General features: G+C 37.4%; 1 protein-coding gene across 1 annotated transcript; it reads left to right on the top strand.

Annotated features, from left to right (window-relative positions):
- The first annotated feature begins 16,206 nt into the window (after window positions 1–16,206).
- PJA2 (praja ring finger ubiquitin ligase 2) lies at window positions 16,207–85,972 on the top strand. Its single transcript, XM_039217957.1, has 10 exons — window positions 16,207–16,317; window positions 38,840–38,957; window positions 40,913–41,113; window positions 42,761–43,814; window positions 53,342–53,527; window positions 63,949–64,134; window positions 69,123–69,234; window positions 82,200–82,314; window positions 82,700–82,821; window positions 85,234–85,972. The coding sequence occupies exons 2-10, from the start codon at window positions 38,927–38,929 to the stop codon at window positions 85,357–85,359; spliced, it is 2,133 nt and encodes a 710-aa protein (XP_039073888.1). The 5' UTR covers window positions 16,207–16,317; window positions 38,840–38,926; the 3' UTR covers window positions 85,360–85,972.
- Window positions 85,973–144,179: the final 58,207 nt, after the last annotated feature.

Here is a 144,179-nt window from a genome sequence, read left to right on the forward strand (position 1 = left end):
CTACTTTCCTCCTCTCCTTTCACTCCTGCTTGTCTGGGGAGAGAGAGGAAAGAGCTAGAACTCAGCCATCTGCATCCCACAGATGGAAAGCACATGTTGAAGACAGAAAGAAGACTAGCCTTGTACCACCCTCCTCTGGATTATTACGTGAGAAAGAATTATACTTTTGTCTAGCTTTAAGCTACTTTATTTTGAGGGAGTTTCTTACAGCTATTTAGCTTATATACCATCAGATACCAAAATGAAAAGAAATAAATTATATTTATATATTTGATCATGAATAAAAGTCAAAAATACAATTTTCAGTGAAAAAGAGTAAGTTGCTGAATGGTTGATACAGGTTTATGTAAGTGAAAATGTGAAAGAGAAAGTTACATTGTTGTATATAATTATAAGAAGTATACATAGGAACAATACATTCAGTTTAAGAGATACATTTAGGGAAGATGGGAAACCTGCACTCAAGGGACTTTGTTGTATTTTATTTATTTTTAAAAATACTAAGCAAATATTGCAAATTTTAGAATTTGGCAAAACTGGGCAGTAAATATGTATATTCAGGATAAATTTGTCTAAATTTGTACAAACATTGGATACATTTCACAACTAAAAAATAATTTAAAATAAAAGACTTCATGGAGAAAGTATTATTTGCCTTTAAAGATATATAGAATTTACACAGTCATATTTTATCAGTATATATTAATTTCCTATTGTTACTGTTACAAATTACCAGAAAATTAGTGGCTTAAAACCACACAGATTTATTATCCTACAGTTTTGAAGGTCAGATGTCCAAAATAGGTCTGGACTAAATGAAGATGTCAGCAAGGCTGTATTTCCCTGGATGCTCTGGGGGAAAATCCATTTTAATACCTTTTCCAACTTTTCTAGAGGCTGCCCACATTCATTGGCTCATGGTCCCCTACCATCTTTTTTTTTTTTTTACATTTATTTATTTTTGAGAGGCAGAGTGAGACAAAGCATGAGCAGGGGAGGGGCAGAGAGAGAAGGAGACATAGAATCTGAAGTCATCTCCAGGCTCCGAGCAAGCATTCAGCACGACACGGGGCTTGAACCCACAAACCGTGAGATAATGACCTGAGCTGAAGTCAGATACTTAACCCACTGAACCACCCAGGCGCCCCTCCCCTTCCATCTTTAAAGCTAGCAATGGTGGGTCATATCTTTCTCAAGATATATTCTCTCTCTTTTGGACTCTTCTGCTTCCCTCATCCTCATTTAAGAACTATGTTATTACATTAATCTCACCTGTGATAATCTCTTCATTTTACATTCAGCTGAGTCTTAATTTCATCTGCAACCTTAATTCCCCTTTGCCTTGTGGAATTGACAGGTTCTGGGGATTAGCACATGGACACCTTTGATTATTCTGCCTACCACAAAGTCTATCATGTATTCTTTGTTTACAAGTGATAGAAATTATCTCTAATTTAAGCAGATAGGGAATTTATTAGGTAGACAAAGGTTTAGATAATCAAGTTACAGAGAAGTTGAATAGTTTTATGTTGGAAAAGATGTGAAATAGCAGCTTTGGATAGCTAGAAAGGAGATAACAATGTTCTTAATAGACACTATTTTCTTAATGAATCAGCTCCAACTATGTGTTTTTCTTATCATGCTCAAGTTTCAAATTCCAGGGACATCTAGGTGGCTCCATCAGTTAAGCATCTGACTCTTGATTTTGGCTCAAGTCATGATCTGACAGTTCCTGAGATTGAGCCCTACATAGGGCTCTGCACTAACAGCTTGAGCCTGCATGAGGTTCTCTTCCTTTCTTTGCCCTTCCCATGCTTGGTCTCTCTCTCTCTCTCTCTCTCTCTCTCTCTCTCTCTCTCTGTCTCTCTCTCAAGTAAATAAATAAATATTTAAAAAGGATTCAAATTCCAGGGAAAGATAGAATATGACTGTTTTGCCTTGAGTAGTGTGCCCACTCCTTGGTCAGAGTTGGGATGAACATCTTGATTGAAGGACCCACCAAGATTTTACACAATGAGAGGAGGCTCTTCCCCAATAAAAAATCTAGATAATATTACCAGTAGAATAAGAAATATGTCAGGCAGACAAAACAGGAGATGCCCCCTGTGGTAGTAAAAGGTAATAATAGACATGTCAGGTATGTTACTATAGAATCATACAATTTTGTATGTTTTATGAAAAAGTTTAGTTTGTCTAGCATAGAGCCTGAAAATAGCACTCACAGTATAACAACAGGAAAGCAGGCTCAGCTGTGTAGTACTTTTCCTAGGTGCACAAATGAAAGATTTTACCTAGTGTCACAGAGAATATGCAGCTCTAAAATGTTTTTGGATTGAGGAATAATACAATTGAAGCTAGTTAAGGAAGTTCACATTAATGCCTTTGCAAGCAAATGAAATAGAAAGTCACTTCAGAAATATAGGTATGACCCTAATAGCTAAGAATAAATGCTACCTAGTAATTTCTACTCTCTCTTGTATTAGAAGCTAAATTTTGCATGAAAGACAAGTCTGATTTCCTGGAAATCAATAATATTTTTTTCATATCTTTGGAGAAGAATGCAAGATTCAACAATTTCTGTGATGACATATCTAAAAACCCCTGCACACAGACTCAGCATCATCTCCTATATTAGCAACCACAAAGACAAGTATACACAAGCCCTTCTTTACTTTCTTCATTTTTGTCTATCAGATCCCATAATTATTTACCTTATTATTTATCCTATGCAGTAGTCATTCCTCCCAGTTATTTTCTTTTCTTTTTTTTGTTTGTTTTTTGTTTGTTTGTTTTTTTAATTTATTTCTAGGAGAGAGAGAGAGAGAGACAGCGTGAGCAGGGGAGGGTCAGAGAGAGAGGGAGTGACAGACTGAAACAGGCTCCAGGCTCTGAGCTGGCAGTCAGCACAGAGCCCGATGCGGGGCTCGAACCCACGAACCGCGAGATCATGACCTAAGCAAAAGTTGGACGCTCAACCGACTAAGCCACTCAGGCACCCCTCCTCCCAGTTATTTAATAAAAGAATTACACATTCACCCTAACCACATCTTTAACTGGAATATGTTCCACATAAAATTAAAGATGAGTTTCAACTAAAATAATAAAGCCACACATTTGAAGGTTGACATTTAGGCTTTATAAAGAGAAATCAGTAAAGTAAGTTGTGTGAAAGTCAAATATGTTTGCAACTTAAATACATGATAAGGATAAAAAGAATTCCTGGTCAGAACTACTGAGGAATCCTAGAAGCAATGTGAAACTCAAGCTGTGAATCCAAAAAGGAATGTAAAGTATTAACAAGTACTATCAATGCACCATCATCATTGCCTAGAAATATTTTCCCCTTGCTTCTGAAACATCATCCATTTTTATCTGGAGTATAACAGCTCCTCTTCTATCTCCCTTGTTTTTCTGGCCAGTGGAATAGATGAGTCATTTCACCATCTGGGCTAGAGGAAAGGGCGATGTATGGCCGAATAAAGCTGAATATTATCTTCGTAATGATGGCCCTGTGGTCCAAAATATCTCTCTTTCTCAGTGTCCTCATCCATACTTAGTCTCTCTCCAAAACAAAATTAGGGGGTATTCTACAAAAGCAATTTCTGACTACTTATTCCCATGTCTAAGTCAACATTCCAAACTTTTGGTAATAGATAGTCCAGGCAACATTGACTTTTCAAAGATTTGGTAATGGCTGAAAAGGTTGGATTAAATTAACTTAGCAAAATATGTAGCACCATATTTTTTTTTAAGTGCCATTCAAAATTCTAAGTAACACCACTCCCCAAAAGCAAGGCCACACTTGAAGAGGAAAATGCCAGTCTTTTCCTAGAGGTAGAGTTAGAGTTGCTCAAATGCTGAACATTTTCAATTCAGTATGTGTGTGTGTGTGTGTGTGTGTGTGTGTGTGTGTGTACATGCATGTATATTCTCTAATACCGGGGTACAGTGGTGAACAAAATGGACATATATCTTGCCCTCATACAGTTTATAAATAAGTGGGATCAAACATATAGACTATATATAAAATATGTATGTATGTATGTGTATCTAAGAATCTGAGTCCTCTATTTAAAACATAATGCAGGGGCGCCTGGGTGGCTCAGTCGGTTGGGCGTCCAACTTTGGCTCAAGTCATGATCTCATGGTTCGTGGGTTTGAGCCCCTTGTCAGGCTCTGTGCTGACAGCTATCTAAGAACCTGGAGCCTGTTTCAGATTCTGTCTCCCTCTCTCTCTGACTCTCCCCTACTCATGATGTCTCTCTCTCTCTCAGAAATAAATAAAAAACATTGGAAAAAAATAAAACATAATGCAGATCATCAAATTATGGTTTTGTAAGATTAGAGCACTTTCTTTTCATAAAGAGTTAATGCAAGCCATATGGCCCATAGATTTATATTGCTGTATTTTGTATATATAGCCTTATGCTCAGTTTTTGATTTTTAAAATATAGATAAGGATTTTGTAGAACAAACCTGCTAATAAAATAATAACCTGAATACTGACAAGCATTGCTGAGGACAAGTGACATAGGCTATAATGAATCTGTTGATCAAGTTATATGAGGTACAGTTGAGGAAACTGGTAATGTTCAGTAATAAAAACAGATGACATAAGCGCATAGAGAGTTTTAGGAATTTAGAGCTGAAAGGGATCTTACTAAAATAATTTAAATACTTCATTTTGCAAAAAGAATAATATGGTATTTTCTGTTAGGTTATGGGATTAGTCAGTGGTAGAATCAGGATTACTACTGAAATCTCACAACAGGTCATTGCTTTTCCCAATATCATTCTAAATTAACATGGCAGCTGATTTTCAATTTCAGAAGTGCTATTGTCATCAATCAACCATTATCATTACTAATATTTATTGAAAGCTCACTATGTGCTGGTCACTCATTTAAGCATTAAGTTGTCTCCTTATACTTTACAATAACTTTTAGGGTAGATGCTGTTATAATCTCATTTGTGAGATGTAGAAAACAGAATTAAAGAGGTAACTCAGCCAGTAGGAAACAAAGCCAGGATCAAATATTGGTATGACCTCAGTAGTTAAAATAAAACTTTTAACTACTGTGCTCTGTTCCAAGTAACTAGAGGCATCAGATCTAGGTCTCACGGGTGGATGTTATAAGAAGGAAATTTTCATTTTATATAAGGTGGAGGTACCTAACATTCCACTTCTAACAATTTAGAATTGAAATGAAACCGTATTTCAAGGAGTTCCCGCAATACTATTAATGTTGAAATGGTTCTTGGGGAAGGACTTCCACATTAAGTAAGAAGCTAAACCAATTGGTACCAACTCTTCCTTCTAAATCTTCAGATCTTTTCTCTCTTCAGTAATTAAGTGTTGTAGATCTCAAAGCCTATGTGTTCATTTTGCAACTACTATACTTAGAAGAATATATTTTCTAAAGGTATCTAAACGTTCACATATATAAAGGTTATATTGAATGTTGGTTCTGGATATTGGCTCTTTGCTCTGATGTGTCATTTCTTTTGAAGCATCTGTATCATTTCTTTTGGCTGCCTTGAATCTCAACCTTTTTCCTGTTTGAGGAATTTCCTGTGACACAAATCTTAAGGGGAGGAAGAGTTTCCCATTATAGTCGCAGAAAATGCCAGATACTTGCTTTCCTACACTCTACTGGCACGTGACTTGGGCTCTAGTAATCAGGTGCCCCCTCCAGGGACTTGGACTCAGGAGCTAGTAATTGTAAAGAAGCACAGTCAGGGAAGAATTTGGCAACAGCAGCAGCCAATTCTGAGTGGCAGACTTGCCACAGAGTATCATCCGGTACTAATGTAGGCTGTATCATCCAGTGCTCAGTGGGGTCACAGCATTGTTCTCACCAGTCTGGTTGTGTAGCATGCTCCAGGCTATAATTCTGTATGCCAAGTCTCTGTTTGTTCCCACCAGCTTGCTTCTCCAGTCTTCTCTACACTTCTCTGCAGACATCTAGTATCTTTTCCATAATTTTCCATAATTTTCTTTTTTTCTTCAATTAACCAGCTTTGGTCAGTTACAACCTTAACTGATACAGTCCCCATCAGAAGGAAACAGAATTCATCACTTTCCATGTAACTGCATAGTTTCTTCCTTTTACAAGTATGACATTCATTTGAAATGAACAGAATCTCTCCTGTTTTTAGTGCTTGTGCCAGGCAATGCTGGAAACATACTCAGGTATATGACCCAGAGAATGTCCTCTAGGCTGGAATAATCTATTGTGTCAAAGAGTACATTCAAAACAGCATGCTCTCTCCTCTTCTTCCTGAATCTACATGAAAGTAATATTAAATTTAAACATGTAAACCCTAAATTAGAAAGATAATGGGAAGAAGGACATTAGCACATGAGACCTCAAAAATTTTAGAAAACAGAAATCAAATGGAGGAATTGACTGGAGCCAGGCAGAAAAAAAGCTAACAATTCAAGGAGACTTGGAAGGAGGTATAGCTGACTTAGGAAACTAGCAAACCTAAAGAATCTCAGAGATGGGATGCCTGAGTGTCTCAGTCAGTTAAACGTCTAGCTCTTGATTTTGGCTTACACCATGGTTTCATGGTTGGTGAGTTCAAGCCTTGCATTGGGCTCTGCACTGGCAGTGCAGAGCCTACTTGGATTCTCTCTCTCTCTCTCTCTCCCTCCCTGTTTCTCTGCTCCCCCACCCCAAATAAATAAATAAACTTAAAAAATAATCTCAGAGATACTTGATATTTCAGAAAACTAGGTTTTAGTACTATGAAAATCAGAAGATACAGAAGTGAAGAAAGATCACTGAAAGCTCCACTATATAAGCGCTGAGCAATAGAAATATACTTTGAACCACATTTATAATTTTAAATATTATCAAAGTCAAATTAAAAAATAAAAACAAACAGTGAAATTAATGTTGATATATTTTAACCCAATGTACCTAAAATATATATATTTTTAAATATTTTTATTTATTTCTAGGAGAGAGAGAGAGAGAGAGAGAGTGTGAGCAGGGAAGGGTCAGAGAAAGAGGGAGTCACAGACTCTGAAACAGGCTCCAGGCTCTGAACTGGCAGTCAGCACAGAGCCTGACGCGGGGCTCGAACCCACAAACCGTGAGATCATGACCTAAGCGAAGGTTGGACGCTTAACCGACTAAGCCACCCAGGCGCCCCCCAATGTACCTAAAATATTATTTAAACATGTAATCGATATAAAAATGTAACAATTTTTATTTGACATACTTTCTTTTCTTTTTTACTGAACTAAGTTTTTACAATATGCTGTCTTACGCTTCTGTGCATCTTAATTCATAAGAGCTACAATTCAGGTGGCTAATGACTACTCTATTGTAGTTCTATATGAAATTCCATGTAGGAAAGTAAAACAGTCAAGTGTCTGTCTAAGACAAAGAAGTTAAATATATTTTCATTCCTCTGAAGAAATTGGATGGCCCTAGAGCAAACTTTTGGCATCTTAGTATTTATGATTCTTTCAGCAAAAGAGCTAGTGCCTCTTAAGGTAAGGTGTTCCACTCAACAAGCCTCACACACATTCCCTGAACTTATAATTTACTTATTATTTTCAAATCAGCACACAAAGCAAAGGTTATCATATAGGTGAAGAAAGTTTGTATTAAGAAAGAGGAAGACTGATTTTCTAAGTTTATTTATTTTGAGAGAGACCGAGAGAGAGTCAGCGAGCAGGACAGGGGCAGAGAGGGAGAGAAAGAATCCCAAGCAGGCTCCATACTGTCACTGCAGAGCCCAATGTGGGGCTTGAACCCACCAACCATGAGATCACGACCTGAGCTGAACTCATACGGCTAACTGACTGATCCACCCACATGCCCAAAGAAAGAGGAATACTGATTTAAAAATACTGTGAAATTCAACACTGAAGGAAACAGAAATACTTCAAAGAACAGAAGGGAACTTCAAAATCAATAAAATAAACCTCTCATTAGAATCTTTGGGATCAGTAAGATGGCAGAATAGGAGTATGCTACTATCATTACCCCACAGAACACTGGTTTTGGATGACCACCCACAGATCAGAGTACCTTTGTGGGAGTTCAGGGGTCCAATGGAAACAGTGGAGCAAAAAATGCAAGAATGCATATGTTTAAGAAAGGTAAGAAGAACAGTTTCACTTTACCTGTGATGTCCCTCTCCCAGAAAGATAAATACTGCATGATCTCACTTATATGTAGAAACTCAAATCAACTCATTGTAAAACAGAGAGCAGGATGGTGCTTATTGGGTTGGAAGAATCAGGGTAAAAATGTAGTAGGGTACAAATTTTTAATTATAATGTAAATAAATTCTGTAGACCTAATGTAAAGCATGCTGACTATAGTTAATAATAATTTATTGTATACTTGAAATTTGCTGAGAGGGTATATCTCAAAAAAAAAAGGAAGGAAGGAAATATAGCTATATGATGTGATAAATAACTTAATAAGCTTGTAAGTGACACCACAGTCATTTTACAATATGTATGTATAGTAAAACATCACATTGTATGCCTTAAATATATATAATTTTATTTTTCGGTCATATTTCAGTAAAGTTGGGGAGAGGGAGAAACTTTAGAAAGATTCAAGAAAAGATTCTATCTAAAAAAATTAAGAGCAGTATTATACAAGAAGGGAGAAAACTTAGAAATTAAAAATATGATTGCTGAAAAAATAATTCATTGGATAGAATTAAAAGTAAAGCTTAAGACCTCTAAGAAATACAGAGGAAAATAGAGAAGATGAAAGGATGAAAGAAAAAAACTGGAATATATCTAAAGAGCCAAGAAAAAAGAGAGGAGGAAATTAGATATCTAATAATATAGAAAAATTTCCCTGGGCTCAAAGATTTAGTTCTTTATACTGAAAAAATTTACTTAATGCCTGAGCACATGAATCAAAACAGACCTCACATTTAGAACAAATTGTTATAAAATTTTAGAACAAAAAAGGTAAGGAAAATATGCTCAAAGCTTCTAGAGAGAGAAAAACAGGTCAGCCTGCTGTTATCATCCAGAATCAGATTCAGAAAACTTAATACATGCCTTTAAGTCTAAGCAGGAAAAAAAAAAAAAGAGATATATTATACAAAATGGCTAGCGGAGGTGATGAAATAGGCTCTAATTTGGTCATCCAAGAATGATCCCCAAAGTCACACTGAAAAACTGGGCCACCAAGAGAACTTGTGCCTTTACCATAAACAGGAAAACAGAGAATCAAAAACTGTTTGGCAGTTCAAGGAAATTATCACTGTAGTTCTTAGCTCCAGAGCTCCAGCACCTCTGCCACAATACACACCAACAAAATGGATGTTTCAGCCCCTAACTGGACTGCCACAAAACCGGACACCAGATACTAGTATCTCGGCCACCGCTGATGGAGATAATTCCATTTCCTCTAACCTGGGTTTGCAGCAGAAATAATCAAAACAGTAGAAGGGTAGCATTGACTTAAGACACTCGTTTTCACCTTGAAAATCTCACATCTAATTGGCAGAACCTAAATCACATCTGGAACCCTAGCAACAATAACATCTAAGAAGTGAAATCAACTTTCCAGTTTCTCCAGTGTAGGAAGATTTGTTAGAAGGTTGTAATGAAGGCTAAAGAAGCTGGTCAGTATTGTCTATCGTAGTATAGCCCCTACACTCTTTTCACGATTAAACTTTCACACAAAACCAGCCAGTATAAACTGCATTTAGCTTGTTTAGGAAAGGAGAAAAACAACATCTTATCGATCACCACACCTGCTTCTCAGCCCAATATTGATGTCCTGAAACCTCGCGGTTATCAAATCCTAGGCTGCATTAGAATCACCCAGAGGATTCATTCAACAAAGTATTGGGCCCACACCCAATGTTTCTGACTTAGTAAGACTAGGATACAGCATGAAAATTTGCATTTAGTTCCTAGGTAATGCTGATGTTACTTGTGAAGTTTCAGTAGCATGAGAACCACAGGTGTAACACATAGAGTAAATTATGTCACAGGCTGAAATTGGTTGAGTATTTATAACTTCTTTTTTCAGCTACCCATTTTATGTTCTTTTGCCTTTAACCAGAATGCAGCTGGTCAAAGTTCTTTAACTCTTTGGTGGGGACTCTCAGCATAAACTTGGAACACATGATTGAAGATGGCTCTTCATCTATCAGCATGGGTCACTGAATTACAGTATAAAGAAATACCTCTCCCCCATTAACTCTCTCCCTCACCACTAGGTGGACCTTATGTCTTCAGGAAATACATTTCCAATGACTATTTCATAACAGTTTCATTAGTCTTTATCTGTCATATTATCTAGGGTTGCTTAATGAATACATGATTTTTTGTAACAAAATATTGTAAATACATGGCACTGGCTTAGCAGTTAGTCAATGAATGGTGAAGCAACTTATTTTAAACACTAGAAAGATGGAGATCCATGCTATGCAATGCCAAAGCATTTGGTTAACACACTTGGGAAGCAGATAGAGTGTCTGCAGTTTGTAACTCCAGGGAAAAGTTTTGAAAACAGAATGTTGGAGGTGTATATTGTTGTCACCGACTGTTTAGCAAAATATAAGATTAAAGAGATGAGCTCAGACAAGAAATGGTTGAATGCAAATAGAAATGAAATAGAGAAATTCTAAAAACTTTGGGGCTGCAAATGACTGGAACAGTGGAATTCCACCAGACCCTATACTGTAGATAAAAAGATCTTGATCAACACAGACCAGTTATGATTAATCTTTATAAAAAAATCAATGTAAGATTATAGCTTTCTTGGGGCACCTGGGTGGCTCAGTCACTTAGGCATCTGACTTGACTTTGGCTCAGATCTTGCAGCTCGTTGGTTTGAGCCCTGCACTGGGCTCTGTGCTAATGGTATGGAGCCTGCTTGGGATTCTGTCTCCCTCTTTCTCTTCCCCTCCCCTGCTTGTTCTCTATCTCTCTCACAAAATAAATACAAATAAACTTTTTAAAAATGACATCCATCAGACTAAACTTCCCACTGAAAGCAATTATAAAAACTGGGAAATATGTAAAACAAATGTTCGAAGGCATTGAAGAGTTAGCAGTGGAGGCAGGACTTGAGAGCCTATTATTCTGGAGAGAAGTTAAACACAAAGTTCGCTTCACATTATTCTTGCTTTTCCCCCGAGAGTATATATCAAATTGTGGCACCAGGGACTAGATTTCAAGAAGAATGTGGTATTCTTAGCACACGGAGGAGGAAAGGGTCAGAGTACAAAGTTGCCAAAATGGCTGAACTATAGTGGAGACTCTCCCAAGAGGAAAGAACTGCAAATAAGGAACCTCCAAACCTTCATATGAATTCCCTTTAAGTTGCTGGCTGACTCGTAAATGGTGCAGAGCAAAACTTCAAGAAACCCAGTAGGAAACAGTGACTGAGAGTCTAAAGAACTAAGCAGAGGTTTCAGTAGTCATACAGCCTGGGAGTCAAAAGCAGGAATTTAAGTCCTGCCAAGAGTGAGGGATCTCAGTAAATATCCCAGGCTTCTAGTTGAGACCCTGAAGGGTGATATTCTAAGAGTCAGAACCACACCCTAGGCATAAGGACCACATCCTAAGAGTAAGGACAAAACAAAAATAGAGCAGTCTAACATAGCCTAAAACCAAGCCTCCGTAGGGTTCAAGGTGATCTGCTGGCAGATCACGATCCTGAATGGCTAGACTATATCCATGGTAGGCTAATAAAAATCTCCGAAATCTTTCACATTTTTTCCTCTCCATCCTTCCTTCATTCTATTGGCTGGATGTTGGTACTCAGACTTTTAATGAAAGCCATGTATTGAAGATGATAGAGCTCAGGTCCCAAAATGTGAAGCAGAGCTTCCCACCCATCCTACTGAATAAACTTTAAATAATAAATAATCTTGTGTAGGTGCTACTGAGTCTTAAGGATTTTAAGAGTTGTTTCATTGGTTGCAGTATCTTACTTTTTCTTAATGTTTATTTATTTTTGAGAGAGAGAGAGAGACCATGAGTAGGGAGGGGCAGAGAGAGAAGAAGACAGAGATTCTCAAGCAGGCTCAATGCTGTCAGCATAGAGTGGGTAAAATATCTTAATATACCTAATGTATACCTAATAAAACCTCTCTATCACCTCATTTAAATATATGGCATAGGGATTATTATATGTTTTCTAGTTGAAGAAACTAAGGCTCAAGACAATTAAATGATCAACCTAAACTAAGGTCATTCAGTTTATAAATGACAAGGCTAAAATTAGATTTTCTATTTCTTCTTGAGTCAGTTTTTATGATTTGTGTCTTTCTAGGCATTTGTCCATTTTTTTCTAGGTTTTCTAAACTGTTAGCATACAGATGTTTAGTTTGCCCTTCTAATTTTATTTTTGTTTCTCTAACATTAGTAGTAATGTCCCTTTCATTCCTGGTTTTAGTAATTTGGGTCTTCTCTCTTTATTCTTGTTCAGTCTAGCTAAAGGTTTGTCAATCTTGTTGATCTTTTTGAAGAACCAACTTTTGATTTTGTTGAAAATTAGACATTTAAAAAACATAACGTGGAAACTCTGGAAATCAGATTCTTCTTCATCCCCTGGGGATTTTTGTTATTGCTGTTTGTTATAGATGCTTTTTGTTTGTTCAGTGACTTTTCTGAACTACCTGCACAATCTGTATTCTTTGTCATGTGTAGCCAGGGAGGATTCTGCTTGGTTAACTTAGGGCTCAGCTAATAATGGGACAGATTTCCTTAAATGGCTAGAACCAGTATGTCTCCCAGTGCTTACTGAGGGTCTGTGTGTGCTGGGGCTTAGATTCAACAGTAAGCCAGGCATTGCCAACTCTCCCTTAGCCTTCATTTCTGACTTTTACAGAGCCTTAAGGTCAGCATATGGTGAATGCTTAGGGTCCCCTCAGGTCTTTCCTGATCTTATGCAGTTTAGTGCAGCCCTGGGCATGTGTGTGGGTTTCTAGGTTCCTATAAATATGTTGGAGATTTTCAAAATTCCTACAGGACCTTCTCCAACTTTTCCTTTTAAGCTTTTTGGTTAATCTATTTTTTGTCCCAACTGTTTTCTACTGTCTAAGGTGACAGGAAAGTTAATTGATTCCCTCTCATTTTTTTTTTGACAAATGCTTCTGGGGAGAAGGCTTTTTGCACTGGATTGGCTCTGAATCAAATCAAATGAAGGCAGCCTTGCAAGTGAGATCTTCTAGGGAACCACAGGTAGGTGAAATTATTCTCTTAGAATTAGGTTTTGAAGGCACTCCAGTCTCACTCTGCCTCATCAGGTGGCTGCCAGGCTGCTGGTTTTCCCCATGATTGTGGGCTATTGTTTTTCAGTGCAAAAGCAGAGCTGGAGCTGGAGGGATGGGGTTAGAAAAAGTCACAACATCGCAAAGCTTACTGTTCTTACTGAGAAATTCAGCTGTTTCCCTGAATAAATGCTTCCTGGATTGCTGCAAGTCTTTGATTAATATCCAGAATTTGGAAAAAGTTGACTCTGACAAAATGGCCTGTTTTCTCACTGCTTTTGTGGAGAAAAGACCTTACAGAGGTCCTTATGCCTCCATTTTGCTGATGTCACTTAAAGACTATAATTAAAACTCAGGCCCTCTCACTCCTTGACCAGTCAGTTCTTTTTCTATGATATCTGTGGTCATCAAACTTTACATACATCAGAATTATCTGGAAGACTTGCTAAGCTACAGATTGCTGGACCCCACAGCTAGAGTTTCCAAATCAGGTGTGAGGATGTACCTACCTGAGAATTTGCATTTTTAAAACGTTCCCAGGTAATGCTGATGCTGTTGGTCTGTATCACTCTTTAAGGACCACTGTTTTACATCACATCTTCAACTCATTGCCTTAAGACATGCTTCTCCTCTCTGGAACCAATAACAATTACATGTATAAGCCAATAATACATATTATTATCATCTCTCTCTACATATAATATAATATAATATAATATAATATAATATAATATAATATAAAATATAATACATCAGCTAATATGTATTTAGTACATACACATGGTAGGTATGATATGCTTTACCTTTATTAAGCTATTTAATCTATGCAGTGACTCATAAGTAAATGTTATTACTTTTTCCATATTTAAATTGGAAATAGAGGCCAGAGAGGTAAATAGATTGTCCAGAGGCACACAGCTATAAATGCAGGAGCTATTATGAGAATATGGTCTGCTTGATTATAGAATACATGCTTTAAGCCTCCACAGCAGTGTTTCCCAAAAAGTAACATAGATTACTTCTGATGCCTTAGATGACTTTAGTTAGGGCATGCATGCAGGATTAAAAACAATGACTCATAGTGAGAAAGTGATTCCTATTTTAGCTCTATTTTCTATCCTTTGATTACATCATGATAAAATGCCATTTGTGTGCTTGATCTTTAATATGTGTCTAATGCTTGGTAACAGACTCTTTTGACCCTTTTAACAGGAAGTGGGGTTTAGGCTCAGAGACTTTAGCAGGCAATAGTTCCTAGCCATCATTTTAAAAATTGCTTTGTTCACTTTTCTTACAGTTACTTTCAAACTAGAATGGATGATGGAGGTTTTCCATTCATAGTACTTTTATAAAGTTTCCCTCTAAAGAAATTGAAAAAAATACGTTTACTTAAAGAAAATAATAAATACTACTGTGAGCAGTATACACAGGTATGGTATGAAAAATATTGAAATTTGAGAAATCCTGCCCAACAAACATGTTGGTATATCCAATGGGATCAGTATGCAGCATCCCAAAGAAGATTAAGGAAATGTGACTAAAGTATGAATTATCTTTCAAAGTGGGAGAAGAAACTTGGATGGAAAAAGAGCCACAGCTTCTAGAGCAACGTGTGTAGAGAAATATCAAGCGGGAAATGGTTTCTTGGTAAAAAATGTACTACATGGGTGGGCTGAGACTTGGATTTGGTTGCACAAAACGTCTATAGCAAATTCTCATAACTGAAGTTCCCATAGTAAAGTTTGGATAATTTGTTTTAATCAACAGCAAAAAAAAAAAAAAAGAGAGAGTCTCAGATCAATGGCAGGTTTTGCAGTTGCCAGGGACAGCACAAGAAGTGGGGCTCTTAATCCTTGGGGGAAGGGAAATGATAAATATATCCTGGGCCCTGGGCATATGCATGAAAGGAGTTGAGGGGGTTGGGGAATAAGGTGGCAGGAGAGCAGGACTGTAATCCGAAAAGCGGACATATTCAGGATGAAGTAGAAAGGATATGTCCGGGACAAAGAAACAACTTAGCATCACTGACATGATTCAGTAAACTGTTACCGGTGTTTAAATTAAGCAAGATGTCCAGGGATTACAGTTGTTGTATTTATTTTGGTTGCATGTGACGGGAGCTGTGACTTCTCGGCTTTAGAGCCAATTAGCCTCTAGACGCCAACTGGAAGGTTCTAGCCAGGCAAGGGCTAGAGAGCGAACGCAAGCGTCCGCTATGCCCTGCCCCCAACAGAATGAGAAACAAGGATGCAAGGGTCTCATTGTAAAGCGGGAGGGGAAAACCCACTAGATAGTGCGCAGAGCCAGGGTGGGCAAATGTGCCCTTCTTCCATCTATTTTTTCTTGTCCCACCCATATCTGAACTGCAACCCATTTAACTTTATGCCAGGAGACCTTAACCTTGTTAGTCAGGTTTCCAGTCGAATTAGGATTGATTTTAAAGCCTCCATTTTGGTGGCTGCTTTGGGTTTTCTGAAAAAGTCTAGCTGCGCCAGTTCCTCCCTTGGTTCTCCACACCCCCTTCCCTTCCCTGAGACCCCGCCTCTTCTCCCAGCCCAAACCACAAAAGGCCGTGCTGTTCCAGCCCCATCACGGTGCCCCGCCCCCTCCCCGAACGTCGCAGTGCTGCGGGGAAAGGAGGTGCGCCCAGACCCGGACGGGGTTGAGAGCAGGGGGAGTGTGGCTTCATCCTTCCTCTCTTCGGCCAATCGGTGAAGTCCTTCTGAACAAGAAGGGAGTACCAGAGAGTACACACAGTCCAAGTATTTTTCCCTTTTTCTGCCACGTCCCAACCATTGACGTGAGCCCACTCCTCGGGTGCCGATTGGACAAGTGGAATTTTCCCGCAGAGGTCCTTTGAGACGATTGGTCGGCGCTGGCTTTGGGGCGGGGCTTGAGTGCCCGCCCCCTTCGCCTCTGCCGCGGCGCAAGGGGCGGGACGCGCCGCCACCTTCCCTGCTTCCGCCGCCGCCGCCGCCGCCGCTGCCGCCTGCCGCTGCGCGTTCCGCGGGGGAGGAGTCGGAGGCGGAGAAGAAGGCGGTGGTGGCGGGTGGAGGATCGAGCGCTGTTCTCGCTCCGGAGCCGCTGCACAGTTCGGTGAGGGGATTTTTTTTTTTTTTTAATCTGGCTTGTTCTGATGTCAGGAATATGAGGGTCGGGGCGAGGAAATTGCTGCCTTCGCCCCCTCCGTTTCTTAATTTCCTCGAGGAGTGGGGCCTGTCCCTGCCCGCTGCGCCGGCCATGGTGGGTGGGGTTGATGGCTGTGAGAGGCCTTCTTCGCCTCCTGGGCCCGGTCCAACCCGGACCTGGGGCCGCGCTCGAGTCCGTGGCCACCGCGCTTGCTAGCCCCGGCGAATGGCATCGATTCTTCTCGGGGTCTCCACTGGCCGCTCTTCCTTGCTGCCGCTCTGCTGCCCTTGGTGCCTTGGCCAAGGACCCCGCTGCCTTTCTGCCGACCCTGGCGGCTGTGTGAATGTGCCCCCCACCAAAATCTCATAGCCGCCTTCTCTGCCCATTTCCAGTCACCCCACATAGAGCTGATCCATCTTACGCCACAGGCCTGCAGTCCCCCTCCCCCGAGAAACCTTCCGGTGCGGTCCCTCTCCTGGCTGTTATTTGCATTTTCCCCGATTGTCACCAAGGCTCGGGTACGCAGACACCCTGTACAAATCATAGCAATCGTTCTTCTCCCGATATTACCACCATTCCATCAGTGCTTCTCCCGGTTAGCCATGTCAGGTCTGGGCACCCCTCTCTCAGATCCGCCTCCAGTTTTGGCCTCCCTAAGATTACTGCTTGTGAATCATTTTGCGCACATTCAAAATGGTGAGTTTAAAGTTGCCCAGACCAAGTTGAAGGAAAAAAAAAAGGAGGAGGTAAATACTCTTTTTTTTGCAAGGAGGAAGAACAATCTGTTTAGACTTCCCTCTCCAAGGCATTAAAATTTTTTTGCGTATGCATGGACCCTGCTTTGAGTCTGCTGTTTCTGTGAAGTTTACGACTTAAAAAAAAAGAAAAAAGCCTTACTGTATTGTTATATTTTATCATGATCATTTAAATTTTCTTAAAATGGCAGTCACCTCTGCTGAAGACTACAGGACATTTGAAGAGTATGTAAATAAACATAACAGAAGCAACCGTTTAAACTATTTTTTTTAGTTTTTTTCTCCTAGAATTCATGTCATTTTTATATAAAATGAATTTTAAGTGTAAGAAATTAATTGCAGAAATGCAAGCTCAATGTAAAATTTAACAAAATAGAAAAAGGACCGTTAGGTAAAAGTGAACATTTTTCATCCCCCAGCCCCACTCCACTGTCTAAAGTTAACCATTTACTATGCATCTTTCTAAATGCATTTCTGAACACATTTACATACATGTAAAGTTGGGTTTTGGGAGGGTGGTGAGAGGAATACCAGACACATTGGTATATCACTTGCTTCTTTCACTTGTTTATATGTGTTGCACATCTTTATTTGTTATGCGTAGGTCTTTTGGATACTGACAAAGGTTAAGTGATATTTCATTAGTTTGAATAAACTATAATTAACCATTTCTCTATTAAAAGACAGTTATTTTTTATTTGCAATCACAGTGCTTTATTTGAAGCCAACTTTTTAATGTTTTGATTGATTTTTAATTACAAACTTCAAATCTTAATAAGTTTTAAAAAATTCAGGCAGTGTGGGAGAATGTAAGGTAAAAAGTGCAGCTGCCACCCCCCTTCTAGTCCTACGTTAATCGTAAAAATCAACTGTTTGGGAAACTTCCTCTGTATGTGATTATTTCTGGAGCATGGATTCCTGTAAATGGAATTCCTGGGTTAAAGGGTATGCATATTTAAAATATTCATAACCACTTTCCCCTTTTTTCAAAATTACTCGACTCCCAATGCATTTCTTTTCTAGATGAACTTTAGACTCCATTTATAAATTAAGTAAAAAATCCTTGGGTTTTTTGAATGATGTCATACTGAAATTTTAGATTGTTTTGGGATAAACGGACCTGTATGATACTGAGCCTCTCCCCTCAGAAAAGTATGCATATATGGTATGTCTTTTTCTTGTATTCACATCTTGCTTTATATTCTTGAGTAGAGTTTCATAGGTTGTTGTTTTTTTTCTCTGCATATGTATCACATTCCTTTCTAATATTCTGGCTATCTTATGATTTGATTTGCCCTCGTGGGTGGAAACTTTCAGTAATATTTTCTCTTCTCTTTCTCTGGTTACAGGGCAACTTTTGAATTTTTTGTTTATTATATATCTAATCACTTGAATTGATGATTATCTGAAAGTTTTCACAGCTTTGTGGCTTTCTTTTCATATTTTATAAATTAGGTGTTTTCCTCATTGCTTTGGCTGGTATACTTCCTATATAATTTTGAATAATAGTAGGGATAGCTGAAAACTTGTTTCTGACTTTGAGGGGAATGCTTCTGGTTTTTTGGTTTTTTTTCAGCATCGATAAAACTTTCTGATAAAGGGAATATTAAATTAAAATGTTTTCTTCTGTTCTTGACTTTCTAAGATGATTTTATTATCTTTTATTTCTGATGACATTTTTTTTATTTAAAAAATTTTTTTTTAAATGTTTATTTTTGAGAGAAAGAGATAGGGCACGAACAGGAGAGGGGCAGAGAGAGAGAGGGAGACAGAGAATCTGAAGCAGGCTCCAGGCTCTGAGTTGTCAACACAGAGCCCAACGCAGGGCTCGAACTCATAAGCCATGAGATCATGACCTGAGCCGAGGTTGGACACTTAAGCAACTGAGCCACCCAGGCACCCCTCGGATGACATTCTTAAAAGCCATAGTGGGTATTGAATTTTCTTCATGTTTTTCATTTCTTTTTAGTGTTTATATAAGGGCATCATCAATATTCCTTGGTTAATATTTTCCCAAGAGAGTTCCATTTTAAAGAATTACCTTTTTTGAGGACAATTTACATACAGAAAAATGCGTGTATTTAGAATAGTTCAGTATGTCTTGACAAGTATATAGGCCCCTGTCACCACCACCACATTCAAGAGTAGAATGTTTTCATTACCACAATCAATATGTAGAATATTTCTCTCATCCCCAAAAGTTCCCTTCTGCCCTGTACGGTGACATTTTTAACCCTCAGCCCCAAGAAACCATTGTCCTTTCTTCCTTGCTTTAAATTGTTTTCATTTGTTCTAGAATTTCATGTCAATGGAATTACATACTCTGTTATATCTAGGTTTTTTTTTTCTGTTAGAATGATGTGTTTGGGAATCCTACGTGCTTTTGTGTGTTTAACTGATTCACGATTTTTAATTGTTGAATAGTTAAGTAGTCCGTGGTATTGATTTACCACAGTTTGTTGACCATTTCACATATTTACGGATAAATGGATTGTTTCCAGTTTGGGGTTTTACTGATAAAGCTCCTATGATCATCCATTCATGAAGTTTTGTGTGAGCACACATTATCGTTTCTTTTGGGTAGATATCTAGGAATGAACTCTCTTGCATTGTATGGTGACTGAATGTTTGAATATAAAAACCTGCCACACTGTTTCCCACTTACAGTTCCAGTTGCACTACACCCTCATCAACAGTTGGTTGTTTCAAATTTTTTCAATTTAGGCCTGCTAGTGGGTATGTAGTAATATCACCCTCTAATTTTAATTTACATTTATCTGATGATTGATGATTCTGAGAATTTGCTTTTGGTCATTTGTGTCTCTTCCTTTGTGACGTATTGATTTAAATCTTTTGCCTGTTCTTACATTAAGTTTTTTATCTCACTGAGTTGTTAAGAATTCTTTATACATTTTTTGTGGAAGTCCTTTGACCCACACAGACTCATATACACATAATGCAGTCTGAAGCTTACCTTTTTATTTTCCTAACTTTTCAGAATAGAGGCGTTTTAAATTTTATTAAATTCAATTCATCAATCTTTTATGATTTGTGTTTCTTTGTTCTAAGTTTGGTTAGTGTGAAGTTGTGCAGATTATGTTTTCTTCTACAGGTTTTACAGTTTTGGCTTTTATGACAAGGTGTATCATACATTTTAAGTTGTTTTCTCAGTTCTAGCACCATTTATTAGGAACTCTTTGATTTCCTCATTGAAGTAACTTAGTTAAAAATCAGTTGCCATATATGTGAGTCTATTTCTGGACTAAATCCTTGATCTTTATACCTGTCATTTTTCCAGTTCCAGATTGTCATGGTTATTGTTGCTTTACAGTAAGCCCTGAAATCGGGTAGTGTGAGTACTCATGACTTTATTTATTTATTTGCAATACTCATTTTGTTTTGTTTTTAAGTTTCTATTTTAATTTCAGTTAGTAAACATGCAGTGTAATATTAGTGTCAGGTGTACAATATAGTGATTCAGCACTTCCATACATCACCCTGTGCTCATCACAAGTGCACTTTTTAACCCCCATCATCTATTTCACCCATTCTCTCATCTTTTTTCAGGTAACCATCAGTTTGTTCTCTAAGAGTCTGTTTCTTGGTTTGTACCTCCCTCTTTTTTTGTCCCTTTGCTCATTTGTAAATTCCACATAAGAATGAAATCATATGGTATTTTTCTTTGACTGACTTACTATTTTTTTTTAATTTTTAAATTTTATTTATTTATTTTGAGAGAGAGAAGGAGAGAGAGAACTCCATGCGGGCTCTGCACTAACAGAGCAGAGCCCAAAATGGCGCTTGAACTCATGAACTGCGAGATCTTTACCTGAGCCGAGATCAGGAGTCTGACACTTAACCAGGTGCCCCCTGACTTACTCTCTTTCAGAATCATCCTGGCCATTTTAGTTTTTTTGTTTTTCCATAAAATGTTTTTAGAACTGACTTGTTGGTTCCAGTCTTCCATTTTTAAGTATAATGGGGCCTTTTTATCAAATTATTATTATATATTAATATATATTTTGTATTCTCACATTTAGTATACTAGGCCTTTTATGACGTAAATTGTCAAGAATTTTTAATAAGTGGATGTTGAGTTTGGTCAAATGTTTTTACTGTATTTATTGAGGTGATCATATGGTCTGTTAATAAGATTAATTATGTTGCTTTATTTTCAGATGTTGAATCAGTCTTGCATTCTCTAGATATATCTTATAGGGTCATGATGTATTATCATTTTCATAAATTGGTAGATTAGATTTGCTCATAGTTTGTTGAGTACTCTTTTGTATTTATGTCCACGAAGGATGCCTTTTCATGTAAATCTTTGTATGAGGATCATACTGGCCTCAGAGTTTGAAAGTGTTTCTTCTCTTACGTTTTCTGAAAACCTTTTCATAAGAGTGGTGTTTGATAAATCTTTGTTAGAGTTTTCAAGCTAACCCATCTGGTCCCAGAGTCCTCTTTTTGAAAGGTTTTAAAGGGTAAATTCAATTAACAGGTATAAAATGATTAGGATTATCTCTTCTTGAAAGTTTCTGGTTTTTGCATGAATCACTTTACTCACTATCTGAACTTTAGTGCTTTGTGTCTTTCAAGAAGTCCACTATTTCAGCTACTGTCTGTAACAACTGTAATGATGTCTTTGCATTTATTCCTCATGTTGGCAATGTGTCCTCTCTTTTGTCTTTATTAGTTTGTGTGCAGGTTTATCAATTTTATTAATTTTTCCAAAGATCCAGCTTTTTATTGTATTAAAAAGTTTTTTCAGTTTCACTGATTTTTGCTCTACAGTATTTCTTTTGTATGCTTTTGGGTTTAAATCCAGTCTGTTAGGATTTCTTAAGGTATAAGCTTGAGCCATTGTTTTGAGACTTTCTTTTCCTTCTAAATACTACTTTAAATATTCCCACAACTTTTGTAATGTTGATATTTTCTAAGTACTTATGTGACTTTCACTTTGGCCCATGTTTATTTAGAAGTCTGTCATTCAATTTCCAAATATTTGGAAATATATATATTAAATATGTAAAATATATATGTAAATATACCTCTTTGTAATTGATTTAAATGTTTCTTTTTTTGTAGACCGGTAACATACTTTGTATAAGGACAGTATTCCTTTTCCGCAGTCTATTTTATCTGATGTTAATATCATCACTCTACCTTTCCTTTGGTTAGTGTTCGCATAATAATATCCTTTTACTTTACATCCATGCCTTTGTATTTAAAGTAGGTTTGGTATAGACAGCCCACTTTCTTGTTAACCCATCCTAACAATCTGGACTTTTAATTTGGTTGTTTAGACCATTTATGTTTAATGTAATTATTAATGTGATTGGATTTAAATCTCCCTTCTTAGTAGTTTTTTATTTAACTTATCTGCTGTAGGTTCTCACTTTTTATATTCATTATTATCTCACTGCTTATACTTACTTTGCCTCTTTGAAAAATTTATACTGGTTTCTTTGTGATTTGTATTATACATCTTTAATTTCAGTCTATATACAGGCAATCTTATACCACTTTTTATATGGTATCAGAGCTTCCTAACAGTATATTGCCAATTTCTTCTTATTATCATTAGTACTGTTATTGTCATAGATTTTACATTTATATATGCCATAAGTTAAAAATACTTTGCTACTATGTGTGCTTTGGACCTACATTGTCTAGTATGTCCTAGACAATGTGACTATTTAATTTGAATTTCTAGTAGTTAGTATTAAGTTTAAATTAATTTCCTCTGTGTACTAGCCATTTTTCTAAGTGCTTAGTAGCCACATGTAGCTTTTAGTTTTCAAATTGAACTGTGTAACATATAGAACATTTTCATGTATCAAAAAGTTCTATCATTGAGTGCTACTTTACACAGTTCTGTTTTGAAATAACTAAAAATAAGGAAAAATATATTTTGCATGTGCCTTCACTTTAATTATAGAGTTCCACATTCCTTTGTAGAATCAAATATCTGTATTGTACTCTTTCTGTAGTTCAGGTCTTCTAGTAACAGTCTCTTGGGTTGGCTACAGAATACTATTTTACTTTTGTTTTCCTTTGCAAAGTACTTTGCTGGGTACAGGATTCTTTGTTCACAGTTTTTTTCTTATTTTAAGGATGTCATTTATATAACCTTTTTTTTATATGGTTTCTGACAAGAAGTCAGATATAATTCTTATCTTCATTTCTCTGCATCAAAAATATTTCCTTTGTTTTTAGATTTTTATAGCAGGTTGGAAATGATTTGTCTTGGGGTATTTGTGTTTTCTATTTATAGTGCTCTTTTTGAGTGTTTGCTGAGCCTTTCTTAAATTTATGGTTTAATCTCTTAAATCATATTTGGAAATTTCTAGAATTTTCTCATCTAATATTTCATCTGTACCACTAACTTGCTCTTCTTGTGAGAGAATCCAGTGACATAGGTGGTAGTTCATTTCATAAGTCCTACATTTCTTGGAGGCTCTGTTTTGTTTACTCTCCACATGTTTTTGTTTTTTTAATTTACATAATTCATTTTGGATAATTTTTCATGACCTGTCTTGAAGCTCATTTATACTTTCCTCCCCTGGTCATTTGATGAGCCCATAAATGCCATTTTGTCTTTTGTTAATGTGTCTTTTATTTCATGCATTTGCATTTCCGTCTTGACAGCCTTGATGTGTTTCCTAACTCTTTTCCAGTAGTAAAAGTGTTTTCTTTTTTCTTCTTTTACCCATCCCGTAGCCACACTGGAGAACAGTGATTGGTGTCCTTTTGTCAATAGTATAAGGCTTTTTTTTTCCCTCTCCTGTATGGGTGAAAGGAGTAGGTAGGACTTTATTCTCTTCCTTTGTTGGCAGTCAGTACCTTCCTTCAACCCTGAAAGAAGGCGTCTTTAGTCTCCAGCCTATTCCCAATCTTTTTGGCACCTAGTAGAGATCCATGGATAAGAGCCTGTGACTGGGTACCAACTTTCTGTTTCTGCAGTTCTCAGAGATTTTGTATTCTCATCCAACCTACACTTTGTCTTTACCTGCAATGTAATTACCTGAGATGAGAAAATTTAAAACACTGTTTAGAGGAAAATAAATTATTCCAAGCTTCTAGGAAACAACATTCAGCAAATAGGAAAGATTCATTTTATAATTTCAAAGGAAACCACTGAAAGATTGATACTAAAAGGTATCTCAAACAAGCTAGTAGGTGAAATAAAATGGAATAGTAAAAAAAAAAAAAAGACCGGTACCAAAGAAGTTAAGATAGGAATAATAAAGGAACAAAGAACATATAGAAAGATGATAATTAAACTCATTTATATTGGTAATTATGTTACATGTAAATGGTTTAAACCCTTCAATGGCAATACAAATATTGTCAGGCCTTATAAGTAAGATCTGCCTGTGTTTTATTTATAAAGAACAGCTTAAGTGCAAAAGTACATGTAAGATGAAAGTAAAAAGATATAATTGAGTATTGTCTGCAAGCACCAAAAGAAAACTGACGGTCTATATTAATTTGTATAAAACAGATGTAGGACAAAGTGTATCATAAGTAAAGAAGAATATATTATAATATATATTGTAATATGTGGGGCAGTTCATCAAGAAGATATAATTGTGTGTGTTCACTTAATTCTATAGCTTCTGAATAGAGAAGTTAGTATAACTAACAGGAAAGATAGATATATATTCATAGTTGAGATTTTAAATACATGTTAAATAAATGATAGAAAGGTTATGTGAAAAAGTCAGTAAAGGAATACAAGGTTGAATGATATGGTTAATCACCTTGACATAATTGACATTTATAGAATATTTAACAAGTGAAAACTATACTTTTTTTTTTTTAAGTCCACTTGGGACATTTCAAAAAATATTCTAATTCTTAAGTATTCTCAAATTTCAGATTGACATTATGTAGTGCATGTTTTCTGATCATTGTGGAATTAATTATAGTTCAGTAATAGAAAAATAAGTGGAAAGACTCCAGATGTTTGAAAATTAAGCAAGAACTTTGTAAATAGTGCATTAATCAAAAATGAAGTAACAATAGAAATTTGAAAACATTTTCATCTAAAAAACAACAAAATATTTTATCAGAACTTAGGGAATAGAAATGCTTTGAGAAAACTTTATTGCTTTATATGCATATTAGTAAAGAAAAAAGGTTAAAAATAATAGTCTCAGCTTGCAACTGAAGGGAACAATAAATCCAACCCAAAGAAAATAGAAAGAAAGTAATAGTACATATAAAAATAGAAATTAATTAACTGTAAAGGTTTTACAGTCTGTTGAGAGAACTTTTTATTTTTATTTTTTTTTTTTAAATTTTTTTTAATGTTTTATTTATTTCTAGGAGAGAGAGAGACAGTGTGAGCAGGGGAGGGTCAGAGAGAGAGGGAGTCACAGACCGAAAGAGGCTCCAGGCTCTGAGCTGGCAGTCAGCACAGAGCCTGACGCGGGGCCCGAACCCACGAACCGCGAGATCATGACCTAAGTGAAAGTCGGACGCTTAACCGACTAAGCCACCCAGGCGCCCCGAGAGAACTTTTTAAAAATAATAAATCTGGAGGCACCTGGGTGGCTCAGTTGGTTGAGTGTCCAAGTCTTGATTTCGGCTCAGGTCATGATCCCAGAGTCATGGGATCTAGCCCCAGGTGAGGCTCTGTGTTGAGTGTGGAACCTGCTTAAGATTCTGTCTCTCTCCCTTTGCCCCTCTCCCCTGCTTGCACTTTCTCTCTCTAAAATAAAAGAAAAAGAAAAAAATCAAGGGATGCCTGAGTGGCTTAGTCAGTTAAGGGTCTGACTCTGGTTTAGGTCATAATCTTTTGGTCTGTTGAGTTTGAGCCCTACATTGGGTTCTGTGCTGACAGCTCAGAGCCTAGAACCTGCTTCAGATTCTGTCTCTCCCTCTCTCTCTGCCTCTCCTCCCCCTCAAAAATAAACAAACATTAAAAATTTTTTTTAATAAAAAAAAAAGATAGGCCTGTAATGAGTTGAAAAAAAAAAAGGAAAAGACACAAGTTACTTACCAATACCAGGAATGTAAAAGGAGGCATTAATATAGTTCTTATATATATAAAATTGTTAGTAAAGGGAACTTATAAACAATTTTATATTGATACATCTGATAACTTGTGTGAAAAATCAATCCTTGACAAACACAACTTATCAGAACTGACATGGGAAGTGGAAAATGAATTGACTAACATCTGTTAAACATAATGACTTTATCCAAAGCTTTTCCATAAAGAAAACCCCAGGCCCAGGTGGCTTCACTGGTAAATTCTAAACATTTAAGTAAGATACACTGCCACTTAACACAGATTCTTCTCAGAGTTAAAGAAACATCTTGTAAAATATTTTATGATTTTAGCATAGTCTTGGTAGGAAAATCTGACAAGAACTTGACAAAGAAGGGAAAAGTAGAAGCCAGTATTTCTCATGAACATAGATACTGAATTAATCCAATGATATGTAGAAAGAAAAATACATCACAACTTTGTTCCAGGAGTGCAAGGTTGGTTTAATGTTTTAAAGGTAATCAGGGGCGCTTGAGTGGCTCAGTTGGTTAAGTGTCCGACATCGGCTCAGGTCATGATCTTCTATTTCGTGGGTTCGAACCCCATGTCGGACTCTGTGCTGACAGCTAGCTCAGAACCTGGAGCCTGTTGCAGATTCTGTATCTCCCTCTCTCTGACCCTCCCCTGCTCATGCTCTCGCTCTCTCTCAGAAATAAATAAAAAACATAAAAAAATTTAAGGTTGGAATAATTCATCTGTTTAGAGAACAATACAGAGAAACAATAGGATCATTTCTGTAGATACAGAGAAATCATTTGACAAGGTTCAGTATCCATTCAGGATAAAAAAAAATTCTCATCAACTTAGCAATAGAAGGAAATATCCTTCATAAAAAGTATCAGAAAACATACAGCTATCATCGTACTCAATGATAAAAAACCTTGTTTCAGTCTAGTATCTCTCCTATTCTGTTAAATTGGAGTCCTAAACCATGCCTTCAGACAAACTATCAAAATGGGAAAGAAAAAAGATAAAATTCATTAGCCAGCAAACTATTAAAATAAGTGAATTTAGCAAAATAACTTGATACAAGGCCAGGATGCAAACAAGAATCGTAAGGTATATAGTACCAACCAGGAATGTGTAGAATAAAATTAGAAAAGTACGTTTAGAATAGCACCAAAGTATGTAAGATATCTAATAATAAATACAATAAAAATTACAGGAAACTATACTGAGAATAATAAAAGTGCAGAGAGACATTTTAAAATACTTACTGGAGAAGTAGTTCATCTTTATATAGTAGGAAACTCAATATTGTTACAATGTCATTGTCCCACAAGTTGAACTCTAGGTTCAATACAGTCTGAAAATCCCAAATATTTTTATTTGGTCAAATGGATTACATTTATATCAAAATTATAATTTCTCACGTGTCAAGACTTTATACAAATTTATAGTGATTAAGACAGTGTGTATTAGAACAAGGTTGATAAAAAGATCAAAGGAAGAATATGACTGTCTAGAAAAAGACCTTCACATAAAGGTCGTTTGAGTTGGATCATAGATCTAAATGTAATAGCCAAAATTATGAAGCTTCTGAAAGAAAACCTTTAAGAATACTTTGATCAACTGGGCAAAAACTTCTTAAATAGAACATAGAATTGATAAATTAGATTATATAAAATTAAAAATTCCTGTTTATCAAGATATCAAAGGAAAAGGCAAGTCTTAGACTAAGAATATTTGCAATAAATAATTCTGATAAAGGATTTGTATCTAGAAAATATTAAGTTACAAAGTAAAAAGAAAAAGGCAAACTCATTTTTTAAAAACATGTTAAAAAGTGGTTAGTTTTCTGTACAAAAGGAAACCAAAAGGCCAGTGTTCATAGGTAAAGATGTTCTACATTATTACTCATCAGGGAAATGTCCAAATGAAGCACTGTCACACCCCTAGCAGAATGGTCAGAGTTAGAGAGTGACAGTAACAAGTGTTGCTAGGGATAGGAAACAACTGATATTTTTCTATATTGCTAATGGGGATGTAAATTGTTGTAGCCACTTTGGAAAATTAGAAGTAACTGTTAGAGCTAAACATAGTCCTGTACTTTCAGATCATTGTACCTAAGAAAGGTAAAAAAAATATGTATAGTAATATTTATAACAACATGAATGAACCCCAGAAACATTGTGTTCAGTAAAAGTAGACAGAAAAAGAGTTCACACTATATGATTCCACTTGTGTCGCTTAAAACAGTAAAAGCTGATCTGGGGGAGTAGAAGTCCAGAAGGTGGTTTCCTCTGGATTGAGAGGAGTTAATTGGAAGGGGTAAGAGAGAACCTTCCGAAATGATGGTGATGTTTTATATCTTGAACCAGGTGGTATTTATTCAGATATATAACATATGTAAAAATTCATTGAATTGCAATATATGTTTAAAAGTTTTGTACTTCAACAAATAATGGCAGAGAAAATAACTTAAGTCTTTATTTTGAAAATTCTAAACCAGTTTCTGTGAAGTATAAAGAAACACTCTTACACAACATCTTGCATCAATGTTTTGTCATGCTTGTTTTTCTTATCTTCCCAAACCCACACACATAAGCTCTTTGTGTGTGGGGGGGGTGGGGGGGGGAGGTAGCACACATCCAAGTGTCTAAATTTCACAGGTATATTAATTTGTTCTGACCACATTTTGTGAATTTTTATCATCAAATGAAATTTGCTGCATTTGGTATGCATAACATTGAATTTTCTATTTTCCTTTTTTTCCTGTATTCTTGTTATTTCTTTTCTTGGCTCATTGACCTGCAACTAAATCTGTGCTGTTTCTTGATTTGGAACTGATTTTTCTTGGCATCCCACAGGAAGTTGGGTTGAGCAGGACCCTTCTTGTTTGTGCCACATCTGAATCAGATCTTCCTATCTAAATGAGAGGCAAAGTTGAAGAATATTCTTCATCCTATTTTTTGATGGGTTGATATTTTATTCTTCTGTCTCAATTTGTCTTTGACTTTAGATTTTGTTCCCCCCTTAGCCAGTTAGATTTCCAGTAAACCATAGAAAATCTTTATTGTTCTAATGTGTTGGCTATATTCTCATTCAGTTCTTTCTTCACAGATTTCTCTCTATGGATAGTCTTTTAAAAATAGCATTTTATAACAGTTTTTTAAATAGAGTAACAGTTTATAATCATTTGGTGAGGTAGAGGCTTTACCATGACAGAAATTGAAAGTACAATTTTTTAACTACTTAAATATAAGAATTTTGGATTATCAAATGGTCTCCTTGATTACATATATTTTGTATTTTTAGTGTAATTTTCACTATATCAGTGTTAAGTGTATTGTTATTTTACAATAATGTACAGAAACATTGTAAATAAAGGTAATAAGTAAACTTAGCCTTTTTAAAATAACATTATTTCTTTGTGTTACTAGGGATAGCAAGCCCATTTGATCTGAGAAGTTTAACAGTTGTACTTTTAAAATTTATCTCAGATTTAGGTGTTCTTACCATTTCTACCATTGTTCACATACAAAATCTGATAGTCCTATCCTGGAAGTTTTTTTGTGTAGCAGCCTGTAATTTACAAGTCCAGTGGTTGGTAGTATGTTATTTGATTTACTGCAATTGATTTTATTAATGAATCCATTTGTCTATAGTAATATATAGAATAATATCATCTCTGTCCTTCTTAATTGTCTATCTATTAGTTACATCTTATGGAATATTATACACCTTGTATATGTAAAAGCAACCACTTTGCTTGTGGCTAGAAGATACGATACATCTAGAGATAGATTAAAAAATATGTAAGTGTGAGAAATACTTCTAAGTGCAAGCTTAGATTATTATTCAGAGTAGATACTTTATTAATCTCTTAGAATATTTACTTTTCCTTAGTAACTGAAAATAGAAAGATGAGATAATGTTAGTAAACTAAGTTAAAATGTAATTAGTTCCAGCATATATGAAACAGCTTTCTAGCAGTATTTGTCATAGTTTATTGGTAAACTCATTTTGTCATGAAGTTTGTATTACCAAATTTATAGCTCACATATGATGATAATCACCAAAATTTTATATAAATAAATAATTATTTTACTGAAAGAAAGTGCTGGCCAGATAACTTTAGAAATTGTTTTGGAAGGAATTTTAAGAAACATTTTTAGAGCATTTTCAAGGCATATATATAAAGGTAAATATGAGAGAATATAAAACAAATTTTCCAGTGGACTGGGAAGAGTAAGCAACTCTTTGTCCTTCAGATTGTTAGATTAAATTGTATTTGTGTCTCAACCTTTCTGTTTCTGAAAAAGATGCTGTAACCGTGAATTATTTATAGGGAGCCTAGTAAGTGGGAGAAAATATTTCCAAATTACATTCTGACAAAGGGTCAATTTCTAAAATACATTAAGAAATCATAAAACTGAATAGCAAAGAAACAATCCAATTAGAAAATGGGTAGAAGAAATGAGTAGACATTTTTTTCAAAGACGACATACAGAAAATGGGTAGAGGAAATGAGTAGACAGTTTTCCAAAGAGCATACAAAGACAATGTGTATCTGGCCAATGGGAACATGATAAGACACTCAGCATCACTAATCATCAAAGAAACGTAAATCAAAACCATGATGAGATATCAACTCATATCTGTTAGAATGGTTTTTATCAGAAAGACAAGAAATAACAAGTGTTGGCAGGGATATGGAAAGAAGGAAAACCTTGTGCAGTCTTCAGGGAAGTGTAAATTGGTACAGCCACTATGGGAGATAGTATGGAGGTTCGTCAAAAACTTAATAAATAGAACTACCATGTGATGCAGCTATTCCACTTCTGTATATTCATCAGCAGGAGACAAAAATACTAACTTGAATATACATATACACTCTCATATTCACTGCAGCATTATTTATAATGACCATGATATGGTCAACAGACAACCTAAGTGTCTGTTGATGGATGAATGGATAAGAAGATGTGGAATGCGAAGGTTTGCTGGCATTCACCACAAGTTAGAAGTACGAAAGAATTTCCTCCAGGGTCTTTGAAAGGAAATATAACCCTATAGGCACCTTGATTTTGGACTTTTAACCTCCAGAACTGTAAGAGAATAAATTCTGTTCTTTTAGGGGGAAAAAAGAGGCAAGAAAGGAAGATAAATAGACTGACAGGCTGATTTTCATGGGGGGGGGAGGGGCCGGGCAGAAAGATGTGGGTTGAGTGTGTGTACAGACAAACACACACACAGTGGAGTATTATTGAGCTATAAAAAAGAATGAAATCTTGCCATTTGCAACAATATGAATAGACCTTGAGGGCATTATACTAACAAATAAATCAGAGAAAGACAAATACTATGTGATCTCCTGTGTAGAATAAAAAAAAACCCAAAACAAAACAAACAAAAACAAAACCTCATAGAACAGATTGGTGGTTGCCAGAGGTGGGAGTGGAAGGCAGGAAAAATGGTTGAACAGAAAGGTAAAAGGTACAAACTTTTGAGTTATGAAATAATTAAGTCATAGGGATATAATGTATAGCAGGTGTTTGTAGTTAATAATACCGTACTGTATATTTGATGTTACCACCAATACATCTTAAATGTTTTCATTATAAGAAAAAATTATTACTATTTATGGTGATGGATGTTAACAGACTTTTACAATTTTTTAAATTTTTTTTAAATTTACATCGAAGTTGGTTAGCATATGGTGCAACAATGATTTCAGGTGTCGATTCCTTAATGTTCTTAGCCATTTAGCCCATCTCCCCTTCAACAACCTCTCCAGTAACCCTCTGTTTGCTCTCCATATTTTAAGAGTCTCTTATGTTTTGTCCCTCTCCCTGTTTCCATACCATCTTTACTTCTCTTTCCTTGTGTTCATCCATTTTGTGTCTCAAAGTCCTTATATGAGTGAAGCTATATGATATTTGTCTTTCTCTAACTAATCCTGCTAAGCATAATACCCTTTAGTTTCATCCACATGTTTGCAAATGGCAAGATTTCATTCTTTTTGATTGTCAAGTAATACTCCATTGTGTGTGTGTGTGTGTGTGTGTGTGTGTGTGTGTGTAACACATCTTCTTTATCCATTCATCCATTGATGGACATTTGGGCTCTTTCCACAATTTGGCTATTGTTCATAATGCTGCTATAATTAACATTGGGGGTGCTTGGGCCTCTTTGAAACAGCATACACTGTATCCCTTGGATCAATACCTTTAACTAGACTTTGATGATCATTTAGCATTAGGTACAAATATCAGATCATTATGTTGTATTCCTGATACTAATATATAATATGTGAATTACAGCTCAGCTTTTTTAAAAAATGAGTTATTTTTGGCTTTCAGGATATGGGTCACAGGTGTATAGGTTCAAGGTTTCAGTTGAAACTTCTGGAAGTTCAACTGATTTCTCCTTCGCTTTGCCTAAAATTTCATTTAAATCAGTCAGATTTAAATTCTAAAAGTAGAACTGATCCTGATTCAGTAGCTATTTAGTGAGTATTTATTAGGTGATAGGTAGACTATAAGAACTAAGCAACAGTTCTGAGATTTCCAGCAAACATAACATGAGTATAAGTCATTTTGATTCTGTCAGCACTTTCTGTGCTGAGAATAAGCAGCTCTTTCAAAGGGAGAAAATATACTTTCATGAGATAGTATTAGAAAATCTTGGGGCACCTGGGTGGGTCGGTCGGTTAAAAGTCTGACTCTTGATTTCAGCTCAGGTCTTGATCTCACGATTCTTGAGTCCAAGCCCTGTGTCAGGCTCTGTGCTGACTATATAGAGCCTTCTTGGGGTTCTCTGTGTCCCTCCCTCTCTCTCTGTCCCTCCTCTGCTTTTTCTCTTTTTCTCTCTCTGTCTCTCTCTCTCTCTCTCAAAAATAAATAAATAAAGACTTAAAAAAAAAAACTTTGTTCTCATAATAGGTAGAAATATAAGAAAATTCAGTATCTATCTATATATATATATATATAATGTTTAAGTTACTTGTTTATGTCATTTTTTTTTGCAGGATAATTTGTTGTGCTTTAGTAGACATAGTAGTTCTGAACATTTTTATCTGAGTTTCTTTAGGTCAGAAATTCAGGAGCAGCTTGATTGGGTGGTTTGTCTCAGGGTCTCTCATGAGTTTGCCCTCAAGATGTGGGTTGGGACTGTGGTCATCTGAAGGTTTGATTGCAACTTCAGGTGCTGCTTCCTAGGTGGTTCATTCACATGGCTGTTGGCCAGAAGACTGCAGTTCCTTCTGGCTCTTGGCAGCAATTGCGAGTGCCTTGACACATTAACCATTGCGTAGAACTACTTGAATGATCTCGTGATGTAGCAGCTTGCTTTCCCCAATGTAGCAGCTTACTTTTCCCAGAAAGGTTGAGCTGACAGCAAGGAGGAAGCCACAATGCCTTATATGCCCTCATCTTGTACCTTATACATTGTCACTTCTATCACATTGTATTCAGTAGAAACAAGTCACTAGGTACAACCCACCCTGATAGGGAGCAGATTAGGCTCTGCTTTTTGAAGGGAGAAGTATCAAAAGAATCTGTATCAAAGAATTATTTTAATTATTCTACCATGTTATTCTCATAGAAGTGTGATGATGGTACTAAAGTAAGTAGGCTACATTGCAGAAATAATAAATGGGTTATTTTTAAGTATTATATAAGCTGTGTTATTAGTTGGCTACTTATTGGAGTAGAAATACATTGATATCAAAGGCAATTCAAGATGTAGGTCTACTATGTACCGATATTAGTGTGTATTGTGTTCATATAGGAATATGAGCACTCATTACTCTGTTTGCCTAAGTTCTTTTGCATTCATTACTATTTAGATTTTTTATTGTTTTTAATTGCTTAAACCATCACTAGCTTTCATTTATCTTGCCTGAGTATCAGAGTTGGAGTTTAGATCCATGTGTACCTAACACTTAGCCCTTTCTTTTAATTATATTTCCTCATTTCCATCAGAGAAAGGAGCACAGAATTGTTCTTTCATCCATTTGCTCAACCATTTACATACATACTGTGTTAGACAAGGTGTTAGAAGCATTGCATTTAATAGACCTAGTGCATTCAGGTAAAACTAAAACAAGGTCTTGTCTTTAAAATCACAGCTCTTTAAATTCTCCTTTTGGAGGCATATATCCCATACCCATGCTTTCCCTTATATTCTTTTGAAGGTTATTTCTATTGCCTTTCTTTTTTAAAATTTATTTATTTATTTATTTATTTATTTTATAGTTTATTTTTGAGACAGAGAGAGACAGAGCATGAGTGGGGGGAGGGGGCAGATAAAGAGGGAGACACAGAATCCAAAACAGGCTCCAGGCTCAGAGCCTGATGCGGGGCTTGAACCTACGAACCGTGAGATCTGACCTGAGCCGAAGTCAGATGCTTAACCGACTGAGCCACCCAGGCGCCCCTCTATTGCCTTTCTATAGCTGCTGGCATATCTATCTTAGTTAACAGTTCAAAGTGATGACTTATAGGTTAATAAGATCTAGAATTAATACTTCACTGATTTAATTTTAATTCTTAGACAGCAACACATTTATATATTTTGCTTTATGACAATTAGTAAGAAATATAAATAATTGCATTTGAAATGAATAAACACAAGTAGAAAGGAGTCATATGTTACTTATTAAGTGAACAGTACAGGGAGCAAGAGATTAATTCAGAAAAGAAAACGTCCCTTCTAAGAGGACTCAGAGACACTGTTTCTGATTCACTTAAGACACAGATTTGGGACTGTTGCGTTAATCATTTTAATCTTGATACACCACTGTGGTTTTTCTTTGTTATTATTCATCCTCTCCCCTATGTGTTCTGCTTTTTTCTCTTTTTTATACCTTTTTTAATATGGAAATGAGATAGCACTGTTAGAGATACTTGAGTGTACCTGTCCTTCAAAATGAAATAGAAATAATTAGTATCTACAGAGAGATTCTAGTCTACGTTTTAGTCATAGGCATGAACCACTGTTGAAAATAATAATAAAAGAAGCAGAAGAGAAGAAAGCACAAAAAAATTTGAAAGATTATTACAGAGAATACTGAAAGGCTCAAAGTAAAAGTAGATGAAATTTATGATCTCTTAGAGTACAAATGAGAAAGAAAAGTTCACAAAGGATTAATCTATGTAGGACAAATACAGAGAAAATAGGAATTTTTAAAAAAGAACATCTTTGGGGTGCCTGGGTGGCTCAGTCGGTTAAGTGTCTGACTTCGGCTCAGGTCATGATTTAGCAGTTCATTGGTTTGAGCCCCGCATCGGGCTCTGTGCTGACAGCTCAGAGCCTGGAGCCTGCTTCAGATATTGTGTCCTCCTCTCTCTCTCTCCCTCCCTCTCCCCTGCTTGCGCTCTGTCTCTTTCTCTCTCTCCAAATAACGTTAAAAAAAATTTAAAAAAGGACATCTTTGAGACAAATTGATATGAGTGTTTAAAACAGCCCAATAGTGGCTGTGTAGGACAAATTGTAAAATAGCCTTCTCCTAAAAAAAAAAGTCTGTGTAATTCTAGAATACCGTTTATTAAGAGCATCTCCTCAGTATTATCTCCATGGAGAAAAATTGGCTTACTTACCAAAAAATGAGAAATAAATTGGCAGAATGAGATGCCATATTGGGATGCTGGAAAACCATGCCTTTCAGAGTTGGGAAAAAATGTTTTTTCTTGAACTATTCCTGAAGTGTGAGGGAGAGATGAAAATGTTTTAAGACATGCAAGGACCCAAAGTTTACCACCTTATATAAAATTTCTGAAACAAATACTTGATGTTCTAGTAAAGACACACACACACACACACACACACACGCGAGAACATGGGATTCAAATCAGAGGACTGTGCTTAGAAGCAGTCAAAAGTTATCATGGTGGGGGTCACAGGTCTTGAAAACAAGTAGACTAAATTTTGTTGGGTTCAGAAGAGAACACCTTTAGGAAGCAAGTGAAATCACATTAAAGAAAATTATTAAGACATGGTGATTTTCAGGACTTAGGTATTCTTTCCAGTTCCTTTCCTTACCATATCTGTGACATTCTGACATTCTGATCAGGCTTTTACATCCACCATTCTACCAGAGTTGCTTTTGTCAAAGATCCTCAGTATCCTCCATGTTGCTAAGTTCGTTGGTCAGTTATAGATCCTCCTCATACTTTATTTCTTAGGAGCATTTGGCACAGTGATTAGTTCTTCTGTCTGAAGCACTTTCTTCTTTTGGCATCCACACCTGGATTTTCCTTTTCTCTCCATTCGCCTCTGTCAGTTATTCTGGTACTTCTTTCCTGGTCTCTTATTATTGGATTGTCTCAGGGCTGTCCTTGAACCTTTTTTACTTTTCCAAGTACACTTAGAAGTCTTGTCCAAGTTTGTGCCTTTTTGAATATTATCTATCTACGGATAACTCCCAAATTATACTTGCAGAGCAGAATTCTTCAGTCACCTCCAGGCTTCTACTTAACATTGCTGCTTGAATGTCTGATAGATATCTTAAACTTAATACATGTAAAACTAAACTGAAGATACTTTCTCCAAACCTGCATCTTTCACAAATTTTCCTACTTCATTCAGTTAATGGCAACTCTTTGTTTCCAGTTGTCCAGGCTATAAAGAAAGAGTCATACTCGACACCTTACCTTATTTTATAACCTATATCAGAAAACTTTGTTGACATTCCCTTCACAATATATTCAGAATCTGACCAGTTTCTCACCACCTCTATTTTTACCGTGGTCTAAACCACTGTGATCTCTTGCCAATATTTTTTCAATAGCTTTGCAAACAGGCTCCTTGCCTTTGACCTTGTTCCCCTTCACTCTATTCAAAATAGTAGCCAGAGTGTTTTATTAAAACAGAAGTTAGGTAATGTCTGGTCTGTGTTCAGAACTCGTCAGTGTTTCTCCAGGTCACTCAGAATATAACCTACATTTCTTATGTTACTTTATAAAGGCCTATGTGATCTGTTCCATCTGACCTCACATCACCCACCCTAATTAATTTTCTAACCTCATCTGTTGCTTTCTGTCTTGTTCATTCCGTCCCAGACTTCTTGCTATGATCACTTCTGGAAGTTCTCACCTCAAGAACTTTGATTTATTATGCCTGCAGTGTTCTTTTCCTACGTTTATACATGGCTCTCTCCCTTACCAGGTATTTGCTCAGATGATCCCCTCACAGTGAGATTTTCCCTAAATACCATATTTTAAATTGCGCACCCTCAGCAACCCTTTATTCTCTGCTTTATTTTACTCCATTGTATGTATTATCTAACTTACATTTATTTACTTCCTTGTTTTGTTTAGTGTGTATATCACACTGTAATTTTAGGAGGACAGTGATATGTGTCCACTTTGTTCATTATTTGAACCCTCAGCACTTAAAATAGAGCCTGGAACATAGTAAAATAAAGCTTTATTCTAAAGAACAAAGTATTTCACTTTAGGTGAAATACTTGTGAATTTAAATGTATGGTCATCCTTTAAGATTGTCATGTACTATACTATGACTGTGTGAAAACTCAAGTTATTTCAGATCATTTTCCTTAGTACTAAGACAATATTAATTAGAGCTTATCTTTTTGCCTCAATGTTAAGATTATTTTTTTGGTAAGCTTTTACCCTTGCTAACAATCTGATTTGGTTCAGACAGATTAGAGGATTATAACGTGTTGCTGAATTTATAATTTATATGGGAGAATGTGTGAATGTACTCATGTATGTAAATATAGAGCTGTCTGTGGTTAGATAATACAGTTAAGCTCATCTGCAGAACTATCATCTTTTAATAAGTGGTGGTATAAAATTAGCAATAACTCCAGTGTTTAAGTAAATGAGCTGTTTAAATGAAAACATAAGCCCTTACCAAACTTAAAAGAGCACAGGTTGCAACTTTTGAAACAGTAAATGGATTAATTTAGAAACAAAAGTTCTTTTTATATTTGTTACATGACACATTTTAGTTTTTCTAATTTAGAATAGGTTCTTATTTGGGATCAAAATATCTGAATAGTAAATTGACTGTTGTAAAGAATAAGTATATTATTATTCACATACATTGATTTTTATTTTATTTTATTTTAAAATGTTTTTTAATGTTTATTTTTGAGAGAGAGACACACACACACAGAATCTTAAACAGACTTCAGGCTCTGAGCTGTCAGCACAGAGCCTGACACAGGGCTTGAACTCATGAACCGTGAGATCATGACTTGAGCTGAAGTCGGATGCTTAACTGACTGAGCCACCCAGGCGCCCCTACACACATTAATTTATAATTGTCATAAGCCATTATATATTTTGAAAATAAAGTTTGTATTAATAGGGTTAACTTTTTTTTAACAATGCCAAAGCTAAGGGAACTATATAGCACTTGATGTAGAAGCAAAGATAGCATAGTGTAGTAGACTCCCAGATCGTTTGGTCACATACTTCATTCAGCATTCTTCCACTATATTTGCTTATTTACTTTTGTTGTTATTATGTCAGTCTTAAGGATGCTACATGGTTACAACAAGGTTTTTCAGGAGGAGATGTAACTTTTCAAATAGCCATCTTGACAGTTTTAAGGTTTTTTGACGGATTGTTAGATCAGATTGTAGTTTTCTGATATTAGAAGGTTAACAAAGTGCTTTGTTAGGAGAAGCATTAGTTTTGTTATTTTTGTTTTGTGCTTGTATTATCAATGTTTTGTTTAATCTGTGGTTTCCTTGTAGGAATCTTCTGCAGCTTATTTGTTGTCTGAATAAAAAATAATTCACATCCATAATTGCACTGAACTGGGCACACAAAAACTTCCATATATGTCACAGTATACTGAAAAAGAGCCAGCAGGTAAGCAAAGTGTCTTTGTCAGTCCCTCTACATTAAGGATTTTATATTTTTCTTCCTAGATACCTCGAATACCATACGTGGCATGGGATCATGGCCTTTTTAAAATAAATTAATTGATTAATTAAATATAATTTATTGTCAAGTTGGTTAACATACAGTGTATACAGTGTGCTCTTGGTTTTGGGGGTAGGTTCCCATGATTCATCGCTTATATATAACACTCAGTGCTCATCCCAACAAGTACCCTCTTCAGTGCCCATCACCGATTTCCCCCTCTCCTTTGGCCTGCCCCTGTCATCAACCCTCAGTTTGTTTTCTGTATTTAAGAGTCTCTTACGGTTTGCTTCCCTTCCTCTCTGTTTGTAACTACTTTTTTTCCCCTTCCCATCTCCCATGGTCTTCCATTAAGTTTCTCAAGTTCCCCATATGAGTGAAAACATATGATACCTGTATTTCTCTGACTTATTTCACTTAGGATAATACCTTCCACTTGTAATCATGGTCTTATATGAGACCATTTTTGATCTGTTGAATATTTGTAAAGCTTAATTTCTAATTTTTGATATGAAAATATGTATAAATAAAAATTGTTATGTTTTCTTTCTTTACTCCCTTGGCTTCTGTTGTGTTTTCCATTTTGGAGACTTTTCCTTTGGAGGAGCTATTAAGGGCACTGGTTCTGGAATCATGCTATTTGATTATTGGACAAATTACTAAATACTTAATGTTACCGTTAATTTTTTGATCTTTAAAATGAAGTACAGTTCCTACCTTGTAAGGTTTTTAAGGAGATTAAATAATGTTAATCTTGATAACTGTATAAATACATGTTTGTTTTTCATTTGTGCTTGGAAGCAATTCTACTTATTTTAATGCAGTAAAACAAAAATATGTAACTTTTCCAGAAACTGACTGTTTTATATACTGTGAGATACAATTTTGTTTAGGGGGACCTGGATGGCTCAGTCAGTTAAGCATCCCAACTTTGGCTCAGGTCATGATCTCACAGTTGGTGGGTTCAAGCCCTGCATTAGGCTCTGTGCTGACAGCTCAGAGCCTGGAGCCTGCTTCAGATTCTGTGTTTCCCCCCTCTCGGCCCCTCCCTCACTCGTGCTCTCTCTCTCTCAAAAGTTAATAAACATTTAAAAAAATTAAAATATTTTGTTTAGTTCTTGTATAGTATATGAAAAATTTCATTAATTAAAGAAACTTAGCACTTTTTTATATATAGATATGGTAATGTTCTACTTAGGTAAGATGTTACTGTTTACTACTGTATACATCCCTCAGCTGTCAAAACGTAGTATTTAAGTTGTTCAAATGTTGATGGCTTTTGCTACCATAATGTTTACTGTAGTTTTGAAAAGTGAGATAGCATGTTTTTGACTTGGCTCATTGCTGTTTTCCTTTGGAGAATTTTATCTGACCCTAGTCTTTGGGATGTTTTATTATGGTCCAGTTGTTTCTTCCTGGTAGTATAGATGCCATTTAAAGAAGTTGCCTTTGGATAGAAATGTATTCATAGTTAATGTAATTGAAACCATCATTTCACGTACTAGTAATTAACTCAGCAAATATGTATTAAGCATTTATACATAAGGTACTTAGATAATTTGGAGGATCATTGTCTAATCCTTAATGTGCTTTTGCAGTATCCCTTATGAATTTGGCATATGAAAAATCATTTTTGTTAGGTTATATTCTAAAAATCTGAGATATATTAAAAGTACCAAACTTTAAAAGTTTTTTGGGGGGATAAAGAGGCCAATTAACTCTTGTAACCTAGTATTTCACGTTTACTTTTCAAGTTTGTTTTACAGTGTTAGTAAGGTGCATATAATGTTCAGTAGCATATGATTTGGCAGGTTATAGCATATGGGTTGAAACATTACCTCTGCTGGTCACCAGAATAAAGGTCATTGCATGCCTCTCTTAATTTTAACTATGTTTTTCAGCAATGGATCAAGAATCCAGCAAGGCTGCTTGGCCCAAACCAGCAGGAGGATATCAGACAATCACAGGCAGGAGATACGGAAGAAGACATGCATATGTCAGTTTTAAACCATGTATGACCAGGCATGAAAGAAGTTTAGGTCGGGCTGGTGATGACTATGAAGTGTTGGAACTAGATGATGTTCCAAAGGAAAATTCCTCAGGTATGCATACATGGATTTATGTAAGAGCTCGTTAATAAGCATGTAGGAATTGATCTTGTACTGTTGGAAGTTGTGTGTGGGTTTTATGTGTCTGTGGATACAAATGTACACTTCCTACCAAGAAATTCTATTCTGATAGTTTCATTGAATTTAATATTAACAATATATACATTTAAGTGTAGAAGAAAATAGAATACAGCTAGTCATTAAAATGTAACTATATCATCACATCCCTCAGCTAGGGGAGAGCTTTATCTTTCAGTCAAAAAATTTTTAATGTGAACTGAATATATTATTCCCTGCATATTATGTTTTATAGTGTTTTTGTGTTGTTGTTTCTCTAAATACTTTAGCTTGGCTAATTTGATTTCTTAAAATCATTTTATGAAATATAAATGTCAAGTAGTACTTAGTTATTTAATGAAAATCTCTTAATTATTCAGGGGTCTTAAAAAGTATTTTGCAGGGGGCGCTTGGGTAGCTCAGTCAGTTAAGCATCACTTCAGTTCAGGTTACAATCTCATGATTCATGGGTTCAAGCCCCACATTGGGCTCCACACTGACAGTATGGACCTGCTTGGGATTTTCTCTCTTTCCCTCTCTCTCTGCCTCTCCCCAATTCGTGCTTTCTCTCACTCTTAAAAAGTAAATAAATTAACTTAGAAAAGGAAAAAAAAGTATTTTGTAGATGTCCATGTATTGTAATTATACATCTTTGGACTGAAGTATAGTCCTCTTGTCCTGAGCAAATTTGATAATTCTAAATTATTTTTACTGTCATTTATAAGTAAGATTCTGAATTATTAGTTAATGAGTTCACTCTGTTAAAGAAGCCTTTGTGATATGACAAAACTGCTCTTTAGTTATAATTTATAAATTTTTGTTCCAACAAATCTCAGATATCTTCATTTTTTATTATTACATTAGTAGTGATAAAAGATTAAGTGATTTATAGAATAGATCTGATTTTATTCTTTTAATAAGATTCTGACAATCTATGGCAAAGTGACTCAACATGTTGACTTTTTTGTTGTTTTGTAGTTATAGCTGTAACATTATGTAAAGGTAACTCATTATTGTAGGTGTATTAAAAATCCATTTGGGGTAGAAATCTAATATATCTAGAGACTGAAATATAATTTTCTGAATTGACATCAAACACAATAGAGTTTCATTTCTGTTAGATGTGTAAGCTGTTCTTTTATCTATCAAAAGTACTTGTGAAGTTGTTGGGTTTTTTTTTACCTGCACATCATAAAAGAAATGAAGTTTGAATTGTGAGCCTTAACAACTGGAAGGGCAGATTGGTTACCCTATGACTTGACTTATGCCTCTCACTGTGTAGTTTTTCCACTAGCCTCTCCTTTTAATGTGTTTTACAGAATGTTTTAGGTATTAGCAGTTAGGTGGAAAACCTCCAAAAGACATCTGATAGAGGATATTGAGGCGCTATACGATGCCATAAGTGAACTCATAGGGTAACCAGTGTGCTCTCTCAGTTAAGGGGCATAGAAGTACCCGTTAAAGAAATTCACTGATATTCAAGTGAGTAATGATTGGTATAATTTCTACTTAAATAGTCATTATTTATTAAAATTATATCTAAAACTAATGTTTCCAAAAATGTTTTCTTTGTTTTCTATGAAGGTTCCAGTCCATCAGATCAAGTTCATTCTTCTTTACCCAACGACCCTTTGTTTGAAAAAAGTGAAACAGAAATTCCCATTTGTGATACAACATCAAATCAAACCATTGAGAGCAGCCCATCCTTTGCTGCAGTACATCATAGTGAGGAGGGCAGGGAGACTTTAGGAAACAGTACAAATCTTCATAATCACTCTGAGGGAGAATATACTCCAGAAGCGTGCGATGCTTCAAGTGTACAAAATGGAATTTCATTGGTGCATACTGACTCTTATGATCCAGATGGCACACACGGAGAGGCCAATGACCGTCTTCAGCTTTCTGCAGAAGTTGTGGAAGGTGGTGAATATCAGGAAGCATTGAGCAATGCAGTCTTTGAGTTGGCAAATGGAGAGGTAGAGGCATACACTGGTCTTTCACCTCCAATTCCCTCTTTTAACTGTGAAGTAAGAGATGAATTTGAAGAGTTAGATTCAGCACCTTTAGTCAAAAGTTCCACTGGTGATACTGAGTTTGTCAATCAGAACAGTCAGGAATTTCAGAGGTCCTCTTCTGAAGATGAAGTTGTTAGAAAGAAACAACAAAATAATACTAGTAAGGAGAGTCAGAGAGGAAATGAAACTGAAGATTCAGTGTGTGTCCCCCGGCATAATTGCAGTGAACAAAATACTCGTGATAAGAGCAAGAACCAGGCAAGTTCTCCTGAACAGGTAGTGAGACCCAAAGTTAGAAAATTGATAAGTTCAAGCCAGGTGGACCAAGAAACAGGTTTTAATAGGCATGAGGCTAAACAAAGAAGTGTCCAGAGGTGGAGGGAGGCTTTGGAAGTTGAGGAGAATGGCTCAGATGACCTCTTAATAAAATGTGATGACTACGATGGAGAACATGACTGCATGTTCTTGGATCCCCCTTACTCAAGAGTTACACATAGGGAAACAGAACATAACCAAATTACAGCAGAAAGCGGAGCCACGGCAGGAAGGCAAGAAGTTGTGGATAACACCTTTTGGAATGGCTGTGGAGATTATTACCAACTGTATGACAAAGACGAAGACAGGTAAGATTTCATGCAGTGCTTCGTCAGATTGCATAATAAGCAGGGTGGTTTATTTCTAGTACCATTAAGGTTTGATGGATGGGCTCTCTGGCACGGTCAGGGAATTAGGTATTTTGATTTACCGAATATTTGTATTTACTGAGTGCTAACCATACTTGCAAACTACTGATTAGTTTTTCACAGAAACCTTTGAAGCATTTTAGGGATTTATAGAAATTGTAAGTTCAGATGATGATTATTTGTTCTTACAAAAGGATAGAGATGCTAATTATTTCAGTTCATAATGTTTCAGCTAATAAATTGAAGGTAAACATTTATTGTATATTTTTTAAAAAATATGTTAACCCATTCTGGTTTTAAAAAGTGATTAAGATCATAGAAAATTTTGATAATATTGAATGAACTTTGTCAATATTTATTAATGTTACCTATTTCTCTGTTCTTCCTGTTGCTCTTTTTATCACTTTTTTTTTCGCCTACTTTTATTCAGCATTTGATTTTTGGTCACAACTCTGTGTGGTGCATATTTTTACTTCCCCTGTTTATAGATTTGGAAACTGAAGCACAGGAGAGTTAACTTCTCAAGGTCACAGAGCTAGTAAATTTGCTGGAATTTGCATATCTGCCCAATCCAAATTTACTATTTTTAAGAACACATACAGCCTTTCTTATAATAAACATTCTGATTCCGCTACATAGAATCTTTTATTCCCCCAAACTGTAAGACCATAGAAAGAAGAGAGAAATGGAAGATTTCTTTCTTCAGCTTCTGGCTTTTCATTATTGTAGAGTCCAAACTTTCATATAACCATCTTTTTAATATGAATACATTTTATGTATTTTATTTTATATCATAAAATTAATAAGATATAGCTAGTTTTCTTTGGGTAGATGGATAAAGCTTCTGTAATACACTGTAAGTAACTTGTAGAAACAAATGAAATAGAGTTTCTACTGTCTTTGAAGTTTATAAACTTCAAGGGTTAGCAGACAATATGTATATAACCTACTAGTTTTTAAACTTAAGGGTAAAATTAGTTAAGAGCTATGGCCTAATTTATTTCAGTATTTTCAGTTTAGGTCCACAAAATCTTAAAATGGAAATTGGCAGCAAAACCTAAATTGGTGTTAATTTGATACAGGTCTGGATCTGAACTAACATGAGGCCGTTTTTTGAAGCATTCATAACAGTTTGGTGCAGAAATATCAGTGTTTGACTACTAAGTTTTTGACTTGGACCCTGCTGGGAATTATTAAGTAGTATTTCTGATCTTAGGAAAAAAATCTGAATTCCAGAACACACTCAGCCCTAAGAATTTTGGACTTGATTATAAACCTTTAGTATGCCTCTAGGTTGCTATCAAAAATAATAACATCAATTTATAGTCTTAGAAAACTTAACTTTTTGGAAGTATAAGATTTTTTTCCTGCAGTTACATTTTTGCTTTCCTGAAGGAACTAATTTAATTTGGCCATTCCTTCATCATTGGAGACACTAATCAAAAATAATAAATACCTCTTTTTTGTGTGCGTTTTATAGTCAGGCCTAATGTCATTTAATTCAGTTAATGAAATTTTGCATTGTTTGTCAACCTCAAGAGTAATTTTCTTGGCTCTTGATATTTAAGGTTGTTTTTTTTTTTAAGTCAATAGTATTAGCATTCTATTTGCCTAGAATGACCGTTTGACTTTTAATGGTTATAGGGTGTTGTTTTAGTATGTTTATTTATAATTTGTTTCCTTAAGTGATATGTCAATATTCTAAGCAATGATAGATCGTTACAAAGTTACAAACAATATATGGATGAGAAAAACACAGTTAATAGGAAACTTTTTTTCTTTTGACTTTTTAGTACTAAAAGAACCTGAAGTTAGGGTGTGCTTAAAAGATGGAACTAATTTTGGAACAATCTTTTTCTTTTTCCTCCATTTATTTTTGAGAGACAGCAGGGGACGGTGGGAGGGTTTAGGGCAGTGACAGGGAGACAGAATCTGAAGCATTTTCCAAGACTCCAAGCTGTCAGCACAGAGCCCAGTGCAGGGCCAACCCATGAACTGCAAGATCATGACCTGAGTGAGCCAAAGTCGGACACTTAACTGACTGAGCCACCCAGCTGTCCCGGTGTAAAAAAAAATTTTTTAATGTTCATTTATTTTTAAGAGATACTGAGCATGAGCAGGGTATGTACAGAGAGAGTCTGCGACACAGAATCTGAAGCAAGCTCCAGGCTCTGAGCTGTCAGCCCAGAGCCCAATGTGGGGCTCGAACCCAGGAACCATAAGATCATGACCTGAGCCGAAGTCAAAGTTGCACGCTTAGCCAACTGAGGCATCCAGGTGCCCCTAGTGGTAATCTTTAAGACACATTCAAATGCCAGAAACACTTAGGGTTTTTTGTTTGGTTTTGTTTTTTGAAAACTACCATCACAAGAATAACTTCTCAAGGATAATTCTACCTAGAATTCTATTTATATTTGCATCTGTAAGCCTTGAGATATGTTTAGGATCTCATTTCAGTAGTCTGGACATTTTTGAGAGTAACTCAGTTTCTATGCTACTGTTTCCTGTTCTCTACTCTCAACTCCCTGCAAAAAAAAAGATCACAATTGCCAGAATCCCTTTTAATATGGTGTCAGATAAAGGTTGAAATTTAATGACAATACATTCCTACTTAGTTTCATTTTGCCTGCTCTTAGTCTACTAGGTGTTTTACTATACTTTGGCTGAGTTCTGATAATAGCAGATTAGAAAAATGGGGAAACAGTGATTCTACAATAAGTGTCTTGAGAAGGAAGATATAAATAACCTTTGCCTTGAGTCTGTAAGATTCTTTTTAAGTTTTCTCTGCTTTGTAAAACGTAAAGATGCTATACTTGAAAATTTTTCTCACCATGTTTGCTTTATAATCGCTACAAACAGAACCATCTTATCGAGAACATAACTAAAATCACTGTGACATTTTTAGTTACAGGAATTTTGGCCACTTGTAAAAAATATAGTTCAAAAAATAAATACTTTAGTTCATATTTTCTTTAAAAATGAAAGATATTTGAATGAATCCATGATGCATATTCCTGAAAACTTTTAAATGATCACTTAATTATACCTGAAACATTACACTTTATGGAATAAGCATTGCAGCTGGTAGAATTGCTCTGAGCTGTTTGACAGGAACCGAACACCACTTTATTAAATTAGAATTGCGAGGGGAATTTTAATAGGCAGTATGTAATTACCAGACTTGGAATTAGACCAAAGAGCTAAGGTTAACATCTTGTTCTTTTGAAATATACCCTGAGAACTTTAATAACTGAAGACAAGATCTAGTGTTTAAAAGAACCTTTTAACCATGCCAGCACATTTTAACCTTGGGCCTCACTGTGTGAAGAAAGAGGCATGCCATCCACTGACCATTTCTTATAGTACTTGAGGTTTCTTTCAGAGCTTTTCTGTCCCTAGACCTTGGCATTGCGTTTTATCTGAGATAAAAATGTCAGGACAACTTTTTGTTATTGATGATGTTGGGAAAATAAAAGGAATATTAGCCATTCAGTTGATTTCAGTTTGATATATTCAAAAATGATTTATTAAAATCTTCCTTAAGTGTCAGGTACTCTGTAACTGCAAATAATAATGATCCCCATTCCCTTGGTGTTCACCAGCCTTATGAGGAAGAAAGAATATGTAGATAATTATTATGAGACTAAATTAAGTTCCTTTTCTCTTCTATGTAAGTTAGCTGAGAGCCACGAAGAAGGAACTCCTCTGATATCCCTGTATCCCAACAGTTAAGCATCTATGAGTAGCCAAAGCAAAGATCTTAAAGCATATGCTCTAACATTTTAGCAGACCTTTTTATCTTATTTCCAAGTTCATAAAAGTTAGGAGTAAATTAGGGATAAATAGCTTTGCTCTTCAGGCATGCTAAAGGGTTACAGATTATAATATTCTGATATTTAGGGGAAAGACCAGAACATTGTAAAAGGCAGACACAAATTCAGAAAAAACCATCTGGTTCTTACTAGATTAACCGCCTTATAGATTTGAACAGCTAACCATTTGTATCACTGTATTATAACATAGTTCATTGTTAATAGTGGTAAAATGTCCCAGACTGCTTAGATTATGTTCAGTATACTGTCTGAAAAGGCAGATATGATATATCGTAACATAATTTCCATCCAAGGTATTTTCAGTAAAATTCAGAAGGTGGTTTTGATCCTAAGATAACAAAATTATCTAAAATTTCACTTTTCTCTAGGCTTGTATATAGTTGAGTTTTTATCGATGTGAAAATGCCAAGGAAGATGAACAAACTAGTTCCTTGGGGGATTTGAGGAATAAAAGCTTGCTTTTGGATGCTTTTACTTCTATATCTTATTTCTATTTAAGATTTATACTACATAAATTATTTTGTCTAGAAATCACATGTAACTTTATCTAATATATGAAAAGAGTTTTTTTGGTTCACAATTGAATGTGTAAAATGTAACATTTGAGTAATTTATAGTTGTCTGCTGTTGAAGATAGCTCTAAATGCTAATAGGAGACAATACTTATGGAAAAACTATAAAAATCAAAGTGGTACTTGAGAATTTAAAAATGTTTGACTAATTTGCATTTATATTCGGGAACAAATGGGTCCTTACAATTTCATGATTGTTTTGTGCTATTTATTCTGTTGCTTATTCTCTTTGAAAAGTTCCCTATACTCCTGTCACCCTTATTAGATAACTTTGTTTCTTGCTTTCTTAGACATAGTAAAATAATTAAACCTGAACTTTGTTTTCCTTCTCCATATTACAATATGTTAGTATCCATTTCTGTTTTTAATTTTTTCTTCAATGAAAGGTGGTGACTTTTCTCATTTTTTTTCTGTAGTCATATCTGACCCTTGACTTTATTATTCTTATGCCAGAGTTGCTTCCTTCTCCACATTCTGTAGTTTTTCTTAATCCTGACAGGAAACCTTTACTTGATTTGCTTTTTCCTTTAACCAGTTGCCTGTTTGTTTTCTCTTCCATTGGTGAATTCCCAGAATAAATGTACTATACCTACTCTTTTTGTTCCTGCACTCTGCACTTTTATTTATTTAAAAAAAATTTTTAATGTTTTACTGATTTCTGAGAGAGAGAGAGAGAGAGTGAGCACGAGAGCAGGGGAGATTCAGAGAGAGAGGGAGACATAGAATCTGAAGCAGGCTCCAGGCTCTGAGCTAGCTATCAGCACAGAGCCTGATGCAGGGCTCGGACCCACGAACCATGAAATCGTGACCTGAGCCGAAGTCGGATGCTTAACTGACTGAGCCACGCAGGCGTCCCTCACTCTGCACTTTTAAATGCCTTGAAATTTAACTCCCTAGTATTATTTGTATATTCTCTAATGTTAACAGTATCCTCCTGTTTCTCAAATCCGATTGACTTTCTTGGTACCTTTTTAACTTTAGTGCTACTACTGAGCAATTTGCTTACCCTTTCCTGCTCCATATATCTTCCATTTACCTCTGTTTGTTTTTTCTTTGCTGTGTTTTCGCTGGATGGACCCCAGGGGTCTGCAAATATTTTTTAGGCTTTGTGGACCAAAAGGCAAAATCAAGGGTATTATATAGGTACTTCAGCAACCATTTAAAAATGCAGCAAAACAAAATAAAAACGTTCTTAGCTTCCAGGCCATTAAAAAACAGACAGGTGGCCAGATTTGGCTCATAGGTCAGGACATAGTTTGCTGAACCCTGGTATAAAAAGACACTAAGACTAAAGTTGATTGGGTGAACAGGAGACTGATATTTCCATTCAGTAAGACAAACCAAGGATTTAGAATAGATTTTCTTTGGTAGAAAAGAGAGAAAAATGGTGGTGTGCTGGTTGGAAATCCAGTTGAAATGTCTAAGCACACAGCTTATATAACAAAGTAACTATCACTTTTATTAAATGTTTACCATTTTCCAAAAATTGCGCTGAACAATTTATCTACAGTATTCACTTAAACATCTTTATAGATCTGAAAAGAAAATACAGTATATAATGTTAAAAATGTGAAAAAAAAAAAAGATTTGCTAACAGCTATTAAATGGTTTACCATTTATCAGGCACTGTTAAAATGTTTTATATAGATTAACTCGTTAACTTCTTATATGAACTCAGGGAGTTATTAGATACTACTATCATAGTCATCTGGTGTGTGAGGTGATAAAGGCACAGAAAGGTTAAGTAACTTCTTCACAACTAACAAGTGGTGGATTCAAAACCAGGCAGACTGACTCCAGAACCTGTGTTCTCAACTATGGAACCATATGACACAGCGGTAACGTACACTTAGAGCAAAATTATGAGGGCGGTAGGCAGATGGCTTCATTTTGTGAAATACTGCTTTAGGAAAAAAGTGAAGGATGTGGAGATTTGATAACAAATTGAAGCAATACTGATAATTCAGAGTACATCTTTTTTTAGATTTTTTTTAAACATTTATTTATTTTTGAGAGAGAGACACACACACCACAAGCAGGGTAGGGGCAGAGAAAGAGGGAGACACAGAATCTGAACCACGCACTGAGCTGTCAGCACAGAGCCCAGGGCTCAAACTCACAAACTGAGATCCTGACCTGAGCCGAAGTTGGATGCTTAACTGACTGAGCCACCTACGCATCCGCAGAATGCATCTCTTAGATGAGTTGAGTGAAATTAAATCTAGGGACAGAAATTAACAATTGACTGTCTTCGTTTAGGTTTAGAGAAAAGTAGTTGAGCCAGGGTTTTTAGGAGAAATGGAGAAAAAGGAGTCCTTTTACAGAGGAATGGAAAAGAAAGAGGACTTAAACAATGAGAGTTTGTGAGGAGTCAAAGACCTGTGGTTTTCAGCTTGAGAGCAGGGAAATACCATGAGATAGAAAATCAAGAAAGGACTTATCTGTTAGATAAGTTTTGCTTTATAACTTTGGAAAAGGAAATGAAAATCTAAATATGTTTGGTGCACCATTAGTGATTATGAAAGCTAAGTGATCAGAAGTGGGGATATATAATTAAAAGTTAGCTACTTAGAGGTGAAGGTTATATATAATGAGTAATAATGATATAGGCCAGGGATCTGCAGACTTTTTCCTAAAGGACCGGATAGTAAATATTTTAGATTTTTGCTGACTAAGAGACAGAAATAAAGATAAACTTGTAAAAAAAATTGTAACTCACTGACCATTAAAAAAAATAAATAAAAAAAAAAAAAACAGAAGGGCCAAATTTGTCTCAAAGGCTTAGACTACCAGTCTGTGACATAGCTTCTTAAATATATTGACTGTTGATCATAAGCATGATTTATATATAAAATTTGGAAGTATTCCATCAATTATTTCATTAAGCAAAAAATATATAGTTTTCAGGTGTTGTTCTGGACAGGATCATAAAATGTTTAAAATATGAGGTTTTTATTTAAATAAATAAAATTGCTACAAATTAATAAAGAAATCTTAGCTTAATTGTTAAAGATGTATCAGAATTGGAGCTGGTAAGTTGAGAGGCCAAGGGGCGCCTGGGTGGCTCAGTCAGTTAAGCATCTGACTTCAGTTCAGGTCGTGATCTCTCAGTACGTGGGTTCAAGCCCCGCTTTGGACTCTGCTGACAGCTCAGAGCCTGGAGCCTGCTTTGGATTCTATGTTTCTCTGTCCCTCCTCCGCTCACATTGTCTGTCTCTTTCTCAAAATAAGTAAACATTAAAAAAAATTAAAAAACAAAGTTGAGAGGCCAGGGGTGGCTCAGTCGGTTGAGCATCCGACTTCAGCTCAGGTCATGATCTCACAGTTTAGTTCATGAGTTGGAGTCCTGCATTGGGATCCCTGCTGTCCGTACAGAGCTGGCTTCAGATCCTCTTATTTTCCTCTCTTTCTGCCCCTCCCTGGCTTGCACTCTTTCACTCTCTCAAAAATAAATATACATTTAAAAAATAAATATACATTAAAAGAGAAAAGTAAGAGCTTACCCCTGGTGTTTTGGGGCACCTGGGTGGCTCAGTCGGTTGAGCGTCCAACTTTGGCTTATATCATGATCTCACAGTTTATGAGTTTGAGCCCCATATCGGGCACCGTGCTGACAGAGCCAGGATCCTGCTTGGGATTCTGTGTTTCCCTCTTCTCTCTGCCCCTCCCCCCTTGTGCTCTGCCTGTCTCTCTCTCTGTCTGTCTCTTTCAAAAATAAACATTAAAAGAAATTGAAAAAAATAAAGTTGAGAGGCTTTATAGGCCAGGAAACCTCATTCAGAAAGTCTTTTTAAACTATTTTTTATGTTAGATTTTTATACTGGAACAAGTATAGACCTGGTTTACCTGATCTTAAATTATTTTTTGGCTTAAAAAAGATTTTACAAAATATAAGCAATAGGGCTTCTATGCAACTGAAGGAACACCTTTTACTTGCTATGCTAGAGCTGTATAACATTTTTCTCCTGAATATTTGTGACCTGCTGCCCATCCTTTACTGACAATTGGAAGTTGATTTTATTTTTTTACTTCTAACTCCTCAGCTTACATTACTGCTGCTTTTTCTTAATAGCATCTTGATCTCCTGGGTTCATCTGTTTATAGAAGGAGGAACTCCTTAGACTAGTTAATATATCAGTAGTATAGCCATTGATAATTTATCATCATAAAGAAAAAGTAATTTCTTACTAATTATCAGTTCTCAAAAATAAACTAAAATTTATTAATTTCTTGTTTCTCAAAAATAAAGGCACAAAGGGAAATCTTTAAGGGGATTCTTGACCAGAATGGTTGATATGTTTGGAAGGGGCATTTAAGATTTATTTTCACCTTTGTGGTACAAGATGACTGGTACTTAAAGAGTCATTAAATGAAACTAAATTAACCAAAGTTAATTATAACCAAGTCATTTTCCAAGGTTCTTCCTTAACCCTTTATCAGTACCCTTCGGTTCCTTATCTAAATGTTTTCTTGAATTGAAATTTATTTTGTGTTCACAGTCCTAGCAAAGGACTTTAGTAAAGATTTGTCGGTGCTGTTTTTTATGAACTTGAATCTCATTTTGTTTTAAAATCTTTTGTAAAAAAGGAGGGAAAAATAGTTAAGTTTTTAAAACATGGTAAGAGTAGAAATTTATTCGTAAAGAATAGGTCTCCCATTGTCAGTATGTAATTAGAAAGTCATTTTAGTCAGGTTAGATGAGTAATAAATCTCTTATTACTTATTCCAGATAGCATTTAATTTATGATTGCCAAATTCTATTTAAACTTTTATTTAGAAATATGTCTAAAAAATGAATCTATAAGCAACATGGAATTATTTACTTTAGTCAGGAAAATCATAAATCGATTATTCTGTAACTTGCCATATGCTATATTCATTTGAAAAATTCACATTTCTGCTGAATATATTTATTTCTGTATTTATTTTTAAAATATTTTTTAAATTGAATTAGCACCTGATGAATCATGAATCATCTGTCGTCCACTCGATACCATGATGTCTCCAAATGGTAAATGCACATATAATGACGGTTTATTTTCTTTCCGTTCTGAATTTGCAGTTCAGAATGCAGTGATGGAGAGTGGTCTGCTTCTTTGCCTCATCGATTTTCTGGTACTGAAAAAGATCAGTCGTCAAGTGATGAAAGCTGGGAGACTTTGCCAGGAAAAGATGAGAATGAACCCGAACTACAGAGTGATAGCAGTGGTCCTGAAGAAGAAAACCAAGAATTATCTCTACAGGAAGGGTATGTTTTGTTTAACAGTGAGGTTGATTTATACGTATTGTACAAGAATGGTATACATAACTTCCAGATGTTGGGTATGCTATTGATCGCATGTACAAGCCCTGTGTAGGACCAGTAAGTCCTACTGATTTTTTTCATTATGCTTTTGTTGTGTTTGTTTGTTTGTTTAATGTTTGTTTTTTGAGAGAGAAAGAGTGTGAGGGGGGGAGGGGCAGAGAGAGAGGGAGACACAGAATCTATGGCAGGCTCCAGGCTCTGAGGGGATGTGGGGCTCAAACCCATGAACTGTGACATCAATGCGCCCCAGTGCTTTTGGTGTTTTACAAAGAACAACTAAATTTAAAATTTTTAGTAATTTCATTATCTTCTCTTGAGATACAGTATACATTTCTACTTGGCTTTAAAGAAAATTGAGGCATTTAAAAGATTGTTCTGGTTGAGTTAGGTATGAGTTTAGAGCTGCCGTTGCTATACAGTGGAGAAAGAGCAGCCTCAAGATGAAAATCGGTGATTTATTCACAGAAACGGAGAAAGTTAAAAATGTTGAAGTGTTAATATTTCTGTCTAATTGCATCAGATGATATCTCTGAAATCAGTGATTGATGGAAAACACCTTTGTCTTTTCCTAACTTTAATGGGAGTGCTCTAGTACAGGGATTGTCAGACTTAACATGGTAAAGAGCTACATGGTAGGTATTGTCAGTTCGTAGGCCAGTCTCTATTGTAGCTAGTCAGCTCTAGTGTTGTAGTGTAAAAGTAGTCATAGACAGTGTGTAAATGAATGAGTGTGGCTGTCTTCCAACAGAATTTTATTTATAAAAACAGGTGGCAGGCTGGAAATAACCCATGGGCCATAGTTCACAACCCTTGCTCTAATCTCTCCCAAGTAAGAATGATCTGACTTTTAGGTTGATTTTACACATACACATACACACACACACACACACACACACACACACAATTTTTTTTCCTAAATCACACTAAGGAGTATCCCCTTGTGTTATTTTATAGGTTTCTAGTAAGAATGTTTGTTAAATTTTATTGAAGTTTTTTTAGTGTCAGTGGAAATGGTCAGTGATTTTTCACCTTTGACCATGATGATCATGAGGAATTATTTTATTACTAGGTTTCCTAATATTCAGTTACCCTTGCTTCTTGACATAAACATGATCGTATAGTCATGAAATGTTGTTTGAACGTGCTGCCGGCTTCTGCTTGCTAATATTTGACATAGGATTTTTATGTTGAAATGCGTAAATGCAAATTGTCTCATTTATGGTCTTGAGAACAGTTTTAATACTTGCTTTGCTAAAACAATGTGCTTTTTTTTAACCCTTTGATGTTTAGCTTATTTATTCCTTTAAAGGTTGTTTAAATATTTAAACAGCTTATTCTTTTAAAGGTTGTTGGTATTGTGAAACCTTGGCTTTGCATTTTCTGAGGTAGTATGTCTTTGTTAATTTAAATGTTTTTTTCTGATAATTGGTTTTTTCTAATATTAGTCTCTCACGGAATCTATTTTGATAAATATGTTTTCTTAACTCTTTCAACTTGGACTAGCATTAAAATTTGTACTTTTCAAAGGTATAAATTTCCAGCTTGAAATTAATTCTGTAAGAAATAAAATACGTTAGGAAATTTGTAAAGAAAAGTTTACAGACATAATTGATTTTGACAGTGATTGAAATGGTGTTTATTCTTCTCTTCTGATTTTATGTTTGATCTTCCTGAATCACTGTTACTTAGTTTACTATTAGTAAATTTTTCATAGGTAATTTGGGATGGTAATTATTCGTTCAACAAATATTTATTTTGCATTAAATATGTACCAAGCCTTGTGCTGGATCCCATGATTGTATTCATGAACAAGACAAACTGAGATTCCCTCCTGAAGCTTCAATGTGGTGGGAGAGGCAGATATTAAATAAAATACAAAGTGCTAAATTATAAACTGCTATAATTATGGGAAAGCAATCATGTCATAAAGAGTAACTGGTAGGGCCTACACTAATTAGAGTGGCCAGAGGCTACTTGTCTTAGAAACTGATTTTGAGCTGGGATCTAAAAGATGAGAATTAGTTGGTGAGGAAGAGCTTTCTAGACAGAAGGAAAGGTAAGAGCAGAGATATTGAAAATGTAAAGGCTTGCCATGTATGAAGTAGTGGAGCTGAAGTGAATGCGTGAAAAGAATGACATGAGATGAGGTGCACAGGTACCCAGCTATGCAGGATAGGTAGCCTCTGGATTTTATTCACAGAGCAGGGGATTTTAAGTGAAGAGTTAATTGGCACACATTTATAAAAGATCACTCTAGTTGATTTGTGGAGATTAAAGTACAAAAATAGTGAAGGGTTGGACTAGGGTATTGGACCGGGGTGGGGGGCGGGTGGTAATGAGGATTTAAAAAAGTAAACAACTTGAGCATATTTTTGAGTGATAAATAGTAGAGTAGATTTGTGAGATGAGGGAAAGTGAAGAATCCGTTATCGCAGAGTTTTTTGGTTTGAGCCTTGGATAGTTATTACTGTATTGACTAAGATACGAAGATGGGAGAAGAATGGGAAGTAAAAACTTTTTTTGGAAGTTTTAACTGGCAGTTAGACATACAGTGTAGATGATAAGTAGACACTTGGATGTTTTTACGTTTAAAGGATCCTGGATTGTAGTTAGATATAGATAAAGAGTTATATAGATTGAGATAGAGGTGCAGAGATCTGTGATGTGGAAGTCATCAACTGCTTGCATTGATACCCTACAGTAATAAAGCCTGTAATTCGTTTAAAAAAAGAAGTTGGGGCACCTGGGTGGCTCAGTCCATTGAGTGTCCAGCGCTTGGTTTCTACTCAAGTCGTGATCTCAAGGTTCAGGGTATCGAGCCCCTCATTGGGCTCTGCACTGACAGTGAGTAGCTGCTTGGGATTCTCTCTCTCTCTCTCTCTCTCTCTCTCTCTGCTCCTATCTTGTTCCTTGTCAAAATAAATAAACTTTTAAAAAAGTAAAAGTGAGGGAACAGAACTAAACAGTGGGCAGCAATGGTATTTAAGTTGAAAGAAGGAAGATCAAAGTTGAATTGTATTTTTTGGGAGAGGGTTCAAAGCTAACTTTTGACGTAAGAATTTAGAATATATGTATTAGGGACCTGTAGAGGAGGAAAAAAGGAATTAAGACATGGAAAAAGAATATTTGCAGTCAATCTAAATAAAAGTAAAGAAAGGGAAAAAACATTTAAAAAGAGGGGAAATAAAAAGAGATGGGTAAAAGTAATATAGAAGAAGTCCTGTAATAAATATAAATTGCCTAATCTCTGCTTATAAAAGTCAAAGCTTCAAATCAGTTGGAATTTTTTTAAGTTAAATGTGTTTTACAAAAGATACACTTAAAGCATAGGTATAGAGATCCTGAAAGTAAAAGGATAGACAGTGATATTTCAAGCAAATGCTAACTAAACAAAAATGGAACAATTACATTAACATTAGCAAAGTAGACTTCATTATTGGGGAGAATGAGGGGTCAGTATGTAGTAAGTCCAGTTTACCAGTAAAATGTAAGTTTCACATTTGAATGCACCTAATAAAATAGACTTAAAATATGTAAGTTAAAATTTAACCAAACTAGAGAATATTGACAAATTTACTATCATATTGGGAAACTTTTTAATACTTTTCTCAGTTACTTGTAATTTATAAGAACTTCATCTGTCTTTAGCGGATTTGAACAACTGATTTAATCCTGGTTTAATGAACAGTCCACTCTGTGGAATACACAAACGGACAAAAACAGCATGACCTAGGCTACAAAGCACAGATTAACACATTTCAAAGAATTAATATCCTACAGACTAACAAAAACACAAAAACATTAAAAATCCATGCATTTAAAATTATTATTCCTTCTAAATTACCAGTAAGACAAAAAAGAAATTACATTTGAAGTCTAAAATGCTCACAACCTACCGGTTTCAAGAATACTACCAATCAGAATTTGACAGATTGCAGTGAAATTGGTGAAGAGAGATTATCTTTGTAGATACTTACACTAGAAAAGAAAACTTGAAAAAGGAGGAGCTCTGCATTTAACTTAAAATAGGAAAGGAACATTAAAATAAAGAAAATAAGAATTAGAATTAGGAAAGATAAGAGCAAAATTCAGTAAATTAGAAAACAGGACAGAGAAGATAAAAAAATTCAGAAGGTGATAGTTTGAAAAGAGTAAGAAAAATAGATAGTTCACTTGGATAGTGAACAAGAGAATAAAGACAAGGCACATATAGATAATACTGAAATATAGAAGTGTGTACAACCACAAGTACATTAAAGATTGGCTAGACTAAAACCAGTACTCTGAACTTTGTACCAGTAAATTTAGAAACTTAGAAGAAATTGAGAACTATTTAGAAAAATAGAATCCACCAAAAACTTGTAGGAAGCCTGAATAATATTATAAGTGTTACAGGTATGTAGTTAGTAGTTTAAAATCTTACTGTGAAGAAAACACCTAATCCAGATGGTTTTAGAGCCAGATTCTCTTAAACTTTGAAGGATCCACTCTTCAAGACAATAGAAAAAGAACTGTTTCTCCAAATCATTCTAAAAAGGCCAGTATAACCCTAATACAAAAAGAGTATGTGAAGAAAATTATAAAGCTGTGTCATTCATTAAAATACATGTCAAAATCTCAAACAGAATTATTGGAAATCAGAATTTGTAAGTATATTTTTAAAGGTAAAGTTCTGTTACCAATATGAGTTTATTCCAGAAATGCAAAGGTGATTTAACATAGGATATCTGTAAGTGTCATAAACGACATTAGCAAAATACAGGAGAAAATTCATATGATAGATTCTGTAGGTACAGGAAAAAAAAACGCTTACTAATATTTAATACCTCATCGTGATAAAAACTCAGAAACTGGGATCAGACTGTTGACCTTATTGATAAGAGGTATCTACCAAAACAAAAAAATCAGTAGATAGCATTTTCAGTAATGAAGCATTAACTGTGCCTTCCCCCCATTCCCCCTGCAAAAAAAGAAAATCAGGAGGAAGACAAAATACAAGGGTGCTCATAGCACCATTTCAGTAGCTATTGTCATGGAAGTCTTGATGGGCATGGCATAATGGGAAAATAATAGAAGACAAAAAGATTTAAAAAGAAGAGGAACTGAAAATGAAAGGGAAAGAAGCTAGTAGAATGTATTTAGAGAATGTAAAGTTTTAATGTGCAGGATATAAAGAATTTCTAGAAATCAGGAAGAAAAACTGAAAGTCTAATTACGAAATGTTCAAAACATTAAGCAGATAATTCAATGAAGAGGAAATATTCATGGTGAATAAAAATATCAAAAGATACTTAGATGATTAGTAATCAGGAGAGTGTAAATTAAGATCACAAGGAGGTATCATTTAAACCCATTAGATTAACAAACATTAAGAGATTTAACAATATTGGGTGTTTCAGAGGATATGAATGCTTGTCAAGATGTGAAGTAAAATTCACTAAAATTATGTAATAATTTAAATATTTTGTATGGTAGACTCAGCGATTCCACTTTTAGATGTATACTCTGGAGAAACTTCTCAATATGACCCAGGAGTTGTGTACAAGAATGTTCACTGCAGTATTTTTCATGAAAGCTATAAACTGGATATTACCCAAATATTAATTAATAGGAGAAAAGTTAGTGGTTTATTCATACAGGAAGGGTTATATGGCAGTGGGAATGTGTGAGCCCCACTTACATGTAAAAACATGGATGAATCTTAGAGGTACAATGTTGAATGAAAACGACCATTTCTGGAAAAAATGTGTGATCTCTGTTTGACAAAGTTGAAAAACAAGCAGAAGTTAAATGTCTTGTTTAAGTATACGGAACAAGTGAAAATTTCTTCCAAAAAGCAGTGGAATGGCAAGGGCATCCAGATAGTACTTTTTTCTGGGGGGCCAAGCCAAAGGGATAGGATAGATGTGGGGCACAAGGTGTATGCTACTCAATAATAATATTCTAGTTCCTGGTTTGGGTGGTGGGTTTATGGATAGTCAGCATAGTATACTTTATAACTTAAATAGATTGTGTGTATTTTTCATTTGGGGAACAAAAAGGAATTTAAAAATGAAGGGAATTGAAGGTAAGAGAGTAGAGACTGTTACCATATGTAACTCTACAAAAGGAAGGAACCGCAGATAGATTCTGAGCCTAAGGAAATGTTGTCTTCACCCTGCTAAGCTGGACGGGTGATTGTTTGCTTATAGAATGTTCCAGAGGAGAATAACTGGCTAATAATTATACAAAAGATAAAGTGAAGTTCTTGAGAAGACAAGGATTAGGATTCCTGTCTCCAGGAGGTGAGATTTCCAGTGTAATTAGTGGGAAAGAAGTAGGTAGGTCCAAGTATAGGTAAACCTGTAGGTTTACTGGTGGAAAGAAAAGAGGAATCTGGTGACTTAGTGTCATCATTGTTACTAGATATTGAGGATGGGGAGGATGGGAAGATTGTGAAACTGAAGGAAAGAGAAGGTTGGAAATAGGCTTTCAGAGAGGGAGATAACAAACTTATTAGGTAAACATTGAATAATTGCTGGACAATATTGAATGTCCATTTAAAATTTGTGTTTTTGAATTTAAATTAGTACATCACACTTGTGTGTTTTTCCTTAAGTTTTCCCCACCATTTTGGTAACTTTATAAACTCTTTATGTAAACACTCTTAAAATTTTTTTAAAAAATTTAATAAATATTTTGCCTTTCCTGTTAATAACATTGAATTATAATATGATAAAGTTCTTCAGATTAGGTGCTAGGGTTGCATCTTTGTGACTGGATGACATGGAACCAGGGTACCATTGATTTTATAAGCTGTAATTCCCTTTGAGCCTTTTTTGACTCTTTATTCAAATTTCAGTTACTTTCCTTTCTACATTTTTTTCATTATTATTATTATTTTGTGTTGATTTTATTTATTTTGAGGGGAGGTAGAGGCAGAGAAGAGAGGGGAGACAGAATCCCAAGCAGGCCCCGTGCTGCCAGTGCAGAGCCTGGTCTGGGACTCGAACTCATGCACTCTGAGATCACGACCTGAGCTGAAGTCAGATGCTTAACCAACTGAGCCACTCAGGTGCCCTCCTTTCTACTTTACCTCCAAGATAGGGATTTGAAATCTTAAAAATCTGCTATGCAATTAGAATTATTAAAAATGAGTTTATATCTAAAGCTTAGCAATTTCTTATATGTGTCTTGAGTTATAAAATGAAAACTGGCTAATTAAATATCAGTTAATTAGGAATCTTATTATGCTGTCCAGGATTTTTATAAAATTTCTTATAATGTAGCTAGATTATTTTTATGAAAACCTCAGCTCTTTAAAATATTGGCATTAACCTAAAGGTCTAAAATTTTGTGCTGAAAAATGGATTCTCAAATTGCTTATCATTTAGCTAACAGAAGCAACTCAGATTTGTAAAATCAGAAGTTAGTATTGGCACAGGTTTTTTGTGATTTGTCTGCCTTTCATTTTTTTCATTTCACAGAAAATTCTGTGATGTATGGTTACATGATAGCATATTCTAAAAGTTTTTAATGAAAATTTCTTTAAAATATTCCATAGTAGTTTATAAATATATTTTGATAATTTTAATACTGCTTTTCACACACTTAAATTTAGTTTCCATTATTGAGGAATAGGGACCTTTAATTGTATATCATGAAGGGAACATCAGTCTGTTTATATGAAGCTTTGATTTGACAGTGTAGCCTCTAGTCAGGAAAGATTAGGTGATGCTGATAGTTTTCTAAGATTTTCACTGGGAGTAGGTTGTGGGGATAAGTTACGAAGCATTTTCCATGTCCTCTCTTGGCTTCAGCATTCATTTCCTCCAGGCGGTGCTGAAAGTGCTCAGAAAGAAAGGACAATTTGGCAATTTCCCTTCCCATTTGAAATACCATGACTTTATTGGTGGTTGTAGTAGGCAGAGGCTTCCACATTTTCCATCTACTGGAATGCTTTTTTGGTATTGGCCTTTTGGAGACATGATGAGATAATGTCTTTTTAAAAAAATCTAATAAATTACTGTGTAGCATGATAATGGCATCTTGTTAATATTTGAATTACCAAAATGATTCAGAAAGCAATTTGAAGGTCTAGATTTTTGTGAATGTGTTGTCTCACATGGTATGTCTGATATACATGTACATGTATATGTATAAGGAAAGAGAAAGAAGACTGAGCTGTTGCTTTAAATATTTTCAAGGATTTTGAAGCATTTAAACTTACATTATGTTCTTATATTCACATGAGGGTATTTGTTTCTAAAAGATCTTTTGACCCTATTGTTCAGAATCCTTTTTTTTTTTTTTAAGAGCAAAATTCCTTTTGTTATAAAGGTGTAAACTAAGAACTGTTGCTTAGGAATTTTTACTTCGATTTTGAATTTTAAATCCATTTTGGGTTTAGTTTTTCTTTGGACCAAATTATGATGCATGAAAAGAAAAATGCCCAGTCACTTTATTTATTTATTTTTTTTAAATGTTATATTTCTGAGAGAGAGAGAGAGAGAGAGAGAGAGAGAGCACGAGCAGGGGAGGGTCAGAGAGAGAAAGATACAGAATCCGAAGACAGGCTCCAGGCTCTGAACTAGCTGTCAGCACAGAGCCTGACATGGGGCTCGAACCCACGCACTGTGAGATCATGACCTGAGCTGAAGTCAGATGCTCAACCAACTGAGCCACCCAGCCGCCCCTCCACTCACTTAATATAGTAGATATTAAACCGTCAATAGATTAAGCGTATTTTATTACAATTTCTCAGATTTTACTAGACAAGTGATACTACATACTAAATCTTACAAATCTGTTACTTTGAGTGTTGGTTAGGACCTGCGATTAAAGAAACACTTACGAGTTTAGGTGTATAAAGAGATACAGTTTCTGTGTATTTAAAATGTGTTCATTCTTATATGTGGACATCATCTACATCTCTTTCATGAGTGTTATCTCGAAAGTTAAATTTGCATGTTAGAATGAATAGAATTCTAATTAGAGCTGCTCTTGAAATATGTAAGGTATTGTATACCATTATTTTTCTTCTTAAAACCCAGACTAAAATTCAGCTTTTCCAAAACTGTGCTCTCATATTTAACTTCCTTTTGATATACTAAAGGGTATTTTCTGTTAAGTAAGATAAATAAAATTCTACCAGTATTTCTTATTTATAAATTCATAGAGTACCTTTTGTCTAGTCATTGCAGGCTTGACTTTTGTTTCTCATGTATTACGAATAATTCTTTTCAATTTGATTCTTGTGTCCACAGTTTTGGTGTTAACTTTAGTGTGTAAATTGTATGATTTAACAGTCTTGTATATGACTTTTAGGTTTTGCATCATGCATACAATGACACAGAAATTTGTAAAAATTTCTCATGATTCTTGACAATCGTGTACTTTTGTTTTAGGAATGGTGGTGGGAGGTACATGCATTTTTAAAATAGGGATTTGGAATTTGTTATAGGGTAAATAACAGAGATTTAACTTCCTTCTGTTCAAATGAATACTCAGTTGTCCTGATACCATTTATTGAATAATTTTTTTCTGTTGTTTTGAAATGCTTCTTTTTTCTCTTCCTTGTACCATTTGTCTGTTCCTGTTCCTATGAGCTTATTATTTTCTAGTGGGAGAAAGATCAACAATAAACGAGTAAGAAAATGATAGGTAGAAGTAAGTTCTATAATGAAAATAAGAGTTATTTGGTAATGATTAGGCAGGTCCTTAAAACCAGTTGTCAAGACCACGCATTCTGAGGAACTGCCATGAACTCTGACCTGAATATCAGGAAGGGAATAGCTATGCAAATATCTGGTGAAAGAACATTTCAGGTAGAGGAAATGCCCTGAGGTGGAAATGGTCTCCATGTGTTCCGCAGACTGGAAAGAATTATAAAGAATTATAGGAACATAGTAAATAGGGAGATGAGTGGTGAGAGGTAACAATTGGAGAAGAGGGCCAATGAGAAAGCATGTATGTTGTAGGGATTTGTAGGCCAGGCTCAGGAATTTTGATACTATTTTAACTGTGAAGGGGAACTACTCAAGAGTAGTGTTTTAAAGTTAAAGTTGTCTAGAATGAATTTTTCTTATCTTTCTTCTGCACAAGGAGGAAATATAGGAGCATAGGTAACTTGTATGTCAAATAAATAGGTTCTTATGTAATTGGGAGCTATTTCTACATACATATGACCGTATAACAAATTTGCCTCCCTTTTAAATAACTTTACAGTTAAAGAAAACAGACTTTTAGAAACATGTAAGTACCAAGAGTTTGGAACTCAAAAGAATAAAGAATCTGTTTGCACTAAATAGAACTCTTTTTAGAAAACAATTTTATGGTGTGTTTTAAAATAATGTCTTTTCTTCCCCTTGAAATGTTTGTATTAGGGAACAGACATCCTTGGAAGAGGGAGAAATTCCTTGGTTACAGTACAATGAAGTCAATGAAAGTAGCAGTGATGAGGGAAATGAGCCTGCCAATGAATTTGCACAGCCAGAAGCTTTCATGTTGGATGGTAACAATAACCTTGAAGATGACTCCAGTGTGAGTGAAGACTTAGATGTGGATTGGAGGTATGGAATGGTGTTATTACCATGGTTAACTGTTTACTGAGTAGAATTTGTTCATGATTCTAAATTATGAAAACTGAATCTCTGATCTCAGAAGTGTTCCCTTTTTTCCCATCTGTCAATCTTCCTCTCCTTTAGCACTCCTTCTGGATGTCACTTCCTACATGGACTCCTTCCTACTTACTCCAAGCAGTGACCTCTTTTCCTCTTTGACCCTTGGCTCTCTTGAAGCCCACCTTCTATCCTGGTTATTTATAAACTCTCATGGTTCGAGATTTCCAACCTTTAAGTTTAGCTCTATATGGTAAATATAGCACTTAGTATAATCCTTTTAAAAAAGTTATTAATAAATAGTACTTGTGGAATTTCAAAACATGATTAAATCAGAAGAATCACAAGAATGTAGTTATCCTTCTCTGTATGCAAAATATGGAAAATATGATCGTATTTTCCCAGAGAGGCTGAAAGTATTCGTTTACTTTACACTGACAAAGAATAATGAGCTTCAGTTAAAAGAAGCGTACAAAAATTAAGTGAGTTATTAAATTGTTATGTCTCATGATATAATGGTCAAAATTTAACTGTTTTGGCTTTTAGTTAGATTTATCTTTCAAATAGCCTATCTTTCAGTAGGCCTCTGGAAGCAGCCAGTTACTGAGTTGAAAGGATGATATATGGTTCAACTGATCTCTTGTTAATTTTTCTGGAGAAAATATGGTTTGGTACTACTTTTGTTTCCATCTCTACACAGATAATATTTTTAAGAATTTGCTTTGCTCTACCAGTTAAAATTCCAATATAGAAAATTTAGAAAAATAAGGAAAAACTCATTCATATCACCTCATAACTGCAGATTTCTAGAAGTTATGTTTTTGAGTCCTCCTTTGTGTCTTCAGTGTCTCTTTCTGTGTGTGTAGCTACTTCTTTGTTTTTCTCCAAATTGCTCCAGATTTGAATCTCCGCATCTCCTTGAAGTCCTCCTTACCGTTTCCTATTCTCACTCCCTAAATTAGATGTGCAAAGCAGACTTGCATTGACCATTGTGGAAGTAGAACTGATGTTTTATCACAGCCACACAAACAATTTGAATTCCATCTTAAACAGGATTCCTGGTTCCAAAACCCATTTTCTGGCTTCCCTAACTTTATGGAAGAGCAGTGACTCACCAGATCATGGTTTTGCTGATCTTGTTAGTACTATCTCTTCCCACCTCTCTTATGTCTGCCTATTACCCTCTTTCTGAACTCCTTGTTATGCTGATGTCTTATGTCTCCATTATGCAAAGTCATTCCTCATAATCCTCAGCAGATGACAGAATTGTTGATTTAGGTAATATCATCTGTGCATGTCTGGAGGCAATTATGGTTTAATATAAAGAAATATTTTCTTTTGCACATTTCCAAAATTTTATCAAAATAATTTTTTACAGCTTCGTTATGTAGATACTCCAGTCTGTAGTAGAACTAAAATTTAATTGTTCATTTTCCCCACTGAAATAGTGCAGTGAACCTTTCCCCTCAAATAACTTGTTTTGTACTTCAAGTTACTTCTTTAGGACAGATTATTAGAGGTGACATTACTGAGATAAGTAGCATTTATTAATATCTTGAAATATATTTGTTAATAACTTTCAACAAAGGTTCCATATAAGAATTTGAAGAAATAATTGAGGTCTTTTTTGAATTATAATTTTAACTTAAATTTGAAAACTAATTTTAGGTTCTAATTCATTAGTGATCTTTCTGGATACATGTGTTATGTTAGATTTTAGAGATGTTTCTGATTGTCCTTAAATTTGGGGGAGTTTTAGTAGGTTTTGTTTTGTTTTAACATAGAAAGCCTTTTAGCAGTGATTTTAAGACAAAATTTTTGAAGGTTACTGACCTGAATTTTATGTGGGTATGGCGACACCTCATTATTGCTTATATGGTACTATGTTAATATATGTGGCAGTAGCTACAGATTGATAAAATGATTTTTATATTAAAATAACATGTCATTTTGACAACTAAAAGGAAAAGTAATAGCAAACATCAGTTCTTATCTCTAGAGCTAAAATGTGACATTTTTTTATTTTGCCACAACTTAAAAAAAGTTAAGCTTTTTGATTCTGTATTTTAGTTTAAAGGAAATGGAAAAACTCCTCTATCAAAGTTCATTTATTTGTTTTGATGACATCACAGGAGTGTGGTAGAATACCCAGAGAATATTTTATAAACTGATATGGTGGGAGTTGATGTGGAGAAAACATGAGTTTCAGATTTAGACAAATCCAAAATGTACCATTTATGTATTTTTTGATAACTACTTAACCTCTCTATTTCCTGTAAGAAATTGGGGTTATAATTTAACCTAATAAGGTTATGAGAAATTAATTCTCTACAGCTATGACCATGGCTTAATAACAGAATTTTAAAAGAATTCCATATATCTTTTGCTCATATTTCCCAGATGTTAACATTGACCACATTTTTGTAATTCTCTCTTTCCTCCCGAGATTTCTCTGTATTTATGGTATATTTTGTTCCTCACTATGAGTAAGTTGCAAACAAGATGAATCTTTACCCATAGTCTAGAATGGACTACAGACAATGACATTTTCTTATATAACAAAATCAAGAAATTAACACTGATAATAGTACTCTTATCTCATCTGCAGACATTATTCAAATGTCTGTAGTTGTCCCATGAATGCTACTGGAGAAATACTTTTCTAGTCCAATCTAAGACTACTCATTGTACTTGGTTAACATGTTTCTTTAGTCACTTTTAATTTGGAACATTTCCTTAGTTTTTCTTTGTCTTTCATAATCTTGATTTTTAAATCTTAATTTTTAAAAAGTATATAGGCCATTTATTTTGTAGAATGATTCTTAGTGTAGATTTCCCTGATGTCATGATTAAGATTCACGGTAATAGATTTTTAGCAGGAACACCACAGAAACAATGTTTTATTTTTCTTTGTTCATATCAGAAGGCATATGATGCCCAATTGTCCCATTACTGTGATGTTCATTGTGATTATTTGGTTAATGTGATATTTTTCATGTACTTTCACTTACAGTTGCCATTTTTAAAATAAATAATCAGCATCTAGAGGGAAGCGACTTTGAGATTTCTCAAAGTTTCTTCTCAAACTCTCAAACTTCCATCTGCTGGTTTTAGTATCATTAGTGATTTTTCTCTCAGACACTTATTACCATGTGATTGCCAGATGAATGATACTAGAATTTTTAATATTAGCTGATTATTTTGCAGGGACTGAATTACAAGCAGATAATATTATTTGAATGTCTAGATTTGTTTAGCCTGGAGAAGAAAAGAATTAGGAGATGATTGTCTAACCATTTGAAAGAGTTTCCTGCAAAGGAAAAGGGGCCATAGTTTGTGCTGCTTCAGCAGGCAGAACTAGAATGCTTCTTTCACACAAGTTACATACTTCTGACAAAGCTCTCCCACACCGCACATACCTCCCCAGGGAGCAGTGTGTCTTCTACATGGAGTGGATTGCCCTGCTGGTTCATGGATGACAACCATGGTGCCAGCTCTGTGCCATGTGCATATGTGCATCAACTCATTTCATTTGTTTTATGGCTGAAGAAACAGTTAACAAATTTTTCACATTGTCTAACTGACAGTTCAGTGTGGACTTAAATCCCTATGTTACTGGCTCCAGGGCTCTTCTTCCTTGCCCTGTGTCTCACTGCTAGGTGCGGGGTTCAGGTGTCACAAGGGTGGTTGGATTCGCTAATTTGTGATTTAAATTCTAATTTAAAAATCTGTGATTATATGAGGATGTTTCTTTATACTATGTGATGTCTGCTGATTTTTAGATGCTGCTAAGCTGTTATCTTCATAAGAACGCCTTGGTGTTTATTGGCAATAGATTTGTAATTTTAATCATGGCACAAAAGTTGACATCAAAATTATTTTGAAGTTTGTGTAACTGGATGTTCCTGACTGTATTCAACTTCTGATAGGAATATGGAAGTCAACAGAAGGTTGCCTTTAGGTACACAAAATAAGCTGAGTTTTGGAGATACTAGATTTGAGATGGTGGGAATTAAATGAGGTAAACTGCCCCATAGAAAACAAAAATTGTAGGTCAGGAGCTCAAGAGGGAGTTTGTAATTGGGTGGAGGTTTAGGAATTAACCTATAGAGAGAGGATAACTGAAGAAATGGACTTCAATGTCATTGCCAAAGAGGCAAGATTAGAAAGAAGGGGACTGAGGACATACTTAGGATTTCTGAATTTTGAAATACACATTTCCAAGACTAGAGTAAAAGGAGGAATCTATGTATGTGTGGGAGTAGAGGAAGGAGATCAGAACCAGGATAAAACATAATATTTTCTTCAGGGGGATTGCATTCCTTGAGTAAAAAGAAACAATAAAAATGAGCACTTAAGGGAGCTAAATACTTTCCAATCTGAATAATAATGGAGGAGGTTTAGTTCTCTAGAAGAATAGAAGAGAGATTAAGGAGAAAAACTTGAGAAAATTAAGTATTTTTAAGCCCAAAGTAATTAAGCAGTACCAAGTAAGAGAAGAAAAAGATGCTTTGTCTAATGATAAAAATTGAAATAAATGCAGTATTTGTCTTTACCATGTTGTCCTCTAAATTTAGACTGGAAACTCAAACAAACAGAAGGTATATGGGAAAGAATTAAGGAGAAAAATACTACCTTTGCACCAGCCTTAAGCGATCCCCCAAGTTGGAACTAAGAACTAGAAACATAAAAAGAATTTTCCCACAAATTTTGTGTGCAAGCATGGCAGCTCATTGGGAGAGGTGGTGGTGTCTTAGCTCCTTAGGCTTAGTATTTCCCTTTTCTGTTGGGTTCATCCTGCCTCTCACCACATAAGATTTATGTTAAAATATTATAAAGTTTTCTGCTTTTAGTATGCTTATTGGTTCATCAGTATGCTAATATAATTATGTTTTCACACATAAAGATTTCTCTATATTATGGCTGTATTTTTTTTCCAGCCTGTTTGATGGTTTTGCGGATGGACTAGGAGTTGCTGAAGCTATTTCCTATGTGGATCCTCAGTTCCTCACCTACATGGCTCTAGAAGAACGCTTAGCCCAGGCTATGGAGGTATTTTAGTGACTCTGCTGCCCATATATAAGTTGGGATACAAAATGATAAAAATTAAAGGCTTTTTTCATTGCTCTTAAAAAAAGGTGAATAATTTTTCATCAGTTTTAATAGTATTTCCTGATTAATGATTGCTGCTAGTATGTGTATATAAATTACAACTAGACATCCTGCCAGTTTGGCTAATTGCATTAAATTTTCCCTGGTTTTACTGCAGAATAGAGACTGTTTTGCTTACATTTAGAAAACATACTTTTCCTTTATTGAAGTACCTGGGTGTGAATCTGAATATTTTTTTAATGTTTTATTTATTTTTGAGAGAGAGAGAGAGAGAGAATGCATGCAAGTGTGTGGGGGAGGGGCAGAGAGAGGGAGACAGGGAATCTGAACCAGGCTCCAGGCTTTGAGCTGTCAGCACAGGGCCCAGTGTAGGGCTTGAACTCACAAGCCATGATATCATGACCTGAGTCGACGTTGGACACTTAACCGACTGAGCTACCTAGGTACCCCTGATTCTGATTATTTTACACACACACAGACACAGGTATATTTGCGAAATGAAATTGAAGATGTCTAAGGATATATTACAATTCACTTCCCCCATTTTGTCCTCATTGCTTCTAAATAATACCTTACTGCCTAATGAATTTAGCAATTTTACTTCCATTTTCTCCATAACAAACACACTTAAATAAATGTAGCATATAATTTTGTCTAGCTTTCTTTTCCTTATTTGACTACATCACAAATACTCATGGTTGTATTTGCCTAAGGTCAAAAGCCCAAGCATTTTCACATTTGGGAACTTTGACTGCACTTGTGGATTTCATTGTTAGGAATCTTTTCTTTAAATTACTGTTTCTTTTTTTTTTTTTTTTTAATGTTTTATGTATTTCTTAGAGAGAGTGAGAGACAGCATGAGCAGGGGAGGGTCAGAGAGAGAGGGAGATTCAGAATCTGAAGCAGGCTCCAGGCTCTGAGCTAGCTGTCAGCACAGAGCCCAACACAGGGCTCACAGTCTGGTTTCACAGTGCTTACATAGTTTTTCCCATTATTATGCTAGTGGTTTATGATCTCTTACAATATAGAGATTGTTTTAAAAAGAAGTTTTGAGAATTACAATAGAAGTTTTATTGTTACCAGTAGGAAGTGTGACATTTGACTGGTGTCGTGAAAGAAGCTCCAGGATTGGTTGGGGGCAGGGAGTCTTAACTGTGTAAAGGCACTAGCAGCATGTGCAAAGACAGGAGTCAAGAAAGACGATAGTATGTCCAGGGAACGTACAGTCCCCATGTGGCTTCCACTCTTACGGAACCCAGTGACACTGCCGCTTGTCACTCTTAACCATCTGTCCTTCCGTTGTGACTAATGAGTGGTGTTAAATGTCTGCCTTCCCTTCAGAATAACAGCTTCCTCAGATTTAGTGCTCTGCTTTATTGTATTTGAATTTGACTGAGAATCAATACAGTTCCATCTCCCTGTCACTCTCTAGAAAGCTTTATTTTTCTGTCTAGTATGCAGTTATTTAATCATTTTGAAAAGTGAGGTTGTAATAATTTATAATTCGATTTTTCCTTTTAAGTTTAACAGCGTTCTTTAAATGAAACAAAAACAACAAATGAGGCAAACTGAGTGTTTTTATTTGTTTTTCTCTCAAGCAGCCTGCTCTCTTTTTAGCACTGGTTGTTTCATTTCTCTTATTTTCCCAATACCAGACTGATCTGTTTTTTCAGGTAGTGGCTATTGGTGAAAATATTGGCAATAAACATTTGCCCCATATCTATTGTCTCAAATTTGAGTGAGCAAAGGACAAAATACTTAAGATATTTAACTGTTTGAAACAGTGATATTAAAGCATTTTACTCTGAACAAGTTTTGAAAACTTCTTCCCTTTGTACATTTATGTTGACACTTAAAGTTTTTTAGCATAAACCCTAAGTAATATTGTTTACTTTATTATACTGCTTTGAAATAAAAATATGTTCAATAATTTAAATATAAATAAGGTGGTTTAGATTCATTTAAAGTTGTTAGTAGCATCTAACTGATCAAAAAGAGACTTCTCAATGTTGGTAAATATTTAAACGTAAAATAACTTATACTGGAAATGTATCTCTTAATAAGGTAGAGGGACACTCTTTCCTTCCTTACTACTTTATGAATTAATTATTTTCTAAAATGAGATATAGTTCAGCATCAATTTTATTTTTCATTTTTAAAAATGTAAACTTGAGAAACTTTGTTCACATAAGTAAATTGATAGGGATGGAAGGAGTTTTTCATATCATTGTCACTTAGTTTTTCTGAGATATTTGCCAAAATCACATCAACTTCAGAGACTTGACAGATTGTTTAGATCATCCTTTTTTTTTTTGAAAGCAGATGACTGGAAGCGTCGTACAAAATTTGTTATTCAGTCATTAGTTCATTGTGACCCCAGTATTTCAGACTGCCCCTTTGAATGGGTAAGAAGTATGCTTTTATTTATAAAGTGGAAGAAAGGTTAATATAAAAATGAATATGGGAACACAGAAACAGCATGGTGCTTTGACTACAGGTCCGTTCTTCAGCAGATCAGTTTGAGGAAGGGTTACTTAAGAAAGTTAATTGAATTGAAATTGAATCTCTTAAGACTCTTCATGCCCATGTTCCCCTAGGGAGTCTTTACACACTTACAGAACACCTCCTACACACTGGGGTATAGGCCTTTAGGAAGGTGCTTTAAGCTATGTGACCTTGCACTGTTCACTTAACCTCCTTAAGCTTCAGGTCCTCATCTACAAAATGGGAGTAATAAAATTTACCTTAGGGATTTTTGTGACATTGTGTTAAAGCACTTAGCAAAATAGCTGGTGCAGTAGTGAGCTCAATAAATGGCTATATTCAAAGACTTACTCAAATCAGCAGTCATCCAGGTAGTAATCATCTAGCAAATGTGGATTCAGTGAGCACTCAAAATCACTTGTTATAAATCTTCACTTTTCAAAAACTAAATTGTGTTTTATTCTTTAAAAACTAAATGTTGTGCTAACAAGGATTATGCTACTTTAAACCTAAATATTTTCCAGTTGTGCTCTTTAGCCTATTTAGTTATCTTTCTGACACTTGGACTAACTTTTGAAAATACACTGTGCTGCCTAAGGTGTAGATACATTTTTATATTTTTACACATTTTCACAGCAGTGGTTTTAAAATGGTCTCTCTTACGCTTGTTGCTTTTACATGACTCCAGATTACCTTAAGTGTTTGTCAGTACCAAGGCAATAAATTATTTTTACAAATATGAAATTCCAGATATTTATTAGCACTGCACATGTGCAGATAATCATCAGAAAGGAATAATGAACCTATTGAGACAAACATATATCAGAGCATAAGTAGTGTCCCCAGAATGGAACTTAAGTATAAATAACATCCCTTCTTTTTTATGTGTGACAGTAACACAGATGAGTTCTTGCAGTCTGTCTTGAGAAATACATAAGGAAATAGAGATTTATGATTATAGTTATATGAGAAAGGAGGGACAAATAATAGGCTATTACTTTTTGTTTTCTCTTTCCTGATGGGAAATTTTAATGTAAAGAACTATTAACTATAATAGGGGATTGGAGTAACATGCATTTGCTTAGTAAGGATTAAAGATATTTCTAAAGAATACAGAAAACGCACATACAAGGAATAACTACCACATGTTTGGCTAAGATCACATAAGAAAGAGTCTCCACTCCAAGGCTTGGATTCAGCCTTTAATAGAGAAGGCACAGCTGTGGCTCCCTGAGTGGCAGAGAAGTCACCGTAGTGCTGCACTGGCAGAACTTGCTGGAAATCAGCCCTGTAGGGTGCTGCTGGGGAAAGCTATTTATAGGAAGATGCTAACTGGAAGCACTCTGCTACGGAACTGTCCAAGGTGGGTGCTCGGGGAAGCTGCTGGCCACTGGATCTGGCTGGCCGCATGCAGGACAAGAGCACAGTACCAGAGAAGCCGTGGGCTCCGGAAAGTCTGCTGCTGGAGAAAACCATGCATGCCACGAAGCCTGTGTGAAACAGGCTCACTGGGATTAGAAGCAGAGCCCTTTTCCTCCTGCAGTGTCTCTTCAGCGTCCTCTATGAACAAAGCTTAATTAACATTGTGACAGCTGTCAGAGGAAAATACTTAAATAGCCCAAATCCATTTTCACAGAGCTGCCAAAAATAGCTAATTTGGATTTGAGGAGCAGTAATCAATAATTGGAGAACAGTCCATCGCTCTGATTACTTGGAATCTCGTATACACCTGTCTGCACACATTTGAACTTCATTCAGTAGCAGTGCCACTTTATTTCCACCTAAGAGGATATAGCTAGTCTTTTTTTTTTTTTTTTTTTAAGAGAGAGGGAAAAAGAATCACAGGCAGGTTCCACACCTAGCACAGAGCCCAATGTGGGGCTCAATCCCATGAACCGAGGCCCAAGCCAAAATCAGGAGTTGGACGCTTAACCAAGTGAGCCACCGAGGCACGCCACAGCTAGTCTTAAAATGAAGTTTTCACCCTTTCTCCAGGATGAGCAAATGAGAACAGATTCCCAAGAGTCATTACATCCATCACTAAATATTAATCACTCCACAAATTCATTCAGTCACCATGAATATTCTCTTATATAAAGATTAAATTGTGACGTTAACTGCTGTATGAAATAAAAATGGTAACGAGAGAGAAAAAGAAAATGGTTAGTAGATACAAATAAACATGTAACAAGCAGATAGAAAATATGCAAAGCCCCCTTGTCCTTGTTTTTATATTTGGCCACAGGCTATAATTGATAGCCTTCATCTATCACCCATTCCGTATTTTCTGTACCTTCAGCAAGAATCTCAGCTGCTTAGGATTCTGGGTGGAGTGACCCAAATCTACATTTTTGAAGATTGTGTGTACCTGGTCATCTTGCCTTTTGGGGAGATGTTGTTCTTACCTGGTAATTTTACTGTTGGGCATAGAAGTAATAAGAGATGTACACTCCAAGTGAGATTGTCACAGGATTTTCAGTTGAGGAAGGATTTTCAGTTGAGGAAGGCTGGTCTGTGGAGCGTATGCTACTTCTACTGGTAAAAGGAGGCTCAGAGGGCCTTGGAGATTCATCATAGTCCACTGTTTCCTCTGAGTCCAACTGGATGTTCCCATTCTAAGTTTCAAAATCCTCATTTAGCCGATCATGATTAAACTTTTGAGAAACTTCACAAGACAGAATTAAACTCAGATTTTAATTCAACAGTTCACACATTTAAATTTTGTTTTTGATTTTCAGAAATAAGCTGTTTGTTTTAAGGCTATCATGAATACTTCCTGGTTCTTACACAGTACCTTGTTGTAAGAGTTAACAGGCCTGAGGTTGTCCTTTTCTCATATGCAAGCAAGAGCACTCAAAAAGATTCCATCCCACATCAGTTTTTATAGTCATCATTATTGCCATAAGGTCAAATGAAGCAGCCACCTGGGCCTCCGAGACCACAAGTATTAGCTGGGACTTCATTGCAGTGAATCACAGTGGTAGTTTGATTGTGATGAATATGATTATTTGTAATCAGGCTTTGTATTGCTGACATTCCATTCCTGTTGGCCAGGAGCAGGAATAGGAGATTTGAGGAATAACCCTTAAGGCTGAGATAAAATGTAACCCCCTCTACCCTGTCCCTGCTGGGGCTGAGATCCAGACTGTGTTGGGGAGGACGCAGCCATGGCGCTTAGAGAAATGTTTGTACTACTGTGCTGGCAGATCTTGCTGGAAATCTGCCATATAGAGCTTGGCAAAAGTCTGCCCTCTGGAGTGCTGGAGAAACTGTTCACAGGGAGGTGACTAACTGGAAGCACACTCTTGCAAAGCCACCTAAGATGGGTGCCAGGGGAAGCTGCTGGCTACCTTATCCTGCAGCTGTCAGGCACTGGGGAAGCTGTGTGTGCTTCTGGAGCCATGCACTGGAGAAGCCACTGGCACTGGGGGAGCTCGGTGCTGGGGAAGCCATCTGGGATGCAGAAGCCCACGATAGGGAGCCCTTACACATTACGGGGGCCTGCCCAGCAAGCCCACCGCAAAGCCCCTCTGTGATGTCTCGAGAGCCCTCTACTGACAAAGTCTGAGGTCATGCTGACAAGGGAAAATACTCAAAAGGCTCCAATCTATTGTCGCAGAACAAATGAAAGGTGAATTTGAGGCTAAGAGTCAGTTCATTTTGTGGCACACTTTTCTTTCTGCACTCTCTCTCTGCAAACCCAGAATCAAATTGGCATTCAGGATTATTAACTATTGTTACTAACTCTTAGGACAAACCTTTTTTGCTTTCTCCTTTTTTGCTTTTGTCTTGGCCCTACCCTCTTTTGTAAGTCCTCTCATCCTTTTTGGAAAGACATAATTCATTGTGAGATTATCTGAGCTAAATCCTGAAGAGTATACAAAAGGTTAACATTTGCCATCCAAGAGAACACAGGGTTAACCGTCAGGCAGAATCTTCCTTCTACCAGGGAGGCCGGGTTTGCTTTTTTTGTGGTAACATACACATAGTATAAAATTTACCCTTTCTAACCATTATTTAGTATACAGTTAAGTCGCATTCAGTACATTGTAAACAATAACTCTCTGTTTCCTCCAAACCCTAGCCCAATGGGGAGCACCATTCCACTTTCCATCTCTCTGAATTTACTACTTTAGGAACCTCATATAAGTGAAGTCATACAGTATTTATCCTTCTGTAACTGGTTCATTTCACTTAGCATGTGCTTTCAAGGTTCATACATATTGTAGTGTGTGTCAGAATTTCCTTTCTTTTAAAGGGTGAGTAATATTTCATTATATGTATATACCACAGTTTTTTCAGCTTTATTGAAGTGTAAGTGACATGTAACATTGTATAAGTTTAACATCTTAAACAGCATGTTGATTTGATGCACTTATAGAGAGTACAGTGGTTATCACTGTAGGGCTAGTTAATACCTCCATCACCTTACATAATTTCCACTTCTTTCTTGCAGTAAGAACATTTAAGATTTTTACTTTCAGCAACTTTCAGATATATACTACAGTATTATTAATTATAATCACCATGCAATACATTAGATCCCCAGGATTTGTTCATCTTATAACTGGAAGTTTGTACCCTTTGACCACATCTCCCCAACTTCCTGCTCCTCAGCCCCTTACAATCACCATTCTACTCTCTGAGTTCAGGTTTTTTAGATTCCACATACAAATTATACTATATAGTACTTAGGTTCTCTGTCTGACTTCACTTAGCAGGAATTTTTTCTTTCTTATGGCTGCATAATATCGTGTGTGTGTGTATGTGTGTGTGTGTCTCCTTTATTCATTTATCTGTCGATAGACACTTAAGTTGTTTCCATACCTTGGCTATTGTGAATAATGTTGCAGTGAACATGCATGGGCAGATATCTTCAAGATCCTGATTTCATTTCCTTTACATATATACTCAGAAGTGAGATTGTTGGATCATAGTACAGTTCTGTCAATTTTTGGAGGAACTTCTATACTGTTTTCCACAGTGATTATACTGATTTACATTCCTACCTGTAGTGCAGAAGAGTTCCCTTATCTCCATATCTTCTCCAACACTTGTTATTTCTTCCTGTTTTGGTAATAGCCATTCTAACAATTGTGAAATGATACCTCATTGTGGTTTTGATTTGCATTTTTCTGTTGATTAGTGATGTTGAGCATCTTTTCATGTACTTACTCTTTGAATGTCTTCTTTGGAAAAATGTCTATTTAGTCCCTCTGCCCATTTTTAAATCTATTTATTTTTTATTTTTAATTATTTATTTTTGAGTTGTATGAGTTTTTATGTTTTGAATATCGGTGTGTTATCCCATATATGATTTGCAGATATTTTCCTCCACTCCATAGGTTGGCTCTCATTTTGTTAATGGTTTCTTTTGATATGTAGAAGCTTTTTAGTTTAATGTAGTCCACTTAGTTTTTTTGCTTTTGTTGCTGTGCTTTTATTATCATACCCAAAAATTCATTGCCATGATCAGTGTCAAGGACCAGTATTCAAGAAATTTTAGAGTTTCAGGTCTTATGTTTTAGTTCATAATCCATTTGGAATTAATTTTTGTGAATGGTGTTAAGTTAGAGGTCCAGTTTCATGCATGTACTTATCCTGCATGTGATTATCTGGGTTTTTCAATATTATTTATTGAAGACCTTATCCTTTCTGCAGTGAATATTCCTGACTCCCTTGGTCAAATATTAATTGTCCATATATGCTGGAATTTCTTTCTGGGTTCCTGATTCTTTTCCATTTGTGTATATGTCTGTTTTTATGCCAGTATCATACTGTTTTGACTACAATAGTTTTGTAGTAGATTTCAAACTTGAAATCGAAAATTGTATTGCCTCCAGTGTTGTTCTTTGCTTTGGCCATTCAGGGTCTTTAGTGGTTCCATACAAATTTTAGGATTTTTTTTTCCTATTTCTGTGAAAAATTCCATTGGAATTTGGATTGGAATTGGATTAAATCTGTAGGTTGCTTTGGGTAATATGGACATTTTAATATTCTTCCAATTCCTTAACATGGAATATCTTTCCATTATATCTTTGGCCTCTTTCAGTTTTCACTGTATAGAATCTTTCACCTTCTTGGTTAAGTTTATTCCTAAGTGTTTTATTGCTTTTGATGCTATTGTGAATGGGATTGTTTTCTTTATTTCTTTTTCAAATATTTCATAATTAGTGTGAAACACAACTGATTTCTGTATGTTGATTTTTGTACTGTAGAGCTTCTGTGAATTTGTTGATTAGTCCTAACAGTTTTTTGGTGGACTCTTGAGGATTTTATATATGAAAAATCATATCTGCAAATAAAGACAATTTCACTTCCACTTTTCCCATTTGGATGCCTTTTATTTTTCTTGCCTGAATGCTCTGGCTAGGAGTTTCCGTACTATGTTGAGTAGGAGTGGTGAGAGTGAGCAACCTTGTCGTGTTCTTGATCTTAAAGGAAAACCTTTCAGCCTCTCAGTGTCGATTATAGTGTTAACTGTGGATTGTCAAATATGGATGTCTTAATTATGTTAAGGTCTGTTACTTCTGTACCTAATTTGTTGAGAGCTTTTATCATGAAAGGATGATATGTTTTGTCAAATGCTTTTTTGCATCTATTGAGATGGTCATATGATTTTTATCTTTCATTCTCTACATGTGGTATATCACATTTATTGATTTTTGTGTGTTACAGCCTTTCTTGCATCCAGGGAAAAATCCCACCTAATCACAATGTATGATCTTTTTCATATGCTGTTGTGTTTATCTTGGTAATATTTTGTTGAGGGTTTTTGCATCTATGTTCATCAGGCTTATTGGGCCATAATTTCATTTCTTATATCCTAATCTGGTTTTGGCATCAGGATAATGCTGGCCTCATAAAATGAGTTTGAGAGTATTCCCTTTTTCTCAATTTTTTGAAAGAGCCTGAGAGGATTGGCTTTCTTTCTTTAAATCTTTGGTGGGATTTTCCAGGGAATCTATCCAATACTGGGGTTTTCTTTGTTAGGACATTTTTTATTGCTGATTCAGTATTCTTACTTAATGTTAGTCCTACTCTGTTCAAATTTTCTATTCTTCATGTCAGTATGTTATAGGTTTCTGGGAGTTTACCCATTTCTTGCAGGTAATCTAGTTTGTTGGTGTATAATTGTTAATGGTAGTCTCCTCTGAACCTTTTACATTTTTATAGTGTAAGTCATAACCTCTCTTCTTTCATTTCTGATTTTATTTGAGTCTCCCCTCTTTTTCTTAGTTTCTCATTTTTGTTTGTTTTTTCGAAAAAACAACTTTTTGTTGATTTTTTTTAATTTTCCAGTTTCTGCTTCATTTATTTCTGCTCTAACCTTCATTATTTCTTTCTTTCTACCAGCTTTTTACTTCATTTTTTCTTCATTTTCTGTATCCTTGATGTGTAGGTTAGGTAGTTTATTCAAGATCTTTTTTCTTAATGTAGTCATTTATCGCTATAAACTTCCCTTTTAGAACTGCTTTTGCTTCATTCCATAAATTTTTGACATACTATTTTCATGTACATTTGTTTCAGGATATCTTTTGTTTTCTTCTTTGACTATAGGTTTGTTTAAGAGTGTGTTATTTAATTTTACACATTTGTAAATTTTCTATTCTTCCTATTGATTTTTTTGTTTCTTGCCATTTTTGTCAGAAAGATAGTTGGTATGATTTCAGTCTTCTTAAATTTATGAAGACTTGTTTTGTAACCTGCCTTATAATCTATCCTAGAGAATGTTGTGTGCACTTGAGAAGACTGTATAGTTTCCTGGTGTTTTATGGAATGTTCTATATGCCTGTTAGAACCATTTTATCTCAGTTGTAGTTCAAGTCTAATGTTTTGTTGCCGATTTTCTATCTGGATAATCCTTTTGTTTAAAGTGAGGTATTAAAGTCTCTACTGTTGCATAATCTCACTTCAGGTCTGCTTTTATTTGCTTAATGTACTTAGGTGCTCTAATGTTGGGTGCATATTTGTTGGTGATTACTATATCCTCTTGATGAATTGATCTTTTGTCATTAAATAATAACCTTCTTTGTCACTTGTTATCATTTTTGTCTTGAAGTCTACTTTTTCTGATACAAGTATAGCTACCCCTGCTCTCTTTGGTTCCCATTTTCATGGAATATCTTTTTCCATCCCTTTACATTGAGCCTCTGTGTCCTTAAAGCTGAAGTGAGTCTCTGTAGGGAGCATATAGTTAACTGGGTCTTGCTTTTTTAATCCAACCAGCCACTCTGTGCCTTTTCCCTAGATAATTTTGTCCATTTACATTTAGAGTAATCGTTGAATATAATGAATTTGACGCTAAACTTACCTTTACCAGCCACGTTTTGTTTATCCATTCATCTGTTGATGGATACTTGGGTTTCCACCTTTTGGGTCTTGTGAATATAAGTCCCACCTGTGGTTCTAATCTTACTGTAGCCAGAAGGGCTAATCAAGTCACAAAAGGATTATACTTGTTCCTTTCATCCTTGTTAGAATAATAACTTTATGTAGACATAGAACTCCTAAATAAAGTTTACATTCCAGTTAAGCTAGTAGTATTAGTGAGCTAGTCGTGTGTGTGTGTGTGTGTATGTGTGTGTGTGTGTGTGCGCCTGCATGCTAATGCTATGCCAGTGATAGATATAATCATTGAGTAATACGTTATTTGTTTCTATACCTTGAATATTTATCTGGTAACCTTAATCACATTTTATCTTTCATATGTTGAGCTTGTCCAAGATGTTTACTTTCTTTCATATTATTGATTCCACACAGGAACTGATAAGTTGAAAGAGATAAACACTTTTCTGAAAATATAGTTATGATGGGCAAGTAGATGTTATTGAGACAATGTAGGTTTTTGTCATTCTTGTGAAAAGTACAGTGCTTTTCTTGATATGTTTTTTGATGTTTTGGTTTGATGGTGGTTCCTTTTAGAAGGAGGCAAAAAGGGCAGGGAGTGAAGCAGTAGAAATTAACAGGACGAGAATAGTGGTACATATAATGTTGGGAAATACCTTAAAAATAGTTTTCTATTACTGTTTTAAAGTGTTTTCTAAACTGGATGGCGACATACAGAAGAACGAAACTGGACCACTTTCTTACACCATACACACAATTAAATTCAAAATGGATGAAAGACCTAAATGTGAGACAGGAAACCATCAAAATCCTGGAGGAGAAAACAGGCAGCAACATCTTTGACCTCTGTCAGAGCAGCTTCTTACTAGATATGTTGACAAAGGCAAGGGAAACCAAAGCAAACATGAACTTTTGGACTTTATCAAGATAAAAAGCTTCTACACAGTGGAGGAAGCCATCAACACCACTAAAAGGCAGCCTCTAGAATGGGAGAAGATATTTACAAACAACATATCTGATAAAGGGTTAGTATCCAAATCTATAAAGAACTTTTCAAACTCAGCACCCAAAAAAACCCAAATAATCCAGTGAAGAAATGGGCAGAAGACATGAATAAACATTTCCAAAGAAGACATCCAGATGGCTTAACAGACATGAAAAGATGGTCAACATCATTCATCATCAGGGAAATACACATCAAAACCGTGATGAGATACCACCTCACACCTGTCAGAATGGCTAAAATTCACAACACAAGAAACAACAGGTGTTGGCCAGGATATGGAGAAAGGGGAACCCTTTTGCACTGTTGGTGGGAATACAAACTGGTACAGCCACTCTGGAGAATAGTATGGAGGTTCCTCAAGAAACTAAAAATAGAACTTACCCTATGATGCAGCGATTGCACCATTAAGTATCTACCCAAAGGATACACCAATACAGATTTGAAGGGATACATGTACCCTGATGTTTATAGCAGCATTACCAACAATAGCCAAATTATGGAGAGAGCCCAAATGTCCATCGACTAATGAATGGATAAAGAAGATGTGTGTGTGTGTGTGTGTGTGTGTGTGTGTGTGTGTATATACACACAGTGGAATATTACTCAACCATCAAAAAGAATGAAATCTTGCCATTTGCAACGACATGGATGGAGCTAGAATGTATTATGCTAAGTGAAATAAGTCAGAAAGACAAATACCTTAAGATTTCACTCATATGTGGAATTTAAGAAACAAATCAAGTGAACATACGGGAAGGTCAAGGGGAAAGAGAAGAGAGGGAAACAAACCAAAAGAGACTTTTAATGATAGAGAACAAACTATGGGTTGGTGGAGAGAGGTGGGTGGGGGATGGGTTAGCTGGGTTTGGGGTACTAAGAAGGGCAATCATTATGACAAGCACTGGGTATTGTATGTAAGAAATGAATCATTGAATTCTACTCCTGAAACCAGTATTGCACTGCATGTTAATAACTAACTAAAATGTAAGTTAAAAAAGGTGGGGGGAGAAATTTAAAAATAATAATAATCGTGTTCTAACAAGGAACTGTGACTTTTCTTTTTCAGACCGCACTTGCACATTTAGAGTCTCTTGCGGTGGATGTTGAGGTGGCTAATCCACCAGCCAGTAAAGAAAGCATTGATGGCCTTCCAGAGACCCTTGTTCTTGAAGACCACACTGGTAACAGCAAAGTTGATCTCTAATGTCATATGACACATTACGTGTTTAAGTATATTATCAGTGCACCTGAAAGATAAAATACTCACCTTTAGAAACTCTCATTAGTTTTTCTATGAAACCAGATTCTGACCAACTTTCATCTAGTAGAAGAGTATTTTTAATTTATTAAGTGATGGGCTAGAATAAATGTTCCCCAGTCAACTTTTCTACAAAATCAGTATTTATTAAATTCCAAATTGTCATGTATTGCAGAAACATGTTTGCCAATTAACCAAAGTCTGGCTCTTTTGTCTGTCTTTGGTATCACCTCTGGGTTGATATGTTGATTTTCAGTTTTATTAAAATCGAACTCTCTGGGATTGATCAGATTGTTTGTTGTTTTCAGCTATTGGTCAGGAACAGTGCTGTCCAATCTGTTGCAGTGAGTATATTAAGGATGATATAGCAACAGAGCTGCCATGCCACCATTTCTTTCACAAACCTTGTGTCTCAATTTGGCTACAGAAGGTGAGGTTTTTGTTTTACTTTTTTAAAAAATATTTTAATAGTTCCTTCTGAAAGTTAATGGTAATAGTATCTTTTAAGTCTTTTAGTTAGCTACGTATTTATAGTTCTTTTTAATTAAGTGCTATAAATTGATTACCTTTTTAATGTTTACAGATTAATAATAATATGAACTATTTTACTTTACTAGCATTGTCCAAAAAACAATATAGATAACAATCATTTACATTCTTGTAAATGATTAAATATGTCAAGCAGTTACATTTCCAAGAATGATTAAATATGTCAAGGAATTATTTTAGGATGAAGCTAATTTGATCTTCAGTCATATCACTGAAATTTGTGTTTTCAGAAGTATTACAAGCAGAAAGCCTTTGGCACTACTCAAAGTACTGTAATCGTATAGAGATTTTCTGCTAATACAGATTGAGTTCTCTGAAAATGTATATGAGAAATATGTAATAACCTACCAGGTACCTCCTATTCCAACTTTATATACTCTCCTTAAATATCTACCCAATAATTTTTTTTTTGTAGTATCAGTTTGTAGTTTTTTTTAAAATTTTTTTACAAATAGTTTATTGTCAAGTTGGTTTCCATATAACACCCAGTGCTCATCCCCACAAGTGCCCTCCTCCCCACCCATCTTCCCCCTCACCCCCCACACCCTTCAGTCCTCAGTTCTCAGCATTCAAGAGTCTCTCAAGGTTTGCCTCTCTCTCTCTCCCTATTTCCCCCCATCTTCTCCCCCACAGTCCTCTGTTAAGTTACTCCTAATCCTCCTATACATGCAAACATATGGTATCTGTCCTTCTCTGCCTGACTTATTTCGCTCAGCATAACACCCTCAACGTCCATCCATGTTGCTACACATGGCCAGATTTCATTGTTTCTCATTGCCATGTAGTATTCCATCATATAGATAAACCACATCTTCTTGATACAATAATCAGTTGATGGACACTTAGGCTCTTTCCATGTTTTAGCTATTGTTGAGAGTGCTGCTATGAACATTGGGGTACATGTGCTCCTATGCATCAGCACTCCTATATCCCTTTACCCAATAATTTTTAACTATATTTGAATTACTTAAGAAAAAAAGAGTTTTACTTAAATCATCTCTGTGAATTCTGTTTTTGCATAAAGGATATTTACAGGCAGTAAGGTAGAAATTCTCAAATCACTTTCACAGCTTACTTAAGGATATAGCTCCCTTTCTTCCCTATAACCATGCCCTTCCTTTTCCTCTTTCTTTTTTCCTCCCCTTCCCTCCTTCCTTCCTTTTTCTTTGCTCTCTCTTTTTTTTTTTTTTTTTTTTTTTTTTGCAGATTCTGTGTCCCCTCTCTCTGCCCCTTCCCTGCTCATGCTCTCTCTCTTGTCTGTCAAAAATGAATAAACGTTAAAAAATAATCATAAAAAAGATAAATAAATAAAATGTTCTTAGGTCCCAGTCTGTATTGCAAGTGCACAATAAGTGCTTGCTAAATTAAATTCTTGAATTGTAAACATTATATATGTTGTACAGCCTTGAATTGTCATTGACTTAGCTATAACCCAAAGTAGTAATCTCCTTGGTCTCTCTGTATCAAGAAACAGGTTAGTGTGAAGCCTCTTCTCTGGGGAGAAGATCCCTAAGATACAAATATTTGTCCTTCAACAGCATGATTTCTTCAGCCTACTTTCTATCAGGGTATCTCATTGGGGTGAAAATAAAAACCAGATTTATGAGGGGATAATCTATCACTAGATAATACATCTCTATAATCTTTGGTCCAAAAATGTATTCTCCGTATGGCTGCTTTCCCTGTCCAATCTAACCTGCTAGGTCTACTGTTGATTTCTTTTAACATTTAAAAGGCACTTAAGTTTCCTTATCTTTTTGAAAAGCAGTTATATGGCTAATAAAGAAGGTCTCAGTTCTATCTGTTTCGACATGCACTAAAGTAAAGCTTCAGTGTATGTAAGGGAAGCCCTAGAAGATGATTTGGTGTCATAAATGTGTAAATTAATTAGGTCTGTGGTTTCTCTAATATAGGCATCATGGATTAAATAATAAAATTAATTCAGATCAGATCAGGACATGCCCTGTGACTTCTTGCTCACATCCTACCAAAGCACCAGTGCTGAGCAAGGAAGTAGTAGACTCTTGGTTAATACTAAATGAAAGATGACTGACCTGAAAGATAGAAACATGATTAGGAGACACTATTCACCCTCAAACAAATTAGAATCTGATTGGGATGAAGAGGAAATAGTATCACAGTTTTGCCTCTCTGGTTTGTGTGGGTTTGAAGTTTTGTTTTTAAGTTATTTGATTCATTTTTAGGATAATGATACTATTTTTACTTTGTGAAGATACTGTGTGGCAGTTAAGACCTTTCCTTTGGCTCTGAACTTGTTCTCTTCCCCCTCCAGTCTGGAACATGCCCCGTGTGCCGCCGCCATTTCCCACCTGCCGTCATCGAAGCATCTGGTTCTGCTTCTGCCGAGCCTGACCAGGACGCCCCACCTTCAAATGACAGTTCTGCGGAAGCCCCCTAAACCTCAACACTTGAATGAGATCATTCTATCAAAGTAAATCTGCAAATTCCTTCTAAATCTGATGTGCAAATAATTATATATAAATAAATTTAAAATGCTATATATAGTCTATGCCATAGTTTAGAAAGAAGGATATTAACCTTTCTAAACTAAATTTAGGTTTGCAGAAAGTACTAAACATTTTCAAGCTGAATGTTGAAGCAGTGCATCCATTTTCTTTAGTTTAATATGTTGATAATTAATTGTAAAGTCAAGCTTACCAATTAACCCTCTCCAGAAGAAATAATCACATATGTGGCACACATTATTGGTTTTGTCTGAAGTACTGCCACTAAGTGATTGTTAATTAAGCTCTCCTGTTTGCATCAAATGTGAAAACTGTGATCACAGCAGTAGTAAAATTTGGTTTCATTGGAAATAAAAAGGATTCTAAAACATGCTTTTTCATTGGTCCCTTTGCTTTTGCTACATCAGAACCTCTTGGTTCATAATACTGAGTGATTTTTTAGGAAAGTGTCTGCTCTTCGATCTTTGTTTAAAATTAGGACTTTGTAGAATGCCAAACAAAAGCCAGAATTTTGGCTAAAATATCACAAAATTTTAAAACCTTAAACGTAATCTCCTTGATATGGGTAGGTAGTAAAATACAAACTTTTTTTTTCTAAATGGTGGATGTGCTTAAAGTAAGGTTAGTAAAGCGTGAGTGTTTTACTGTGGTTGATGCTTGCGGTAAGATTAGTAAAGCTTATGAACAATCTGGCGTGCTCAGTGCTTGGTATGATGAGATGAATTAGAGGGCCTTACGAAATCCTTTCTACTTGGTTATTGTTATACTTGAGAACATGGCACATTTGTTTAATAAATACTGGTTTTTAATTTATAAATTTATAAATAAATACATTTATATAAGTGTAAATACATTTAAGTACATGTATTTATTTTTAAATTTATAAATATTAGTTATAGTTTGTTCAAAATAACTTTGGTTCTGAAATATTTCAGAAAGTCTGAAAACAAAGTGTTTCAGCATCCATTCTGTTATATCCTGAAGGGAAATCTGATCCTTACTAGAAGGCTAATTGTACCAACCTGTATAAAGGATAAAACTGATGGGGTATAGAAAAGATTTGGCCACCTTTTTTTACAACATACCTAAACCTTACTGTATTATAATTTATTCCTTTAGAGAATTCCTGAACAAGGATTATTCATAGTACATTTTCAGCATTTGTTTCTTTACACTAATTTATTCTGATAAAATTACTCACCTGGAAATAAATGATAAAAATAGGTGGTTTCAGAGTAAGCCAAAATGAGCGCTGGGTGAAAAGGGAGTAGACTATATGATCACCTAGTGACTATGAGCAGAACTGAACATGTAACACAGTTCCTTTCTTGTTTACCTTTCTCTAAAAGAGAAAAGAAGATCCTGACCCCAGATTTGCCTTCTGAAAAGGTTGTGTTCACATATTTCTATAAAAGTTAGGAAATGAGCTAACTTAGTTAGCACACCTAAGGAAATGAGCTCCTTAGTTGTTTTTATGGGAAAGTTGACATTTGGGGTGGTCCATAATTATATAACGCCAAAATAAGATTGCACAGCTTTCCGTTTAGATGATCGCACCCAGTAGGCAAATATGTACAACCAGGGACATAATATTTAACTTACAGATGTAATATTTAACTTACAGATGTGATTTGATATCAGCACCAGAGAATGATGGATGCTAGAATGCCACATTTGAGCAAGTAAAATTGTAAAGCACGTCATGAGTGTACATCCATCTGAGTAGTATGTTGATAATTTAGTTTGGACATATAAAAGGAATATTTCTGTGGCTTCCCAAATGCAAAATTACATTTTATTTGTGTAATTTTCTCTGAGTATTTATATTCTATCTCATTTCTCCATTCTTAAATGAATTTTCACTGTTGGCACATTTGAGGCTTAAATATAAGAAACATAACACTTGCATTCTAATTTTTGCATATATTGTAAATGTGTGTCTGGTATTTACAGCAAAATACTGTGTATCCTCTTATGGGTAAAACAAAACTGAACATTGCATGCATGTAATGTGGTGACTTTGTAATTTAGGGGTTCTTTGGGGCTTCTGTGACTTTGGAAATGCTTACATTCAGGCCTTAATGTTGCATTAGCTAGCATGTTTTCCTTCTGATGTATATAGTCACTGTTGTATAAACTAATCTTCGCTTGTTTTCTACTCTGTGATCTTTCCATATTTCATTGATGATCAGTTAGTGTCAAGGAGTCAAATCAGATTAAAATTAACTCTCATGTGTATATTGTGGAATTTTGTGGCTAGTGTGATTTTTATTTTTTTCTTTTCTTTTTCTTGTTTCTCTTTTGTTGTTGTTTCCTTCCTTTAAGTAATATTGATCAGTTGTGACACTTACTTGTTAAACTGACATTGCTACAGATTTCTCTGTAGTAAGTAAGCCACACATTATATTTAGGCAGTATTAAGGGACGTCAGTTTTCTACTCCTAGATAGCAGCTGTCCCAAAGAAAATATTTCTTCTTTGCCTGTTAAGATTTAGCTAGTATCTGCCAGTTGTTAAGAGGTTTTGGTTCCAAACTCAACCAGCAGTGTTGAGAGCTGAACTTAAGATAACTGTTGTACTTTTTGCTTTCCATCTGTTCCTATCCTTCATTCTTGGCTCCCTGCTATCTATAAACAGCTGCTATGAAGGAGAAAAGTTGAATTAGAGTTGGCTTAAGAATGTTTTTCAAGAAATTTGAGATTTTATGATTTTCATTATAACAAGTTGATATAAGCTGAGGTGGAGAAGTTCACATACCAAAATATTGTTTGATTCTCTGAAACACTGTTTGGATCCTTTTGGAAAAGTTAAGAGTATATGAAGGTAAATTAGGAATAAGTATAAATATTAATAAAAGTATTGTTTCCCTTATTTTTCTATGTTAAGTGACTTGACCTAATTTTTTTTTGAACATTTTCTTCTTCTTCCTTGTAATATGAATGCTGATATTTAAAGGTAGATCCATGTGGTTTTCTGTTGTGTTTCTTAATTGTTTATCTTTGAGCTAACTAACTCTTAAGATTATTTGTGATTTGGATTTATATATAAGCTGTTAAATATATATGAGCTGTTAAAATGGAATGCAAGTTTTTCAAAAGCCCAAGTCTAAATGTAATGATTGGTTTATTGTTCAACAACCCCAGTCCATCATTTTCCGTGTAAATCATAAACAATAAAAAGGATGTACTCAGTGGTCATTTCTAATACTTAATTGTGCAGTCACATCACTTCTGTAATTTAACCCTGGAGGATTTAGCATTAATGGCAAAGAACACAGCTATTAGAAAGTCTGGAATGGTCTCCTGGGCACATGATTTTTTTAGTTCTTGAACTGTGACCTGTGAAGGTCCTAACAGAGAGCCCAACTGTTGTAGAAGTAGACTTTTGGAAGGGCTCTGAAGGAGCAGTGTCTGTCCTCTCCTGCCTAAAATTCTTAGCAATCCTGTGGGTTCAGCAGGGCCTGATTGCCACACTGACTCAGGACTGCAGAAACCCCCACAGTTCCAGGACAGAGGCCCAGTGGCCTCCTCGTGACTTCCAGAGGATTTCAGAGACTTCACGCATTTCAGTAGGGCAAACTGAGTGCTGATATGCACATATTACATTAGAAAACAAATCATTTTGTTTAGAAGCTTTTTTTGATTTTTAATTTATTTCTGAGAGAGAGAGAAAGAGAGACAGTGTGAGCAGGGAAGAGTCAGAGAGGAGATACAGAATCTGAAGCAGGCTCCAGTCTCTGAGCTAGCTGTCAGCACAGAGCCCAACGCGGGGCTTGAATCCATGAACTGTGAGATCATGACCTGAGCCAAAGTCAGACGCTTAACCGACTGAGCCACCCAGGCACCTCTGTTTAGAAACTTTAGAATGTTTAGAAGCATTCTAAATGTATGAAGCTTCTCCCTTCATACAATAAATGTGCTAAAAAATACAGTCTCAGAGCAAGAAATAGGAATCGTACATCTCTTTGTTAGTGCCAGATCCTTTTATAATTGTATCATATTTTCATTCAGCTACTGCTTCCAGAGTTAGAGCCACTCAGCACTCCTACAAGGGATGGATTTCATTGTTAGAAGAGTGTCACCCAAATGTTCCTGTAAATAGCACACATGTGACACTAAACAGAAACGTTCTGTCTCTTCTGTGTGGTCACTTCTTCATACCTTCTTCCCTCAGGCTTCTCAGTTCTTACATGATATCCATTCCAGACCCACCTGGCATTGGCTCTTGCAATCCCTCTCTTAAAATATGTTGCTCAGCACTAAACACAGTTCTTCTGTGGTCTGATGAGAGTACGGTCCAGAGGCGTTATTGCCAGCCTCAAAGTGATTCTCGTGACTGTTATTATTGGAATATGTTGATGTTATCTATTATCATCACCGTCATCATTAAGCAAGCATATCATATTGTCTCTTGCTGAGCTTTATAGTCATTGCTAATAACCCAGTCCATCCTAAAATTACACAATTTCTTCTTAACCTAATTAAAGGACTGTATTCATCCTTATTAAATTTAACTCACAAAGTCCTTGTGAATTCTTTCTCTTAGCTTTGTGTCAGTTTCAGTTTTGATGAAGCGTGCCTTTAGTATTTAGTGGCTTTGTCAAAGTTCATAAATATTCAATAGAACAAGATGAAATACAGACCCTCTTAAGAAAACCACTATAGACTGTACTCCAGGTGGCTTTGATCCATTAATCGGTACTTCACAGTTGCTGAAGCTCCTCCCAGTCACTTAGGTGTTCATGGTTCTTCATCTTGCCTAAAAGGACACTAAGAAATTTCATCATACTTGGCTGACAAGCACATTGCACTGTCAATGGAAGGAGCCTAATCTGCTAATACATTAAATCAAGACAGGACATGAAGTTACCTGGAAATGCCTCTTATTCTTGGTGAAACCACACTACCTCCTTTTCCAGCTTCTCATGTGCCATCTGTTTATTAATCTGCCATAGAATTTGAAAAGTGATAAATGTCAAGCTCATTTTTATAATTTTTAGAATCTACTACTTTTCCTCTCAAAAAATTGATATTTGATATAACATGACCCAGACAAGTCCTTAATTGTTCTCCTGTTTCCTCTATAAAGTAATGAATCTAAATTATAGGTTCAGTAATACTATTTGTGCATGGGAAAAGGTTTGAAAAAAAAATGTTCTCTGTTAATATGTAAAGTCTTGGGGAAATATGGTTGCTTTCCATCACTGTTTGATTTTTAGCACTACCTTTTAGGATTGATAAACATTTCATAAAAATCTTACAAGCATCTTAATCACCTTTCAGAACTTGAAGATTCTGACAGGGGAACTTTATTAAATAAAATTTAACAATAATTTTACTAAAAGATTTCATGTCTGGATGTGGTAGTTTTTCTCCATCTTGTATTCTTAAGTTTATAATCAATATACAATTTTTATAGTAAAAATTGGAGATGGGAAGGTCTTTACCTTTTCAGGAAGGTTCCACCTCTTAACCAGTCACTGTCAGTAAGAGAAATTCTGCAAGCCATTATGATTTCTTTTGATTATAACAGCAACTCTTAATAAAATTTATTGAAGAAAATGCATTTTTATATTAGGAGACTAGTTCCCATTTACGACATGGTAAGTGTTAGACATCGTGTCAGGCTCTCTATTTTAGTTCATCTTCATAATGAATTGTTTCAACTCTACAAATTAAAAAATTGAATTCTTGTTCTTAAGAGATCAAGGATTCTTTCTAATTCATGCCACCTTCTTGGATAGGAGCAACCTATCCAATCACAGTTAATATTTAAATAACTTGAGATGCTGTCTGAGTTTTCAAAATGAGGGGAGAAATGGGGCGGAGGAGCTGTTCAAACTTCTGAAAAGTATTTTGTTCGTTTTTCCTTGCCATATTATTTTGGTAAATTGTTACAGAGAAACAGTTTTGCCTTAAGTAATATACTGTGGACCAAAGCTCTAATGTCCTATTTAGTAAAGCTTCTTAGTCACCATTAAGATGATAGCCTCCTAGCTGCCTGACAGTTCGGAATCCTTAAATTATTCTGCCGAGACACTGGCCTGGCTGGTGTGGCATGCTGTTGTCCCTCCAGCCAGTGAGAGCTCACTAATGTGGACACCTGTCTATAAGTGACTAGCCCCACCCTTTGCAGAAGTCTCTGGATTTTTTTCTTAAGAAGCCATGAGCATTTGCCCTCAACAATTGTAATACACGCCAGAGAGTAAAGAACCTACCCCCAAATGGTTTCATCAGTAGGAATAGACATTTGACAGAGCGTTTCCTTTTGATTTCAATCCTTTAATGCTATTCTAAATTCTTTCCAGGCATAAGCTATGCCCTGCTGCCATTTGTCTTTTATTTCTGTTGTTGTTGTTGTTGTTGTTGTTGTTGTTGTTGTTGTTAAAAGAACCCAAGTGTCAATTGGTATAAAGGACTTCACTACATACCATCATACTGACCAACCAGCCTTTGGCCTCAACAAATAATTCCTTGTTTTGACCTGGACTAAGAATCCTTCAACCCTGGCATTACAATAGCCTTCCTTGGTTTGATGCCATTATAGAATGTCAGTTTTTACTTTAGTTTAAATTCACATTTAAGGCAGATGAGGATAGGAGTGGGGAGCTTACAACATCAACCTTTCTGCATAGCAAGCTTTTAGTCTAGGACAATAGTGAATCACATGAATGCCTTGGTTACAGCCCACATCTAAATAAGTAACACCTAAAGACGTTAAGTTTTTTTTCTAATAAAAATTAGTCCACTGTTGCAAATAATATATTAGAACCTATCAGCCTGGCATCCTCTCTGAATCTGTTGATAAATGCCCTCATCAAGCCCAGCAAATGAACTGTTGGCATTTCCTGAGCTGCTCTAGCACAACTGTGAACAAGATACTCAAGTTCACTAACCTCCTGGAGTCTCCATTGGAGTGAGGAGACTATTATATGCCCCCTAACCCCTCCCAGGCAGCTGGACTCACTCTATGGGGAAGGCTTCATCTTGGCCTGGGGAATACCTGGCTTCACAGTGCTTTAAGAGCTCTTCTGTGGTCATCAAAGCTTGAAACAACCAGTAATAACCAATGCTGAGCTTCCCAAGTGACTAGTTTTTCTAGTCCCTGAAGCCTGAAAAATCTACAGCTATATTGCTATGTTTATAGGTGGAAGATCTCTTAGAAAGTTTTGGCCCTGTGTCTCCCAGCAGATCATAATATCTCACAACCAGGGAGGTTGCAAAGTTGATTTTCCAGATATGGGGCTGAGCAGAATGGACGGCAGAAGTAAAACTTAAAAGTGTTGTACCTTATTTCCTGTGCTCTACTTTTATTACTTTTCCCTCCTATTCCATGGGTTCTGTGGGATTTACACATAAGCATCCAGTGTGGTTTTTGCCCTGAAATTGGTACCTAAAGCAGCATTTCTGAAGCCTTGCTTTCCTACTGGCTGTGTAGACTCTGGGGCAAGATATCTTACATGATTTGGTAACCATGCTGGTTGACCAGAACTAAAATACCCTGAAAACTGTCTTATTAAGTACCACTGTCAACTTGTCAAATTTACTACATTGTAACTCACACAGCTGAATGCTCTTTGGGTTATAAAGAACAGAAGAGGTACAGAAAGGTGTAGGATAGTGAGTAAATCAGCTAACATTTGTTGAGTGCATACTATATGCCGGGAACTTTTATAGGTAATCTTAATATTCATTATCTTAGTTAAGCCTAACAAAAATTCTTAGAGATAGACCATTCTAATCTCCAAAAGGCATCAAAAGGTTCAGTAGCTGCCAAAGGTCACAGAGCTAGTAAGTTAGAGAGTCAGGATTTGAGTCCAGTGCTCTGTTACATTGCCTCCTGCATACATGAGTTAATACTCAAGATAAATATAAAGAAGGTAAATTCCAGCTGCAGTACCGATAGTTCTTACGTGCCCACCTGCAAGTTCAGTAGCCTTTTATAACACTGTTTCAATGGAGATGAAAACACTATACATTGGGACAAAAACTACTCAGAAGTTGGTAATTACCAGTATTACACAGAATAAACCCAAAGAGGGTAAGGAGACGAGTCTAAACACATAGTGATTTATTCTTCTACCTGCAAAACGATCTCAACAGATGAAAGCGTATGTTAACTCTCAAACCCACTGCAGAGAGACCTCTGCCTCCACCACTTTTCTCTTGTCAGTTCCTGTGGCAGCCACAGTTCCAGTGACCACTATCTGCGTCTCTTAAATAAGCAAGATCAGTGATGTAGTCAAAGAAATCCTGTCCTATTTCTACAGAACGGTAAGGCCTGAGTAGAAAGTAAGTTGTGATTGAATAGGGGTAAATGTCAAGTCCCTACTGTTAACCCTAAGTCCACTGTACATGGTCTTTTTCGGTCTTAATTAGTCTCTGTCCCAGACCGCTAATCCTTTTGGTTAATGAAAACCCATGGCCTCATCATGTCCAGTAACATATCACAGGAGGTTGAGAGAGCATTGCCAAAGCAGCTTGGCAGAAGGTGCTTGTCTTTCATAGACTACTTTGCACTCAGAAACCATGAAAAGTTAATGATTAAGTCACCAGTCTATGACCTCACTTAAGGAGGAGGCAGTGGTACTGCCCATGATCACACAGCCAGCAGATGTTGGAGCTAGGACTTAAATTCGGGTCTTCTGACCACAAACCTTTTTAGTACTTGTCCAGAAGCTATTGTCTTGCTTTCTTGCCCAGTGTAATCCTTTGGTAAGTGAGGGCAGCAGCTAAGGTTGGATCAGAAATCGGTTGCATTTGCCTTCAAATCTCCTTTGTACATAGGTTCTCAGCTGCAAGCAGAGTGGAGAAATAGTGCCAAATAAGCAGATCAAGCCATTTACTTGCAAGTTACTTTCTTTCTGTTTTTGTTTTTGTGTCAGGTCTTTTTTTAATGTTTATTTATTTTGAGGGGTGGAGAGGGACCGAGAGAGGGACAAAGAGAGTCCTAAGTGGACTCTATGTTATCTGCACAGCCCAACATGGAGCTCAATCCCACAAACCAAGAAATCATGACCTGAGCCAGAATCAAGAGTCAAATGCTTAACGACTGAGCCACCCAGGTGCCCCTGGTCAGTTTTAAGTTAGGAAAGCTTGAAGTGGGGAGGTGACGGAAAGAGTGTCAGGGTACAGAGTGAGAGAGCAGGTCTCTAGAATGATACCAAATGAAAACAAATGTTAGCAGTTCTCCAGCTTCCAGCAATCAAGAATTTCTCCATGGGTATTTGCCACATGTTAACCATCTAAGGGAGTTTTTAAAAGATATGTCAGTATTTTTTTTGTTTTATTTTTTAAAAATGTTTTCAAAAAAATACTTATTTTGAAATATATTTCAATATATTGAAAATATTACATGTGTTTTGAAAAATATATATTAAATCTATATAAATTAAATTTTATATAAATTAAAAATATTACATGTATTTGAAAAGTATATATAGCTGTTCCTTTTCCTCAAAAGTGGGCAGCATGCTCTGGGACAGTTGATTTCAACTTCCACACACAGACTCCTTCTCAGACGCGCTCCTGAAACCCTACGAGTCTCCCACAGTCAAAGGTGATAAGTAGGCTTTGCCTAATGCATCACCTGTGAGCAGTTGGCTGGAGGCGGTACCCTGTAATACCGGCCCAGAGAGTGCCAGACTGGGAATGTCTGTCCACCTGAGGTGCAGGAAAGCCGGAGGTGGGGCCCCAGTGCTCTCCCCGCCCACAGCTCTCCTTCACTGCATGGCCCCCCACCTTCTTCGCTGTGAGATGTGCCAGAGTCATTTAGCCCAGCAGCAAGGTAAGCTTCCCTTCCTGCAGGCTCTAAGAAACTGCATTATTGTAACGCTCTGCTCCCAAATCACTGGAAAGTTTAGTCGCACTGCATTCGGGAAGACATCCATAATTCATGTCTTAAAAACATTAGTTTGGGGGCGCCTGGGTGGCTTAGTCGGTTAAGCGTCCGACTTTCGCTTAGGTCATGATCTCGCGGTTCGTGGGTTCGAGCCCCGCGTCGGGCTCTGTGCTGACTGCCAGCTCAGAGCCTGGAGCCTGTTTCAGTCTGTGTCTCCCTCTCTCTCTCTGACCCTCCCCTGCTCACGCTGTCTCTCTCTCTCTCCTAGAAATAAATAAAAATATTTAAAAAAAAAAAAACATTAGCTTGTCCTTCTCTGGTTGGATTCTCTCTGCAGAAAATTCCACCATCTAACCTCTGGCCCGTAGTTCACCCCTGCGAAGTCTGCAGAAGGCCTCTCGGGAAACAGCATTTCTGCAGCTCTGGGCCTGGAGGTTAAGCGCATTTCATCTTTCCAGACCGGAGTCTTAGACTGCCTTTGCATTCCTAAGAGCTTGCCCTGCAGCAGCCCCACTATTAAAATGAAAGTACAGGGTGAAATTTGGGGCTTTTTAAGTATGACAATACTGATTAGTAATCCCTAGGAGCCCGTTGATTGCTTTATGGTGCTGAAGTAGAAAACCTGCTGCGTTAAAAAAAAAAGCACAATGAAAGGAACATTTTGTCTTGTAAATTGAGTAACAGCATTCCCAGTGACCTGTTAATGTCAAACATGTCTACAAAAGTGAGGATAAGCTTCTATGCACCCAGGGAAAATCCTTTTTCCTTATACGTAGAAGCACAGATTTAGGGGTGTTCTGTGCAGACATTTAAAAAAAATTTTTTAATGTTTTATTTATTTCTGAGAGAGAGCATAAGCAGGGAAGGTCAGAGAGGGAGATACAGAATCTGAAACAGTCTCCAGGCTCTGAGCTAGCTGCCAGCACAGAGCCCAATGCCGGTCTCGAACCCACAACCGTGAGATCATGACCTGAGCCGAAGTCAGATGTTTAACCGACTGAGCCACCCAGGCGCCCCCATGCAGACTTTTTTTGACAGAGCCCAAAAAGAGGGAAACTGAGGCAATATTTACACACTCCCAGTCATGAGTGAAAGAGAACCCCTCAACCCTGCCCACTACTCAGGAGGTGACTGGTACTAGTCTTTTTTTACTCTCCAGTCAGCTCCTTCTTCCCCATTCCTCCGCTCCTTCATTTCCTTCATCAGCCAGGTTGCCTGAGTTTAACTCCCAAGTCCAACTGTGTGCTAGCTGTGAAATCTTGGACAGCTTACTTGACCTCCATGTGTGTGTTGCCTCATCTATAGAACAGGGATAGGCGGTATTTCTCTTCTAGCACTGAGTGAGTGAATACGTGTGAAGTACTTAGAATCCTGTCAGGTACATAGTAAGTGTTGGGTGGGAACACTTAGTCTTCACTTCCCGTGTTTCCCTCCATGTGGAGGGAATCCTACTGCTGAGACACTCCCCTCCTGCTCTCTCCACCCCACACTTGTTAGAATTAGGGTGAGTAAAATTAAAGCCCTTTTCCTCCCTTGGAAGTGAGCAGTTGCCTCTGCTTTGCTGAGGGCAGCCCTCATTAGAGACTGGTAACACTGCAATGCCAGCACGGGGGGCAGGTGAATTCCAGAATGCACTGCTGAGGAGGGCATGGTCCTCAGACTTCCCACCCATCACCACATCCTGGGGTTCTGCGCCTCGGAGTTCCTTTCTCCAAAAGTTCCAAGTCCCCCTTCAGGGCACGGGACTGGCCTGACTGGCAGCGACACCTGGGCGGATGGTGAGTATCGGCCCCAGACCTGTATCTGTCTTAGGGATGACCTCTCACCCTCTACACTGCAAGTGGGTTCAAACAGATGCTCCAGGCGGTGCCAGAATTCATGTCCATGGGGTCATTCTAGGGCCCCATAGCCAGGCTCTGGTTCTAGGAAGGAGTCCTGGCCAGCAGTCCTCCTGCTGACTGGCAGCACATCTCCTTGCAAGAGTGGGCAAGATTAGGCCACCGGAGTCACCCTCATTTTGAGTGCCTCTCGTGTGCCTCAGAAACAAAGCAAGTTCAGGTCTTGGCTGGAGCTGCATATGCCACCTGGTCTATGAGACTCAAGTTGGGGGCCCGCAGATGTCCAGCAGGTGTTCCATCCCCACCACTAGCATCTTCTCTGAGGACACTTGACAGCATTACTCCACCAATAGGCCCTTTCCATCCATGTCCTCTCCTGCCTCTGACTGTGGTGGTGTCATTGTTTCAGAAGTTGGTTTTAAGCTGTGCTGGATGAAAGATGGGCATTTCTTGTGCAAAAGGAAATGCTCATCACCCCTCCTCTCTGCTAATAGTGTGTGGAAGGCAGGAGTGCTGTCTCCATAGAAAGAGATGACGTTCTAGAAATGCAGAGACTACATCCTAAGGAGTTCAGGAGAGGATCTAGTTGGAAGGCATGTTGCTGTGTTGATGCTACAAACATTCAGAACACTACATTTAACATCTAGAAAATGAAAGGACTCACATTTTGCTGCGTATTTTGAGTGTGACGTGCATGTGTGGTCATCATCAACAAAGCACAACCGCCTCTAATGTAGTCAGTCACTGGATGCAGCTATTCGCAGGTGGCACTTTGGGGGATAAAGCGTCAGCAGTAATGATGTAACCAGCATTAAGTAAGTGGCATTACGGAACTGCAGAGGCAAGAAGACCTGTATTGTTTCAATACAAACAGATTCTGAAAGGCTATGGCAGCGTGAGTAATAATGGTATTGTTATCATTTCCTCAGTGTGGGAGATACGAAATTAGCTAGGAACATTGCATATGACAATAAAGAACATGAGTAAACAGTTTCTGGACCTGGACAGGAAGAAATGATACACGAATAGTATGAAAAATCTTCACATGAACTGATAGGACACAAACAAATATTTAAGTACATCTTCTTCACTCATTATTTGTTCTAAATTTTGATTGATAAGTCACAATACTGCATTTGGACCCATGAGTTTTATAATTTTTTAATTCAAACTGTTTATATAGACAAGAGCCCAACAAAAATATTTTTCAGTCTTGCATATCGTAGGGGTGGCCTTGGAGAGAAGTATTTGCCCATAGAAATAACCACTTCCCTCACCTTAGCCTTTAATGGTAACAAGGTGCTATTTTGGTCACTATCAGCCACTCTTTTGTCTTATTTCCCAGTTTGCTTAGAATTTGATTAGGGAAGAGGAGTGATATTAATTCAGACCCTCTCAAAGTCCCCAGTTGTAAGCACTCAATAAAGGTTGCCTATTATCATTTTTTAAACATTTGGGTTGTATTTTTTATTGAGGTATAATTGACATTACTTTCAGGTGTACAACATAATGATCCAATATTTGTATACACTACAAAATGATCACCCCAATGAGCCTAGTTAACATTTCTGCCATACATAGTTACAAACTTATTTTTCCTTGAAACGAGGACTCTAAATATCTATCAGGAACTTCCAAATATACAGTACAGTATTATTAACTGTAGTCACCAGGCTGTATACTACATCTCCAGGACTTATTTATTTTATAACTGTAAGTTTGTACGCTTTGACCTCATGTACCCATTTTGCCTATACCCTCCCCCCGAAATCCTCACACCCTTGGCAACCACCAATCATTTCTCTATATCTCTGAGCTTGGGCACTTCTTGATTTTTGGTTTCTGAGCTGTTTTAGATTTCACATATAAGTGAGATCATACAGTTTATGTCTTTCCCTGTCTGACTTATTTCACTTGGCATAATTCCCTCAAGTTCCTTCCATGTTGTTGCAAATAGCAAGATCTCCTTCTTTATGGCTGAAAGGTATTCCTGTGTGTGTGTGTGTGTGTGTGTGTGTGTGTGTGTGTGTGTGTGTCTGTCTATATATTATTTATCCATTCATCCATCGATGGACACTTAGGTTTCTTCCATATCTTGGCTATTGTAAATAATGCTACAATAAACATGAGGGTGCATATATCTTTTAGAATTAGAATTTTCATATTCTCAAGATAAATAGCCAGAAGTGGAATTACTGGATCGTATGAGAGTTCTGTTTTTAAGTTTTTGAGGAACCTCCATACTGTTTTCCAGAGTGGCTGCACCAGTTTGCATTCCCACCAACTGTAAGGGTTCCTGTTTCTATGACTCCTTGCCAAACTTATTATTTCTTATATTTTGGATGACAGCATTTCTAACAGGAGGTGTGAGATGCATCTCATGATTTTAATTTGCATTTCCCTGATGACTAGTGATGTCGAGCATCTTTTCATATACGTTTTGGCCATTTGTATATGTTCTTAGGGAAAATGTCTATTTGGGTCCATTCCCATTTTTAAAACCAGATTATTTGTTTGTTTCTTGCTGAGTTGTATCAGTTCTTTATATATTTTGCATATCAACCCCTTATCAGAAATGATTTGTAAATACTTCTCCCTTTCAGTAGTTTGTCTTTTCAATTTGTTGATGGCTTCCTTTGCTGTGTATAAGATTTATGTAAAAGTTTTATGTAGAAGTTAAATGTTTCTAAGAATTTATCCATGAATTTACACAAGAATTTAGGCTGTCAAATTTATTGGTGTATAAATGTTCTAGTAGTCTCATATGGTCCTACAGATTTCTGCAGTATCATTTGTATTGTCTACTCTTTCATCTGATTTTATTTCAGCCCTCTCTCCTTTTCTTGGTGAGTGTACCTAAATGTTTGTCATTTTATTTCTTTTCAAAGAACAAGCTCTTAGATTGATCATTTCTATTGTCTTTTTAATCTTTATTTCAGTTATTTCCATTCTGTTCTTTGTTATATCTTTCTACTTATGTTGGACTTCATTTGTTCTTTTTCTAGTTCCTTCAGGTATAAAATTAGGTTGTTTTTTAAGATTTTTCTCGTTTCTTGAGGTAGCCATTTATCACTATGAGTTTCCCTCTGAGTACTACTTTTGCTGTCTCACATCAATTTCGGTATGTTGTATTTTCATTTGTCTCAAAGTATATTTTGATTTCTTCATTGACCTATTGGTTGTTCAATAGCATGTTTAATCACCACATATTTTTGAAATTTCCTGTTTTCTTCTTGTTATTGATTTCTAGTTTCATACCATTGTGGTTGGAAAAGATGCTTGATGTGATTTCAGTCTTCTTAAATTTGTTAAAACTTATTTTGTGGCCTGTATAATTTATCCTGGAGAATGTTCCTTGTGCACTTGAGAATAATGTACATTCTGCTTCTTTGGGATGGACTGTTTTGTTAAGTCTAGTACGTTTTTTTTTTGTAATGTTTTATTCTGAGAGAGAGAAAGAGAGAGCGTGAGCAGGGAGGGTCAGAGAGAGAGAGAGAGATACAGAATCTGAAACAAGCCCTAGGCTCTGAGCTGGCTGTCAGCACAGAGCCCAACGCAGGGCTCAAACCCACAAACCGTGAGATCATCACCTGAGCCCAAGTCAGACGCTTAACCAACTGAGCCACCCAGGCACCCCAAGTCTAATACGTTTTTAAGACTAGTGTTTCCTTACTGATTTTGTCTGGATGATCTATCATTGATACAAATGGGGGATTAAAGTCTCTTACTTTCATTGCACTGCTATCTGCACTGCTGCAGACCCTTTAGGTCTGTTAATATTTACCTCTTATATTAAAGTGCTCCTGGGTGGGCTGCATAACTATTTATGTGTTACAGTATTTAATGCTATATCCTTCTGTTATTGACCTCTTTATTATTATGCAATGCTCTTCTTTTTCTCTGATGATAGCCTTTGTTTTAAAATCTTTGTTGTCTGATATAAGTATAGCCATTCTAGTTTTCTTTTGGTTTCCCTTTGCCTGGAGTATCTTTCTCAATCCATCACTTTTAGTCTGTGTGTGTCCTTACATCTGAAGTGAGGCTTTTATATAAGCAGCACAGGTGAGTCTTGTTTTTTTACCCACTCAGCCACTCTGCATCTTTTGATTGGAGAAATTAATCCTTTTATATTTAAAGTAATTTTAATAGGCATATTAAATTACTAAATTAAATAGGCATATTAAATTACCAAATTAAATTACTAAATTAAATAGGTGTAATTGCCAGCTTATTAATTGCTTTCTGGCTATTTGTAGTTCCACTTTATTCCTTTCTACTTCTCTTGCTACTTTGTGGTTTGTTGACTTTCTTTAGTGGTATTGTTAGATTTCTTTCTCATCTTTTGTGTATCTAGTATAGATTTTTGCTTTGTGGTTACCATGAGGGTTACATATAAAAATCTATATTTATCCCCTATTTTCTTTTTTTTATATGTATTTTACAGAATGTGAGTGGGGGAGAGGAAGAGAGGGAGAGAGAGAATCTTAAGCAAACTCCACACTCAGTGCCAAGTCCAACACGGTCCTGATCCCATGACCCTGGGACCATGACCTGAGCCGAAATCAAGAGTTGGACATTCAACCCAGTCATGCAGATGCCCCTATCACAGTCTAATTTCAGTTGATAACAACTTAACTTTGAATGTATTCTAAAGCTCTACATTTATACTCTTCCTTACAATGTTTCACATTTTTGACATCACAGTTTATTTTTATCTTGTATTTCTTAGCTAATTATTGTAGTTATAGTTGCTTTTACTACTTTTCTTCTTTAACCTTATTAGCTTTATAAGTGATTAATCCACTATCTTTACTATATATTTATCCTATCAATGGGATTTATACTTTCATTGTTTTCTTATTATTAATAAGCACTTTTTCTTACAGCTTGAAGAAGTCCTTTTAACATTTCCTGTGAGACCAGTTTAGTAGTGAATTCCCCTAGCTTTGGCTTGTCTGGAAAACTCTTTTATCTCTCCTTCAATTCTGAATGATAACTTTGCTAGGTAGAGACTTCTTGGTTACAAATGTTTTACTTTCAGCACTCTGGATATATTGTGCTACTGTCTTCTGGCCTGCAAAACTTCTGCTAACAAATTGACTAATAGTCTTATGGGGGCTCCCTTGTATGTAACAAGTTCCTTTTCTCTTGCTATTTTTAAAATTCTCTTCTTGTCCTTAACTTTTGACATTTTAATTAGATGTGTCTTGGTGTGGGCCTGTTTGGGTTCACAGGCCTCCTGGATCTGGATACCTGTTTCCTTCCCCAGGTTAGGGAAGTTTTCAGCCATTATTTCTTGCAGTCAGTTTTCTGTCCTTTCTGTTTGTCTTCTCCTTTTGGCACTCCTATAATGTGAATATTAGTCTGCTTGATGTTGTCCCATAAGTCCTTTGAGCTATTATCACTTTTTTAAATTCTCTTTTCTTTTTGTTGCTCTGACTGGGTGAGTTCCACTGCCTTGTCTTTGAATTGACTGATCCTTTCTTATGCTTTATCTAGTCTTCTACTAAGCACTTCTAGTCTATTTTCAGCTCAGTTTTTCTTCAGCTTTATGACATCTAGTTGGTATTTTCATATATTTTCTATCTCTTTGGTGAAATTGTCACTGTTTATCAAGTAGATAATTCTTTCCAGTGTATTAAAATTTTTTTCTGAGGTTTTATCTGGTTCTGTGTTTCCTCATTTTGCTTGACCCTCTGTTTTTATGTACTAGATAAAACAGCCACCTCTTCTAGTCTTCAAGGAGTGGCCTCATGATAAACCTTATCATCAACCATGTCCTAGCTCTTGGTTGTCTCTTAAGCTTTTGTGATTGTCTAAGCAGCCTATTTTGTTTTCAGTAGCATCTAGTCATTGAGGGTGTGCTAGGATCTGTCAGTGTCCCAAAGAAGGAGGTCTCAGTGAGCACCTCACCTCACCTCAGACTGATTGGAAGTCAGATCTCAGGCAGCAGCTTTTAAAGTATGCAAATATATACAGCCCTGTGGGACTGCAAGTGTAAGTCCTGCTAGCCACCAGACCAGGTTATCAGAGGTATCCCCTGGGCAAGAATCACAAAATTCAGGGCTCCAGACAGGCATATAAGCTCCTTTCTTAGAGACACAGGTGAACTCTAACGTGGCAGAGAGAGAGCACAGAGATGGCATGTCACCTGGCCTGTGTTCCCTGAGAACCCCTCCTTAGGCCTCTAGATATGCACCAAACCTGAAGCCTGCCCCTCAGGCTCCAGAATAAGCAAATAGGCATCTTTCTTTGAAGGACTGGGGTTATGTTTCCATCTGCTACCTGTACAATGCCCTGAAGGGTGGCAGTTTGCTAAAAACTCTCTTTTCAATTATTACAGTCCCTTGGGACCCAGGAATGCAAGGTCCTCTTATGTCCCCAGAGCCATATAATCAAGGGATGCTCCCTGGGCTGCAACTGCAAAAACCAGAGCCCCAGACATAAGAACTGGGGCATCAGACATCTCTAAAAATTCCCCTTTAGAAGTTGCAGAGGGAGAGTGCACAGACGGACCCTGCTGGGTAGAGAGTAAAGATGGCATCCACTGAGGGAGAAAAGAGGGTTACAGTAAAAAAAAAAAAAAAAAAAAAAGCATCTGCCAGCTTTAGCAAGTCGAGGGAGAGCGCAAAAATGGTGCCACCATCTCCTTCATCCCTGGAGAGTATCCTCAACATCCCCTCTCCCTCTGGGTGATACTTTAAGGTTAACAAATGAATCTCTTTTTCATAAAGTCTGAGCACTTTTCAAATAGCTGTTTCTGCACTGGGCCTTGGAACGAATGAGTCCACACACACACCCTTTAAGAGGCACCGCTCAGTTGACCACAGCTCTTTGGGTCTCATGGAAGTGAGCCCCATTGGTTTTCAAAGCCTCATGTTTTGGGGGCTTGTCTTTTGGGTACAGGTCTCAAAATCTGGAGTGTCTGATATGGGGTATGAACAGTTCACTCCTTAGGGAGAAGCTCTGGGTTTATAAATTCCCTCCTCGTTGTGGGTCGCTGTGCTGAGGGTGTGGTTTATGGTGAGATTGTGTCTCAACCTATCCTGCCCACTTCCATGTGGCCTTCTTCTTGTTGGCCAATGTATAGGAGCTGCTCAGCTAGTTTTCAGCTCTTTTTCAGAGAAAATTGTTCCATATGCAGCTGTAGGTTTCAGTGTGTCCATGGTGGAGTTGAATTCAGAATCTTTCCACAGAACAGAGCCAGAAAAATAAGTAATCAGCAAATGATGAAGATGGGTCACAAAGACTCAGAAGCAAATGAGACGGGCCAAACTGGGACAATTTGTGCATCAAAAGAAATAATGATTATGAAAAACCCATGAAACAAAATAGGAAACTGAATCCATTCAGATATAAATAAATAAGTGAATATTGGATTTAAAAAGAACACAATATGGGGTGCCTCGGTGGCTCAGTCGATTAAGTGCCCTTCTTCAGCTCAGGTCATGACTTTGCTGTTCATGGGTTCAAGCCCCACATCAGGCTCTCTGCTGACAGTTCAGAGCCTGGAGCCTGCTTTGGATTCTGGGTCTCCTTCTCTCTCTGTCCCCCCTCTACTCATGCTGTCTATCTCTGAAGAATAAATAAACATTTTAAAAAAGTGTTTTTAAATACAATATTTTACATAATTTCAAAGTTCTCCATAGAACACTTATTAATTGCCAAGGGAAAAAAGGAAACTTTATAGTGAAAACATCTGGCAGATATCACCTTTTCAAGTTGCCAAAGAGAAGAAATATCAACAATAAGAAAATTGAAATCCTGTGCCACTTAATAGAAGGCCTTTAGAAGAACTTCTATGAGGGGCGCCTGGGTGGCTTAGTCGGTTGAGCGTCCGACTTTCGCTTAGGTCATGATCTCGCGGTTCGTGGGTTCGAGCCCCGCATCGGGCTCTGTGCTGACTGCCAGCTCAGAGCCTGGAGCCTGTTTCAGTCTGTGACTCCCTCTCTCTCTGACCCTCCTCTGCTCAAGCTGTCTCTCTCTCTTTAAAAAAAAAAAAAAAGTTTAAAAAAAAAAAAAAAAAAGAAGAACTTCTATGATATTCCTGCAAAAGATGCATAACATCAATCTAACTATGAAAAAATATCAGAAAACTTCAAGTCAAAAAACATTCCAAAGGTAACTGGCCTGTAATCTTCAAAAGATTTGAGGTCAGGAAGGTCAGAGAAAAACTGATAAACTGTTCTATACTAAAGGGAAGTCACAGACATGACAAATGCAATGCATGATTCAGAACTGGACCTTTCTGATTAAACTAGAGTGAGGTCTGAGGCTTAGATGGTAGCAATATGTCATACTCAGGCTTCTCAAGATGGTGCCTGGCAAAGTTGCTACAGCAGTTACATTATCATACCCTCCTGGGTTTGAGTCTAGAAAAAGAGGATTGTTTTCAGTAGCATCTCCAGCAGTCCAGACTGTAACTTTGGTCATACTCATTACTCTTCCAATCACTGTGATCAAAAGGAAGAGCTGCTATAATTTGTCAGGCCTGAGTCACATATTTGAGCATAAGGTCACTCATGAAACTATTGGAATGAGTTCCATAGACCTGTGGACTAATTGTGGGGAAGAGTAGGTCTAGTGGAAAAGTAGGAGAAAGAAGGGGAAATGGAAGTCAGGAAGGCAAATTTCCACAAGTGTCCAAAATATTCACTACTGCATGGTGATAAAAACCTATAAACCTCCTTCAAAGCTATTAATTTACTTTCACATGGTGCAATATTGAAAATCTATGATTTTTAAACAAGTTTCATTAATAACTTAATTTACTTATTTACTTAGAGAGTATGTACTCTTGCACATGAGAGGAGGAGGGGCAGAGAGAGAGGGAGAGAGAGAATCCTAAGCAGGCTCCACACTGTCGGTGCAGAGCCTGCTGCAGGGCTCAATCAAACCACGAGATCATGACCTGAGCCCAAATCAAAATTAGAGGGTTGGATGCTTAACCCCCTAAGCCACTCAGGCACCTCTGAACATCTGTGATTTTAAATGTTTTTTAGTTTTTTTGTTTTTTTTATTTCTAGGAGAGAGAGAGAGAGACAGCGTGAGCAGAGGAGGGTCAGAGAGAGAGGGAGTCACAGACGGAAACAGGCTCCAGGCTCTGAGCTGGCTGTCAGCACAGAGCCCGACGCGGGGCTCGAACCCATGAACCGCGAGATCATGACTTAAGCGAAAGTCAGACGCTTAACCGACTAAGCCACCCAGGCGCCCCTGAACATCTGTGATTTTAATAAGCTCATGGCAATTTGGTAATAGAAAATAATTTTTTCCTATTGTTAGTTACTTAATATTTCTATCCAATTTGAATCTAAATCCTAACATATTCTAGAATTAGTAAACCATTTGTCTTTCCAGACAGGTTCAATTGTTTTCTTCATATCCTTTTTTTCATATCTGTAAGAAATCATGGTCTGAATAGGAGTCCAAAAACTTTGGTCTCTAGAGCCCTTTAAAAATCAAAAACTTTCCTTGACTGAGAAAGTAGATCAGTAAATCACTTTAACACGTTTTTGTGTTCTAGTTTCTGATTATTTTTGAATTAACTTAGTCCCTACAACTGCTTTGAGTTTCTCCATACACTTCGTCAGCCTCATGTTGACAGAGGGCTAGGCTCTGTTTGCCTGTGAATGCTACATAAAAAATAAAAACTATTTTCCACTCTTAAATATTGTTCTAGATTTCATGAGTTTAGGCCTACACACTACTGCAATAATGTCATGCCTGATTTTCCCATCCTGAATTCCCGATGAATAGATAAATAAATGAGACTCCGATTTTTTAAATCCAACAACAAAGATTTTAAAGAGCCTTGAAAATGGAGTTAATGTCACCAAAGCAATTTTTCTTTTCTATTTGTAATTACAAGAATATCATATTGAGGTCTCTTTAAAGTTTAGAAGATAAATTTAGCATTTAGTGTTTAATAAAATTATAGCTATGATGATGTCAAGATTTGGAACAGCTGTATTAACAGCTCACTTACTACTGCTTTCAGAAATTCTACTTGCTCTGCTCACATCACATAGTTTATGTCATTTTCTATCTTTCTAGTTCTGATATTTGCAATGGTCTTCATCATAATTAATTGCTAATATAGGATGGTAACTCTCTAGTGATGTTTCAAATCCTTTGAAATAGATTCATTCAGCTGAGTGCCCAGTATTTCTTTAATGATTGGCACATACATCACTAAATCTTCTGTATAGCATTCTGCCTTCTCTAAAACAACAAACTTGAAAATCTTTAATTCAGTTTTACAAAAGAAGCTTCAGGTTGCTAGGAGGTAGATCGTTGGTTAGAACTGATGGATTACCTACCTACATTTCAGCACTAATTACAGGTTTACAGCTTACAGATTCTCACCCCCCCCCCCCCCCCCCCCCCCCCCCCCCCCCCCCCCGCCATCTCAGCCTAGCCCAATCTTCTACATTCATTCCATACAGATAGTTTTACCCAGGGAAAATCAGAAATCAGAGAATGTGAAAGCTGGAAAGCAATTTTAGAAATCATGTGAGATGCTCCATGATTGGTGGTTTAGATTCTTAAGAGAATTGGAAGAAACATATGAGCACACTTCTTGAGAACATACATATTAAAACATATATGTACAACTTCTTAGATCCCAGAAAAAGGATCTTGGTTTATTTGGCTTATAAGATTAATGAAATTAAGTGACTTGCTCAAGACCATAGAACAAGTTGATGAAGTTGGAGCTCAAGCCTAAAGTACACAGGAGTCCTGGCTACCCCAGAAATTATTATCTAAGGCCCAGCTGCTATACAATTGGCATGGGGGCCTTCAAAGGAAGATAGTGTCTAATGGACCAAACAGTCATAAAGTCATGCCCCATTCACATATCCTGCTCCATGGGGTGCCTGGGTGATTCAGTTGGTTAAGTATCTGACTCTTGATTTGGGCTCAGGTCATGATCTCAGGGTTCTGAGATCAAGCCCCATATAGGGCTCCATGCTGAGTGTGGAGCTTGCTTAAGATTCTTTCTCTCCTTCTACCACTCATGCCCTCTCTCTTTCTAAAACACAAACAAACAAACGAAACACCAGGAAACAAATATCCTACTCAATTTAGTGTTGATTTCCACTAATTACATTAATTTTTTTTAATTGGACTCCAGAATTATTTGTTGTTTAGAATATACAACAACACAGTACAATGCACACTGATTACAAAGTAAAATGGCAAAATCTTGCAAAGATGTGGGATTTCATGAGATTGATGGAAGTGATGTTAGGAAACTGCTTAGTCATTCTCCATTCACATATCCTGCTCCATATTAATACTCTAATAAATAAGGCACTCACTGGCTTAGTTACACTTATTGACAGCTGGGAGAAGAAAAGGACAGGGAGGCAGTCCAGCTCTGTACTCCAAAACAGAATATTTGGATATGAACATGTTTAAGAGAATTGCCTAGGGAGACCAATGAAGCCCTCACATGTTTTTGCTAAGTGATCCTCTTAATAATCATTTAAGCATCAAATGAAATATGGTATATGCTGAAGTAAAGTTTTGTTGGAAAGTTACGGTACCAAAATCTACATGTTTTAATTTCATGAAATCCTATGAAAACATTTTTTTCATTGATTGTAAAATTCTGCTCCCTGTTTTAAGTGAGCTCACTTTAGATTGCTGGTTTTTAGTTTCATCCACTATTCTTAGATAATGAATATTCCTTTATTTCATTCCACCTTCAGGAGGCAGAAACTTTCTTTATGTGTTGATCTTTAATTTCATTTTTCTGATTCCAAATCACAAAGTTACTTGAGGACTGTCATTTTGCAAATCTCCCTCTAGGATTTTTTCAACCAAGTTCGTAGATATGGAGTGTCAGTGATGACCTCTGGGCAGTACAATTGTTGTGCTACAAATTGAGTAAATTTTGATTAACTGGGAAGAACTTTCCTGAGAGTCCATGTGCAGCGTAACTCAATATTGTTTTGAGAAATGAGAATGTCATTGAAACCAAAGGGCATAGACATGAAATAGATGAATTCTGGGTTATTTATTGAATGACTCTCAAAGATAGAATTTTATAAAGTCTTATGTGGCTTGAATAATTTGTAACTAATACATGCTTCTGTTCCCAGACATTTTAATCATTAATGAATCTGCAGCATAAAACACTCTCCAAGACATTTTACTCCTTTTAGTAATCTAAGAATGAATTATAAAATTAACCTTTATAATTAGATTATTTGGGCTTATACAGCAGAATGGAACTGCTGTTAATTTGAACTGTTGATCAATTTCTTACTGGGCCTTAACAATGGCAATCAATTCAAGAACTCATATTTAGGCACCTCTTCTGCTTAGCTAGCTGTCCAACATCTTTATAATTTTTGCCTCAGTATTTTGAAGGCTGAGTACCTATGGTGTAACATAGGGCTATTAGTAGGGGGACATATAATTTATCATCCAAACTAGGGCACTTTTGAGGGAGGCACTTGTAATAAGTACATGGGGACATAGCTGTAAACAAGGATTATCCCAAACACAAGGACATGTGCCCACTGTACCTACTAATGGTCCATTTGTTCTACTGTCCTCCACATCTCGTCTCCCTTTCTTCCTTTAGTAATAGAATTTGCCAATTTTTAAATTGTGCACACAATCTCCAAACTAGCTGTTATATCTACCAGCTTTTTTTGTAGCCCTGGTAAAGGTGATATGCACAACTTCCTAATCAAGTCCTCACAAGGAAGCTGTGACCCTCCCCTCTTGCTTTCCTCCTTTATTCTGGCAAAGAAATAGCAACAGCTGAAACAGCCAGCCTGGAACCAGAAATGACACCTTCCATCTGACAGAGACAATCACTTCTACACTAATACATGTTCACCTCACTTAAGACTATACTTGGGGCCATAACTCATACAAACACAACAGTGGCTTTGATAGCTCAATAGAGTTGGAGTCAAAGGGTATGTTTTAGTCCTGCTTTGTTGTTTCCATGACCTTAAGAATCTCTAAAAGTCACTTTTCTCATCTTAAAATATAAATAGAAATAATACCTGAAAAGCAGGTGATATTAAATAATGAATAAATATACCATACTGTTACTACTTTTCTTTCTGAACCAGACTTTCGTCTCCATGAGTTTATTCAATCCTTTGCAAACATTTAAAGATCCAGGCACTATATCTAAGACCCAGGGTTGTCTAACATTGCATAAGGCACTGAATTTCCAACCCTCCTGTGGGCAAAGAGTAAGTGGATCAATAAGAAATGTTACATAGTGGTGACTGTTACAGTGATTATAAAACAAAATAATGTTCTAGAGATTGAGTAGGAGGGCATTATGAGGCATGACGAGAAAAGGAATCTCTGACATTTCTGTTGAGAGTGAATAAAAAAAAGAGCCCTTTTGTGAAGATTTGTGGGGAGAGAACTCTAGACAGAATACCCAGGGCAAAGAACCTATGGTGAATGGAGCATAATTTATTATTTGTTCAAAGACCAGAAAGAAAGCCAGTGGGGCTAGAGCAGAGTGAAAAACGGTGAGTTGTAAGAGATCAAACCAGAGGTAGGAGAGGCCAGATCATCTGTCTGTATGGTTGACAGAATTATATCCAAGCATAATGAGAAGTCCTTGGGAAGGATACAACAATAACACTTCTATTCAGACTTCCTCAGAGGCCAATGCTGTGTCCATGTGAAAACATAATACATTGTACAAATCAAGCAACTTAAAATAGGAGAGAAGTTCTAGCTACCAGTTTTCTGAGAATGCATGGAGGTGTTACCAGGAGAATGTTTACACCCAAGTCAGGCACACTGCTGAGTCCTTTATTGTCCTTATTATTTAAAGAGGTTAGCAGCTTAGCATTTTATGTTGGAGATACCTAGCTTTGCATCCCAGTTCCTCTACTACCAGATGTCTGACGTTAGATAAGTCACTCCACCTCTTGAAGTTTAATTTACTCTCACACATAAAATGTGGAAAATAAGATCCATTTCAGCGATGTCATTGTAAGGCTTCCATGAGATATTATATGTGAAATGCATGACACATTATAAGGACTCAATAAAAAATGGTGTGTCTGCATACACACACACACACACATATATATATATTTTTTTTTTTACTTTTTGTATAGTTCTAGAATTCATTGAGAAATCAGTAGGCCAGTCCACAGTCCATCACTCCACAGAGATACTGAGGTGGAGACTAAAGGCTTTAGGACTCTCCCTTGAGTCCCACAAAGCCCTGTTAAAATCCTCTTATACTTCTCCTGAGCCTTTCTTCCCTCAGGACCCACACTGACTCCTCGCCTCAGATACTCTCTGCCCCACTACTGCTCACAGTGAGATTTTCTTTTAGGACATTCCATATGGCTATGCCTTGTTTCCGCATTCATTAAAAAATAAAAGCTCCTGGAGAGAAGAGATCACTTATCATATTTCCCCTTCGTTTTCCAAGGCATTTTCAAGTTTAGAAGATGCTTAACAAATATATGTTTGATGAATCAAAGAATGGACAAAGGGATGAATAAGAGCATTCAGTTGATTACCCTTGTCTCCCTCAATTTCCATCTACTGTACATCTTCTATTTGTCCTGGAATCCATTGTCCACCCTTCTCATCCTACTTCAGGAAGCCAAATCAATGTGCCCCTGTGTCATCTCACTTCTGACAGGTTTAGCCAATGAGAGGCAGTGACAGGAGACTGGAAGATGGGCAAGAAAGTGAGGTCTGGACTAGGAAGTTCTTTTTATCTTCCTCCTCTTTCTGAGCTCCTATAATTATTCCATCTATCTAAGGCCTAGGAGTGGTGACTCCCTGCTATTTTCAGCCCTGGGAATTTCCTCATTAGTTCCTCAAACCCTGCCCACACATTGTAAGTAATCCATTTTTAAAACTGATCTCAAATTACCCACTTCATATCTGCCACTTTTCCCCCAAGGACACTAATATATCTCATATATACCAACTTGGGTAGATCTAAAAGTATCCCATTCCAGATTAGGACTTGGACTCTTGTTTGTTCTAGGAGAGCAGATGCTACCACTTCCCTTGGTAAACTTCCATTGTTTCACAACCACACCAAATTGCTACAACTTGGACAAACAAATTAGGATGAAACTGTCCATTGTCTGGAAGAACTAAACAAGTTGTTCACAAAAATTACAGAATTTAGCAGACATGAGCCATTGCTGACAGCTAAATGTTTTTAAGTAGAGTAAAATAAAATGTCACTTCATGGAAGAAACTAAAAATACTTTTGAAAGTGTATATTGTGCATGAGTTTTTTTCCTACTCTGAGTTGCCAGGCTGTGGGTGTTGAAAACTCTTCAGAAGATTTGGTCTGTCATGTTTAGATGGTAGGTGGCAAAAGAAATTCCTCTTTAAAACTTTTAAGATGTTCATTCCATTGTCTCCTGTTTAAGTGTGAATTATAGAATGTTGGATCCAAAAATATCTAAGCTGATGCAGTGAAGGCCAATTGATAGCTCCCAGGGAGGACAGGTTGGTTGCCTGTGGAGTGATGTCTCCAAAGTATCCCCTCCTGGTTCTCTGGCCACCACTTAGATCACTTTTGCAACTGATTCTTGTGACGACAGGGCATTTTCTGTCAAATACAATCTTAGAAATGGCAAGGTAGTTTCAAAAAACTACCTTTTTTTAGGAAAAAGCAGTGAAATATTTTTCCTTTGCAACAGTGACATGTCCAAAGAAGAAAATGTTACTAATACAGAAAAATGAGAAAGCAAAAGGAGGATTTGCATTCAGCCATAGCTGCTCCAGTCACAGGGGATGAAGGCCAGCTGTGTTGGCGGCCTGTAGCCTGCAGCATTTGCTTGTGACTGCTATGAGTTTGCCTCTTAATCCCAACCCTTTCCGCAGTGGATTAAGGGGGAGCCAGTAATGGAGAAACTCAAATGAAGGTGCAGTAGAAGGCTACCTGGTATCTGTAGATGAATATATGAACATAAAGCTTGCTAACGTAGAAGAATACTTAGGTGGAACATTGTCTGGACATTGGGTGACATTTTAATAAGATGTAATAATGTCCTTTATATCACGAGTGTTGAAGAAGAGGAAGAAGATGGGGAAATGAGAGAATATCATCTTTTTGTTAACAATAAATATAAATAAGAAAACCAAGGAGGAGGAGATTAAAAGGATCCTAATTGGTTGACCTGGGAAATTACTTTCCACTGACTCCAGTTCACTAAATACCTATTTTTGATTCCCTGATTTCACAACATGGAGCTTCTTGGGCATTCCCATGGAGCACGTAGACATTCTATGCAGTGAATGGCCCTTCACGCTTTGCATACCACTCACACCTTCCCAGGTTCCTGGCAGGATGGTACTCAGTGGTCTGTGACTTAGTTTGTTGAAGCTAATGACCTCAACCAAATGACCTCTTTCCAAGGCAAGGACAGCATGCAGACCACAAACTCTCTTTGGTATTCATCATTCTCGGAGTAGCCTGTCCGGAGTTTCTCTCCCCAGAAGGGAAGAGACCTTGTGTTTGGTCAAGTGGACCAAGTGCATGCAGGTAACAAGCCTCCACAATTTGGCCACTGATCTCCCTTCTGTTTCCAGTTTCTTTTTTTTAAATTTTTTTTAATGTTTTATTTGTTTCTGAGTGAGAGAGAGAGAGATAGCATGAGCAGGGGAGGGTCATAGATAGAGAGAGATACAGAATCTGAAGCAGGCTCCAGGCTCTGAACTAACTGTCAGCACAGAGCCTCACATGGGCCTTGAACCCACGAACCGTGAGATCTGACCTGAGCCGAAGTCGGACGCTTAACCGACTGAGCCACCCAGGAGCCCCTGTTTCCAGTTTCAAAACAATTATTTTATTTATTCATTCAACAGAAGTTACAGGTATTGGGGATACATCCTTGAATCAATCGAACAAATTTAATTTTCTCATTCTGTAGAAGGCAATTAAGTAATAAACAAAAGAATGAACAAAACAACTACAAAAGTCCAATCACCTTCCTGTGCCATTTTCAAAGAAAAGCAATGAAAACAAAGGCTCTTTGTGGAAACTGGAGTGAGGCCTTGGGTCACGCCACTCTTACATCCCCTGCTGCCACTTTCAGACACACCCTCTTCCAGAGAGACACTGAAGCTAAACCCTAGAAAGTTGTTGGAATTGCAGATGCATCTGGAGATTGAAAGTTAAAATTTAAGGTGGCAAGAATCTTTGACCTATAAACAGGACTCAGTCCTCTTCAAGAGATTCCTGGAAGGGAATGTTTACATGTACCCACCAGTAGAACATTCCAGGTGTGATGACTTTCAGTGACAAGGTGCTGTCTTTGTGTCTACCCAAACCTATTTTGTCCTGCGCTATTCTCAGGTTATCAGAACATAATTCTTTAAAAAATCCTTCCTGCTTAGTTTCATGCCTCTATTCATATTGTGGGAAATGTAAGATTTTGGCAAAGGAATATTACTTGGAAGGAACCATGGCTAGGAAGCATGTGTCAGTTTATCATCCCTTGGAGAGATCCTGGCTGAAAGTAAAGCCAAGATGGAAGAAAGCAATGCTTGGGCATAGAAAGAGGACAAAGGTATTATTTTTATGATTGTTACTGTTGTTGCAATTGTTGTGGATACAAGAGTAGAAGTTCAGTTTGGAACAGCATGGGAGAGAGAGTTCTATGTTACAGGTGCTTTCCAACGTTGGTTGCGCATCTGAGTCACCTGCGGAATTTATAAAAGGACATATATTTAGGACCTACCTTGGATACTTTGGTTAGTAAGTCTGATGTAGGGCCCAGGAATCCAGTTTAGAGAAATTTTCCAGGTGATTCTAAGTATAGCCAGCTCCAAGAACCACTGATCTTAGCCAATTTTATCCTCCAGTAGAGAAGAACATCGGTGGTTCCTGTGGAAATGTCAGTGCTGTGGAATTCCCAAGCCCATTTATCCCATTAGTGGGAAAATCTATGTACAAATTACATCCCATTATTATAATGCTAAAATTGGTCCCTTTGCACTTCCCCACTTTGATACTAACTGGTTCCCAGGAACAACACAGGACTAATTTTCACTCTCCTTTTCTGTTAGCCATTTTAGTGTGTGTGTGGCTGGAGCAAGGGAGGAGAGGGAACTCCTCATCAATTCCCTTATTCCTCATATGACAGCTTCTGGACTCCTCTGCACATCACCCAGAATGGTAAAGAGGGCTTTAAATATGAAGGGCTATGTTTGTTGGACTCAGGCTATAAGATAAGTTACTCAGGTACTATTCCTAGTAATACACCTCAGAATGGCCTATGCTCCCTGATTCCTTCTTCCCTCCAGCTTCCCAAACTACCCTGTTTCTCCTGGAACATAAGCATCAATATTTCTATGTTCTCTAAGGACACACCTTTGATTAGATTCATCATGCCATGGGAAGGGCTGTTTATGTCCTGCAGCAGAACAGTATTGAGTGGGTATGTAAAATGTCAGACAAGGTGGAAGGGAAGCAGGGAAATGTCACACTTAACTGAAGGATATATTATGTTTATCAAAGGTGTTTGCACTAAAAGGAAAATAAAGCTTTGATTGCATGTAAACAGAGAACACTTAATGTAAGCAAATAAATGCATTTATGCTGCAAAATAAGCTAGAATCCAATAATGCATTATAAAATACACATTATGGAGGGACAAAGTTGCCAAACCAAGTATAAATTCTCACCAACAGACACATACTGAGCTTCTATGTGGGAACTGTATTAAACCAGTAAAGTTTATTAAGCATCACTTTTTAACTAAGTAGCAATACTCCAAAAATGTACTGTGAAAAGACAAAGATGTATGTGAAGAGAACTGAGTGGTATTACTAAAACAAATGTGGACATTGATTGAAGGCAAACTTGAACTGGATTTTACTTCAACTACTGGGATAGTCCTATAGACTTTAGCTAAATATCTTTAAGGAAAAAGGAAACCTCATCCTGGTGTGTGTGCGTGTGTGGGAGCATATACACAATATTTTAAAATTAGAAATGAAATATTTCTGGAAATATGGCAGTTAATCAAAATATTTAAAAATTGTAAAACCCAAAATTCCTGTCGAGGTCTTCTGCAGAAGAGAGACAAAGATGTCTGAGGAGGCCACATAAAGCTTCTATACATTTGCCATAGACTGCATGAGGTGTTCCTACAAAATTTATGTTCAATCCTAATCACCAAAGGCATGGTATTTGTAGGTGGAGCCTTTGGGAAGTGCCAAGTTCATGAGATTGGGGCCCTGATCAATGGGATGAAAAAGACCCCACAGAGCTCTCTTTCCCCTTTCACCATGGGAGGACAGAGAAAGAAAATGGTAGTCCATGAATCAGGAAGTGGGCTCTCCCTAGACACAGAATCTGCTAGTGCCCTGATCTTGGACTTCCCAGTCTGCAGAACAGCCAAAAATAAATATCTGTTGCTTACAAGCCACTCAAAGGTATCCTGTTATAGCATCCCAAATGGACTAACACAACTTTCATGGTTTTAAAATCCAGCTCCACAGCCAGTGGTGTCAGGTGAGGTGAAAAGACATGGGTCAGTGCTTAGCTTTGGCTACTTATAGAACAGCGTAAGTCTACAGTGATTGTTCACAATGAGACAATATAATCATGGAATATCTAAATACAGTCTGTTACGTTTTTTCCAAAAGCAGCAAAAATGAGAGCATCTGTCACACTGTTATTAATACATGATGTACATCGAGACACATAGGTACATACGAAGGAAGCGGGACGTGTCAACATATGGCAGAGAAGCAGATGGTATGCTCCTTTAAACATGTTTTCTTGTCAACTCTGGTAGAACAAATGCTCCTGCTATGCTTTAATTTGTAAAGTATATATTTATTTTTAATGTGAGAATGTCTATCACATAAAGAAAAAATTTAATAGCAGCTCAATGTTTCTTAAAAATGATTTATCTCTTGTGCAGCACTCTCTGAGACAAGTAACCAATTTTATTTAGAAATTGAAAAATGACAGATTATTTTTAGCGCAAATTTCTTTACTCATGCCCTGTAACCTCTGAAGAAGTCAGGCCTATGATGACATGTACAGAAAGCAACAAAATTGTCAACATCTATATTTATTTCTTGAAGAAAACTATCTAATCAGCCATTAGATGATGCCTTTGTGACCACAATTCTCAAATGGATGTGATTATTCTATCTTACTACTTTTAGAAATATGATTTACAGCTCCCTTTTGCATATTTTTCACTCAGTATGTCTATTATGTTTCCTTTTAAAGGTTGTATTAAAAAAAAAAAACATTTGACTTGATGTAAAACCAGAAAAAGAAATTGGCAAGCTGGCAGAAACAATTTGAGGTAAAAAAATCTATTCAGGAAACATGAATTTCAGATAGATGATTGCTATTTCTCCCAGGCCTGAGTATGCTTTCTTCAGCCCTAGGGCCTGTGGCCTCCTGCCTGAGGAAGGTCCAGAGAAAGGCCTGGATGTAGTGATCCAGAGCTTGGAGCACAGGGAGCAGCCTTCTGCCCTTCTGTAATACAGTACTACATTTAACCTTCTCATGTCCCACGTCTATCATGGTAGCTGCACCGGAGAATGATTCAGAGCTCAATGGGCTCCTTCCCAAGGGGTTCCTTTTAGTTTCCACTTCTCAGCATGTAAGGGGACTCTTCATTCTGCTACTTACTCAAAAACATTCAATAACTTGTCATTGCTTCCAGTGGTCCACCCCCAGTTTGAATGCTTTCATCTCTGTCCTTATTGTCCACTACTGCTTCTGGAGTGCATATATACTTTTATTGAATAAAAGTCTGCCATATCCGTATATTTACTTCCCAATATGTCTTTTGCCACGTGGTCCCCTCTGCCAGGAATGTGTTCCCATCACCCACCAAGGTCCCACCTATTCTCCTATTTGAGTTTAGCCTTCACCTTCTCTACCAAAGCTTCCCTGATTCTTCTAGATAGAAACAACCTCCCAACAATCAGATTAAAGGCATTTTATTACCGTTGTCAATGGTCATTATATTATCTGTATACACACTGTTCTTCTCCCTCAATGAGAAGTATCTTGAGGGCATTGATTGCCCACTCATGTCTCATATGACTCAGCACAGGCCTGGCACAGAGAAGCTGCTCCAGAATGGTTGGCTCAATTCACTGCTCTCGTTCCCGGTCCTGGGAAGTTGAGAGTGATGAGTTCTAGCCCAGAGGGTGCAAGGGGTGAGGACAACTCTTAGATGAGTTCATTGTCAATACCATAACACACTCACTTCCAGGAGGAAACATGGTGTGACCAGCCACACAACCTTGATACTATCACAAATATGTTTCTCTTATGTTCTTAAGAACAGCCTATCTTCCATGAGAAATCTGTTCTCTGGATCTAGGTGACTGACATGGTCTCTTGGCCTTCTTGCTCTGGCTCTGCCAGCAGGATTGAGGGCTGCACTCCTGTCATACAGCATTCCAACTCAGCAAATGCAGCAGCATCAAACTTCCCTGCCTGGGATGCTTCCAAACAAGAAATCAAGTTCATTTTGGTTTGCTCCCTCCTCTTTGTCTGCCATTCTAGTGGATCTGTGCACAGTTCTGCTGCTTTGCCCTTCATGGCTACCTCCTGAATCTCTATCCCTGCAACGCATTTTTTTCATCTGGGTGCCACTCACTCCTCCTTTTCAGACCCACCCCAACACACACTGCTTTGTCAAAATTATAGTTTCTGGCAGTTGAAACTCTTCAATCATTTTTTAGGCACTAATTTTCTTCTGAGGTGTGAACAAGCATGAAGATACTAGTCAGAGCTTGAGACATTTGTCAGAAAAAGAAAAGACAATCAGTTGAAATTTACTTTTACAGTGAGTAATGCACTTTTACTTTTTTAATATTCACCTTCCTCTTTAATTTATTCACATAATAATGAAAACATGAGTACCTGCCATGTACCTGACATTTTCTCAGCACTTGGGATATGCACTGTATAGAGCCTGAAGAGACAGATATCCCTGCCCTCTTTGCAAGGAACTGGGGAGACAGACAATAAGCAATAACCTTAGCAAATAAGTAAATTATATCATTTGCTATGGACAAAAGAATAGAGCAAGAATTCGGGGCATTGTGAGTTCTGCGACAGAGTATGCAGGTTGTGGAGGCTAGAATCACATTTGAGCAGTCTTGGTGGAGGTGAGTATGGTGATGATGCCTAGTGGGAACTAGGGAGGAAGAGCAATCAGGCAGAGGGAATGGAGAGCAAAGGTCCTTAGGCAGGAGAGCCCCTGGATTATTTGGGGAAATGTGGAAGGCCATGTGACTAGAGAACAGTGAAAGAGGAGAGTAGACAGGGGTGTGTGTGCAGGGATAACAGGCCTTATAAGCCACTGTGAAGTCTTTGGATTTTTTAAAAAATTTTTATCAGAGCAAAAAAAATTTCCTTTACTGTAACAACAAAGGGGGAATGCTTTGAGGTGGCCTGTCCTAAATGAAGACATGACATCAGTCTTCACTCACTTTACATACTGTCCTGTGAACAATCGGTAGAACAATCTAAACAATCAGCACTCTAGATGAACACACAGGTGTTCTTGAGTAGCAGCACAAGGCAGACCCAGGAAGGAAGAATGAAAGTCATTGGAGGTGGGGAGAGGTTTGAGATTCTAACAAAAATTAGGAACCACTGTGTATAAGAAGTGTCTCCTAGCAAAGAGAGCTGCTCAACAATAAGTATTACACAGAAAAGGCACAACCACAAAATGGCTACCTAAATGCCTAGGAAGAAATGAGAAGGAGATTGCAAAGAACACCATTGTGAAGAACACCATTTATGGCCTCATGTGTCTACATGCTGAAAGCTCTGTATAGGAAACTAAAGAAGCAAACTGTAAAGAAAACAAATCACCGACTGCCAATCTAGGCACCTCAGAAAACTACTTGGATAGAAGTCATGGCTACAGTATCATGGTGGAGACAAACATCCTGGAAAGGGTGAAGACGCAGTCTGTAAATCAAGAAGTTATATTTATAGAAGTTGATGACGGTGGTAGCGGGTTGATGTGGAAGAAGGACGTGATGTGGCTGGAGAGAAAAGGAGAACACACAGGTGATAGCTAACCTGACTAGTTTCAACAGCTAAAAAGAGTTTACCTATAGTGTAGCATATGATGCTTGATAAACTTACCAGAAATTCAAAGAGAAGGATGATGCCATTATTTTCGTGTGTGTTGCCTGGAAACTGTCATCTTATCTTTACTCATTTGGGTGGATTTTAAGAAGAAGAAGGAAAAAAAGTAGGTGTTACAAAGCCATTCGTGATTCTTCCTTCCTGTAACAAACAGCACAGGGCGCTGGATTGTGTTTCTGGTATCAATGTGGGCAGATTGGCAAAGGGGTGATGTGTGTCCCATGATTCTGTATCCTTGTATCCTCTTCATTCCCACTTCCTTCGCACACCTCTTTCCTCTTCTAATCTCCCTTGAGTCACAGGAAACTGCCTCCTCAGTCTGCCAGCTTCCACCCCATCCCAGAGAGGTCCCAGGGAGGTCAACAACACCATAAGTGTCCAACAGGCCAAGGGAAATTTAGACTGAAAGGTTTCCATTGCATTCAAGAACAAGAGGGACATTTGTGATCTGGGCAAGAGTAGTGTTCAAGGTGGGTTAAGGAACGAAAGAGAGGTAAAGAATTGGAGCCAGTGTAAAAAATCTGACTGAAAAGAAAGAGGTGGAGTGATCCATTTACATTTTAAGGCAGAAGAGCCTCAAACATTTTAAAATATTAAACATTAACAGAAAGGAGCCACATACAAGGAACAGTCTGATGATAGAGGAGAAGGAGGGAATAATCAATAGTTCAAGGCCTTGAACTAGGCTATGATTTTAATATGAGATGTTAAGTGATTCTGGCCTGGCCTTTAACCTATTGCTGAGATTCAGCAAACAAGTGTAGGGAAATATTTCTGACTGGCCCCTCACATTCAAGAAGCTTAAGTTTCACCACTAAGTAAGATTCTGAGCACTGGAGCCATTAAACAAATCTAAGAGAATGACAGGTCATCTACATCTGAAGTTATCTGATGCAGAAAGACTCCCTGTACTCTAATACATGCATAACATTTTCTTAATGTCCTTTGAGGTCTACGACTAATATTATGATAAACCACTCTAACCATTTCTGAAAGCCATTTCCACATTAACATTATCCAATTGATTTTCATTATCCTGGGAACTTTTTCTTTCTCTAAAGATCTACTGCATCTGCTCTGCCTTTAATTGTTTTAACAAGCATCATCTCCAAGCAAGACATTTACAGAGACATAAATTAGTTTGACTCAACCTCAGAACTCCATGTGACTTCAAGAGAGCTCACTTCTGACCAACAAAGATCTGAGCCAAAGGGGCGTACTGATCAGCATAACATATCTCAGTGTTAATGGTTTAATTTTCAAAGAGAATCTCACAGAAAATGCAGGTGGGAATCACTCTGTTCCATGCAAATTGGGACTATATGTAGTCCTGGGAATTCATATTCTAGTACATTTTTAAAAATCTTATGAGCCTTGGATGCTCCTTAGCCCCCACCTAAAAGCAAGCATGCATACTAAACCCTCCCATAATGGCAGCACTGGCAGCTGCATAGGGACACAAAGACACAGCTAGTCTTCTTCCCAGTTCAGTAGAGACACGGCATTCAAGTTGTGAGTAACCAATGGCCAGCAAGTTATTGGGCCAACTCTAGGAAAGGAAAGATTCTGTACTAAAGTGAACATTGAACAACTAAATATGCAAAAGCTGAGAATTTTCTCCAAGTGAGAAAAGAATCTGATCATGAAGAATATAGTGAGAGCATTCGCAACACATAGATGAACACTAGGAGAACATGACAACATTAAGAGAGACTCCCAGACCCAACAAGATCAGACCAGAAAAGGTGCAAGACGCTAGTCACAGTGGGCCAGTGTTCTCAATAATTACTTACTGACATCGCACTAGATCTAAATATGCAATCCTGCTAGACAGTGAGTGTGATAGTTGATACTAACACTACAGTGTGTCATTTATGGGTCTCATTGCCTTGTGGATCCAGCATTCCCAATGCCTTACTTGCTTCAGCTATTGTTAATGATAACAACAATGGCTGGATTGAGTATACACAAGCTTGTTTCAGGCAAGATTCTGTCACTTGTATAGCATTTGTCTTACTTCTAAGAGTGATACATATTACACTAGACATTGATTTCTATTTTTCAAGAGAAGACTTTCCTACTAACGCTCAGTGAAGCATTTATAATTCTTCTCAGAACACCATGTTTTATACCTACAAATAATGTCAGATTTGAGTCATGCTGCTATATGGATTCAAACATGACCTAGACCAGTAAAGAAGGAAATTTTACAGTATTAAAAGTGGACTGGGCTTATAACTGGATATTTCGGAATAGGTTTGTTCTGATACTGGACCAACCCTTACTTAATGAAAGAATATTTTCTAATTTTCTTGAAGCATTCTGCCCATCTGTTAGATAAAATGTTCCCAACTATTTAGCTTAGGAAAGTACTTAGACAAACCTGGTGAATGTAAACAGTTGGTTTGGTTTGTGCTTATGTGAAGGTAGTTGATAATTTTATGGAAATGTCGTCTATCCACAGCCACTCATGTCTGAAAACCTGAAGCTGCATGATTTTATATGAAGCACATCATATATGCCAGACCCAGTGAACTTTTCTTTGGTGCTACTATAGTCAGATTTGAATTTTGGAAATGACCAGACCTGGAATCTACTGGAAGGACATTGGGTAGAAGCAGCCCACAGTGCACTGAGTGGACCACTCAGAAAAGCCTGATACCTGGCTGAAAGAGTCAGTCTTTCTGCCTCTGTTGGCATCAACCAGAGATTGCTTTGAAAAGGATTTGGCTTGTGATTTAGACATATGGGAGAAGATGTCCAAAAGAATGGAAAACAAATTGTCCTGATTAGGGTTATTCCAGAGGCTGACCCAGAGACAAGGTTTGAAGTGTGAGTAGGTTATTTGGAGGCTAGCCCTAGGAAGCCCTGGTAGGAAATGAGATGGAGAAGAGGAAAGCCAGTAGTGGGCATGGGGAACCAAGGCTCAGCTCTTCCAGGGTCTCGAGGGACAGTGAAGAACACACCTGTCACTCTGCCTTGGGAAGGAGTGATGAGGAGGCTGGGACACTGGTCCATCAACTCCCCATCTGTCATTGGTTGAAGGCTGTTTCCTTGAGAATTAGCTGGCCAGCATTTCTGGATTCCTGGTGCATAGATTCCTACAGCAAGCAAAAGAGGGTGTTCAAGCAGAGAGTGGCAGGAATTGGCAGTCAGGCAGCCTTTGGTGTACAGAGGTGATGGAGGGCATGGGGACTAGGTATGGATGAAGACTACATCTGCATCATGGGTCACCAAATGAATGGGAACTGAGGCCCTCGGTGGGAATAAGAGACCTTGTCTTAGTCCATTCAAACTGCTATAAAAAATTTACCATAAACTGGGTGGATTATAGACAACAAACATTTGTTTCTCACAGTCCAATAGGCTGGAAATCCAAGATCATGAAGCTGGCACGGTGGGGTTCTGGTGAAAGCCCCTTCAAGGTGGCATACTGCCAACTTTTCACTGTGTCCTCACTGGGCAGAGGGGCCTAGGGGGGTTCTGTGGGGTCTCTTTTATAAGGGCACTATTCCTGTTCATGCAGGCTCCACCCTCATGACCGAAGCACCTCTCAATTCCATCTCCTGCCATCACACTGGGCATTAGGATTTCAACATGAATTTGAGGGAGCTAAACACTCAGACAGACCATAGGTGGCTCTGGAAAAACTGACTCAACTGGGATAATCTAAGGAGATAATACTCCTCCTCCTTCACATATCCCTCCCTCACTCACCCCTACACACAGCTGCTGGTGAGTCTCCATGCCACAGCACAAAGAGGAGGAGAGGAATCTTTAAACAGAGAATATGATTAGACAGAAGAAATGTATACAATTACTAACCACATGCAAGGCACCATGTGGAGGTTAGGATAATGAAAAAGACAACATCTTCCTCTTTCTCTAAGGGAGTTTGCCATGAAACAGATGGGACAAACATTAAAAAACAAAACAGAACTAAACCTCACAGAACTCCTCAAGGTGCCCAAGAGGGGAAAGACACCACAAGCCCTCTAACTGCTGGACAAAGTGTTGAATGTTAAGAAATAATTTGTGCTTTCCCAAGATTACAGAGGAAAGTGAGAGCATGAGGAAGCAAACAAGGGTTTTTTGGGATGGGCTGAGGGATGGAGGGAGGTCAGGGAGGACTTTATGGAGAAAATGAGATTTCAATTGGTCCCGAAAGAAAGTGGGATTTAGATTAGGGGGAGGCATCACTGGGGGCGGGGGGGGGGGGCGGTGAGTACCACAGACATACATAAGAAACATGTTAACTCTTTTAGAGGATTAAATACTAACAGAGACATACAATGAAACCAATGACATGGTGGTGTCTCAGCCTCTAGGCATCTTTCAGTGTTGTACTTACACATCCTTTGGGCTTGTGGTCCTAAGGGGCTGAATTGGGATCACAAGGGCTGGCTGGGACAGGTTGAGATGCAAGGATGTGCACCTAAGATACACATTCAGAAATGAAGGTAAAACCCTTAAAGAAACTCACTAGCTCACATCTGGTAGAAGTGTAAGTACTTTCTAACCACTGCCCGGATCCCCATGGCTGCTAGTGCCAAGATCCAGTGGGCAGAGGAGGTTCACCAGGGAGTCCTGGCAGCAGGAACCAGAGCCCATGCTGTGAGGACTGAGGCTCAAGGAGGAAGCCCAGCCACCAAGGCCAGAGCCCTAAAGGCCAGGAAGTGTCAGAAGCATTATGAAGCAGAAACCCAGTCTTAAACTCTGCCTCTTGCTTCCTTCAGTCTTATAGCCCTCATTTGAGGATCGAGCAGAGTGAATCAAAATAAAACTATGACAGCTCAACAAGAAAATTGATAACTCATTGTACGAGGTGCAAAAGATTTGAATTGATACTTCACAAAAGAAGAAGTAGGGACAACAAGCACATGAAAAATGTCCAACATCATTATCAAGAAAGAAATGTAAATTTAAACCAATAATGAGATACCACTATATACTCACTCATATGGCTAAAATTTTCTAAATAGACAATACCATGTTCTGGCAAGGATGTGAAGCAACCAGAGCTCTCTTACATTGTTGGTGGGAATGCAAAGTGATGCAGCCACTTCAGAAGCCAATTAGCAAGTTCTTATAAAATTAATACATACTGCCTATGTGACTCAGCAACTCCACTCCTAAGGATTACCCTAAAAATAACTAAAAATTCATTTCCACAAAAAGATCTGTATTAGCAGCTATAGTCATAATCTCCCCAGACTGGAAAGAACTAAAATATTCATCAATTGTAAATGGATAAACAAACTTGGAACATCCATGCAATGGAACATGACTCAATCATGAAGAGGAGTGGAATACTGCTATGTGCAACCACATGGATAAATCTTAGGAGTGTTCTACTTTGAAAAAGAATTCAGATACAGGGGCATCTGGGTGTCTCAGTTGGTTAAGCAACTAACTCTTGATCTTCGCTCAGGTCATGATCTCACAGTTCGTGAGACCAAGCCCTACATGGGGCTCTGTGATGACAGCATGGAGCCTGCTTGGGATTCTCTATCTCTCTCTCTCTGTCTGTCTGTCTCTGTCTCTGTCTCTCTCTTCCTTTGTCTCTCTCTGTCTGTCTCTTCCTCTGGCCCTCCCCCAATTTTGCTCTCTCAAAAATAATTAAAATAAACTTGCATTAAAATAGAAATGAGGATACGGGTGTGGGGTAGATAACCAGACAGTGGCAGAGCTGAGCCTGTGAGCAAGTTGCTGAGTTAATCCCTTCCTCCTCTGGCAATCCTGGAGGGAAGAAGATAGAGGAAGGCCCCCTTTCCAGATTGGTTTGAGTACTGACTGAGACCCTCAAAGACATTCCCGTCTAACATTTCCAGATATTTTCCAGTTCACCAGAGATGCAGCAAGTGGTTCAACAGCTCATGAGATCCCTGAGGCCATGATGCATGATGTGTCCATGAAACCTCTTGATGGACAAACAGGAAGCCCAGGGAGTGAGAGGGCCTGGAAAGCTTTGCTAACTTGGGTTCTAGGCCCAGCATTTCCCACAAAATTGCCAGTCCCTTTTACCCTCTAGCCTCTGTGTCTTCACAGCATCTCTGACCAGATGACATTAGAGGAGGTTCTTTCAAGGGGATTCCAGGTTGGCTGTGGAAAAAATAAGGATCAGTTTGTTTGGGTTTCTTTGTAATGATTTCCACTTACTCATGATCAGTCATGTCACAGACCAAAAGAAAAAAAGAAAAGAAAAGGAAAAAGAAACCAGGGGCAACTAAAATTGAATGGAAATGGAAATGGTCATTGATGCTTCTGATCAAGAGTAGAGGGTGACTTTTTAGGGCCATAAGTATTCTCAGGTCACCGTTAGCCAGAAAACTCAGTCACAGATTTCTGTCTTGAATGAATGTGTCACTTATTTCCATCCTGCCTCTGTCCAGGACTTGAATCAAGGGAGGAAAGTGTAATATTTTGTGACAGTGATTGCCAACAGAGGAATGTCAAGAAGAGAAAGGAGCCATGTAAACAGCAATACAATTTTCTCAGATAGAAGGCAATTTGAGAGAATTTAGTAGAATTCTGAAAGATGATGGGGTGTAAACACGTATATGGCCCTGGGTACCACATTTCTTACCTGCGCCTTCATGCTATCTCCCTGGAACAGAGAATGCAATTGTAATCTGCTAATGAATACATGTTTTTCACATATTGTAATCCTTGAATTAGATGCTGCATCTTATCCATTTAACCTAAATTCAATCTTGCTGGTTATATTTGCAGGTGGCACACTATTGAAATGCAAAGAGGCTTTTCCAAATACATAACCCTATACAATTGCTTTCTTTTGCTGCTTGAGTTGATGGAAACCTATTTTGCCTTCTGTGGGATTTGGGGTTGGTTTTGCTTTATCTTTTTTTCTCTCTGTCTTTCATAAAGGTGAGGGAGCCAAGACATTTAAAAAGATGCACAATGATGATCCCAGATCACTGGTCAAGCACTAGCTCTGTTTGGCTCACTGTTTACACATGTAACAGTGATCTCCCTTCATGGGTTAGAAAGGGAAAGCACAGCCTCTCAGAGAGGGACTCTGTGACACTTCCATTAGTAAAAGATGTGCATTGTCACTGAAGATGAACAAAAGTGTTCTTGCCACAGAGGAATTAAAAAACATGACTTCTCACATTGTAACAGAAGCTTGCTTTAGGAAGAGAGGAAGAACTGAGGGAGGGAGAGAGGAAAGGAAGGATGCAAAAGAACAAATTTTGAGGGAGTTGAGACCAAACATTTGGGGGTATCTCCACAAGTAAATTTTATGTAGGGTTATGGCTTTGGGGAATAGCAATCTTCTTTTATAATCTTCTGTTTGAGTATATATCCATAAACATCTCCCTCTAAATGTGTGAGTGTATTGATAAAAAAAAAAAAATCCCTCATTCTCTTACCTCTTCATGAAACAGATGAAAGACAATATATGCTTAAGACCTGCCATGGTGCTCATTCCTGCAGAGTAGACAAGTACTGACTTCATAGATCGGGCCCAAAAATAATATTTGAAATTAAGTGGCTTAAAATGTAACAATGGTTGAGAAGTATGGCAGCTGAAGAATTTGTGAAGGCTAATGATTTGTTAGTGGTAGAGGGACAAACAAGAATAAGCTGTTTGCTTGCATTTTTCTCTTTTCATATTGACAGTCAATAGAGCAATTCATGAGATGATGAACTAACTTCAAAGAAAGAAACAGGTATTTGAATTTGTAGCTCCAAGCACCGAAGACTGCAAAAGAATGCTCAGAGAAAACAAAATGGGGCTCTGTGCTCTGGAGAGGAAGGCATACAAAGTCTAAACTTTAGATGAGTGCTGAACTTTATGGAAATGTTGCAACTCATGTGAAATCGTACATAGAACAGACTTGTCTCATAAAAGTGTCTCTTTGGTCTTTTTAAAATCATTTTATTTTTTTTCCATTTAAGTGTATTTGGTAGGGCCAATCCCTTCCCTGAAGGAAAAACAGGGTATCACATGGGTTTCCTGGTCACTCTCACGTCATAAAAATCTACCAGTTATTCTAAATTTCAGTACAGCCTTTATTCAGAGGTTACAAGCCCAGTCCCCTGTAATAATCAAAACTATGAACTTGGTTTAATATTGAGGCATCTACACACACCAAGCTGGGGCCAGCTCCAAGTAGAAAGTTTCCCTCTTCTTTCAAAGAGATCTTGTATACATCTCCCACTCTAGGTAAGGACAACTCCTCTATGTGGTACTATTTTGAATGTCATCCTCATAAAAAGTTTCCTTCAAATCCAGCTTCCAACAAAATGCTTCAAATTCTCGCCTTTTATACTATCCAAAGGTTCAAGGGCTTTAAGGATCATCTAAACTCTTACCATGACTATGCTTTTTTTGTTTTTAATAAATACTCAAGGAAAAGACAACGAACATACCTCAGGGAATGATAGTTAGCTAAATTTACATCATTTCCACTTCTTTAGTGCAGCCTAATTAAAAAAAATTTAGACCTTATTTCTCGAAAGTGGTGGCTGGTCTTGGTTCTTTATTTTCAACTAAATTTTTTTAAATTAAGTATCTATTTAGAAAGCTAAAGATTTTTTAAATGTTTATATATTACCTCAGTTTAACAAATGATTGACACTGGCAAAAGAAACATTAAGAGAATCTTAATTCATGATCATGTGAATATTCTTTCCGAATATAGATAATAGATCTGTGTTTGATTTTTAGATTTGATATCCATATTTGATCAAACTACCAAATTTGTAATAATGACAAGTACTATGACTAGCAGAACTGTTTTTTTAACATAATTTATTGTCAAGTTAGCTAACATACAGTGTATACAGCATGCTCCTGACTTCAAGAGTAGATTCCCATGACTCATCGCTAACACAACACCCAGTGTTCATCCCAAGTGCCCTCTTCATGTTCATCACCCATTTTCACTTCTCCCACCCCCCTCCCATAAACCCTCAGTTTGTCCTCTGTATTTAAGAGTCTCTTATGTTTTACCTCCCTCTCTGTTTGAAACTATTTTTCCCCTTCCCTTCCCCCTAGTCTTCTGTTAAGTTTCTCAAGTTCCACATATGAGTGAAAATATATGATATCTATCTTCCTCTGACTGACTTATTTTGCTTAGCAAAATACCCTTCGGTTCCATCCACATTGTTGCAAATGGCAGGATTTCATTCTTTTTCATTGCCATGTAGTATTCCGTTGTATGTATAAACCACATCCTCTTGATCCATTTATCAGTTGATGGACATTTAGGCTCTTTCCATGATTTAGCTATTGTTGAAAGTGCTACTATAAACATTGGGTTACATGTGTCCCTGTGTATCAACACTCCTGTATCCCTTGGGTAAATTCCTAACAGTGCTATTGCTGGGGTCCTAGGGGAGTTCTGTTGTTAATTTTTTTGAGGAACCTCCACACTGTTTTCCAGAGGGGCTGCACCAGTTTCCATTCCCACCAACAACAGTGTAGGAGGGTGTCTGTTTCTCCCCATCCTTGCCAGTATCTTTGGTCTCCTGATTTGTTCATTTTAGCCACTCTGGCCAGCACGAGGGGGCATCTCAGTGTGGTTTTGGTTTGTATTTCCCTGATGATGAGGACGCTGAGCATCGTTTCATGTGTCTGTTGGCCATCTGGATGTCCTCTTTGGAGACGTGTCTGTTCATGTCTTCTGCCCATGTCTTCACTGGGTCATTTGTTTTTTGGGTGTGGAGTTTGGTGAGTTCCTTATAGATTTTGGATACTAGCCCTTTATCTGATATGTCATTTGCAACTCTCTTTTCCCATTTCATCAGTTGCCTATTAGTTTTATTGATTGTTTCTTTTGCCATGCAGAAGCTTTTTATCCTGATTAGGTCCCAACGGTTCATTTTTGCTCCTGATTCCCTTGCCTTTGGAGATGTGCTGAGTAAGAAATTGCTGCGGTTGAGGTCATGGAGGTCGTTTCCTGCTTTCTCCTCTAGGGTTTTGATGGTTTCTTGCCTCACATTCAGGTCCTTGATCCATTTTGAGTTTATTTTTGTGTATGGTGTGAGAAAGTGATCTAGTTTCATTCTTCTGCCTGTTGCTGTCCAGTTCTCCCAGCACCATCTGTTAAAGAGGCTGTCTTTTTTCCTTGAATACTCTTTCCTGCTTTGTCAAAGATTAATTGGCCCTACATTTGTGTGTCCCATTCTGAGTTCTCTATTCCACTGGTCTATGTGTCTGGTTTTGTACCAATACCATACTGTCTTGATGATTACAGCTTTGTGGTACAACCATAAGTCCAAGATTGTGAGGACTCCCACTTTGGTTTTCTTTTTCAACATTACTTCAGCTATTCAGAGAATTTTGTGGTTCCATACAAATTTTAGGATTGTTTGTTCTAGCTCTGAGAAGAATGCCACTGCAATTTTGATTGGGGTTGCATTGAATATGTAGATTGCTTTGGGTAGCATTGACATTTTAACAATATTTGTTCTTCCAAATTGTTTTTCCATTTCTTTGTGTCTTTTTCACTTTCTTTCATAAGTTTCCTATAGTTTTCAGCATACAAATCTTTTACCTCTTTGGTTAGGTTTATTCTAAGGTATTTTATGCTTCTTGGTGCAATTGTGAATGGGATCAATTTCTTGATTTCTCCTTCTGTTGCTTAATTATTGGTGTATAGAAATCCAACCTATTTCTCTATATTGATTTTCTATGCTGCGACTTTGCTGAATTCATGTATCAGTTCTAGCAGCTTTTTGTTGGAGTCTTTTGGGTTTTCCATGTAGACTATCATGTCATCTGTGTAAAGTGACAGTTTGACTTCTCCTTTGCCAATTTGGATCCCTTTTATTTCATTTTGTTGTCTAATTGCTAAAACTTCCAACAGTATGTTAAACAGTAGTGATGACAGTGAAAACCCTTGTCGTGTTCCTGATCGTAGGAGTAAAGCTCTCAGTTTCTCCTCATTGAGGATGATATTAGCTGTGGGGTTTTCATATATGGCTTTTATGATGTTGAGGTATATTCCTTCTGTCCCGATTTTTTTGAGGGTTTTTGTTAAGAAACAATGCTCACCAAACTCCACACCCAAAAAACAAATGACCCAGTGAAGACATGGGCAGAAGACATGAACAGACACGTCTCCAAAGAGGACATCCAGATGGGCAACAGACACATGAAACAATGCTCAGTGTCCTCATCATCAGGGAAATACAAACCAAAACCACACTGAGATACCACCTCGTGCTGGCCAGAGTGGCTAAAATGAACAAATCAGGAGACCAAAGATGCTGGCAAGGATGGGGAGAAACAGACACCCTCCTACACTGTTGCTGGTGGGAATGGAAACTGGCACAGCCCCTCTGGAAAACAGTGTGGAGGTTCCTCAAAAAATTAACAACAGAACTCCCCTAAGACCCCAGCAATAGCACTGCTAGGAATTTACCCAAGGGATACAGGAGTGTTGATACACAGGAGCACATGTACCCCAATGTATAGCGGCACTTTCAACAATAGCTAAATCATGGAAAGAGCCTAAATGTCCATCAACTGATGAATGGATCAAGAGGATGTGGTTTATACATACAATAGAATACTACATGGCATTGAGAAAGAATGAGATCTGGCCATTTGTAACAATGCAGATGGAACTCGAGGGTGTTATGCTGAGTGAAATAAGTCAGGGGAGAAAGACAGATACCATATGTTTTCACTTATAAGTGGATCAGGAGAAACTTAACAAAGGATCATGGGGAAGGAGAAGGGGAAAAATAGTTGGGGAGAGGGAGGGAGGTAAACCATGAGAGAGTCTTGAATACTGAGAACAAACTGAGGGCTGATGGGGGGTGGGGGAAATGGGAAGGGGGTGATGGCTATGGAGAAGGGCACTTGTTGGGATGAGAACTAGGTGTTATATGGAAACCAACTTGACAATAAACTATGAAAGAAAAAATAAGGAATGATGCTGCATTTTGTCAAATGCTTTTTCTCCATCTACTGACAGGATCATATAGTTCTTATCCTTTCTTCCATTAATGTGACGTATCCCATTGATTGATTTGCAAATATTGAACCAGCTTCACATCCCAGGAATGAATCCTACTTGCTCATGGTGAATAATTCTTTTAATATACTGTTGAATTTGATTTACTAGTATCTTGTTGAGAATTTTTGCATCCATGTTCATCAGGGAGATTGGCCTGTAATTCTCCTGTTTAGTGGGGTCTCTGTCTGGTTTGGGAATCAAAGTAATGCTGGCTTCATAGAACGAGTCCAGAAGCTTTCCTTCCGATTCTATTTTTTTTTTTTTGGAACTGCTTGAGAAGGATAGCTATTAACTCTGCTTTAAATGTCTGGTAGAATTCCCTTGGGGAGCCATCTGGTCCAGGACTCTTATTTGTTGGGAGGTTTTTGATAACTGGTTCAAGTTCTTCACTGGTTATGGGTCTGTTCAAATTTTCTGTTTCTTCCCATTTGAGTTTTGGTAGTGCGTGGGTGTCTAGGAATTTATCCATTTTTTCCACGTTGTCCACTTTGTTGGTATATAACTTTTTATAGTAATTCTCTAATGATTTTTTCTATTTCTGTGGTGTTGGTTGTGATCTCTCCTCTTTCATTTGTGATTTTATCTATTTGGGTCCTCTCTCTTTTCTTTTTGAGAGTCGGACAAAAGGTTTATCCATTTTGTTTATTTTTTCAAGAAACCAGCTCTTAGATTCATTGATCTATTCCACTGTTTGTTTGCTTGGTTGTTTTTGATTCTATATTGTTTATTTCTGCTCTGAAGTTTATTATTTCTCTTCTGCTGGTTTTGAGGTTTCTTTGCTGTTCTGCTTGTAATTCCTTTAGGTGTGTGGTTAGGTTTTGTGTTTGGGATTTTTCTTGTTTCTTGAGATAGGCCTGGATTGCAATGTATTTTCATCTTATGACTGCTATTGCTGCACCCCAAAGGATTTGGACTCTCATGTTTTCATTTTCATTGCTTCCATATATTTTTAAATTTCTTCTTTAATTGCCTAGTTGATCCATTCATTCTTTAGTAGGATGTTCTTTAACCTCCATGCATTTGGAGGCTTTCAAGTTTTCTTGTGATTGATTTCAAGTTTCATAGTGTTGTGATCTGAAAATATGCATGGCATGATCTTAATTCTCTTATATTTATTGAGGGCTGTTTTGGGATCCAGTATATGATCTATCTTGGAGAACGTGCCATGTGCACTTTGAGAAGAATGTGTATTCTGCTGCTTTTGTATGAAAAGTTCTGAATAAATCTGTCAAGTCCATCTAGCCCGGTGTATCATTCAAGGCTATTGTTGATTTTTCTGCCTAGATGTTCTGTCCATTGCTGTAAGTGGACTATTATAGTCCCCTGCAATTTTCAAATTTTTATCAATAAGATTGCTTATGTTTGTGATTAATTGATTTATATATTTGGGTACTTCAAATTGGGAACATAAACATTTATAACTGTTAGCTCTTCTTGATGGATAGACCCTGTAATGATGATATAATATTCTTTTTCATCTCTTGTTACAGCCTTTAATTTTAAAGTCTGATATAAGTATGGCTACTCTAGCTTTCTTTTGACCTCTAGTAGCATGATAGATGGTTCTCCATCCCCTCATTTTCAATATGAAGGTGTCCTCAGGTCTAAAATTAGTCTCTTGCAGGCAGCATATAGGTGGATCTTGGTTTTCTTTTTATCCATTCTGATACCCTATGTCTTCTGATGGGACATTTAGTCCATTTAGTCCATTCAGAGTCGTTGTTGAAAAATATGGATTTAGTGACACTGTGTTATCTGTAGATTTCATGCTTGTGGTGATATCTCTGGTTCTTTGTAGTCTTTGCAGCGTTCCACTCACAGAGATCCCCTTAGGATCTTTTGCAGGGCTGGCTTAGTGGTCATGAACTCCTTCAGTTTTTGTTTGTCTGGGAAAACCTTTATCTCTCCTTCTATTCTGGATGAGAGCCTTGTTGGATAAAGGATTCTTGGCTGCATATTTTTCCTATCCAGCACATTGAATATTTCCTGCCACTCCTTTCTGGCCTGCCAAGGTTCAGTGGAACAGTCTGCTACTAACCTTATGCATTTAACCTTGTAGGTTAAAGCCCGTTTGTCCCTAGCTGCTTTCAGAATTCTCTCTTTATCTTTGTATTTTGCTAGTTTCTCTATAATATGATGTGGAGAAGACGTAGTCTTGTTGGATCTGAAGGGAGTTCTCTGTGCCTCCTCGATTTGGATGTCTACTTCCCTAATCTAGGGAAGGCCTCAGCTATAATTTGTTCAAGCAAACCTTCTGCTCTTTTCTCTCTCTTCTTCTTCTTATGAAACTCTTATGACATTGATATTATTTATGATATTGAATCACTGAGTTTTCTAATTTTCCCCTCATGGTCTAGTATTTTCTTATCTCTCTTTCTCAGTTTCATAATTTTCCATAATTTTATTTTCTTAAAATATTTTTTAATGTTTATTCATTTTTGAGAGAGATAAAGAGACAGAATGCGAGCAGGGAAGGGGCAGAGAGAGAGAGGGAGACACAGAATCTGAAGCAGGCTCCAGGTTCCGAGTTGTTAGCTGTCAGAACAGACCCCAACACAGGGCCTGAACTCCTGAACCATGAGATTATGACCTGAGCTGAAGTTGGGTGTTTAACCAACTGAACCACCCAGGCGCCCCAACCATAGTTTTATTTTCTCTTTCACTTATTCTCCCCTCTGCTTCCTCCATCCTTGCTATCAGTGCATCTAGTTTATTTTGCACTTCGTTTACAGTATTTCTTAATTCATTGTGACTATTTCTTTGTTCCTTGTGACTATTTCTTAGTTCCTTGATCTCTGCAGCTATAGATTCTCTGCTGTACTCTATGCTTTTTTCAAACCCAGCTACTAATCTTATGCCTATTACTCTAAATTATTGATCAGATATATTGTTTATATCTGTCTTGAGCAATTCTCTAGCTGCCATTTCTTCCTGGAATTTCTTTTGAGAAGAATTCTTCCATTTCATCATTTTAGCTAGTTTTCTGTCCTTTATGTGTTTTAATAGCTTGTTATGTGTCCTGCACCTCCAGACACTACTATATTAAAAAGGGCCTGGTCCTTCAGGAAGTGTTTTTGGAGTGTGTTGCATGCTCTCTTTTGTTGTGACTCTAGTTGCTTTATCTCCCTACTCATAGTGGTGGTTTGGACCTGCCACCAGGTGTGCTTTGAGTAATTTTTCAGAAGAAATTTAAAAAGGGACTGGCGGTAGAAGAATCCGTATCCCATACAAAAAGATAAATGACAGGGATGGGGGGTGAATTCATGCAGTGAATCTGATTCATGCAGTGAATCAGAGAAACTATACAGCTTAAACCAGAGAGAGAGAGGAAAATAAAGAAGAAGGAGATACAGAAGAGGATTAAAAAGAATAGATTAAAAATGTCTGTTTAAACAAATCAACAACCACAATAGAGAAGGGAAGAAACAAGAGGAAGAAAGGAAGAAAAAAAAAATATATATATATATAAATTGACCAAGAATCAAATCAGAAAATGCAAAACCACTGGACTGATGTCGGATAGTACCTTGGAACTGGTGGCTGTGCTGGTCTGGAGGAGGGGCTGTCTGGTCTGTTCAGTGTCAGTCTTGCTATGATAGTTATGCAGTTACCAGATGCAGAGGGGCGTGGTTTGGTGTAGGTGGATCCCGCCTTCATTGTGGGCCTGCTGTCTGACACCCCACCTGTTGGTGATGGGGAGAAAAATGGCAACACCCCAGTCTCTCCTCCCTGGACCAGGTGTCCCAAACAACTCTGTTCATGCTGTCCTCACAGTGCCACACAGACTCAAGTGACGCAGTTTGTCCCACTCCAGTCTCTCGTGTCTCCCCTGGCACTTGGCTGGGATTTAAACCCTGAAGACTTAAAGGATCCCACTCCATGCGTCCTGGCTCCTAAGAAGTGCCTCTCTGCCTTGCCAACAAAAGGCCTCTGGCAGCTTACAGTGCAGCATGGGAGTGAGCAAGCTGGCTTGTCCCGCTCCCCAATCCCTCACACCTCCCAGGCACTCAGCTGGGATTCAAATCCTGCTGTCTTAAAGGATCATGCCCTATGCGCCCCCATTCTGGGGTAGTGCCACTCTGCCCCGCCAGCTAACAAAGAGCCTCTGTCTGGTGAGCACCTGCAGTGTCTTTTGTCCTTGGAAGCTATATACCTTCTTCCCACAGCACTCAAGAGAGGGGACTGCTCTCTCCCACTGAGCCTCTCACTTGGCTACTGAGCCTGGGATGGGCTCCCCTTCCCTCTAAGCACAGGAACAGGGCATCAGGCCCCAGTCCAGAGAAAGCCCTGCAACCTTGGATTGAGTTAGAAATTGGTTCTTTCTACTTTTTTTCCATTCCCTGGTCCATGGTTTTTCTCTTCTCCGAATACAACCCTACACTTCCACCACCTCTCTTTCGCTTCCTTTTGTTTCTCCACAGAAGGGGCTCTCTCCCCTCCATACTGATGCCACCCGTTTTATCTCTCCTAATTCACAATCACACACCTCTGGCCCACCCAGTTGTCCCTGTGGGCTCTTGGAAATGTTTCCGTCACTCTATAGCCTGGATTCCTGGAATTCCAAGTCTTCTGGTCTCAATACTGTTGTGTTTGAGGAGGAAGGGAACTCCGGGTCCCCCTACTTCTCCACCATGTTGACTCTTCAGATCTGTTCTTTTTAAATAAGCTGAATGAAAGCCAACCCAGTGATATTTCTGTTAGAGAGTAATTTTTTATAGTCTATTACAAGTCACAAATATAAATTCATCAGTGAGTGAAGACAAAGTGGCTCCTGCTTATATCAGGAAAAGAGTAATAAAATAGCTTAAAATAATTGGCAATTTACTATTGCTAATGTGTAACTAATAAACTCCTTTTTGTGGGGAAAAAAAATCAGGAGCAAGAGGATATATTTATGTTATTTTGTGGCCTGGACAGGCAGCAGTGGATAAGACCCAGGATTTGGAATCAGGATGCTAAACTTTGAACTCTCACTGTACTATTTACCTATGAGACTTTGGACAAGTTAATTAAGCTCTCCACTTCCTTAGCTTGTTTATCTGTAAAATGAACATAATACCTGTAGTATATCAGTCAGGGTTCAACCAGAGAAACAGAATCAGTATGATATATATTTATTCTATGGAAGTGGTTTATACATCTGTGGGTGCTGGCTAAGCAATTCCAAAAATCCATCCAGATTATCCAGAACAATCTCCTTTACTTAAAGTAGCTGATTATGGACTTCAATTAAATATACAAAATATCTTCCTAACTACACCTACATTAGCATTTGGTTGTATAATATAACTATAGCCTCGCCAAGCTGACACATCACAAGTACCTACACATTGTAAGGATAAAGTGTTATCTGTAAATCACTCTAACAGTAGCTGGCACACAGTAAATATTCAAGTGTTAACTATCATAAATATTACTTACCAGTTATGTGATTTTGAACAAATCATGTAATTGATCCTTGATTTTTTCACATGTAAATGAAAGCACTAATATTTCTTTTCTCCCAAAGTCTATGATTTAGGGCTGCATTAAGCAAAAGGAGGTTAAGCAAGCTGACATTTGGCAATGTAGTATATATATACAATGGAATATTATTCAGCCATAAAAAAGAATGAAATCTTGTCATTTGCAATGACATGGATGGAGCTAGAGAATATAATGTTGAGAGAAGTCGCTCAGTGAAAGACAAATACCTTATGATTTCACTCATATGGAATTTAAGAAATAATAAATACACTTAAAAAAAGGAGAGTACTAATCACTGGGTGATGTATGTATGGAAGTGTTGGGCCATTATACTGTATAACTGAAACTAATGTTATACTGTATATTAACCTAACTGGAATTTAAATTAAAAACTTTAAAAAAAGTTTTTAAAAGGTAAACAAATTAGAATGAAGTCAAGATAAAGAAAAAGGTAGAGGTTGTAGCATTGGAAGAAGAATGTAAACAGTCAGAAAGTTCCTAAGCTCCACTGAAGACCTTGCAGCGAATAGACTATTCCAGATGTTATTGAGTAGATTAGCTTGAGTCCATGGCTCTTATGTGCCTGGTCTGACAGAGGGATTTTTGTCAGTAGTGGCAATAAAAGACCAACTCCTTTGCACAGTAGACGTATCTGAGCAACAGTCTTCAAACACCTGTTATGCGCCAGGCCTAGGCACCTACTATGTACCATGACAAACCCAGAGGAAGTTGGCTCCAGTTCCTCAGTTGCAGGAAACACTTCAATTATCCCTTTTATTCTTTCTCTGTTGTCATCTTTGTAAAAATAATTCTTTCTGCTTAAAGGCTCTCAAGTTTTACCCCAGTCTGGGGGTCTGGGAACACTTTAGGCAAGCACTCAAAGTCCCCACTCCCAGCCTGAAGGTGACATCAACCTTGAAGGATAGCACCACCTAGTATTTCAAAACAGAGAGTTTCTGATATTTCCTCAGAAGGAAGGATAAAAGCTGTTCTGCTTCCTCAGAAAGCAATAGCCATAACTAAGCCACAACAGGCGAGAACCTGCCAATTTATCTCTGAGAAAAGCTGAAAGGGCTGCTGAAATGAACTAAATCCTCCCCAAGACCCTGTCACAAGGAGAGAACAAGGTAGGGAAAGGCCACTGGGGATGTTCTGGAGAAGGAGGGAAAGGAAGGCTTTGTGGGAACCCCTAGTGAAGGTCTACTAAAGGTAGCTCTATCCACACACGTATTGACACCGTCCTGTGAAGTGACAAACTGGATCTTGATTAACCTAGCAAATAGTTTGGGTTTCTGGTGTCTGGTCAGTAGCCAGAAAAGTGTGGCCCCCAGCAATCTGAAGATTTTCTATATCTGTTCCTGTTCTGTGGAGTTCCAGGTACCAGTGTCAGTTGTTTTGGGGTAATTTATCTCAGAGCAGTATGATTGATTTAGAAAGACACAATCTAGAAATTCTGTGATTTGTTGTTTGGACATATTCCTTTTATCTGTTACTTTCATATTTGTCTCTACTTTATCGTACAGTGCTGACTTTTACAGAAGGGAAATTGGCACCTAATTTTTTTGGTAAATAACTTTTAATCAAGTGTGTTGTTGTTCTTCTCCTCCTCCCTCTTCTTCCTTTTCTTCTTAATTTCTGGTTGTGGATGGGAAAGCTAAGGTATTTCATCTGAATCCAACTGTAACATCATTTAAACAAGACCATAAAGCATTATTCCAAAAACAGCAGACTTTACTCTCTCCTTTCATGTATTTTTGAGCACAGATTTTGATTTTGAGCTCCCTTTGTACAGTTGCCTAGATGGTTTATGTGGAGTCAGGGCAGAAATTCTTGGCAGAAGTCAAGGCCAATTTTCCCCCATGGCTCCCAAGGCATCTTACGCTAAGGTAACTTGCTCCTTATTTGTGTGACGCTGGACAAGGAGTTCATTGTTCCCTGGCTGCAAACATTATATAATCCACTTATAAATAATTTATATTTATATCACATATCACTTACACATTATAAAATATTGGATATATTTTGGTTTTCTACCTATGGTTTCAAATTATTATTGCAAATAAATTCATTGCATTTTCTCCTTTTGCAAGGCTGAGGTGAAAACGAATAACATAGATAATAGTTAGATTTTTTTCCTTGTTAATTAGAAAGGCTTCAGCTTCATTATTTAATCCCCAAGGACAGGGTAGGTGATTACTCTGTATGAGTGAGCTGCAGTCTGGAGTTCCATTTTAATTAAAATTCTTTCATAATATCAGAGATTTGTTAAGTAAATTTTAACAACATAAGAGCTTGAGGACATAGGAATTGTTTTAAAGATTTCTATAAGATTACCACTGTATCCCACTGTGATTCTCAGGAAATTTACCTTTTATTAAATCAGTTTACAATGGGGAACAATGTATTTTCCCATAGTGATATTGTGGTGATGTTTCTTTATATTCTGATCTTCTTTGTTCGGCAACTAACAAATCATCAGATGTATTAAGAAAATGCCCCTTTGACTCAAGAATTCCTCTCTAGAAATTTATCTCAAGGAGGTGAGAGCCAGGAATTCAGTGTTCCTGGGACACATTTATCCCACTCTACTTTTGGAAGTCTCTGAGGACTAGTCAATGGGACATTGAAGTTCAATTTCCCCCATGTTCCGTGTTGTGCTCTGATAACAACAAAATGTGCTGTAGAAGTGATAAAATTTCATCTGGTGCTGGTTTTGGTGACGCATTTTAATCAACTGCAGGGCAGATTAAATCTGTTCTGCAAGAGAGTGGATGCCAATTTAGCTATTACCTGATCAATGAAACAAGCTGAAATTTTAAAGGATGCAGAGGCTGCGATTAGAGACAGGTAATTGGGTAACTGTCTATTAGCGGGACAAGCCAGATATGTATTGATCAAGAAAGGAAAAAGTCTGACTTGATTAACAAACCTTCTCAGTGTCAATAAACTAATGGTTGGTTTTAAAATGTAATTTTGCTTCCATTCTTCAGTAAGAGTCCAAAAATAGCCCAGGCAGGAGTGGTAGTAAAAATGTTAAAACTGTTTATAAATTAGGAAACTTTGCTGTATGGGGAAGCCTGGTAATAGAAAAGCAATAGAATTTCTGTCCCACGCAAAAAATGTCTTTACCCCTTGAACATTGTATAGTAGAATTCAACATGGTTTTATATTGAAGCTACAGTATTAACCTTGCCATTCCTTGTCCGCTCTGAAATGATTTCTGCTGGAGACAAATGGGTCATCGAGAAACCTCTTGCTCAACTATGTCATCCCAGGGGCTCTCAGAGCAATTCCCCCAGAGGCATCTGAGGCTCTGAGACACCTCCTCTGGGAAGTAGATGGGATTGATACATAGGAATTCTCTCCATCTTCTTGAAGCAAAATAGACACAGGTCCATGTGCCCTCTTCCTTGAAGAGAGGACACCTTGGAACAGAATGGGTGTGAATCCCCTTCTTGTGCCTCTGGGCTAGAAAACATGAGTACTTCCTTTTTATGTTGCTGTTAAAGAACAAGGAAAAACAGCCCTTAGTTATCCCAAAGAGGGAAGAGAGCTGACACTGCGTATTGATCTGGGTCCACAGTTTGTGACTTGAGGAGACCTGAGGTGTCTGGGTCCTTGTACCTTCTGCCTGAGAGTAGAGCCCCCTCAGGCCTGCAGTGAGCCAGCTAAAGATGGGGGCAGCCCCTCTGGGGCTGTGCATCTGGCTGCTCACCCACTGCTGAAGAAGCAGCGCCAGTCTTGGGGGCCAGCACATGGCATTTGAAGGGAACGTGAGTGTGGAGAATTCTTCGACTAGCTCTGTCTCTTGGTGTCCTGTGATTTCTGGCTCATTGCAATAATATCAGGGTCAGCTTGGGACACCTGGGTGGTGGCCCAGGTCATGATCTCATGGTTTGTGAGTTCGAGCTCTGTGTTGGGCTCTGTGCTTGACAGCATGGAGTCTGCTTGGGATTCTCTCTCTCCCTCTGTATCTCTTTCAAAATAAACAAGTAAAACAAAAATGTTTTAAATCAAGAATCAGCTTTACTTGGTCCAGAGAACAGAGGCAGCTCCAAGCTTGATAAAACCTGAAACAAAAACATTTTATTCTAATAGGACATTTGTGATAGAAATGGAAAAAAATAAATTCATTAGCAACTAAACCTGGAGGGACTCAACTAGGTTGTTTCTTTGTAGGCTTCATGCCAACTGGAACAAAACATAATGCACGTCTAACCCTTGGCTCCACAAAGGATCTCCTCATTTGAATGCAGCTGGGAGAGGTGGCAGGAGAGGAAAGAACATTTACAATTCCTGGACCCAAATACCCTGAGTCTTCGTGGGTATTGAGTCCACAATCATTGTTTCCCTTCCCCCACACTTGTGTTTGTTCAGAGCTGTTCCTGACCCACCACACACAGGGATTTTGCCAGCACTCAGGGAGACATCCTCAGAGACCTGCCACATTCACAGCTCTCTCCAGAGTGTGTATTTGCCCAGTGGTGCTCATGGGCACGATTCTCTGGCTTCATGGTGACAGCAGCCGTGTCTCCCTCTCTCTGCTTCCCATGGCCACCACCAAATTCACCCCCAAAATTCTGGAGAGGGATGTAGTCCTAGCAGAGCTAAGCTGTCACATCACAAACAGTGCTATCTCCCCAACACACTTCAACTTCCGTGTCCTCAATGGCACCTCCAAATGCACCTCCATTAACCTGGAAGAGCTTGGACATTAGCCACTGAGCCTTATCTAAGTATCTCTAGTGTCTCAGGAAAGAGCCTCTGCTATCCTCAAGTTTAGCCTTCCCAGCACAAAACAAGCATATTTAATGTGTCCCAGAGTGAGTGTAAGTTTTATCCAATACCTTTTTTTAATGTTTATTTATTTATTTTTGAGAGAGAGATAGAGAGCAAGAGAGGGAAGAGCAGAGAGAGAGAGGGAGGGAGACAGAGAATCCCAAGCAGACTGCACAATCAGTGCGGAACACGATGTGGGGCTAGAATTCAGGGACCATGAGATCATGATCTGAGCCAAAGTTAAGAGTTGGGAGCTTCACCGACTGAGCCAACTCAGGTGCCCCCAACACCTTTGTCTTCTTTGGATTATTGCTGTCTTGTTTTTGCCATATTCAGGATTCTAGTGGTATGAAACATAAAATTTCTTAGAAGTTAGGTTGACAGCATGAAGACACAGATTGTGAGTACACATAAGTGCTTTCATTCTAAAACTTCTAATACCGGTGTCAAGTCCTTCTCTAGGTTAAAATGTTGGGTTTCCTCTATTTATACAAGCATTCCTCCATCATATACAAGGGAATCATGTATTTCTTGCTAGCTGTTGTCAGGAGGCAATCAACCACATTAATGCCTCCAAGGTGGGCTAGTCGAGATTGATTAGCTCTGTCACTCAGGAGATATGGCATGAAGGGAAATGGATGGCTAATGGCGGCAGAGGGAAGCCCCAGCAGACTCCAGATCTGTCAGCTGTCATATTCAGGGTGGTTAGGCTGAATACAGGTTAGTGCTTCCTAGAGGTGTGACCGAGTCCACTGGCCCTATGCTGAGGTAGGGAAGGCATGCTCAGTAGGCCATCCAGTCAAGGCTCAGAACTGACCTGAGAGAGCGTCAGGAAGCTGGATCTGGCCACTGGATGGGGGGAACCATGTCAGAGTCTAGAGAGGAAGGGGGGCAGCCATGAGGGGCCCAAGTAAGCAAGCTGTAGGGGAGTCTGGCCAGACAAGGAAGTCCAGGAGAACAGGAGCTGGGAGGCAATCGGCCACAGGATGGAAGGGGCATAGGAGCCTCATGTCAGTGGAACACTGGCTCAAATGATCTCCCACTCAAATTATCTCCCTGGTTCCACACTGTGCTCCCACCTCCAGCAAAACAGAATCTGAGCCACATTCATCCCTGGCTGGGGCGTAGTGAGTCCTGCTTTGTGACCATCCTCTCTGGCAGTGCTAATGGTCAGCAGCAGGTTAAGCTGCAGAAAGACAAGGACTTGATGGTAACACCTATAGCCTCAACAACCTAGGAAACTATCTGCAACTTACTTGATGAGCCTGCCTTTCCTGGGGACTCTATTCATGGGTGACCTAGAAGCACCTACAAGAATGGCTGGGTGGTGAGCCTCAGGGCACCTTCCCCTGCCCCTGGCAGTCTCCTGGCCAGCAGTGACAGCCTTTGAAAGTGATGTCTTTGGAAACTCCCCTGAGGGAGTTTTTTTGGAGGGATGGGGGATGTCTTATCCTGCCCACAAGGAGGAGATAGTCCATAGAGGAGGTTGGTCAAATTATATTGGCAGTGGCAAGCTCTGGATTCTTTCTTACCATTATAATAATGAGGGTAAAAGAGCCTTCTTAACTCTATAGAACCATGTGACTGATATGGTAAGAGCATTAGGCTTGGGGCTGGGACATCCTTACTGAAATCAGGTATAAGTTAGTCACCTCACATCTTTAAGCCTCAGTTCCGTCATACACAAAATGGGCATAGTAATAC

This window comes from Hyaena hyaena, unplaced genomic scaffold (genome assembly GCF_003009895.1).
Source record: "Hyaena hyaena isolate Hyena2069 unplaced genomic scaffold, ASM300989v1 scaffold_726, whole genome shotgun sequence".
NCBI lineage: Eukaryota > Metazoa > Chordata > Mammalia > Carnivora > Hyaenidae > Hyaena > Hyaena hyaena.

Coding starts and splice junctions, on each gene's coding strand:
- PJA2 (XM_039217957.1), top strand. CDS start 38,927: ATGTCACAGTATACTGAAAAAGAGCCAGCAG. Junction 43,815..53,341: donor TATGACAAAGACGAAGACAG/GTAAGATTTCAT, acceptor CTGAATTTGCAG/TTCAGAATGCAGTGATGGAG. Junction 69,235..82,199: donor GCTTAGCCCAGGCTATGGAG/GTATTTTAGTGA, acceptor TTTCTTTTTCAG/ACCGCACTTGCACATTTAGA.